Source organism: Ciconia boyciana, chromosome 14, assembly GCF_034638445.1.
Source record: "Ciconia boyciana chromosome 14, ASM3463844v1, whole genome shotgun sequence".
In the NCBI taxonomy this organism is placed as follows: domain Eukaryota; kingdom Metazoa; phylum Chordata; class Aves; order Ciconiiformes; family Ciconiidae; genus Ciconia; species Ciconia boyciana.
Genome location: NC_132947.1, coordinates 1,322,530 through 1,455,572, shown reverse-complemented (window position 1 = coordinate 1,455,572; position 133,043 = coordinate 1,322,530). Strand labels below are relative to the sequence as shown.

General features: G+C 61.9%; 10 protein-coding genes and 1 long non-coding RNA gene across 18 annotated transcripts; 9 read left to right on the top strand and 2 right to left on the bottom strand.

Annotated features, from left to right (window-relative positions):
- Positions 1–1,228: 1,228 nt before the first annotated feature.
- On the bottom strand, positions 1,229–9,398 carry PSMF1 (proteasome inhibitor subunit 1). The gene is made up of 7 exons (XM_072879270.1): positions 9,134–9,398; positions 7,942–8,094; positions 7,254–7,336; positions 6,369–6,554; positions 4,768–4,821; positions 2,608–2,766; positions 1,229–2,484 (listed from the first exon to the last, which is right to left on the bottom strand). Exons 1-7 carry the CDS (start codon positions 9,260–9,262, stop codon positions 2,433–2,435), a joined length of 816 nt encoding a protein of 271 aa, XP_072735371.1. The 5' UTR covers positions 9,263–9,398; the 3' UTR covers positions 1,229–2,432.
- Positions 9,399–26,819: 17,421 nt separating this feature from the next.
- Positions 26,820–36,827, top strand: RSPO4 (R-spondin 4). Of its 2 annotated transcripts, none has more exons than XM_072879206.1 (6): positions 26,820–27,058; positions 27,829–27,907; positions 31,392–31,580; positions 31,909–32,052; positions 32,150–32,335; positions 35,439–36,827. In XM_072879206.1, the coding sequence occupies exons 2-6, from the start codon at positions 27,829–27,831 to the stop codon at positions 35,510–35,512; spliced, it is 672 nt and encodes a 223-aa protein (XP_072735307.1). In that variant the 5' UTR covers positions 26,820–27,058; the 3' UTR covers positions 35,513–36,827. The 2 variants fall into 2 exon arrangements, with proteins under 2 accessions (XP_072735307.1, XP_072735308.1); XM_072879207.1 differs by having other exon boundaries at positions 27,764–27,907.
- A 1,700-nt stretch (positions 36,828–38,527) lies between these two features.
- Positions 38,528–48,146, top strand: ANGPT4 (angiopoietin 4). Its single transcript, XM_072879451.1, has 9 exons — positions 38,528–38,997; positions 43,854–44,009; positions 44,288–44,409; positions 44,757–44,989; positions 45,383–45,498; positions 45,955–46,056; positions 46,136–46,302; positions 47,237–47,367; positions 47,460–48,146. The coding sequence occupies exons 1-9, from the start codon at positions 38,677–38,679 to the stop codon at positions 47,618–47,620; spliced, it is 1,509 nt and encodes a 502-aa protein (XP_072735552.1). The 5' UTR covers positions 38,528–38,676; the 3' UTR covers positions 47,621–48,146.
- A 3,520-nt stretch (positions 48,147–51,666) lies between these two features.
- On the bottom strand, positions 51,667–56,503 carry FAM110A (family with sequence similarity 110 member A). 2 transcript variants are annotated; one of them, XM_072879453.1, is made up of 2 exons: positions 56,307–56,503; positions 51,667–53,523 (listed from the first exon to the last, which is right to left on the bottom strand). In XM_072879453.1, exon 2 carries the CDS (start codon positions 53,452–53,454, stop codon positions 52,438–52,440), a length of 1,017 nt encoding a protein of 338 aa, XP_072735554.1. In that variant the 5' UTR covers positions 53,455–53,523; positions 56,307–56,503; the 3' UTR covers positions 51,667–52,437. The 2 variants fall into 2 exon arrangements, with proteins under 2 accessions (XP_072735554.1, XP_072735553.1); XM_072879452.1 differs by lacking the exon at positions 56,307–56,503 and adding an exon at positions 54,271–54,470.
- Positions 56,504–61,525: 5,022 nt separating this feature from the next.
- On the top strand, positions 61,526–64,562 carry SLC52A3 (solute carrier family 52 member 3). 2 transcript variants are annotated; one of them, XM_072879085.1, is made up of 4 exons: positions 61,526–61,595; positions 62,558–63,628; positions 63,893–64,016; positions 64,126–64,562. In XM_072879085.1, the coding sequence occupies exons 2-4, from the start codon at positions 62,601–62,603 to the stop codon at positions 64,336–64,338; spliced, it is 1,365 nt and encodes a 454-aa protein (XP_072735186.1). In that variant the 5' UTR covers positions 61,526–61,595; positions 62,558–62,600; the 3' UTR covers positions 64,339–64,562. The 2 variants fall into 2 exon arrangements, with proteins under 2 accessions (XP_072735186.1, XP_072735187.1); XM_072879086.1 differs by lacking the exon at positions 61,526–61,595 and adding an exon at positions 61,875–62,127.
- A 3,683-nt stretch (positions 64,563–68,245) lies between these two features.
- SCRT2 (scratch family transcriptional repressor 2) lies at positions 68,246–73,612 on the top strand. The gene is made up of 2 exons (XM_072879087.1): positions 68,246–68,549; positions 70,858–73,612. The coding sequence occupies exons 1-2, from the start codon at positions 68,426–68,428 to the stop codon at positions 71,562–71,564; spliced, it is 831 nt and encodes a 276-aa protein (XP_072735188.1). The 5' UTR covers positions 68,246–68,425; the 3' UTR covers positions 71,565–73,612.
- Positions 73,613–74,857: 1,245 nt separating this feature from the next.
- Positions 74,858–76,322, top strand: SRXN1 (sulfiredoxin 1). Its single transcript, XM_072879508.1, has 3 exons — positions 74,858–74,936; positions 75,143–75,474; positions 75,614–76,322. The coding sequence occupies exons 1-3, from the start codon at positions 74,858–74,860 to the stop codon at positions 75,815–75,817; spliced, it is 615 nt and encodes a 204-aa protein (XP_072735609.1). The 3' UTR covers positions 75,818–76,322.
- A 7,802-nt stretch (positions 76,323–84,124) lies between these two features.
- TCF15 (transcription factor 15) lies at positions 84,125–86,951 on the top strand. The gene is made up of 2 exons (XM_072879323.1): positions 84,125–84,601; positions 86,877–86,951. The coding sequence occupies exons 1-2, from the start codon at positions 84,125–84,127 to the stop codon at positions 86,949–86,951; spliced, it is 552 nt and encodes a 183-aa protein (XP_072735424.1).
- Positions 86,952–89,475: 2,524 nt separating this feature from the next.
- On the top strand, positions 89,476–92,088 carry LOC140659324 (uncharacterized). Its single transcript, XR_012045090.1, has 3 exons — positions 89,476–89,836; positions 90,506–90,612; positions 91,288–92,088. It is a non-coding gene; the product is annotated as an uncharacterized lncRNA (long non-coding RNA).
- Positions 92,089–94,584: 2,496 nt separating this feature from the next.
- Positions 94,585–119,374, top strand: CSNK2A1 (casein kinase 2 alpha 1). Of its 3 annotated transcripts, XM_072878822.1 has the most exons (16): positions 94,652–94,738; positions 96,889–97,016; positions 97,769–97,922; positions 98,119–98,599; positions 108,325–108,524; positions 109,616–109,727; positions 110,634–110,735; positions 111,162–111,212; positions 112,019–112,078; positions 112,757–112,840; positions 113,254–113,364; positions 114,183–114,284; positions 115,185–115,285; positions 115,972–116,120; positions 117,456–117,542; positions 118,045–119,374. In XM_072878822.1, the coding sequence occupies exons 5-16, from the start codon at positions 108,424–108,426 to the stop codon at positions 118,158–118,160; spliced, it is 1,176 nt and encodes a 391-aa protein (XP_072734923.1). In that variant the 5' UTR covers positions 94,652–94,738; positions 96,889–97,016; positions 97,769–97,922; positions 98,119–98,599; positions 108,325–108,423; the 3' UTR covers positions 118,161–119,374. The 3 variants fall into 3 exon arrangements, with proteins under 3 accessions (XP_072734922.1, XP_072734923.1, XP_072734924.1); XM_072878823.1 differs by lacking the exons at positions 94,652–94,738; positions 98,119–98,599 and having other exon boundaries at positions 96,915–97,016; XM_072878821.1 differs by lacking the exons at positions 96,889–97,016; positions 97,769–97,922; positions 98,119–98,599 and having other exon boundaries at positions 94,585–94,738.
- Positions 119,375–120,787: 1,413 nt separating this feature from the next.
- Positions 120,788–131,960, top strand: TBC1D20 (TBC1 domain family member 20). Of its 3 annotated transcripts, none has more exons than XM_072879204.1 (8): positions 120,788–120,946; positions 123,410–123,595; positions 124,815–124,895; positions 126,336–126,522; positions 127,352–127,453; positions 128,340–128,481; positions 129,188–129,372; positions 129,518–131,960. In XM_072879204.1, exons 1-8 carry the CDS (start codon positions 120,904–120,906, stop codon positions 129,771–129,773), a joined length of 1,182 nt encoding a protein of 393 aa, XP_072735305.1. In that variant the 5' UTR covers positions 120,788–120,903; the 3' UTR covers positions 129,774–131,960. The 3 variants fall into 3 exon arrangements, with proteins under 3 accessions (XP_072735305.1, XP_072735304.1, XP_072735303.1); XM_072879202.1 differs by lacking the exon at positions 120,788–120,946 and adding an exon at positions 122,070–122,704; XM_072879203.1 differs by lacking the exon at positions 123,410–123,595 and having other exon boundaries at positions 120,794–120,946.
- The last annotated feature ends 1,083 nt before the right edge of the window (positions 131,961–133,043 follow it).

The following is a 133,043-nucleotide window of genomic DNA, read 5'->3' as shown; positions in this document are numbered from 1 at the left end:
GATCCTGACTTCCTTTTACCCATCCTCTCCGGACAGCGGACGGGACAGCCCCGGGAGCCCCCAGGCTCAGGCAAGGGCCTGCAGCGGGCACGGCTCAATGCCGGGCACTTGCCCTTTTTGAACCCCCTCTCCTTCCCCACCTGCTCCCCCAGCTGCACAGCACCACGAACCCGCTGGGGCTGAGCGCTGCAGACAAAAGATTGTTTATCAGGACCTGCCACAGCCTCTCCCGGCGCTGGCTCGCTTTAATTAGCCCCATCAAAGCCGGCTGCGTCTCTCCCTCCTGAAAGGTTGCAGAACATGATTAATTCAGGCGCAGAAAGCAGCCACCTCCTGCAGAGAGGGGCCCCTCTGATAAGGCCAAAGCTGTTTCCTCTCCCCGAGCACCCCGCGTCTCTCAACCCCACGCAGTGAAGTCGGGGGGCTCCTTTCTCCTGGGGCAAAGCTGTGGATGGGCGCAGGCTTCCCCAGGAGCCAGAGGGGACGGAGGGGACAAGCAGGAGCAGGAGTCTCACCGAGCCCTGCGTCTCGTCCTCCATCCCACCCATGCTGCGAGCACAGCCGCTGTCTGCTCCGGTCACGGGCATCGCCCACTGCCCTTCTGTGGATCTGCGGGTGGGACTGTCCACTGAAAGCCCCAGGGACATGCAGTGGGGCTGACGCATCCCTGCCGGGTCTGGGCTCCAAACCAGCTCTTGCAAACAACAGGGGTCCACGCACGAGCCTGGGGAGATGCAGGGGATGCTCCCGCTGCCCCCAGCGCTGAATTTCTACGGCCGGTCCTCCCCGCTCCCACCTGCGCACAGCCCAGGGTTGCACGCGCCGTAACTCAGCTTTTAGGCAAAGGGGTTTTAAAAGGAAAAAGCCTTTGGGGAAAAAAAGATAGACAGGGGGATCACTTCCCCCTTTTTATTTATGCCAGCACGGCTGCACGCAGCGTACCAACGGCATTCAATACCCCGGAGAGCCAATTACCGCAAGGAGCGCAGCCAGAGCCAAGGCTGGGCTGTTCTCCACTTAATTTTCTTAATACAGTCACATCGTCTCGGAAAAGCGCTGCTGCTCAGGGCAAGGTACAAAGCGGGTTCCCAGCGTGAATCCTCTGCCTCGGGGAGGGCAGGCGCAGCCTGGGCAGAGCTTTGGGGCTTCCCTTCTCAGGGCGGGGAGAAGGGGGCTGTGGCCGGGGCAGGGGAGCAGCGGGGGCCACCCCCAGCAAGCACCACACAACACTGTTGTCAGGTTTTTATTTCAGTCTCATGAACATCCTTCCAAGAAATCAAACCATGAGAAGAAAAACATAGTATGAACCCCTGACAGGACAGACGAGCTGCAGCCCCAAAATTAACTGCCCTGGGGGGAGCTGCGGGGAAGGGAGGAGGTTTCCAGAAAGAGCTCAAGAGCCCGAGCCACACAGATCTCGCCCATTCTCCCCAGGCTGTTTGGCAGAGTTCAGCCAGGCAGAGCCGCGCCAGCCTCACGCAACAGGACCGACGGTAGGGAAACGTGTTCTATAAACCTCTCCTGCACAGCAACTCCCACAGCCGAGCGAGCCCCCTGCGTGCATCCCCAGAAGGGCCCTGGCTGGGTGCTGGGCTCAGCAGGTCGTGTGGGCACCGAGCACCCTCCTGCTCACCCCCGCCCCGCACGGTGCCCGGCCGGCAACCCTCGCCACGCTGCCTGCGGGGCTTTGCATGCACCCCAGGAATGAAAAACAACACGGCTGCAGGGAGAGAGGGGGCAAGGCGGGGCCAGGAATTCAATATACGTCTCTTCTCGTGCGCATTAAAGGCTTTGCTGGTGGTGCTCTTTAAAGCCAGTGCGCATGGCCACGTGGAAGCTGATCTCAGCCACTGCTGGGGGTCTGCCCATGGAGACCCCGGGGGTCGGGCTTTCTAGCCCTTCACGCTGATCAGCCCCTCGCTCGGATAAAGAGCAAGACAGAATCCATCTCTGCATGGGGAGCCCGCTCCGGCTGTCACCTTCAGTGAGGCTACTGCAGCTCCCCAGCACAGGAGCGGCAGGAAGCCAGCTCCCTCCTCAGCACCGACCACTCGCGTAACCCCAGCAGCAAAAGCGGTGCCACCCCGAAGAAGCAGAGGAGGAAACCCCACAGCACTCGGGCCGTTCTCGGAGCGCCGCGCCGCACCCCACGCTGCCGCCTCGTGCGGGGCAGGACTTCAGCTGGGTGCAAACGGCCGGGCACCCTCAGAGGAGCACGGAAAGAAACAAACCTGCTGCCTCCTCTTCTGTTCTGCACATAAGGAAAACCTTTATGGTTGGTCTGACACACAGGAATGTGGCCCCGAACGGGGAGAAGAAAAACACTGCTGAAAAGATCGAAGTCCACCGAACGGGGAGCGAAGAGGGGAAAGCGCTCCTGCTTCCCAGGAGACTGCTCTGGCCGCAGCCTTGAGGAGCCATGCGGTGACTCCTCACATGAACATGTCGTCATAGCCTGGAGGGGGAAGGTGGTCGGGATCCGGCCTGGAAAGAAATTCAGAGCAGAGTCAAACCAGGAGCGAGAGCTCAGTCCTGCAGCAACAGCCAGGAGATCCAGGGGCAGCCCCGAGAGCAGGCTGAGGATACCAGGCACAGCCCAATACCTACCCAGGTCTACCAGCTCCTAATGGGCCAAAGGGGTCAAATCTGGCGCCTGGTGGAACTGCTCCGGGGGGAAGCCGGTCTGGAATGCCCGACGATGGGTCAATGCCGGGCTGCGGGCAGCCAGGCCGGAGAGGATCCATGATCATTCCCCCACTCCGACCTCTGGGGAGAGGAAAGGCAGAGAAGGAGATAAGACCGGCACTGGTGAGAGAGGAGCAAAGCGCGTCCCTGTGCTGCAGGAACACCGAGCACGGGAACGTGGGAAAGCACCCCTAACCCCCTGCAACACGGGCCAGGGCAAGCCAGCGAGGCGAGCCCACGGCAGCAAGACAGAGAGCACTTGACACGTGTATGTGTGCGTGTGTAAGAGTGCCGGGGCACAGCGGATCCTTGTCCCATGGAGGCTGCTCTCTGCCACAGGAGGGAACCCGAATGCATCACACCCTGCTCCTACCTGGGGTTATCACAGCCCTGCAAACCTGCCCGCGCTGCGCCACGAGGTCAGGGGCAGGATGCAAATCACAGCTCATCGTCACGGCGAGGTGGGAGTCTTACAGCTGCAGAGCACGTGCCCAAGCCAGGGCACCAGCAAACACCCAGGTCCGGGCCATCACCGTGCCACCAAGCCCCCAGGGCTAGCGGCCGACACGCACAGGGAAGCAACAGCCCTCGCCTGCCTGCCTTCCTCAGAGCCAATGCCAAACCAGACACTCGGAGCAGCGGAGAGGCAGCTTCCCTCTTCCCCCAGCTCCTGCAAGGAGCCATTTAGGGCATCAGCAATGGCTGGTGAGTCTCGGTGGGCCGCTGACCATCCCCTGGGCACGTGTCAGACCCGCTGGCCCACCCTGCCGGCTCGTACTGCCGCCCCTGCTCTCTGCTTTCCCGAGCGAGCAGCACATCCTGCCCCGCACAGCGTTGCAAGAGCTCGCAGACCCGGCCGGGGCTCCCGCCAGCCTTTCCAAAGAGCTGCCTGGAAGTCATTTGCTGACCACGGCAGCTCCTCAGAGCTGCCCCATGCTGCGAGTGCCATTCCTCATGGTTGGCTTTGTGCAAACTCGGCTGGAGCCTCTGGACACCGCTGCCATCATACAAGTCATTAACAACCGCGCTAATGAGTTCCATTACGCCAGGCCGGCTGCCCAAAGCGCCCCGGGACAGCCAGGCCCCACAAGCATATGCCTGCGAGTCTGGGTGTCCAGCCCCAGCGCTGGCAGGTGTCAGCGCACAAATCTGCTTCTATTTACAATCTTTTTTGTCATTTATAGAGAAACTTCTGATGAAAGGCTGGAGGCAGCGAGAGAAACAGGGTCTCCCCCACAACTGAACCCCCTCTCCTCGTGCTCTCAGGTTTCCTTCCAGCCACCCAGGCTCCAGGCCTCTGCTTCCAGCCGGGCAGGACGTTTTTAGCTGGGCTTTTTCTAGCCAAACCCATGGAGAACCAAGTCTTGCAAGAGGGGAAAAAATGCGATCCCCACAGGAGAGTGGTTCCAAAGAGGACCCTGGGCTGCAGGACGCTCTGCAACGACTGCAAGAGCTGGTTTTTGTCTGACTGTGTGCTTTTAACTGGAATGGAAGATGACAGTCTTCCATTCTCCTTGCCTGACCAAACCAAAGACCGAGAGATGTATCTGTGCAGATCAGTCCCCCAGACAGCCCTCCTTCTACCCAGGCTTTCTCTCGAGTGCCTCAGACAGCAGGAGGCTCACAACCAGGACTCGAGAATCTGTGGACTCGGCTTTAAGCCTCCCCTTCTCCAGACTGCTGGGCTGTAGACGCAGCAGCTGGTAACATTTTAAATTAGAGGCTTACATTCACTTAACGACGTATTCAGCTTTGATTTACTGAAGGAATTACTGCATGTTAAATGAATACAAGCTGATTATTAAACAGACGGAGACTGCAACCTATCATCTATGCAAGAGACGGGATCTTATTACGATATTAGAACCATATTGAGGTTTAGCAACTGTCAATTGGTCCCTTGCAATTTGCACTGAGCAACTGTCCCATTGCCATCCGCACTGAGACACTTCGCTGGACGCCTGAGCCAGGCGGACTCCAGCTGTTCCAGAGAACATCCCCAGCCACCCCCACACATCCCAAGGCCAGAGCAGGGGATGCTCCCCGGGCACGCAAAGCACGACCTCTCCCAGCCATACTCACCCAAAAGGGTCCAGGTCTTCCCCGCCGACAGCGAAGGGGCTCAGGGGGGAAGGCCTGAAACAGAACACGGCGAGACGTTCAGCGCAGGGCAGAGCGGCTGCGTGGAGCAAGCAGGAGCGAGCAAGCGGCCAGTGTGGTTGCCGGTGCTGTGCTCATGGGTGCTCTCCCATGGCAAGCACCGCAGCACCCAAAGGGCCCTGGGACCTGCAGGACCCTGCGTGAGCGGGCTGGCATTGGGAGCCACCTCATGCCCAGGACGCAGCGTTCCCTGCTCCAGGGTGCAGCTGGGTGTGGACACCGGTGTGCACGGCAGGCTTGCGGGAAGCTTGCTGAGATGAAGGGGGCCCTGCTGTTCCCACCGCTCCAGGCTGGAACTGTCTGTGGACGCCAGGAGTTTCCATGCCAGGGGCTCCCTGAGCAGTGCTGGGCTAGGCCAGGATCTCCAGCGTGTCCCAGCTGGAGACACAATGACAGTCCCGCTTCCAGGAGTGCAAGGACGGCGGGGCGGTGAGCCTGCAGCCAGCTGTCACATCTCCTTGCCAATAATATGTGCTAATAACATGGTTTCAGAGCCGTGCCCAGCTCCAGCCTGTCTGCCCAGGCCTCCCCGAGGAGCATCTCGCACCCTGAGCACCAGCAGACAGCAGTGGGGTTAAAGCAGCAAGAGGTGACACGCAAGGCAGAAGCCACAGCTGGTCCCCAAGAGACGGCAGAGCCACCACAGTGTCTCTGACTTCCAGCCAAAGGGGATTACGGCTTGTGGGGGGAGAGAAGGGGAAGCCTGCCTGCCACGTACGAGGGATGGCTGGGCACGGAGGGGCCAGGGAGGGATGGTGAAGCGGGTGCCATGCGTCCCCTCTCCCCAGCTTTGCCAGCAAAGGGTTTCAAAGGGAAAGCGGGGTCAGGAGAGCAAGGAGAAGAGGTCTCTGTTCCCCTCCACCAAGCCCACACCTCCCGGGCCTGGCCCCAAGCCCCGGCTGGGTGCACCATCCTGGGAAGGCAGCTCTACCGGCCACAGCAGGCAGGAGGCTTAGAGGCAGCCCCGGCTCTGTGCCGAGCGAAGGCAGAGCTCTGCACCCGCCACACGCCCTCTCCCCTCTGCCGTGAGCACAGACCCCACAGCTCTGCTGGAGCCCGTGGCTCGATCCGACACCCAGCGCCCCGGTGTCCCTCCCGCAGGCTGCCTGGCCCCACGACGACACCGTCCTTCCCACTGCCGGCCCTGCTCTGCCGGCCCCGGAGCCCTGATGGTCCCTCAGCCAGCATAGAGCAGGGTCTCCCTCCTTCCACTCCTCACCTTCCCCAAAGCCTGGCACGCTGCCCTCTGCCTCCTGGGTCTGTAGGTGTCCAGCTACACCCCTAGGCAATGCCAAAGGAGGGGCAAACCAACACACAGCTCCAGAACAGGCCATCCCTCAGCCGGCAGCTTAAATCAAACCCAAGCACGTGGCCAACAAGGCTGAGACTGGCTGGGGAGCGTTTGGATCCCCTTTGCTCCCCATGTGTGTGAGATGGGGACCCGAGGTGAAGTTTGGAGAGCTGTGCCAGGACCACGTCCCTTCTAACGGGGGACCGTCAGCAGCCACCCGCTCTTCACTCACCAGGACGGTGCCCTCGAGCCTGCTGGCTGCCGGGGAGGGACCCTGAGGGGGTCGTAATTCCGGGGCAAGTCAGGATCCTTCTTCTTAGCCTCAGGCTCCTTTTTGGCCTTTTCTGCGGGGACCCCAAGGGGAGCGATGATGCCCGAAGCAATCCTTGTCCTCAGCTCCTCGGTGTTCTTGTACACCCTGCAGGGAGGAGAGGCGAGGTGGTGGGCTGGGGAGGCCACAGCACCCGGGTGCAAGGTGCCAGACAGGCTGCGAGAGGGGCGGTGAGGGGACAGACATGCCCAAAGCGTCCCCGGCACAAAACGTGTGTCCCCAGCTGACAGCACGGAAGGGACGGGAAGGGGTAACAGCACACAGTGGCACCAAAGCCCTGACCCTATTTAAGAAGGCAGAGATGCCACCCAGCCCCGCGGACTCCTTTGTGCTGCGGCCATGACCCGACCAGTTCTGCACTGGAAGAAACCACGCCACATAGCACTGGCCTTTCGCAAGGCCACAGGGCGTCTGGGCCATGGCTGAAGGTGTCTGGGCCACAGGTGAAGCTGTAGCACCGCTGGGCAGTGTCCGCCCAGCACAGACGGGCAGGCAGTGCTCTGGAAATAAAAGTGCTGGGCTGGCCCAGCCCATTCCCAGGTGGGGTGACTCTCCCCTGGGCTCCGACCCAGGGTCCCACCATCCCCTAAATCCCTCTTGCCTGCCAGCAGTGCAGCGGGAGGCTGAGGAGGGAGCTCTGGCTGCATTTCGGAGCTGGCTGGACTGCCCCTGGGGTTTGGACTGGGGAGGAGAGTCCTCCAGGTTCCCCCTAACCTGGTCTCTGTCCCCCTCCCCATGCCAGCGGGACATTTTCTCCTGCAGAAAATGCCAGGGAACTGAGATTACTTGTGGAAATTGTCCAGGTGCTCCGGGTTGATGTAGTCGGCCACTGCCAAGGTCACATCTGCCACCTTCTGAGAACTGCGATCCTGGCAAGACAAGTGAAACATGGAGTCAGCAGCCTGGCAGAGCTGGGGATGAGGGAAGGAGCAGGTACAAACACAGCCAGGGGCTTGGGACACAAGGAATGGGCTTGCCTGCTTCCTGCCACGTCCCTGTGCTGCGCCCAGGGAGCAAACGAATCCCCAGGAGCAAACAAACTCCAGGGTACAGTGAGGCTCTCCCTGCTCGCTCTCCCAACCAGGGCTGCAAAAGGTGAAAGCAGAAACACCCCAGGCAGGTGCTTGTGGGGGACAGGAGAAAAGATCTGCAGAAAAATCCTGAGCTGGGAAGAGGACACAAAAGGGGCAACACCTGGGCCAGAGTGTGCAAGGCGAACCACATCGCTGCACCGATGCAGCTGGTGTTTGATCAGCTTCATGCTGGGCCACATCTGCTGCTGCACGGGCAGGTCTGCAGCCCCTAACACCCCCTGGGTCTGCCCCTTCCCAAGGGACAAACATCGCTGCAAGGTAAGAACAAGTAACAGCAAAAATTTAAGAAATGGGCCCTGCTGTTCTTTGCATATTTTGTGCGGCAGCAGCCGCTGCACCTGAAGGACCCCAAACCCACAGGGACCAGCCTGGGTGCTCACCATGACGTTGAAGATCATGCTGTCTTCCACCATGATGGCCTTCAGCAGCAGCTCATGGGCATCGTCCGTGGACTTGTAGCGCAGCGTATACACTTCCTTGTTGGCTTCCCAGCCGGCGGGCAGCAGCTCCGACTTCCTTTCATCAGGACCTGGCTGCAACAGGACAGACGTGCTGCTGAGACCCTGCCCACGAGCCCAGCACGCTGCAGGGCTAGGGGGACCTGTCTTGGCTGCACAGAGAGATCCAGGAAGGGATCTAGGTCTCTGGGAGTGGATCTAGGTCTCCGGGAGGTGATCTCTCAGTGCCTTCCAGGTTTTGACTGCAGGAGCAGGGCTTTATTTTCTACGGGCTGGCCCTGCCTGCTTGCCGGCCTCCCACAGGGTCCCTGTGCTGGAACAGGAGGGACACAACCACCCTTTGCTGAGCAGGAGGAGGCAACAAAGACCCAGACTGGGGGATGATGCTCCTTCTCCTTGCCTGGCACCTCTCGGCTCCCCAGAGCTGTCGGGGGGGGGGGGGGTTGTCCCAGCCCCACAGCAGTGCTGCTGGGGGGCACTGCCCCACACTGTCTCCTCCCCTGGTCCTGGGGGGTTTCTCTGCCAAGACAGTGCCTTGCACCCCCACCACTGCCCCCCAGGACTGCACCAGGCACCCTCCCAGCCCCCCCAAGCATCACACCAGGCTCCCAACCCACTAGACCCCCTGCCCTTAGCACTGGGTCCAGCACCACACTGTCCCCCTCCCTGGTATCACAGCAGGGCCCCCAGCACTGGGACTCCCCTGCCACCACATTTCCCCCCCAACACTACACTGGACACTCGCCTTTTGATAGAGGATTCCCCCCCCAGCACCAAGATCCCCCAGCACCACAGTAGCCCCTTCCTGGTATCGCACTGACTCCTCCAGCACTGGGATCCCCCGACGCCGCACTGACCCCCAGCACCGGGACCTCCGCAGCCCCCAGGACCGCAGCCCCCTCTCCGTCCCCCCAGCAGCACTGAGGCCCCTCAGCCCCCTGCACCGGCCCGGCTCCCCCCGACACCCCCGGCGCCGCGCGGCTCCCCCCGGGCGGCGGGCGCCGGGCTCGGCCGAGCGGCGACGGCGAGCGGCGCTAGGAAAGGCCGGGGCTTGGCCGCGGCCTACGCAGCCTCCGCGGCGGAGGAGCCCGGCGGGGCCCGGCCCGGCCCGTACCTGGTCGCCGGCGCCGAGGCAGCGGTAGCCGTGCCGGACCAGCTCCCAGTGGACGCCGCAGATCAGCGCGTCCTGCGGGCGGGAGACGGCGGCCCGCGCCCAGGCGTACAACGCCTCCAGCCCCGCCATGGCCGCGCCGCACCGAGGAGGCGCGGCCGAGCCGGGCCCGCGGGGGAGCGGCCCGGGCAGGGCCCCAAGCGCCGGGCGGCGGGGAGCGCAGCGCAGCAGCGGGCAGGCCGGGGCCGGGCCGGGCCGGGCCGCCCCTCACTAGAGGGCCCCCGTCTCCTGCGCAAGGCCCGGGCCCGCCTCCCCCGAGGGCCTGGCGGGGCCGGGGGCTCCGGCCGCCGCGGGGGGAGTTCTCCCCGGAGAAATGTAGTGTTTCTTCCCTCTGCGGGAAGAAATGTTTCTTCCTTCTTCTTCCCTCTCCGCCCGCCGACACCCCCCGTGCGGGGCCGGACACCCGGCACGGTCCAGCAGCCTGTGGGTTGGGGTCTGCCCGACCCTCCTTCCTTCCCCCTGCCCCTGGGTTTTCCTCGGTAGTTAAAAAAGCTTCAGAGCCTGTGGCAGGGTCTGCGTGCGCTGCCATAGCGAGCCTTTCCCCCGGGACCGAAGGGAACCGAAGCGCCGAACGGGCATCGATGGGTTTATTTCACTCCTTCCACAGCTCCTTTCTCTGGGCCGCAGTATTTGTAACACCTCAGTTCCATTAAAAGTTGCCACTGAAAAGTATTCAGGGGCTTTTTTTCCTGCCCCTGGCCCAGAGCCGGTGTCCTCGGCGCAGCTGGCAGGAGGCTGGGGCTCGGGATGAAGCAGCCCCATGCCGGGGAACGCCATCATCTGCTGCTTTCCCCATCCAAGCTCCAGCTCCTTGGGGATGCTCATCTTGACTTCATTATGCGTCAATTAATTAACTCGCACTGTTCGCTCTTTCCATTTCCCCTTCAAGAAGTCACTGAGGCTGAACAATTGACCACAAACCGGCAGGCCTGCCTGCCCGGCAGCCCCCACGGCTCGGCGCTGCCCGTTCGCACGAATCATCGCCACGCCGGCTGGGGAGCCCCCGCACCTCCCGCTATTCCCCCCACCAGTCCCGGCTCCGTGGAAAACAGCCGCGGCTTGAAAGCCGAGTGAGCTGCTCCGGCTGTGCCGGACTCGGCAGGAAAGCTACCGCTGATTTTCCACGGGGCTGGGATTTCAGCACGGGAGCTTCGCAAAGGAGGCATCAGACGGGGATGCGATGAGAACAGCAGGAAATGCCTCAGCCGGAGCTTTTCCAGCGCTGGGCTTGTGATTCACAGCAGCAGGCAGCGTTTCCGCCCCACGGCTCGCTCCTGGTGGGCAGCAGCCGCGGTTGTAGGCTTTGATGGCATCCACATTTCACTTTCCTGGCACAGCCGGTCCCTGGGTGGGCGATGGGGGTACCGGTAGCTTTGTTCGAATGCCCCCCTCCTGAGGCAAAATTTGAAATTATGGGTCTTCCTCCAGAAAACTGATCCTAAACCCTGTATCCCAGCGCCGCTAACAGGCTTCCCCTGCCTGCCTGCAGAGCCGGTGCAGGTGCTGGAGCGCGTGGGTGTTTGGGATCGGCGACGGCGGGAGCCGGCAGTGCCTCGGTGGGGCGAGAGGCGGCAGAATCGCACACAAGCTATGCCGAGTGCTTACCAAGCTTTCGTTTTTCCATCCAACTTGCTGCCAGCCCTGTTCACCCACTGTCTTGCTGCCCAGCCTCTCGCCCATCACCGCGCACTCCCGTCCAGCCATCGGCTTGTCCTCCTGTGGCCTCACCTCCGCGTCCATCCTTAATTTATTTTCCCTTCCCCATGTCGTGCTGGCTGCCCCCGACCACACATGAGGGGTGACTTTCGGTGCCGAGACACCCCTCACCCGAGCAGCCCCTCCGCGAGCACGGCATGGGGTCAAGCGGGATGCCTCCGTGCGTCCCCTCACCATGGAAGCCTCCTCGGCACCGGGACCACGCCGTACCTGAGCCTGCGGCCTCGGGGCCAGCTGCCGCTACATCAAAGCTGCCTTTCCAGTGCCCGCGGTGCCTCGCCATGCCGGCCTGCACCGCCCGGCTCCCCGTTGGCTCCTTCCTCTGCTCCAGCGTCTCACTCGCTCTGTGGCTTGTTGATGATGAAAACCACTGGCCACATGAAAGCGGCTCCCCTAATGTGAGTTAGGGGCCTGCAAGCTACGTGGGAGGTAGCAGACAGCACAGCCCCGGCTGGGACGCAGCGGCCAAGTTATTAACGAGGTGACAAGGATTGCAGGGCCGGCTCGTTAGTGCTGCAAGGCAAGCGCGTCACATTGGCTGCCGGGCACGCTGGTGCCATCGTCGGAGCGGCCGCGTCGGAGCAAAGCCGAGAGCGGGAGCGATGCTGCGAGAGCCAAGCGAAGCCCCTGGAGCAGCCAGCGCCCCGGACACCTTGCATGCGTTCGTGCGGATTCGTGTCCGGCTCTGGCACCAACCCTCCTGCCTGTGGAAATGCAGGGAACGCGTGGCCGTTTTCCTCCGTCTTTTACCCGGGAACGGGATCCAACGGGATCCAGCATCGCGTGGAGAGCTGCTCCCTGCAGGAGTGGGGCCGGGGGTGATGTCCCAGGGGAGGCGGTGGCTGGAGCTGCCCCGGCAGGGTGCTTGGAGCAGGTAGAGGGATGCATCAGCTGGGGTCACCTCCGTCACACAAACCACAGCCTCCCCTGACCTTCATACTTTCCCGCTGCCTCACCGCTCCCGGTGGATGCGCCCACTGCGGTGTTGTAACGAGCAGAAGAGGAAACAGATTTCCCAATCGCCCGCCCCGCTGGCAGCCCCTGAGCCCTCCGTGCTGGGAACGGCAAGCCGGCACGGCTGGGGCAACTGGCTCACCCTCGTGCCATGCCGTGCCGCGTGCACTGGGTACGACCCAGGGCCCGGCAGGAGAAGGCAGAGAGGAGCCGTGGATAATCCGTGGCTGATGTTCAGGCGTTGCAGGCTGCTGCTGTTTGAGAGCATCGTCCCTCCCTCGGAGTCAGCTCGCTGTTGCTCCTTTCCCGTGGACGGGAAAGCCCACGCACATCACCTCGCCCGGGGCGAGCATGGCCAGGTGCCAGAGGACGACACCGCCGTGTTTCCTACCGGGCTGCCTACGCTGCTCGGTGCAGGCAGTGCTGCTCCGTGTGGGCAGCACTTCCCAGCACACAGCTGGGGGAAGGAAGGGATCCTCCGCTGCAGAGCGGGGAGAGCCAGCGGTGCCGGGGCAGCCTCCGCCACGCTCTGCTCAACCGCCCGGGGCTTACTGGCACGTAAGAAGCCACCGGAAGGTGACCGAAATCGCCATGCCAAGGGACATCGGCTTGGACAGGGCATCGGTGGCTCCTGGAATGGGCTTCGGCCCTCGCTTTCGTGGGCGTCCCGTCATTGCCTTGAGAGGGGAGGTAGTCACTTCATGAAAATTTGGCCTCCACTTCATTTCCCCCAAATTCAATTCCAGGGAAAGATGACACCGAGGCAGGAGAAAGAGGGTTGTTCTCCGGGGAAGAAATTCAAACCACATGCGGGCGGGCTCGCTGCAGTAGCAGGAGGAGGGACCGGGGCTGCGAGAGAGCAGGCTCTCAGCAGCGAGGCCAAATGTAAAGTCAATTAGCACTTTCAGGACTCGGAACACACTTGAGTGCTGTGCTTCGAGCAGGCATAATCCCCATCGGAGGGAGGCTACCAATAGGGTTTGAAAATAATTAGGAAGCTCAGAGCCCCAGTCCTTCCCAGAAAAGCCTGTTAGCTCTGTGGTGGAAACCTCGCTTGCAGGGAGCGCAACGCACAAACACAGTCGTGACTCATCAACTGGATGGAGCTAAACTCTATTTTTTGGAGGTCAACATGCTCGAGTCCTAATGAGCTTTACCCTCAGCGGGGCTCCTGCAGTCCCTTTGCCTGCCTTAATTCAGGGGATGCCCAAGACGCCCGAGAGTAACGGGGACGGTTTCACGGGACGTGTGTCATCCAGAGGCAACGCCACCTTCCTAAGGGGCAGTGGTGATGGGGAAACTGAGGCACGGAGTGCTCGAACCACCTCAGCCAGCGGCCCCGGAGGGCGGCAGCAACCCTGGTCCCCCGACCCGCTGCCCCCGGCCAGAGCCTGCACCCCACCAGCCCCATCCCAGCAGCCCAGGTGGACGCTGCTGTTCCCCCCCCTGCTCTCGGGGGACCGCAGACGTGAATCCGACCGGCCTGGGACAGCCTTAGAGGAACAAAACAAGACAATCAATCACCCTTGCTTCACTCCCGCCCCAGTCTGCAGGCTGAGCCGGGTTGCATTGTGCGGAGCCGGAGGGACTCCACATCAAAGCGGGGACCAGCTGGCTGCTGGGCCGCCCCAGTGCCCAGACGGGCAGCGCCCTGCCCACGAGCTGCCTGTCTGCGCTGCCTGCGCGGGCTCTGCTCCGCTTGCTGCCCGGGGCCAGGCGGCAAAGCCGGGATGCAAAACCACTCCCTGCTTGGGGTACGGCAGGGGATGCCCAAGGCCACGTCGGCTGCAGAGAGCATCAAAGGCGGGGGCGTGCGGATGCTGCCCCGGGGCTGGGACCCCACCACAGCATCCTGGGGCTGGCAGCACCTTCCCTCCGCAGGGGCGAGGAGGAGGAGGAAGGCACTGCATGCGGAGGAAGAGCTGATCCCATCCCGAGCTCGTCCCGGAGCACTTCAGAGGCTGTGCAAAGCCCGCGGAGCCGCAGGGACGGCACAGCCTGCTCCCACGGTGCAGCTCCCGCTATCCTCACAAGACCCTTTCCTTTGCAGTTCCTTCCATGACACATGGCGGTCGCTTCCCCCGGGCTGCTGCCCCGGCGCTGCTGCAGACAGTACATTCATTTTTGGATGTCGTTTGCAGCTCCCCAGCGTTTCTCCCCATCCCAGGCACGCACGGATGGTATGAAGCAATGTTCTCGGGGAGTATCAGCTTCCCGGCGCAGCACTGTTGGGTAAGCACTCGCCTTTCTTCTGAGGAGCTGGTGGCAAATATTCCCCGATGAAACTGGCCCGGCGTGCTGCCCAGTGGGGCTGGGGATGGCGAGGGGCGAGCAGAGGGTCTGGTCGTGGTGGGCCGGGCTGGGCCATGGTAAGCCAGCGAGGTTAGCCGTACGGCACGGGGGGTCTGGGCAAGGGAGAGCACCCAGATCCCCCTGGAGCAGTGCCCGTGTGCGGGTGCAGCAGTGCAACAGCAATTTGGGTGCAAACCCCCAAACATCCCCTATTTCCCCACTAGCAAAGGGTCAGGGTGGCTCTGCCCGTGACCCACAGCACGGGACAGAGCGGGGAGGGCCACGTCTCTGCGTGCAGGGAGCCAGGCTGAGCCCCAGTGCCTGCGTCGACTGGCCCTGCCACGCACAGCCCCCTTCTGCACCCCAAAACCGGTCTGCGCCCTGCTCCGGCCTCGCTCCTGTGCTCGCTACAAGGCTGCCGATGCCGCGGCATCACGGATGCAGCCGGGAAAGAACCATCGGGGCACCCGGAGAGCAGCGAGCTGCGAGTGGCACTGGCAGCCCGGAGACCCCAAGCACGGTTGGGGAGAGGACGGAGGCAGCAAAATCCCATCGCAGGGTGGGTTTTATCGTCTGGGTTGAGGGTGGGGTGGTGCTGCAGCCTGTGCCACCCGCATTCACGCTCCCCAAGGGCACAAGGAGTGTGCGTGCAGTGCCGCGGGAGCACCTCCTGCCATTGCAGCCTGCGGTATACGTGTGCCCGTGGTAGGTAACGATTGACATTTTTTCCAGTTCGCTAATTAAGGCACAGAATAAAAGTCACTAAAATGCGAGGTTGGGTGTTTAAAGGGAAAATTCTCCTCCAGGTGCCAGATTTATTAAAAGAAGTGGAAAGAAACGAGGAGGAGAGGCAGGGCCACAAGCTGGGCAAAGAACGTATGGGGAAGGAGATGCCTTTGCAGGGTTGGACAATGTCGGGTGCGCGTGGGGGAGCGGCAAGGACGGGGGCTGCAGCGAGCCCCCGTGCCCCCACGCCGCCACCACCCTGGGGGGCCGGGTGGCCCCCGGGAAGCCGTGCCCTGGGCATTGCCGTGAGGCAGGAGGTCCCCGGCTCACCCCACGTGCCCGGAGCATCCTCCAGTGGGGCTGACACCCTGGCAGGGCTGATCCACATCCTTCGAAGGTTTCCCCGTTAAACGGGAGGAGACCGCCCCAAACCGGGCAGGATCCAGGCTGCTGAAGTGGGACGCGCTCCCAGCGGAGCTGGAGCTGCCGGGACACGAGGAGGACGCGCTCAGCCGGGGGCCGTGGCTTGATGTGATGCTTGGGGCAGCAAACCCCCCCCGGCTCCTGCAAGCAGCTCCCGGGGGAGCAGGGACCCCCGGCAGCACCGGCCGGCGGAGCCGTGGCCCCTGGCCCCCGCGCCACCCACCTCCGCCGGGTGCCTGCGCACAGGCGCGGCATTTGCACTTACACATGTAAAGCATTAGGATTTGTTTAGAAGCCCTTTATTGTCATATTTTGTTCTTTATTTCCTACAAATTAAATTTGCTGAGGGATATGTGCGGATTGTGAAATTATTTTGAGAATAGTTCCTCTGGGTTTTTTAATTTCCTTTGTATTAAATTTTTACAGTGCTTAAAAGACTATGAAAAATTTTAAAGAAAAAAAGTAGGACAAAATCCCAGGGAGGAAAGGAGAAAAGCCCGAGAAGGTGACCAGCCGCGGGCTGGCACTGGGACCAGCCGCTGCCGCCTCTGCGATCGCAGGTGCCGGGGACAGCATGGCACAGATGCCTCCCCTCCGTCCTGGCCCTGCCGTGCACCGGGAACCGGGGCCGGGGGACACTCTGTCCCGAATCTGGTGCTGGAGCGGGACCTGCCGCCCCGCGAGGCCGTCTGCCGAGGCTGTTGCCACCCGTCGCACGTCCCAGCCTTTCCCTTTCCTTTGCTCCCGGTGCCAGATCGGGGCAGGGATCCCTCGCGCGAGGCCGCGGGGCTCCCCCGACCCTCCGCCTGCGTTTCCAACCCAGAGCAATTGTTCGGTGCAGACATGAAAGCCCACGGCCAGGCTATACGAAGCCGCCCTCCCCTGTGAACAATTTCCAATGTGATAATCTTCCCAATTATTACCCTGAGCTGCGACTGCTGCAGAAAGCCGAGCTGCCTCCCGTGAAGGGCTCCACATCTTGGAAGCATTAGGGACCCCTTTCGCTGCCGGGGCGCGCGGCATCGCAGCGATGGCCAGCCGGGAGCCGCCCTCCCGCCCCTCTGTCCCTTGCGCTGGGTGTTTCCAGCTCATTAAAATCGCAGACACATTTTTCATCTCTTTATTTCTACTCCTGTCATCGTCATTGTTTCAGGCTGGTGCAAATTGGGAACTGGCCGTGCACTGACGCTGCTGCTCCGCTCCACCCGGCAGCCGCCCTCGCCCCCCGGACACGCAGGAGGGCCCCGCTCCGGGGATGGGGACAAGGACCAGGATGGCGCTGGCCTCCTGCCGCCGCTCCCCCAGGGTCTTTTGCACGCAGGTCCGTGGCACCGCCTGGCACAGGACCCCCGGCACGCCGCCTCCTGCCTCCCTCTGGCACGGCTTCCCCTCCGCAGCCTGCCTGCGGGGCGCGTGGCGGGGCCGGGGGCAGGAGGAGGGTGCAGCGCTGGCGGGGAGGGTGCTGGGGCTGTGCCAGTGTCCGGCAAAGGTCTGGGTGAGAGCCGCAGCGGGAGTGCTGCTGGCCAGGGGCAGGGGGTAGCAGAGGTCTCGGTGTAATTGCAGCACCCCTCGATGTTCCAGAGGGGCTTCGGGGGCTGGCGGCACTGGGGACGGGGACTGGAGGCAGTGGGAAACCCAAAAATGGGGCAGCATCATCCCCGGGCTCGAGGGACTGGGGACAAGGGCTCCCCTGCCGCATTCCCTGCTCCCCCGCAGTGCCAGGACGCCTGTCCCCGGGGCGAGGGGCCTCGGCCTCGACGCGGCCGTTCTGCCCCCCGCGCCAGGGTCGGCAGGAGCGGCTGGTTTGTGCCTCTCCGGTGCAGCGCGGCAGAGGGGAGGGAGCGGCTGGGCTCCTCCCAGCTCTATGGGAGCGAACGGGCGGCTGATGTGGAAAATAATTATGCGACAGGATTTCTCCATTAATAACAAGGAAAAGGAAGAATTCAGTGAATGCGTAACTTCGAGCGAGAGCGAGAAGGTGCCAGAGCTGCGCGCAGCAAAGTTGTGCAGTGCAGTAGGATGCTACCGGAGAACCGGCAGCACCATCCAACTGGGAAGAATGACTGAGGGTGTTTGAATAGGCTGGGAACGGCACGGCATTCCAGGGCTGCGGGGAGGCAGGGAAGCAGAGATGCAGGGATGCAGGGATGTGGGGATGCGCAGAGGCAGGGATGCAGGGATGCAGGGATGCAAATCCTGACCCGATGGTGCCTCTGCCCACCACATCCCTCTGCCCACGCAGACCTTCTCCCCAGCCTCAGGGTGCTGAGGCCTCAGCTCAGCTCAACTCCGCTCCGCTCCTCTGGCCCTGCTGGGAAACTTGGCAAAATGAAGGGAGAAGATTGCCGAGCAGAGCAGAGCCCAGCTCTTGATCTGTTCTAGGAAAAGAAAGGCCACACCAAGAACTTTCTGACATTCCTTCCCGAAGCATTGGCTGAAAGCCGCTGCCTCTTTGCTGAGGCATTTAGACCCTGGCGGCGCTGGGGCTCGAGCCGTGGCCCGGCCGTGCTGTCCTGCCCCTTCCTGCCATCCTGCTTTAGGGAGCAGGAGCTTTTGCCATGGCTTGGTCTCCCCGTCCCGTGCACCTCTGCAGGTGTCCAGGCGCAGAGCCGCCCCTGCCAGGCACCTCCCAGCCCCTCTTTGTCACCGGAGATGCAGGGTGGTGGCTTCTCCGGGCCGAGGGACCCCCAGCATCGCTCTCCCTGCTGTGCGCTGGCAAATTCCTTTGACATGAATGGGAAATATGAGTTCTCCTCTTCTTCTCTTTTTTTTCAGGAAAAAAAAATGTAAAAAAAAAAAAATCAAATCAAATCCTATTCGTTTGTGGTCTCAGTGGTCTCCAGTTGTTTGGTTGAGTCTGGAACTCAATGCAACGCTGTTGGGATGGCCAAGGACTGTGCGCACCCCAAACCCACTGCAAACCTGGGTGCGCCCAGCCCCGCAATCAGCTGCAGGAGCTGGGGCTCGTCCCCACGTGGGGACAGACGGACATCCACGTGTCCCCACTGAAACTGGGAGCAGCGGAGCCAGAGCAGATTCGGCTCACGGGGCGGCTGCTGGCCCTGCTCCGGCCGGGCTGGCTGGGGGAGGCTTGGGCAGAGGCAGGAGGTGCGGTGGGCGTCTGCTGGGAGCTCAGGGTTTGCTGTGTGGTCTTCCAGGGGGGGCTCAAATTAGCAAACCAGCATTGTTAAAGAGCCGAAAACATCAGTAAACTCTAATTATCCCCTTTCCCCACGGGAAGAGGCATTTTGCACCCGGGGGAGGCCGTGCCACACATCACTCTTTCATCGCAATATTATGGTATTTTCCCCCAACGCCGATGATTGGAACCAGCCGAGCTCCCGCAGCACAGTCCTGCTCCTGGCCCTTGGCGGGTGACCGCCGCCGTGCCGGGATCCCGGACATCCCCACCCACGGGGAGCACCGCCGCAACACCCGCAGGAGCCCTGTTCTTGGGGACGTCTGTGAAAGCCAAACCAAAGGCTCCTGGGCATGGTCTGGCATAGAGGCATCCCTCCTCCTGCAAAGAGGTGACATGGGTTTAGTCCCTGTCGCCGAGGAGCTGTGCCTGCCCTGAGCAGCATGGGGTCCCTTGGGACCGGGTTCACCCTCTGCATCCCGGAGCATCCCCGGGCCGGGGCTGGGGGCACGGCAGGAGGGCCCTGCTGCTGCAGGAGGGTGCTGGAGCTCCACCGCCACGATGGGCGGCCGGCTCTGTGCTGGCGGACAAACAGCCAGGGAAGAGCGAGGACGGATAGAGCAGTCGAGACAAGGGCGCCGGGTCATGGCGTCCCTCCCTGCCGTGGTCTTCTCTGAGCCGGAACAGAGCTGTTCCCCCAGGTGGGGACCCGTAAATACCTGAGCCGTGGGGAGGAGAGATGGCACGCTGAGAGTGCCCGGAGTGCGTGCGGGGCGGGGAGGAGGCTCGGGGTATTTGGAAATGTACTTTTCCTGCTTTCCCAGCGTGGCATACATTTTCCCTTCATTTAATCTTTTTTTGCTCAAATTCCCAAGTGAAGAATTCTTTCCATGAGCCAGAGTCTGCCACAGCGGCTCCGTGCCCGGCCGTGGGCACTGGGGACCAGCCGGGGACCGTGCCCCTGCATCCCTCCTCCAGCTGCAGCAGCACGGATGCTCGGGGGCCGGCGCGAGGGTCGGGGCAGCCTTGGCCCCGCTGGCACCCTCCTCCGTGCTTCAGCTCCCTCTCCCACCCCGACCCCCTTTTCCTCCCGCTCCTGCAGTTCGGCGCTTTTCGGGATGATGGCAAAGCTGAACCTTCTCTGTGTGCTTCGAGAGGGGAGCTGCCCGCAACCCAACAGCGTTTTAAACAGCTCAGACTTTGTCTTTATTCCAGCTCCTGAAAATTGAATTTGTTAGCGGCATAAACAGGATATAAAAGGCTGAAAAAAAAAGAAAAAGGAGAGGGGAACATTTTTCTCCATGGCTTTGCCTGCAATGGAGGAAGCGACCTGTGGGGACCACATCCCCTGGCACTCCTGTGCGTTAGTAAAGCTCCGCTCTAATGGCAAGCAGAACCCGGGGACTGGCTCCGTCCAGCGTCCTGGGACGGCTCCTGACCCTTGGGGGTTTGTTAACACAAAGCTCTGCCCTTCGCAGTTTCTGCTCTTTCCTTCTTTTCTTTTTCATGGTGTTCTCCAAAATTCACGTTGGTTTATGCTGCTCTTTGACGTCAGCCGCGAACGGGGCTGCCAGGTGGTAATAATTTTCCTGAATGTCGGCTAAATACAATTGTCACTCTATTTTCACTTCAGAAATATTAAAATTTGTGTCCCTCCTGTTATTAATTCTGAGAAAAACCTATATAAGTCACCATGACACATGGCCACCGGCCCCTCGGTGGTGACAGCCTCCCGTCCCCATGTCCCTGGGGCACTGGCAGCCACTGCGGGGCCGGTGACCATGGTCCGGGCTGGCCCTGGCTGTGCCACGTCCCCAGGCTGTGCCGGAGGGAGGGGATGGGAGGCAGTGCCCGGTGGATATGGGGACCAGGGCCAGGACCTGGGATGTCAGCGGGGTGAGGATGAAGCCCGAGGCTGGGAGGGCGAGGAGGAACCCGTGTCCCCATGGGAGACCCAAAGCCCCGGTTCCCATGGACGGGGCAGGATGCGCTGCGGACCAGGGACGTGCAAGGCGGCTCTGCCAACGCTGATGAGGCCAAGGGCTGGGGCTGCATTTACGGTGATGGCGGAGCAAGCGTGTGTCCGCTTCTTCACTCGGCTGCGTGGAATCGAGCCTTTCCCAGACCCCCAGCGTGGCCGAGGGCAGGGGCAGCTCTCAGCCCTACAGCCCGGCCGTTTGCCCCGGGGCTTTCTGTGCCCGGGGATGTTCGCCTGCGTGTTCCCCATCCCTGTGCCAATGCGGCGGGGCCCATCAAAGGATTAACTCATAGACAGCCCTTAGGACATGCTGTTTCCTTCTGGCTTGCTGTCCAAAGCATGAGCGCATCCGTGCAGTTTTGGCTAGGGCAGGCAGGAGCAGAGGAGCCATCGGCTTCAGGCACGGTACAGATCGCGTCCTGCTGCCAGCAGGTCCGCATGGGTCAGGTTTGCTGTTAAGGGTCCGATTTCAGCTGCAGCCAGCAGGACCCGCGGCAGTGACCAAAGCTGACACAGGGAGGTTGGATTTTAAGCAAAATGGCTTAAAACTAAGCCCTGACATGGAGACGCACCGTCACAGCCTTCGGCAGCCGCGTCCCAGCCGGGTGGCCGGCGATGCTAACACCAACACCGGGCTCTCGGCCCTGGCACATGCTGGGGAGCAGGTATAGCCACGCACCTGGCATTTGCCTTCCCTATGGGCACCTGGACGGGCACCCCGCTTGCCCCCAGCTGCCCAGGGGCACCGCCAGCCTCTGCACTGCGTCCCCGCACCGGTGGCACGTGCACCGGGAGCCGCGGCTGCCGCAGGGCATGTGTGGGGCTGGCCCGGTGAGGGCGAGCGACGGCTGTGGGCGCCGGAGCCACGAGCGTGGCGGTTGCCTCCGCAGCCGTCCCCGGGCTCTGCGGCTGCCAGGGGGAATTTCCCCATCCAGGACCAGGAGCCTGCCCAAAGCCTTTGTCTTCTGGTGAATTCCAGCTGGTGAGAGTCATCCACTGGAGTCAAAGGATTTACCGTCCTGGGAATTATGTGTAAGAGGGAACCATGTAGTCACATTAAAATTATTTGAAAAAGGACGGGACTTCTGAGTGCTGTCTCACGTGGAGCCAGGAACATCCATCTGACTGATGTTTCCATCTGCCTTTCTCAATAGTTTCCTTAAATAGCACAAATATTAAAAGAAATTCAATTGGAATTTGGCGTAAATGATTCTTAGGAGAACAGAAGAGGGCCAGCTACTAAATACCACTGGCTTGCTCCCTTCCAGTAACAAACACATGATTTTCACTGCTAGGAAAGCCAGAGGCAGCTGATAGCCATCCCCGGCGGAGAGGAGGATGCTCCGAGGTCGCCAATGCCTTGACTTTGCCAGGAGAACGGTGCTGGCTGTGGCCGGGGCGAGGGGCACGGTGGGCATGGCGGCAGCAGCCGTCTCCCCTGGGGAATCCTGGCTCCCTGGCAGCAAAATAAGCTGCAGAAATGCTGCAATTTCAGGTTTCCAGGCTCTCCGAAAGCCCGGTCCCACTGCCCCAAGCCCCAGGTTCCCGACCCTGCACCGTGCAGCCCATCTCCCTGCCTTTTCTCGGAGAAAGCTTCCCCGAGCCCCCGCCGCACACGGCCAGGGGGGAAATCCCTGCAATGGCAGGAAGAGATTTCCGAGCAATTTTTACTCCGTGTCTCAGTTCCCTGAAGACCTCCCCTGCCTTTGCTTTCAGTTTCACCTCCCGTCAGCTCTCCCCGGGACACCCGCGCTGCTGTGGAGCAGGAAAAGGGGTTTATGGCCTGGCTTAACAAGGGGGACTTCTCACTGTCGTGTTTGCTCTTATTTTGTCCGTCCAGCTCAGCTGCTCCTCAGCGGACAAGTCCACGCAGGATGGAGATTGATGTCGGCCGCGAGGACAGCGCTCGGTGCGAGCCCTTGCCCGCAGGGATGCTGGGGCTGGGGGGGCTTTCTGCAGAGACCCTGCCCCGCTGCCCACCCGCTGCCGGGGAAGAGTTGAATAAAACCTTCAACAACCCCCAACCTTCACGTCCATCTCCTTCTTTCGCCTTCTCTGGTGAATACCGAGGTCTAACCGCGATGGTTCACGCAGCCGGCGAGCGTGTCCTCCCTCCTCCCAGGGCTCGCCCCGTTCCACCATCCCCATCTCCCGGCTACCTGCAAGCGCTTCCCAAACGCCACGTCTCCCCACGAAATCCTGGCTCAGCCATAACCACCGGCCCCGTTACAGCAGAAGAGCTCCAACGCCAGGGCGATGCCCTTCCCGCAGCCCATTGGCAAACTCGTCGGTGCCGGCCGGCGCCAAGCTCATCCCGCGCGAGCTGCCGTGGTGTTTTTCCCACTCTGACAGCTGGACGGAAATTGGAAGGCGACGCTGACATGTGTCAACAATAACCAGCGAACAAGCGCCAACGGCGGCGGCTGTCCCCACCACCTAGAGGAGGCTGGCCACTTTTGGCTGAAATCACGACAAATTGCGGCTGGGAAGCAGGAGTATTGTTTCAATTATTTCCATTATATAAAGTCAAGCCATTTAATATATTCTGCCTCAAAGGGGCTCAACTAAAGAGATAAAATAAACACTGGAAATCTGCTCCGCTGGCATGGACGTGGAATTCGGTTTCGACACCAAACCTTCCCTCCCACCTCGTCGCTCGCCTTCCCTTTCCTCCTCCCAGCTCCCTCTCCTCCTCCCGCTGCCCCTCGGCCTTCGGCGCTGCTCGACACCAATTCCGTCTTTGGGATCTGCTTCTGTTTTGGCAGCTGGAGCGCCCGGAGGCTGCGTAGCTGCACCGGTGGCCGGGGCCGGAGCCGAGCCGGAGGAGCCGTGCTGGTGGGAGGGGAACGGGTGCTCCAGTGCTCCCTCCGGGACGAAGGATTTGATTTAAGGCAAACCTTAAACCTCTCAGGGTGCCGCATCGCCCCAAGAGCAGCGGGACCGGTGGGTGAGACAGACCTGGGACCAGCTGGAGCGTGGCAGGAGGAGGAGGAGGAGGAGGAGGAGGAGACCAAGCACGCCGCGAGCATGCCGCAGGCTGCTCGGCGCACTTGGCTGATGCGAGCGCTGAAGTCAGCCACCTTCACGCCATCCTCCCTGCCTGGGAGAGCCGACGGCATCCCGGCACTGAGGGGCCTCACTGGCTCTGTGTGCCGGCGTGGGGGGCGGCGAGAGGGACTGCCGGGCAGCCTGAAGCTGCCTCCCACCGCGCAGAGCCCAGCTGCTCCCACCGGCGCCGGCCAAGCGGGAGCTGCTTCCCATTACGGTTCCCCGCGGCACCGGCCTCACCGGAGCTCTCCTGCCTGGCGGGGCTGTGCTGGCCCAGGTGTTCCCAATATGCCGGCATGGGGAGGAGCGCCCGGCCGCGCCAGGCTCCTGCACGGGCAGTAAATGCCAAGTTTGGCCTTTCCCCGTGGGTTTCCCTGCGCATCTGCTGAGCTCCGAGCTCTGCCTCCTGCGGAGCAGGGTTCATGGGCAGTGCCACCGCTGGGCACCCGGGTGACGGAGGCAGCCGTGCCGCGGGATGTCCGGCGAGGGCCGCGGTGCGGCGTTAGGTGGAGCCGACATTTCGTAAGCGTGGGGAAAAGGGCCTCTGCCGAGCTGGCGTGGGGAGCGGCTGTGACTTTCCATTCCTGTGGGAAGTGGGCTGCCACCATCCAAGCATCTGGGCTTGTTATGATGGGAAAGGAATGCCAAATATTTTTCTTCCTTATCCACTACCATCCGCTCAAACCCTCCCCTGATCAAACCCACATTCATCGCCTGGGATGCATGAGGGCCCCTGCTCTGGAGACGATATCCCTCCCAGCGGCCGCTCCGGGAAGCTCGTTGCACCTGGGGAGAAAACCCTGCCTTCATCCGGGGGCTCCTTCCGTCCCGCCACCCCTTGCTGTCCCCTTCCCCTGCTGCCAGCCAGCTCCAGCCGTTTCATTTTCATTTTGCTGCCTTGGCCAGGAGCATCCCTGTGCCAGCGTCCCTGTGCCAGCGTTCCTGTGCCAGCGTCCCTGTGCCAGCATCCCTGTGCCAACATCCCTGGTGCCTGCATCCCTGTGCCAGCATCCTTTGTGCCAGCATCCCTGGCTGACCTGTAGCCCCGGCAGGACCACGCTATCCCCTCCGGAGCCCCGTGCACCCTGAAAACGGCCGCTGGGGTGGTGCCATGGGCGCGTGCCCCGGGGCGCCAGCCATGCTGGGAAGCAGGCGGTGCTGCCTTGGAGGGTCACCAAGATTTTTCCAAAGATGAAAGTGTGCTCAAGTGTCAAACAAACTTTCCAAATTATCTTCCTGGACACTTTCTCCCTTTGGAAGACGGAGGAGGAACATTTCATTCCCTCTGCGCTGGCGTGCAGCGGGGCTGCGTGAGGGAGCCGGGAGCTGCCAGCGGCGCCCACAGGCTCAGCCTCGCTTCTCCCCGGCATCGCCCGTGAGTCACCGCGGTTGCCGCCCCAGCACCGCCAGCCGGGCTCCCCGCCCCCTGCAGCCCCCCGAAACACTTTCAGGCACAACAGAGGGTTAACAGGCACCTAATTAATCAGCGGACAGCACATCACCCCTTCCCACCGTAATTTCCCACCCCTACTCCTCTGAAAATTGCGGTAAATAGCCAAATTAAGGCAAATGAGAGGATTTCTCTGCTCCCTCGGGGACACCCGGCACCCACTGGTAGGGACCTGGGTCCGGCAGCTCTGCCGGCCTTGGCAAAGCCTCCGTGCTATTTCACAGCCCAGCGATGAGCTGAGCAAATTGCTGTGTGCTGTCCCCAAGGACCCAGTGCTAATGAGAGCCACCTAATTGGCGTGCTCCTCCTGCGAGGGGGCTCACCCTGGCAGGGCTCGCTCCGACATCCGCCGGCTCGTGCCAGCAGCCAGAGAGCACGACTGGGGAAGAGGAGCTTCCCTGGCCCTTGCACAGCATTTTCCTTCCAGGTCTAGGCAATAAAAATTCCCAATCAGCTCCTGGGGAGCTGGGCTGGCCCTGCCGCGGGGCCGTGAGCCCTGCCAGGGTGCCAGCCCAGCTGGGCACCCGTGGCCGTGGCCGTCCATCACCAGCAGTGCCCGTGAGCACCGGTGCAGCCGCCCGCAGCCGTGCTTCGGAGATACTCAAGTATCTCCACCACCATTCCCATATCTATATTTTTCTCAGCTCCCGTGCCGAGACGGTGCCGCCATGCCCGTGCCCTCGCGTCCCCCCCAGCCCGCGCAGATCCGCAATGGGGAGGCCATGTTGCGGGCTTGGTTGTTTATGGAAAGTCAGGCTGAGCCGGGTGCTGAAAACCTGCATTTTATGGGTAATTTTTCAATTTATTTCATATTGGCATTAGAAAAAAAACTAAAGCGATCCCGACGGGTCCTACTCCTGGTTTCCTATGGCGAGGCCCAAGGGGTCTCAAACAACGAAGGCGCTGTCGGAATCATTAACTCTTCGGGAATGAAATGCCGTGGTGCCGGAGGGGAGCGGCGGGGAGAGACATTCAGGGAGGCTGGGGGGGAGAGGGGGAGCCAGAGGGAGAAATTTGTGGGGGTGGAGAGGAGAGTAACACCGATGTGCTTTCCCTGGGCACGGTCGGATGCCCCAGGACACTGATGGACGCATCCACGGCAGCCCCGTGGGTGGCCCTCCCCAGTGCAATGAGTTTGCTGGTGCTCAGCCGTCCCCCAACCCATTTGTCCCTCCCAGGTAAAGCAGACCCAGAGCACCCCAGGTGGGAATGAGCCTGCTCTGGCCGGCCTCAGCCTGGCCTGCAGGAGCGAATCCCAGTAAAATCAGTGCACCCCGCAAGAGCGAAGCAGACGGAAACTCTCCCTTAGTTGACTGGAAGCTGCCAGGACCGAGGTCCGTCGAGATCCAAACCCAAACCTCTCCGTGGAGCGAGCGGGGACGCGGCGTGCTGGCAGAGCCACCTGAGCACAGCTCCAGAAATGCTGAGTTTTCCCCCAAAACGTGGGAGCCAATTCTTGGCCCTTTTATTTCCCTGTGCCCCGCAGCCAGCTGGGGTGTGGGACAGGCAGGGAGGCCAGCATCTGCCCCAGGGGTGCTCAGGGGGGGTCCTGTGTGCCCAAGAAGCTCCCTTCCTGCCCTCTCCGGGGGGGGAGAGGGGCATAACGTGCTGGTTTGCACTTGCTTATGCCAGGGGTGGGTGCGCTGCTGTGGGCTGTTGTCGGGGCTGTCACTGGTGGCCGGTGGCCAGTGGCCCTGGTCGGGGAGGTCACCAGGCTGCTCCAGGGCACGGCTCCAGGCACGGGGCCGGCACGCGTCAGTAGGACGGGGCGAGCACCCGGAGCTCCCAGGACGGGGACCCGCAGCGCTGGCACCCGTGGCTCCCCTGCGGGTACCCGCGAGCGAGGTGTCGCGGCCGAGCCCCTTCCTCCCCCGGTCCTGCACCCCGCTCCGGGCACCCCGCGAGCCCCCGGGGTGCGTTTTGGGGAGCACTGCGTGGGGCAAGGGGTGTGGGCGGCCACGTGGGAGCCGGGAACGGCTCGGTGCAGCTCAGCTCAGCTCGGCTGAGCTTGGCTTAGCGTGGCGCGGCACAGCTCGGCTTGGCTCAGCGCGGCTCAGCGGGGCTCAGCTCAGCTCCGGGCGGCGCAGCTCGGCTCGGCTCGGCTCGGCTCAGCTCGGCGCGGCTCCCGCAGCTCGGAGGGAGGTGAGTTACGAGGCGCTCGGAAAATCGGAGTCAGCTGCAAATCCCGGGGACAGCGAGGGCAGATCCGCAGCCGCCGCTGGAGCTGCCGGGGACCCACCCCAGCCCCCAGGCGGCTGCCCTGCCGGGGGGCTCAGCCCTGCCCGGGGGCTGCCGCCGGCCCCCCCAGGCCTGCCGGGGCCAGGAGCGGGGGTCTGAGCCCGGGGTGGGGGGGGGGGGGGGGGGCTGGCGCAGGCAGCGTCACCCGCCTAGCTCCACCCCCCCCCCCCAAATCGCAGGGGGCTTCGCCATGACCCCGGCGCTGGGATGGCAGCGGGACAGTCGGACCGCGGCGGGACAGTGGGACGGTTCCCAGCCGAGGTGGCGGCTGGAGCGCTCCGGCCCAGGGGGACTCCAGCCAATTTGTTTGCTCGTCGCTTTGTTGCTGCTGGGGGATTTTTTTTATTTTTTTTTTTATTATTATTATTTTGAAGGGGGGGGTGAGGAGAGGGGGCTGGCACCGGCTATAAAGGCAGAGCTCCCCGGAGCAGCCGGCACTTCGCCACCACCATGAGCGCTCCCCTGGCCTGACAGCCCCTGCCTCCCCGGGGGTCGCCGGCTCATGCCACCTTAAAGCACGGCTGCGTGCCTGCGGCAGCGCCGGGGTGGGATGGTGTGAGCCCAGAGCCGCTCTGCTCCCTCCCACCGCCCCTCGGCTGGCTCTGGCAGGAGACGAGCCCACCAGCCGCTTGGATGATTTGATTTCTTCCTTGCCCAAAATTACTCCTGCCCAGATGCTGTGGATAATATTCATGTTGCTGTTATTCATCAGCTCCATGGAAATGCTCACGCAGAACCGATGGAAGAAGCAAGGTACGGTACGCGCGGCCGGCTTGTCCCGTTCAGGTACCGCAGGGCAGCTCGGGGACGTGGGGCTGCTGGCCCCTGCCTCCCCTGCCAGTGCCGGAGCCGCCGGCACTGCCTGTGCGGAACGGGCAGGAGGTGTGAAACGGGGCTGATCTGCGTCCAGGGCTGGAAGGAACAGGGAACCGGCATCCTCCCAGCCCGGTCCCTCGGGCCCTGTTGGACACCAGCTGCGTTCCCCTCTGGGTGCGTGGCACGGGGCTGGCTCAGCGTAGGTGCGTGGAGAAGGCAATGCCCAGCCCCGTGGCATTGCCTGCCCCATGCCGGCCCTGCCCTTGGGGCTGGCAGGGGACAGGGGGACGCTGGCTGGCATGGGGACCAGCTTTGCAAAGCCCAGGAGAGCCGGGCACAGGGGGGATAGTGCAGAACGGGCTGATTTTCCAATATTTCCCTGCTCTGCTTAACGCATTACGTGTGCAGGGAGTAAAACCTCCTGGAAGGGTGCTCAGAGCCACTTCGGGCACTGACTGTCCCCTGCCCTGTCCTTCCCCGAGCAGAGGCACCAGCCGAGCTCGGGCACAGGGCAGGGCGTGCGCCGGGGCTGTGCCGAGGTACGTGCACCCCTCCGTTGGGCACCGGCTCGTGTCCCCTTGCCAGGCAGTGCCGGGCAGTGCCACCCAGCCATGGGGAGCGGGGCCGGGGCTGACGCTCAGCTCTGCGCCAGGAGCAGGTCGGTTTTGGAACCAGCGTGTGCCGGGGTAGGGACAGGACCTGGCAGGACTGGGGCTCTCGGGGCCGGGGCTGGAGCCTGGACAGCTTTCCCTGCGGCCATTGCATGTTAAAGATGTGTGGAGTCAGCGGGCACGTATGATTTTGTGGGTGGCCGTGCTGGCAGCTGAAACTCCTCTGGTCGGAAACGGCCTGGCACCGAGAGGGGCTCGGGGTGCCGCAGGGCCAGCGCCCTGGCTGCCAGCGCTTGATGCCGAGCAGCCTGATGCTACGGGATGCACGGGGGCCTCGGGTCCTGGCAGCACCCAGGGCTCTGGTCTCGGCTCCCTGCCTTGAACACGTGTTGTCTCTCCCTGTATAACCAGTGCAGAAGGGCCGGTGAGGTCTCCAGGGGCCGGGAGCCAAGAGGGATGCTGCAGCACCCCACAGCCGCCCCGCTGCTGCCGGGAGCTGCCTACAGCTGTGCCAAGCCGCCGCAGAGGGACGGTCTGGGCAGCCCAGGAGCTTCCCGGTGCCCACAGAGCCCCCAGCAGCAGAGCTGGGCTTGCAGGGGGCAGCGATGGACGATGCCACGTTGATGTCTGGCACAGCCCAGGCGGGGAGAACCCCCCCAGGCACCCCGGGATCCCGTGCGCCCCCCATCTCAGCTCAGCCCTGCACGCCGGGTCTGCAATCGCTGCCGGGCAGGGGGACGGGAACCCACCAGGACTCCCTTATTTCCCCGGTTTCACAGTTTCGGCGTGAGGCACGTCCCGTTGTGCGGCACAGCCCTCCACTGGCTCTGTAGCAGCTCCCCAGCATTGCTCCCGGCAGCAGAGGCGCGTGCCGGCAGCCCTGCCATGCCGGCATCCCCGAGGCTCGTGGGGCGGAGGAGCAGGACCCGGCCGGCCGAGCCTTCCCCCAGCTCCACACCATGGGGCTATTTTTAAAGCCAGTGACGGGAATGAGGCCCCAGAGCCTGGGCAGGGCTCCCCACCTTCCCTGCCCCAGATGGGGGTTGGAGGGAGAGCGGCAAAAAAGAAAAAATAATCATCAAAAAGAATTAGGGAAGGGAAAGAGGCTTGTAAATCCCTGGGTCTCCAGGGAAGCCGCTCCAGCTGCAGCCAGGAACACAAATGTTGTCAGTGTTTGGTAAATATGTAACGGAGACCATAACAACTTAATGGATCCAAGGTGCTTCGTTAGCGTGCTCCCAGCAGACACAGCCCTAACAAAGCCTCCCGGCCGCGCCGCACCGCGCTGCCATCCAAACCCCTGCGCCCCGGCGAGGGGACCGGGACGAGCCAGCTTGGGGACGGCTACATGGCACCGCTGCACCAGGGACCGGCTCGCACCAGGGCAAGCTGTGCCGGGGACCAGCACACGCGGCTGCGGGGCATCGTCTGCCAGCATCTCTCCCGGCTTCTGCAGCACCGACCTCTGCTGCCCACCAGCCCCTCTGCCCCGGCCACTGCAGCTGCGGGGCCCTTCTGCTGTCGGCTCCTGGGAGTCAGAGAGCATCAGTGCCAGGGATCGCTCCCGGGGCTGAAACCTGCGTCCGTGCCGGGCAGCACCGTCGCTCGGCTCACCCTCACCCACTCGGCTCTGCGGGGACTGGAGCTGCCCCGGGGCAGGCGCCTGCCAGGGCTCGGAGCTGGGGGTCCGCATCAGCCCCCGCCTGTCCCAACCGCAGGCGCTGGGCCCTGCTCTGTCCAGGGCTGCTGCCCCCTTAGGCCTTTGCTACACGCAAAAAACCATCTTCATGCCCTAAGAACTGCTGGCAGACGGAGCGCGGGGGCCTGAGCGCGCAGCACCAGCGCTGCTGGCACTGTCGCCACTGCACGTCAGCCTTTGCTCAGGAGCACCCGGTGCCTGCAGTGCCAGGGCCAAGCAAACGCTTCCCAACACAGCCGGGCACAGCAGAGGCATCGGCCACCTCCACGCAGGAGCTTGGTGGTCCCTTACGGAGATGCCGAGCCAGCCTGGAGGTGCAAAAAGACACCAGGCATGGGTAGCCCGCAGTGCTCGGGGCTCAGCTACGCAGCTCCCGAAGTGCCCCCGTGCCAGGAGTGTCTCTCCGGGTGCATTTCTCTGGGCGCAGGGAGCCAGCTCGGGGAGGAGCAGCGGGCGGCAGGGTCTCCATGGGCCCCGCTGGCGGCTGCAGGCTGATGGGGGCTGGCACCCTGTCCTTGTCTCTGCGAGCAGAGCCCACCTCGGGGCTGGCCACCGTCACCCAGGTCAGGAGCACTGCAAAGGCAGCCAGGGAGGCAGCAGAGGCTCTTGAGCAACCGGACGGATCCTTATCTCGGCTCCTTTTGAGCGTTTCCAAAATGCTCTTTGTCCCCTGACACTTAACAGGCATCAACTAATTAATCCAGGTCAGAGCGTATTTCTACCCGCTGACCGAGCCGTTGCTTAGCTCGCATTAGGATGCTTCCCACGGGACGGGCACGGCTGGTGTAGGGACGGGGCTCAGGGCGTGAGCCGGGCGCGGGGCGAACCCTCAGCCCTGGACCTTGGGGTGATGGAGGCTGCGGTGCCCGAGCCGAGTGCAGCGGGGAGCAATGGCTCTGCACGTCCCCGAGCTGCCAGCCTGGGGAGAGGGGGGGATTTGGGGAGCGGAGGGAAGGTGGGGAGGCACCCGCAGGGAGATGGGACAGTGCTGTCACCTCCGCGGGTCGGAGAGGGGCTGCCACGGGGCCGGGACCCTCCCCGGAGCCTCGGCCGTGCCGTGCATGCGTGCCACAGCCGTGCCGCAGCCCCTCTCCATGGTTCGTCCCCGCAGCGAGCACTGGCCTACTGGAGAACTGCACGGGCTGCGTCCTGTGCTCGGAGGACAACGGCTGCATCACCTGCCACCAGCGGCTCTTCCTGCTCATCTGGAGGGACGGCATCCGCCAGTACGGGATGTGCGTCCACACCTGCCCCCCCGGCTACTTCGGTGTGCGGGGTCTGGAGGTCAACAGATGCACAAGTACGTCCCATGCCAGCCGGGGCCCCCCTGCTCCTCCCAGTGCCCCCGTCCCCCCTCACCGCCCTGCGGGTCCCAGCGCCGTGGGAAGGGTGACGGCTGTGTTTCCCGCAGCATCCCCGGCGGCACAGAGCCGGCGGCAGCGGCGAGAGCCGGGGGCAGCCGGGCCGTGGGGGCTTCCTCCCCTTTCCCCTTGCCCAGAGCTGCAGCCCAGACCCAGCAGGTTTGCAAAGGGCTTTGGGTCCCCAGTGGGTACCGGGGCTGCTGGCTCCGGGCTTGCCGAGTGCCAGCCCTCGGGTTCGCCCGGCTGATCAGCCCTCCTTCCCGGCAGAGTGCAGGTCGCCCAGCTGCGAGAGCTGCTTCAGCAGAGACTTCTGCATGAAGTGCAAAGACAAGTTTTACTTGCACAAGGGCCAGTGCTTTCGGCAGTGCCCCCCCAGCACCACGGTGCAGCCCGGCACCCGTGAGTGCCAAGGTAAGCGGCACCCGTGCCCCGCTCCCGTGGTCCCTGAGGACGTGCCCAGTGCTGCATGGTCACCGTCCCCCCTCCCCTGCACCCCTGTCCCCCGCAGAGACGTGCGAGCCGGGGCCCTGGAGCAAGTGGAGCGCCTGCACCCACGAGGGCCAGACCTGCGGCTGCAAGTGGGGTGTGGAGACGCGGGTCCGGGAGGTGCTGGGGGCCGCACGGGAGGAGGGGGCTGCCTGCCCCGCGCTGCAGGAGACGAGGAAGTGCCGCATGAGGAAGCACTGCCCGGGAGGTGAGCACCGCGCCCTCCTGCCGTCCCCCGACCCTCGGGGTGGCTTCGTGTCTCCCCAAAGAGAGCCCCACGGCGCACCACGGGAGGGGGGGCGGTGGCAGTGGCAGCAGTCCGGCAGCGGCCAGCAAGCCCGGCTGTCATCTCCCAAGCATTTTGAGGCCGGTGGCTGTAACTGCGCAGTTCTGGAGAAAGCCGCCGTCTCAGGCACATGTGCTGAGCAGCTCTGGTGCTGGCACTGGCACCGGCTGCGGGGCTGGCGGGGACCCCCGCGGGCAGCGCGCCAGGCTGGCTGCTCCCACCCGGCAGCCCCTGAGACCGCCTGGGACCGGCTGGCGTCCCCTTCCACCACCGGGCTGGGACGGGCGCTGACGTGAGCCACCGCAGCGGGACGAGGCTGCCGAGCTCCAGCCGCTGTCCTGCCGCGCTTGCGGAGGGAAAGGCACGGCCAGGGCTTTCTGCCTCCCAGTTGTGAATAACAAAGGTTGAGACCCGCGAGGGAGGTTCCTGCAAAAACCTCTGAGCCCCCAAAATACCATCAGCACTTGTGGAGCTGGAGGGCATCAGCCAGGGGATTTCTGATGGCCAAAGCTTTGGGAGAGACCCCCAGGGCAGGGTCTTCCTCCGTGGCTCGCCCGGCCAGATGTTTGTCCCTGATCCTGCGCCTTCTCCCACCGTGGCAGCACCGCGTCCCCCGCCGTGGGGCTCCCCGACGCCTCTCACAGCACCCAGACCTGGCACAGGGGCCGGCCGGGCGGCGCGGGCTCGTGGCTGGCGATGGGAACCAGGAGGTGGCTGATGTCATTTTTGGATGCAGCTGGCTGGACCGAAGCTGTTCTAATAAATCTCCGCTTCATAACTGGCAGAAAGGGGGATTGCATGAGATACCAATCTGTAGGGCCTGACCCCGCGGTGCAGAGGTCTGCAGTTCAGAGCTGTGGGATCGCTGTGTGCCGTGGGACGCATCGGCCGGCGCTGCCAGCACGGCGGGGGCCGGGGGCGGCAGAGGAAAGACCTGCGAGGAGGGGAAGAGGAAAAAGATGGAGAAAGGGGAGCAATAACAGAAGGCGTGCGTGCTGGGGCTGGGGCCGTGGAGCCAGGAGAGCGACTTCATCTCAGCACCATCAATCATAAATAATATTTTCCTGCTGACAGCACGGAGGAGCTGATTTCCATCCCAGCCTGGGCCCCGACTCACAGCTTTGGGGCTCCAGGTGGCATCGATTTCAGGGCCATTCCCCTCCCTGCCAGGCTGTGCCGGCTCTGGACCCGGAGAGCTGGTGACAGTTTGATGTGGCAAGTTCGGCGTGGGAGAACAGGCTGCTCCGGAGCACCGTGTCCCACGGCACCGTGCCCGCGCCCAGCCCTGCCTGGCACACAGCGGGTCCTGGCGGCGAGGACCACGGTGCCGACACTTTGGAGGCGCCCCATCTCGTAGGGTGACTGAGAAGGCAACGGCACCCCGGCGAAGCGCTCGGCCTCCCGGCTCTGCCCGGGCACCCGCTCCTCAGGGTGCCCTGAGGCCACGGGGATGGGCTCAGGGAATGGCAGGGCGCCTTGCTCGAGGCTGCCAGCTGGGATCAGCTCCAGAGCCGAGTCTGGCTCCAAGAAGGCAGAGGCAAATCCCTTCAGTGCCCCACGAGCAGCCCCGGCTGCTTGCTGCCCCAGCCGGGTGGGCAGGAGAGGGCAGCCCCTCTGTCCGGCAGCCCGGCTTGGCTGCCGGCTCCCAGGCCGGCTGCTCAGCGTCCCCGCCGCGGCAGAGCGTGCATCTGCCCTCGCTCCCAGGCTCCTGCCCACCCGGCCAAGTGCTGGGTTATGGGATCCAGATGCCGGAGGAGGACGGCGAGTTCACTTGATGCAGCCGAGACACCCCCAGCCCGGGCGAGCCGGGGAAGGCAGCGGGACCTGACCGTGTGGTGAGAGATTTGTGCCACCACTTCTGAGCCATCCTCAGGCAGCTGGAAGGGAGAAGCATCTGCGCTTGGCCAGGGCACAAAACCCCTCACGCTGCTGTAAATCTGCCTTGTGTGTCTGCCGTGCTCTCCAGACGCTTGGTGTTCGTGCTGTGCCCTCTCCTTTGTGGGTGGCAACTGTCTGGGAGATCAGAGCCGAAAAACAGAGCCGGGCAGGAAAAGAGCTGGAGCCCTCGGAAAAGATCGGCCACAACAGCACTGGCGCACGCCGCACCGGCCGGTTGCGGTCCTCGTGCCCCTCACGTGGGGGCTGCGCGGGGAGAGAGGCACCGGACCCCTCTGTGTCACGGTGTCAGGAGAGCGCGTGGTGAGCGCAGGAGAAGGAGCGGAGACGAAGCTGCCAGGTTTTGGGGCAGCCGTCCCCCTGCCCAGCATGGGCTCCCCTTCCCACGGCAGCCTGCAGCACGGCAGGGCTTATGCCGCATCCCTGTTCGGTGTCTCGGCACCGACCCCTCGGCCAGCTGAGCTGGGAGCTGGAGGGTGCTTAGGGCGGCCCCTCGGGGTGTGCAGAAATTTGGGTGCCTGACCACGCAGCACCGAGTCCCTGGCAGTGGGTCGGCCTTACCAGGACGCAGCCGGGCTCCGCCAGCACGGGGGTCGTGCAACCCGGACAGGGAGCATCGGCGTGGGGAGGGCATCCCCGGGGAGATCATTAGCACCTACACATCGTCTCCTCCGGAGGGGAGGCACAGCCCTGCACCGCGGCAGAGCCAGGCACGGCCACGGCATCAATTTGGGGTGTTGGTGCAGCTGCCGTCCTGCTCCGACATCCCCGGTCCCTGCTCAGAGAGAAGTTGGGGTCTCCCCGGGCAGCCCCCCCGGTTTGGTTGAGCTGGCCCCACCCCATTTCTGGAGATTTTGGGGGGATCAGGATTTAGGGTCTGGCCACGGGAGCCGGGGGGACGACGCATCGGTGTCCCTCTGCCCATGCCGCCGGCACAGCCGGACACCCCGCAGACCCATGCTGCTGTTTGGTGACCTGGAGGGGGGCTCTGGGGTCCCCCAAATCAGGAATCCTGTGCTAACACCCGGGGCAGGATGCAGGATCCGCATGCCATGGATGGGGCTCGGGCTGGATCCTGCTGCCTGGCTGGTGAGCGAGCCCTCCTTTTCTCCTCCTTTTTCTGTTCCAGAGAAAACCGAACCCAAAAATAAAGGCAAAAAGCGACAGAAGAAGCCGAAGACAGAACCGCAAGCGGGTACCTAGCGGCACAGGCGTGGGAGCTGGGGCAGCGCGGTGGGAGCCGGTCGGGAGAGCTCCCAACCGTCTCCCACCACGCTGCCCCGGACGCGTCGCCCCTGTTTTTCCATCCACAAAAAAATTGCACAATTTTCTTCCCCCCCCCTCCCATTTTCTTTTGAGACAATTTATGGCCTGTAAAACATTTCCTTTTCAGAAAATCTAATTTGCAGTGTCCAAAGCAATGCCCTGGGGCTCGGGGAGGGGGTGGCTCCTTTATTTTTCTGTTTCTCCCTCTCCCCCGGCCTGCTCGGTCCCTTCCCTTGCTCCAGCCGGGTGGGATGGGGTTGGTCCTCAGTGGGATTGGACCCCACTGATGAAGATGATGAACCTGTGTACCGTCCCCCGGCCCCGGGAGATGCCCCGTCCCCACGGGGTCCTGACTGCACAGGGGTGCTGGGGTGCACAGCGCACCACTGAGCTGCTCCGGGTGCCAGACAGGGTCCCCCATCCTCAGCCACGGGCACGGAGGGCGGCAGGGCCCCCAGGGTTGGGACCCCGCTGGGGACCATGCCATCGCTCACGGCAGCCCAACCTGGTGCTCAGCATCCCCAGTGGCACAACCGTGGGCCAAATCCTGCCATCCTCAGGCTCGGACGGCAGCGGGATCCCCAGGGTGGGAACCCTGCTGGGGACCACGCCAGCCCAGCGCTCAGCATCCCCACGGCACGACTGTGGGCCAGATCCTGCCGTCCTCAGGCTGTGAACCCAGCCCCAGCTGGATGTGGGCACAGGAATTTGGGGTGCCCATGGCCACGTTCGATCCGGAACAGGGCCGCACACCAGGCAACTGCAGCTGCCGGAGCGAGCCCGGGCAGGGGATGCTGCTGCCTCCTGCATCCCCCAGCTGGGACGCGCTGGGAGCACCCACCGCAGCCCCCTCCCAACCACCCCCTGGGGCACCACCCGAAGGTGCTGAGCCCGGCCGTGCCGGTCCATCCCGCCGAGCTGGCTGCCACGCTCGTGTCGCCTGCAGAAATAAACGGTGTACGTCCGTGGGGCACGGAAGGCTGTATCAACATATTTAACATGTGTTTTGCTCAAATTGCTGCCCCAGCTGCGGGCATCTCTGTATTTGGGGGTTTCCCGGGGTCAGAGCCCCCCCGTCCCTGCTCCGAGCGTGGGCAGGGGGAGGCTGGCTCTGGCAGCGGGGTGTCGGGGCTGCAGGGGCCGTGAGGGCTGCACAGACCCTTCAGGGTGAGAGCGTTGGGTGTCAGTGTCGACCCAGCCCCGGGAGCCAGCACGAAGCTGCCGGAGCAGCCGCTCCATTCGCTTAATGTCAAATAAATGTATTAAACCTCCGGCATCCCTCTCGCCTCCCCGTTTTCCTCATTTCTGTGAGGCGTTGCCAGACGGGGACGGGGACGCCGGCTGCGGCCACGGCATTACCCCTGTATCTGCGGCAGGAACGGCTGCCGTGGCTGAGCGTGGCAGCCCGGCTCTGTGCCAGCTCGCGGCACTGCCGGGGGTGCGGGAGCAGCCGTGCCCCTCCGAGCCCCTCCAGCACACGGCCGGACCCAGACCCTGAAGCAGAGGGGAAAGGCAGCCACCGGCGTCAGGCCCCTCCATCCCGTAACCTGCAGCCGCCTGTGCCCCCAGCATGGCTCCCGGTGCGGGGGGGACCCTGCCCCAGCCCCCAGGCACTGGGGGGGTCTGGGGAAAGATTTTATTTTGAAGATTTTATTTAAAGCATCACTCAGTGCCTGAGCCAGCGGCTGGAGCAAGCGGTAAGCAGCATCACCGGGACTGCTGCCCGCAGGTATCCCGGGCTCAGCTCGGCTGCCGGAGGGGCTCATCCGGCCGGTTGCTAATTGCAGTGAGAGCACTAATTGCTAATTGCAGAGTCTCGCGAGGCCCCCCTCGCAGCGACGACCGGGCCCAGACGCGTAATCCGGCTACTGCGAAGGCCAGCACGCTGGCCCCACGGCAACTCTGGCATTTCCCTGGGAACCGGGGCTGGAGCACCCCGCTCAGCAGGCAGCCCTGCTGCAGACAGCGCTCCCGCCAGCTGCTCCGGCACCGGCGCTCGCAGCATCCCCGGCCGTCCCGCCGTGACCAGGATGGCAGCAGGGTCCCTTCCCTGGCCCCACGGCTGTGCGAGCAGCCCGGCGTGCGGGGACACGAGCCCCCCGTGCTTCGAAAAAACATCACCTTCTCCTGAGACGCGTGAGCACGCCCATGCCCGGGGAAGCCTGCTCTCCCGTGCCAGCCTGTCCCCACCGCCGGGATTGTCCCCTCCCGGGGGAACCAGCCTAGGACTAACCCAGCACGTAGGCTGGCAGCTGCGGTGACCCCCGGCTCTGGTGGGTGCCCCTCACACACAGCAGTCCCAGCCCCTGCTGGACCCCCCACCCAGGATCTGGGCACCCCAAGCCCTGCGCGGGGTCTGGCCGGGTCCTGCCAAGCTCTGCCTGGGACACAGCCCCCGTCCTGGTCCCCACGGGCTCGTCCTGCGGCCGGAGCGGCCAAATCCAGGCCTGGCTCCCTCCAGCGTTATAAATAGCCGGGATGTGGGGAGGGAGCTCCGCTCCCCAGGATGGGGGTGTCCCGGGGACGGCGGGGGCTGACCGGGGGGGACTTGGCGGGTGCCGGGGATGGAGGGCGGGAGGGCTCGGTGCCGGTGCGAGCAGCTCGGACCCGCTGGCTGGCAGCGCTGCCCGCCCCGGGAGATGCAACGAGCTGTGCAGAGAACGGCCGGGGGGGCCGGGGGGTGCGTGCAGGCAGGGGAGGGACGGGGGCTGCGTGTGCGAGCGTGTGTGTGTGTGTGTGTGTGTGCGAGACATTTATAGATCACGTGTGAAACTTGATCTCCCCACAGTGGGCTCGGAGGAGAGAAAAAAGATAGAAGTATTGTTTTTAAACAGATTTTTTCCTTTGTTTTTCTTTTCCCCCCCCCCCCCCCCCTCCCCCTGCAAGGGCTGCGGCCGCCTGGCGATAAAAGGCCGGGGTGGCCGGAGCCGGCTCAGAGGGAGGAAATGCCGAAATCGCAGCGTTTCAACTTGGCGGTGAGCACCCACTGACCCGTCCCGGCAAAGAGCGGCGTCGCGGCCACCCGGGAAGTGCCAGCGCATCCCCGGCCGTGGCACCCCGCTCTTGCCCCCCGCCCCCAGCGCCGCGGGGACCCCCGCACCATGCGGGTGCTCAACCTCGGCCTGGTGGCCCTGACCTGCGCCACGACGGCACTGTGCGCGGCCGGAGCCCAGCGCCGGGCGCTGGAGGGGGGCGGCCGCCGGCGTTACCACCGGGTGCAGCACGGCCACTGCAGCTACACCTTCGTGCTGCCCGAGGCTGAGCTGCCGCCCTGCCCGCCTGCCCCCGCCGCCCCCGGCCCCGCCAACGCGCTGCTGCAGCAGGACTCGCCGGCCAGCACCACGCATGCCGGCCACGGGGCCGCCCAACGCCTGCGGCACCTCGAGAGGATCCTGGAGAACAGCACCCAGTGGCTGCTGAAGGTAGGGTGCAGGGCGGCGGGGGGACGGGCGGCAGGGTGGCGTGGGTGCCGGTCTGCCTCCAGCACCCAAGCGTGCGGCATCGTCGTGCCGGCTGCCTGCTCCAGCTCCCTGCCTGCTTCAGGCTGCCGGAGACAGAGCTGGGGGCGTGGGGGGAGGTTTGTGCCCACCCAAGCGACGGCACCGCGGCCGAGTCGGCGTCTGCCCTGCAGATTTGCAACCTGGGCCTGATCCTGGACTGTTTGCACCAGGCACCGGCTCCTCGGAAGGGATGGGTGCTGCGGGTGCTGCAGCTTGTGAGTGCTGCGGCTCGCGGGTGCTGCAGATCGCCGGCGCTTGCCGCTGCGGCTGCATCCACCTGCCATCCCTGCCATGGCTTCTTGTGGTCCCAGCTGGGCTGGCTGTGCCAGGAATCCCTTGGGGCTCAGCGCTCCCTCTTCTGGGTCAGGATGCGGCTCTGTTGGAAAGCTCTTGGGAAGGGTTTTGGCAGGCGGCGGAGCGAGGGATGCAAGGGCAGGGGCTACCGAAACCTCTCCAGCTTCATCGTTTTCCCACTTACGGGCTTTGCAAAAGCTCCTGGCGCTTGGTGAGACTTTGAGTGGGACCCACGGCTCCCAGGCAGCCCCCGCGGGTGGGTGGGTGCAGGGTGGGGGGTAGTGGGGTGCCACACCAGAGGGGCTGCGTGCCCACGGGGGTGCCCCCCACCCTGGCTCGCCCCGTCCCCACCACCCACGGCAGGAAGCGGCGTTTCCTTCCTGAGGGCTCGCGGGCACTGCTGGAGCCCCCGAGCGCAGCCGCCTGCGTCAGACCCAGGAATAGCTCCCGGCCGGCTCGTCCCGGCGGGGGGCTGTAAACCCCGCACCCCGGCAAGGCAGCGTCACCGGGACCCTGGGTGCCCGCGCTGATAAGAGGGCGAACAGCTTGTCCCCGGCCAACACCAGCCCTCGAGCCAAGCGGCACCGCCAGCACCACATCGTCGCCATGTCCCCCCGGGGTGCAAAAGGACCCGTGTGCCTCTGCACCCCAGTTTGCTGGAAGATTCCCTCCGGCTGAGCAGGGCTAGCGGTGCTGCGGGACGGTGCGTGCTGAGCCCCCGCAACCCGCAGGGCCGGGGTCAAACACACCAAGCCGGGGGTCCCGGGGGTGGCCTGCACCGGCCACGCTGCTTGGGGACCCTCTCCTGGCCACTGGCCACATGGGGACGGCAGGGGCAGGAGCAGGCAGGTGCAGGGATGTGCAGGGCTGTCCCTTGTCCCCTCAGCCATCCTAGATGACAGATTCCTCAAAAGCTGGGAAAACGCTGAGCCACGGGTCCACTGAAAGCCAGCCCGGGGTGTCGCAGAGGGATCGGCAGAGCCAGCCACCACGCAGCTGGCGGCAGCGAATCTCCGTCACTGCGGGACATGCTGGGTCTGCCGTGCATGCACAGCCCTGGGGTGCCTGCACCCTGGGGTCCCTGCCCCGGGGTCCCTGTGCTCTGGGTGCCCAGGCCAGCTCTGAGCTCCTCCCGGGGCGAGGGCAGCCTTTGGGCATGGTCGAGCAAGGCGAGGGCCGGGGGTCCCACCGCAGGTGCACATGGCCCTGCCTCGGAGCGGGCAGCCGCGGGCAAAGTGGGGCTGCACATCTGGGCAGCTGTGGGCAATGATGCCCCGCACCGCAGCCCCAAGGTGCAAGAGGCAGTGGGGCACTGGGCAGCCAGCACCCCACCCCATCCCATCCCATCCCATCCATCCCATCCCACCCCATCCCATCCATCCCATCCCACCCTATCCCACCCCATCCCACCCCATCCCATCCCATCCCATCCCATCCCACCCCATCCCATCCATCCCATCCCACCCTATCCCACCCCATCCCACCCCATCCCATCCCATCCCATCCCATCCCACCCCATCCCATCCATCCCATCCATCCCATCCATCCCACCCCATCCCACCCCATCCCATCTCATCCCATCCCATCCTAACTCATCCCATCCCATCCCATCCCATCCCATCCATTCCATTCATCCCATCCATCCCGTCCCATCCTGTCCCATTCATCCCATCCCATCCCATCCCACCCCATCCCATCCATCCCATCCCATCCCATCCCATCCCATCCCATCCCATCCATCCCATCCTATCCATCCCCATCCCATCCCATCCCATCCCATCCATCCCATCGCATCCCATCCATTCCATTCATCCCATCCATCCCGTCCCATCCTGTCCCATTCATCCCATCCCATCCTGTCCCATCCCATCCCATCCATCCCGTCCCATCCCGTCCCATCCCATCCCATCCCATCCCATCCATCCCGCAGCACAGCTCCTCCGGCAAAGGCAGTTTTTAGCTTTTTTTTTTCTGTTGTTCCTTGGCTTTCCTAATTTAACCGGAGCTGCCCAGGGAGGCTTGTTTTGGTCGGACTCCAGGCCTGAACAAACAAACCGGGGCTCGAAGGAGACATCGGGTTCGGGGACGGATTGTAAACAACGTTACGTCCCCGGCTGCTCTGCCCTGGTCCGGGGAGCCTTGCCGGGTGCTGGGGGCTGGGGGACCTGCCAGCAGGACGCCCAGCACCCAGCAGGGCTCCCCAGGCCCCCTTGGGTACCCCCAGCACCCAGCTTCCCCAAGGGACCCCATCTGCAGCACTGGGGTGCTGGTCCACCCTCCCCATGTGCAGCCCCCCCCATGGCCGGGAGGGACAGGGACATGACGAGGACCCGGCGCACGGGGACACGTGGCTCCTGCTCCGTCCCGTCGGCTGTTCCCATCTCAGGAGGAATTCATTTTAGTTCAAACACAAACATTTGATGGAGCCACTGGGGCTGGGGGGGGAGCTCGGGGCAGGACAGGGTCCCCAGCGGGGCAGTGACAGCTCTGGGACGCCCGCGGCACAGGGGCTGGGGCTGCTCACCCTGGCATGAGTGCAGGGGGCTTCCCCCCAACCTCTGGCCCTGGGCCCCCCCCAGCTTGTGCTTGTGGGATGCTTAGAAATGCCGGGGCTGGATGGGGACGGGGACAGGGGAGGGATGCGGCTGCAAGAAGGTGGCACAGGACCATCCAGCCGTGGGCGACAGGTCCCCAGCACCGGGACAGCAGGGTGGCAGGGGTTCCTCCTGCTCCAAAGCAGCGTTTTGGGGTGACGCACAGCACCATGGTCCCCCCCCGGCTGCTCTGCGCTTCTTGGTGAGGAACGCGGCTGGTGGGATCCCTCCAAGCCCAGGCGAGCCCAGCTCAGCTCAGCACCCGTGGGGCGAAGGGGGATGGTCCTGGTTTCCCTGCCCTCTGCACGGAGCCTGTCCCACTTGGGTCCCCTGTCACCCGTGGCCGGGGACCCCGTGCCCCGCTCCAGCCCCAGCTGCTCCCAGGGAGCTGCTGGGGCCGGGGGCCGAGGCTCCTTCTCCGGCTGCGCTCAGCCCTCCCCGTGCCAGCCTGACCTTTTCCACGGGTATGTACTGCCCTCGGGCTCACAGATATGTTTATTTTAAAAAAAAAAAAAAAAAAAAGGCAAGATTGAGAGGGAGAAAAGGCCTCCCCGAGCCCTGTGAAACAACAAGATTAACGACGTGGTTAAAGGGAAACTCTCCAGCAATCACTCAGCTCAGGGAAATGTTTTCCAGACGCAGATCTCCGACCTTTCCCCACTTCCTCCCTGCGAGCACACGTTCCCGCGAGGGAAAATCCCCGGGGAAGCGGGGCGCGAGCAATGCTGGCCGGGATGCCCAGCCCTGGCACCCTCCCGCCCCTCACGGGTGCTCGCGGTGGGGTGATGGTTTCGCCGCTGCCCGGGTCTGGAAAGGAGGGAAGGGGGCCCTGCCGCTGCCAGCGAGATTTCATCATGCGCAAACAAGTGCAGAGCAGAGCCCTGCGCCCTGGCCCGCTGCCGGCCCCGCTCCCGTGCTCAGCATCCCAGCACCGCTGCCTGCCCACCGCACCGCCTGCGAGAGCACCATCCCACCCCGGCCGGTGCCGCGTGGTCCAGACCCCCGTGAGATGCACGGGGACGCGGGGCTCTGCCCGCACTGGAGCAGGACCCGGTGCGGCGTGGGGACAGCGGGATCCGTAGGGTGGAGAGAGCTGGGGAGCCCCTGTCCCCTCTCGCTTTTGGGGGCTGCCCAGCATGGGGTTGCTTTCCCAGCGTGGGCGGCAGCACGGCCCTTTCCGCTCCCTGCGGCCCCCGCCGAGGGACCGTGCCCCCGCCGAGGCCGTCGCCCCGGGGAGGGGCCGAACGGGAACCTCATGGTGGGGCCGCCAGAAATAGAAAAGCCTTTGGGAAAGGCAGCTCCCCCGCGGGCTGGGAAAGCGGAAGCAACATCTCAGCTGTGTCCGCAGCCGGCTTCTTCCCAGCCCCGAGCGCTGTCCCGTGGCGGGGCAGCACCGGGTGCCGGACACCCACCTTCCCCGGCTGATGGTGGCCCCCGCTGTCCATGTCCCCAAGCCTGGGAAACCGATGGCTGGGGGCCGGCAGCTGATGCCGATGCTGATGCCGATGCTGATGCCGATGCTGGGCGCTCCTTGCCCGGCTGCTCGGCACAGGCCACCCCAGTTGCAGAGCAGCCCCAGCTTGCCAGCAGACCTGGGCGCACACACGCCCGTGCCAGGTCCCGGCAAGAGGAAACCGTCTGGCACCGCAGCCCAGGAATCTTGGCCGCCGGTGCCCAAGGGAGCTCCCCCGCGGCAGCGCAGCCTGCGGGCAGCTCGCTCTGTTCTCCCGATAAGCTTCAAAGGGCCCTGAGATGGGTTGTGCCGTGCCAAAACGCTCCCAGGGATGTGCCTGGGGGCTGTGCCGAGCACTGCCAGGCTCAGCCAGGGTGCCAAGGGAGGACCCGGCAAGCTCCCCGAATGACCCGCCACGTCCCCGCTCCCCTCCGCAGCTGGAGAGCTACATCCAGACGAGCATGAAGCCGGAGATGGCGCAGCTGCAGCAGACGGCGGTGCAGAACCAGACCGCCACCATGCTGGAGATCGGCAGCACCCTCCTCAACCAGAGTGCCGAGCAGAGCCGCAAGCTCACCGACGTGGAGGCCCAGGTAGGGGGTGGCCGGGGCGCACGGCACGCGTGTTTCCATGTCCCCGTGTCCCCACCACCCCTGGGACCGTGGTGGGTGAGGTGTTTCTCTGCTGCTAAAAGTGGGGCGATTCCCCGAGGTGATGCATGTTTAAATGCACCAACGTGCAGAGGTGCCGGGGTTGCGTGCCGGGGTTGCGTGCCAGGGTTGCGTGCCGGGGAGCCGCGAGCCCGGTGACACCGAGGACGTGGCGTGGTCCTGGCTGCTCGCACTGACGCTCCCCTCCGCTCCCGGGGCAGGTGCTGAACCAGACATCGCGCATCGAGATGCAGCTGCAGGAGAACTCCCTGTCCACCACCAAGCTGGAGAAGCAGCTGCTGCTGCAGACCAACGAGATCCACAAGCTGCAGAACAGGAACAAGTAGGGCCTGGGGTGACCCGGGACAGCCCCCGGACCCCGCGGGGAGGCTGGTCTCTCCCACCCCAGGAGCGCAGCTGCACTTTGGGGGGGCTTGAACCCCTCCAGGGGCCGGCTGGCTCGCTGGGGGATCGCACAGCCCTGGCACGGCCCTTTGGGCTTTGACCCCCCCTAGCTAAGCGTGTCCCAGAGGTGCCAGGCAGGGTGCAACTCAGCGGGTGCGGCAGGGAACGGGGACGGCTCTGGGTCCCTGCAGCGGTGCTGGGGATGGGTCCGCTCGGCCGCCTGCTCCCTGCCCGGCTGTTTGGCAGAGGTGCAGCCCCCCCGTCACCGCTGCCTCCCCCTTTCAGCATCCTGGAGGTGCGGGTGCAGGAGATGGAGATGAAGCACCAGGCAGAGCTGGCGGGGGCTCGCTCGGAGAAGGAGAAGCTGCAGCGCCTGGTGAACCGGCAGAGCGGCACCATCGAGGAGCTGGAGAAGTCGCTGCTGGCCGCCAGCGCCAACACCAGCCTGCTCCAACGCCAGCAGCTCCAGCTCCTCGAGTCGGTGCAGAGCCTGGTGCGCCTCGTCTCCCAAGGCAGAGGTGAGCCGGGGCGCGCGGGCAGGGTGCAGGCAGCGGGAGAGCTCCTCACCCCTGCCCGTGACGGTGCCGGGCCCCTGTGCTCAGCTCGGGCGTGGGTGACTTCGCCCCGAAAATGAGCCCTGGATTGCATCCGAGGAGCAGCTCCGAGCCCCCAGGGGAGGGTCTGTGTCCTGACTCTCCCCAGCCACAGCAAATCCCCAGGCTTAGGCTGGCGGCAGCCCCAGAGCATCGCAGCCGCCACCTCACCCAGCCCCAGGGAGACGATGCAGAAGAAAGAAAAAAAATAATCCGTGGGCACAAAAGCATCCAAAGGGAGCGGGGAAGAGCAACAAAACCAGGCAGGGCTGCGGCAGCAGCGGGGTTTCTGCCGTCTCACCGTCCCCTCTGCCGCAGCCCCGCTGCCTGGGCAGGAGCAGCTCTTCCAGGACTGTGCCGAGGTGCGCCGGGCAGGCGTCCGTGCCAGCGGGGTCTACACCCTCCACATTGCCAACCTCAGCGAGCCCAAAAAGGTGAGCACAGCCCAGAGAGGGCTCCCACCGCAGCACCCCGGGGTGCTGCCAACCCCAGGGCCACCCAGTGCCACCCAGTGCACACCAGCCCCGTACCGCAGCGGCTGTCCCTGTGGGATGGGCACATCCCAACCCCTCCTGCTGGGGCAATGCCCCCCACCCTGTCTGGCTGTGGGGGCTGCAGAGGGGGCGAAGGCGGGGGTGGGATAAAATTGATTTTAAAGGCACCCCCACAGCCCACCCATGAGCGCCGTGCCCCAGCCCCTGCCCACGGCCACAGAATGAGGAGAGATACCCCCCACGGCACATGCACGCCAGCCCCTCGGCAAGCTCTAGCACCCATGCAGCACCCATGCTGAGCTGCCCAGCCCGGGGGGGGACACGCACCCCACCGCCCACCCCGAGCCAGCCCTCGTCGCCCCACTCCGCAGCCCATCCCGGCTGTCCCCGCTGCAGGCGTACTGCGACATGGAGACGGACCGAGGGGGCTGGACCGTCATCCAGCTCCGCACCAACGGCAGCCTCAGCTTCCAGAGGAGCTGGAGGGAGTACAAGCAGGTCTGCACCCACCTGGGGAGGGGGGCACCCTGGGGGCACCCCAGCCACCCCGCGCTCACCCTCCCCGCCGCTCCTCCAGGGCTTCGGGGACGCGGCGGGCGAGTACTGGCTGGGTAACGAGGCCGTGCACCTCCTGACGAGCCAGGCACCCTACGCCCTGCGCATCGAGCTGCGGGACTGGGAGGGCGGCCAGGTCTATGCCCACTACGGAAAATTCCAGCTGGGGAGCGAGCGGCAGCTTTACAGGTAGGAGAGAGGCACCGCGGGGGTGGCCACCCAGCCCGTCCCTGTCCCCAGCTGTCCCCGAGCCCCGCGGGCAGCGGCGGCCACGGGCAAGGGCTGGCTGCAGTGCCCCGGGGAGGCACGTGGCCCCGGGGGGTGCAGGATCACACCGGGCTTCACTGGGTTTTCCCGGTGGGAATAGGGCTCGGCAGAGCTCCTCCCCACGTGCCGGGGGACAATTGCTGTGCCACCCACTCCTTCTTCTCCCCGCGGGCCCCCGAGAACCCAAAGTAGACTTTAATGCATGAAATTCCACCAAGGCAGGGGGATTTCCCATCCCAGCCAGCCGGGCGCGGCGCCAGCAGGCAGCCGGGGCATTCGCACCGCGGCTCGATGCTTGGGCAAATGGGGGTGACGCGGCTGCAGCCGCTGGGCGTTCCTGGGGGTGCCGGGCATCCCCAGGCTGCTACACCCATGTCTGGGGAGGGATGCTGTGCTCCTGCTGCCAGGCTTGCGAGGACAGCGTGTGCTCCCAGGAACATCAGCCTGGCCGTGGGCAGGAGGGCTGGCAGGCAGCTGGGTGCTTGGGTGCTGGGCTGGAGATGGGACCAGACCCTGGAGATCGCCTGCACCGTGCATCCCTTGCATGCACCGAGCTGACCTCCAGCAAAGAGGACCAGGGGAGCCTCGGGGGGGTCCTCTCTGCCCCAGCATAGCACGACCTCCATCCACCCTTGGGGACCCCCAGGACAGGCCCTCCAAGACCGCAGACTCAGGCCAAGACGGAGCTGCAGGATCTCTGCCTGCATCCTTCCGTGCCGGCCCTTGCTCAGCTCGTGGCATCCCATGGCCTAGGACCCGTCCCGAGCAGGGCTGGGGGACTTTGTGGACCCCCCCCGGCAGCAGCCAGCCGGCACTGATGGTGGCCGTGGCCACGCCGTGCTGGGCCGGGCGGCAGGCTCTCGCTGCAGGACTACAGCGGCACGGCCGGGCAGCAGAGCGGCATGGCGCTGCAGGGCACCCGCTTCAGCACTCGCGACGCCGACAACGACAACTGCCTCTGCAAGTGCGCCCAGATGCTGTCGGGAGGTGAGCGAGCGGGGGGGGGGAGGACACGGTCACGCAGCACCCATGGGTGCCCACCCGGGATGCCACCCTCCCTCCCTGCTCCCTCCTCGCAGGCTGGTGGTTCGACGCCTGTGGCCTCTCTAACCTGAACGGCATCTACTACCCGGCCCGGCACAACATCCGCAAGCTCAACGGCATCCGCTGGCACCACTTCCAGGGGCCCAGCTACTCCCTGAAGGGCACCCGCATGCTGATACGACCCGCCAGCTTCTAGCACGCCGGCGGCCAGCGTGGCACCTCAACCGGTGCCAGCCTGGCACGGAGGGAGGGGATCGGGAGAAGGGATGGCTGGGGGAGACTGAGCCCTCCCAGCGCTGCAGGGAAGCATTTCCCCCAGTTATTATTTTTTTTTACCCTTTTTTATCCCATCCTCTGAGATCCTGCGTGTTGCGGAGAGGGGCTGGGCCTCCAGCTCCCCATGCCACCTCCTTCACCCAGGGATGGGGGTCCAAGCCCCCCCCCCGGGACCCCCTGCACGCTCAGCCCAGCTCTGAGGCACAGCAGGGGCTTTGCCTTTTCTGTATGTTTTAGGGCGTTGCAAAGCCCCCGCGGTCCCGCTTTCCCCGCGGGATTAGGGTAGCTGGCGGGGATGGGGGTCCCTGCGAGCGCGAGGGGCCGGTGCCATCCTTCCATCCCGTCCTGCCCGGGCACGGCCGTGCAGGGGGACACGGGCTGTCCCCTCCGGCGTGCGCCAAGCCACCGTCCCCGCACACGGCAGCACAGGCACTGCTCCTTGCAGGACCAGGCTGGGTGTTTCCAGCCCCTGGGGGTGGGTGGGAGGAGTGGGGGGGAGTCTTTGAGGACCCCGGGGGGACCATCCCCACGCTGGGATGGCCGACGGCCCCGTGCTGGGGGAGGCAGCGCTGGCAGGGGGCTGGCAGAGCCCTGGGACGGGGCAGGACGGGGGTGAGGGGTCGCGGGTGGGGTGGGGGCTGCGGTTTGAGATGGGGCTGGGGGACGGGGGGTGGTGGGAAGGGTCCTGGGAACGGCTTTCGGGGGGGGCTGACCTGAGGCAGGGGAAGGAGGGAGGGAAATGGGGGTGCGTGGTGGAGTCGGACACATGGGGAGGAGTGGGGCAAGGGGCCCCCCTGCCCCCCCAGGCCCCCTGCCCGCGGTTGCATTGAGCCGGCAAACTGGCGCTGAGGGCACTTTTGGGAGCAGCCCGGGAAGAGCAGGGCGTGGAGCAGCTGGGTCTCCGGCCGGCAGCACCAGGGCCCCCCGTCCACCCCCCCCCGAGCTGCCGCAGCTGGGGCTGGAGGCACTTTTATTTTTGTACTAAAGAGATATTTATTTTCCGAGAGTCGGCAGGACGGGAGCGAGGCGGGGGGGAGGGTCCCTGTACCCCACCATCCTGGGACAGGCACCCGTCCCCCCGCTTCAGCAACTGGGACAGAAGGGTGGGCAGAAGGGCTGTGGGACAGGGCAGGACAGACTGACCCTGAGCATCCCCAGGGGACCCCTGAGCCCCGGGCAGCTCAGTGCATGAGTGGGAGGGCAGGGCTCGGTGACACCCGGTCACAGCCCGTCCCTGTCACCCTTCTGCAGGTGTCCTTGTCCCCCTGCAGTCCCTGTCCCCGTCACCCTCGGTCCCGTTGCCACTAGAGGTCCCCTGCAGCCCGGTGGCAGCTCCCCCCCCCCAGCACCCTCACCCTTGGGGACAGGGGTGCTGCACTGGGTTCCCAGGTCACGTCTCCCGCTGGGTGCCAGGAAGCCGTGGGGACTGGCAGCAGTGGTGGCAGCTGCCAGGGACCTGCTGCCTCCGTGACACCCCGGCACCCCAGTGCCCACCTCCCCAAAACGGGCCCGGGCAGGGGTTCGCTGCCACCTAACCCCGGCCCCCCGCCGCAGCTCCCGAGGGACAGGGCCAGCGTCCCGGCGTGGGACGAGGGACGCAGGGACGTGCTGTCCTCCCCGTCGGGACAGCAGGACCCGCGGGCAGGGTGACGGCACCGGCACCAGCTGCGCACGTGGCAGCGAGGAGGTTTCCGACGCCTTGCCCTCAGCACCATCCGGAGGCATTCGCTAATTAACCGTGATTAAAGCACGTGATGTAGTTGGCACTTCCAGAAGATGCTCATCAGTGGGGCTGTGCGGAATAATTAAAAATGGAAAATACGGGGGGGGGCCACGCGGGAGCCTCGCCCTGCTCCCAGCGAGCAGCACCGCAGGCAGCAACCGCCCCGGCACAGCCGCGGGCCCCGGCACCCCCGGCCCCCCCGCGCTCTGCCGGTGGCTGGTGTGGTGTGGTGGCACCTGGGCCGGGGGCTGCGTGCCAGATGGGGGGGCGGCCCCCAACCCAGGGTGCTGGGCCTGGCTCCCCGGACTGGAGCGTTGCTGGTTTTTTCCCTCTCCCGGCTGCCTGCCTGCAGCCCCTGCCTGCACATGGGGCACCCATGGGAGACCCCGGCACAGAGCGGCGATGGCGGTGGTCCCTCCTCCCTAGAAATAACGGACGGGCTCAGCTGTGGCTCCCCAGCGAAACCGGAGCCGCCGAGAGGCAGCTGCCAGGGAAAGTGATAGGGAGCGCTGGGGCCGTCCCGCTGTCCCCAGCAGGGACATGCAAAGGGGGGGCATTCCCGAGGGGGCACGCGTCGCCTCGCCACGGCTGTGCCAGGGTTTCGTGCGGGCAGTCCCACGGGTGCAGGCTCAGATGACGACTCCTGCCTCGGGAACACGGCTCCTCCTGTCCGTGCATCTGCGTGCACACAGGCGTGCACACGGACACGCGTGCACACTTGGACGCGCGTGCAGATGATCACGCATGCACACACGTGCACACAGGGCTTTGGACGGCCACGCAGCCACAGCGGTTCCCAGCCACGCAGGGCGTGGGATGCCAGAACCGAGCTGAGGGCCAGCAGAGCCTGGAGGGGCACGCCGGCTGCTCGGCCCCTGTCCGGCGGGGGCCGCGGGGGCTCCCCCCCTCTCCTTGGCAATAGCAGCAAATTTAGACCAAGCCCTGGACGTGCCGGGCTGAGGAATCCGGCAGCACAGCCGGTCCCAGCCGCTGGCAGGGATCTGGTTCCCGCAGAGCTTTCCCTGAGGGCGAAGCCTGTCCTCGAGCGGGTGCCTGGGGTCCCCGTCACCCCCTGGTTTCCGGCTCTTTGGGGAGGCACCCAGCACCCCATGTGCCGTCATTAAGGATCCCTTGGGTGTGCGCTTCCTCCCCAGCCCGCTTCGTCAGCCTGACTCACGGGCCAGACACCAGCCCCACGTCCTGCCCACCGTGTCCCGACTGCCACGTCCCGGGCAGCCGGACCTGCCTGGCCCTCGGTGGCAGCCGGATGGATCCCGCACCCCGGGCAGACACGCACAGTGCAGGAGCCGGGCTGGGGTGGGAAATCCTTCGTCCCTGTGAGGGCTTTTTTGGGGACCCCAAGTGCTGGATGGAAGCCCCCGTCAAGGGGTGCTGCCCTGACCAGCAGCTGCCGAGCCGGGGCTGAGCTGGGGGGAAGTGCTGGCTGGGGCGGGACGGGGTGGCAGCAGCTCTGGCCCCTTCAAAAATGAAACCTTGTCCCCAGCCCGTCACCGCCACCGTGCATGTGGCATTTGCCAAGCAGTGCCCGCGCCAGGCCGGCTGGCTCCCTGCGCGTGTGGAGCCATTTGCAGCCGCGGCCCCATCACCGCAAGCTGGAGCCGGAGGGAGACAGCGGCAGGGCCGGTGTCCCGGTAGGGTCCCCTGGGCGCAGGCGCTGATGGCGTTGGTGCCACCTTCCCAGAAGCCACCTGCCCACGTGGGATGCACCAGCAGCGGGACCTCACCGGTGCAGGCAGCGCCGGGGGGGCCGCGGTGCCGCCCGGGGATACCGCACGGGCGCTTTTCATCTTCAAAGCTCTCCCTGCGCCGACTTTCATCCTCGCGCCTCCCCAGCCCGCCTGGGAGGTCTCCACTATCGCTGCCCCCATCTTGCAGTCCCGGAGGAGCCAGGACTCAGCCAAGCTCAGTGGTGCTTTGCCGGAGCGGGGCGAGGAGGTGGGGGGGGGGGGGGGCTGCATGGTCGGCACGGTTGCTGGCTGCGGCACACCGTGCGGCACACCGAGGGGAGTCCCACGGGCCAGGGCTCTGCCGGGACCTGCCGGACCTGACCACCACCCCTGCTGTGCCCGCCGGGCCCCGCGCTGGCACGCCGCAGCACCCCAAGGGTGTCTGCCCCATCCCAACCTCCACCGCCTCGAGAGACAGCAACGCACACAGCCTCCAAAGCACAGAGATTTAATAAAACCAGCTGCGTTATTATTATTATTATAAATTTTGTACAGATCAAACATCAGGAAAAACACTAGAAATGAGGAAGAGACCACCATAACCGTCGTCTTCATAAATAAGAGGGCCCAGCGTGCCTGGAGCTGTGTCCCCGCTGGCACCCGGGAGGGGACACAAGTGCTCACAGACACTCACACTCATGCAGCCCCGGGCTGCTCGAAGTGGGGGGATGGGTTTGCCCCCCCTCCAAAGCACCCCGCTTCTCCCAGACCTCCAGCATTAAGATGGGGGCTGCCAGGACACGGCCCCCCCTTCCCGGGCAGCATGGCCCCCTCGGTGGAGGCTGCAGAGGGGCAGCTCCTTCCCCGGGGCTGTCCCCCCCCCGGGGAACTGGCCCCGTACCTCCCACCCATGGGTGCTGGCGAGGAGCAGGGCAGGCAGCAGGTTCTGGCAGTGCAGGCAGACCGACCACACACGGGCTGCCATGGCAGTGGGCAAGGGGACGGTGTTGGGGACCGGCACGCACCCGGGAACACGTGTGTCCTCTGCCCTCCCGCGGGCTCGTGGGGACCTGGCTCGCCAGTGCCGGCGCGGGGGTCTGACAGAGCCAGAGCCAGCGGGAAGGATGCCCGACCCCCACACCGGGGCTTCTACCAGTGCCGCCGTGGCACAGGGGGCAGGGAAGCAAGGGGGGGGCTGAGTTTGAGGGTCCTGTCACCGTCCAGAGGTCCCTGCTCCACCTGGGGCACAGCCTGCACTCCCTCCCCATCCGGCATCGCCTGCTCGCGAGCGGCCCGTCCCCGGCGCCTGCCGCCACCGCGGCACTGCTACACGTTGGAGACCTGCTGGGGCTCCCTGGCCTGGCGCAGCCCGTACAGCCACTTGATGACGCGGGCGTTGCGCTCGATGATGGAGATGCCGTAGGGGACGCGCTGGGCCGGCCGCCCCTCCGGTGTGGCAGCGCTGGGTGGCGAGCAGCCGCCCTCCGAGCTGGCCGTGCTCACGCTGTGAAACTTGAGGGACACGATGTCGGAGCTGGCACGGGCGAAGTGCTCGGTGCCCACATCCTGCACCTCCTCGGGGTCGAGGCCGCAGTAGTTGAAGAAGCGCTCCAGGTCGGCGGTGGCCCGCGAGAGCCGGTCGCTCAGGTCCGACTTGGAGCGGTGCAGCAGGGGCTGCCGGCGGGCGCTCTCGGGGCGGGCAGGCGAGCTCCGTGCCGGGGCCGCAGGCAGCCCGCCCAGGACAGGGGACGCGGGCACCGGCGTCACTTGGCCCCGCGGAGCCCCGCAGGGACGGACGTCCACCCTCCGCACGGCCATGCTGCCGGGCGGCTTGGCAGCAGCGGGGCTCTCCAGCGGCTTGCCAGCACCCTCCGCCCCACCGCCCAGCGCCGCCGGTGCCTCCGCCCTCCACTTGCGCTCCCGGCCCAGTGGGCTCTCCGCCTTGGGGAAGGGGCTGTCACAGAGGTTGATGAGGTTGTTGAGGATCTCCAGGTCAAGGGTGGTCTTCGGGCCACCGGCCTCGGCACGGCGCGGCCCCGGGGGTGCCCTGCGGCTGGGGGTGAGCGCAACCCGGCGCACCCCCGGGGTGAAGAGGGGCTGCTTGAGCAGCGGCGGCTTCACCGGCTCCTGCTTGGTGCTGGCGACCTGCTGGCTCTTCACGTACTTGGCCTTGTCGGCCTCCAGCCTCTCCACGGCGCTGGGCTTCCCGGCACCCGGCTCGGCGCGCCGGCGGAAATACGCGGGGCCCTTGCGGAGGATGCGGATGGGCATGGCCGAGGTGAAGGGCGCTGTCACCGTCACCCCCTTCATGGCATCGCCGGCTTGCAGTGCCTCGACGGGCATCCTCCGCGCCGGCACCGTGGTGTGAGGTGGGCGGCTGCCACGGGCAGCGAGCGGCTCACGTGCTGTCGGCTGCAAAGAGGGGCTGGAGTGAGGGGCAGCGGCAGTGGCTGGCTGGCGGACGCTGCCTGCCTGCCTGCCTGCCTGCCTACCCCCTGCCCGCGCCCCGGCCCCGCCAGCAGACAAAGGCTGCACAGGGCTGTGCGGTGCCGCACTGTCTGCGCCGGCTGCGCCGGGCTTCCTATTTGAAGGCAGGGACCACGCCTCCACCCGCTGCCGAGGCCTCCCCGAAACGTCCCCTGGCCAATCGGCAGAGCAAGCCTGCTTCAAACTGCACCCGGGCCAATGGGGCCGGCAGGGAGGGTGCCCTGTCCCCAGAAAGGGGCACCCTAGGGAGCGAGGCCGGGGTGGAGAGGGGTGGCTGTGGCCTGGCAGCCCCTCACCGATGTTCTGCCCACATCGCCCATGCCCCGGGGAGCATTGCCTGCACCCAGGGGTGCATCGCCCACTCCCAGGGGTGCATCGCCCACCCCCAGCAGTGCATTCCCACACCAAGGGGTGCATCCCCTGTGCCCAGGGGTGCATCGCCTGCACCCAGGGGTGCATCGCCCACTCCCCGGGGAGCATTGCCTGCACCCAGGGGTGCATCGCTCATGCCCAGGGGTGCATTGCCTGCACCCAGGGGTGCATCACCCACTCCCGGGGGGGGGGGCGGTGCATCCCCCATGCCCAGGGGTGCATCGCCCACACCCAGCAGTGCATTCCCACACGAAGGGGGGCATCCTCTGTGCCCAGGGGTGCATCCCCTGCCCCACTCACCCACCACACCCCCCAGGCTGGGGGATTCGGGGCTCCCTCTGCTGCTCCCCCAGCTCTCAGCACCCTTGCAGGCTCTGGGGCTGCTCCCGGGCTCCCCGCTCCCACCTAGAGCCCCTTGGAAAGCACCGGCGGGGATTTCCACCCGTGCTTCCCCGGTCAAGGTGTGCCAGGAGCCGCGCTGGGCTCCTGTGCACCCCATGTCCTTGGGCCCCCGCCAAGCCCAACAAGCACAGCCGCCCGCCCCAACGGTTGCACGGAGGCACCGGCCCGCCCACACCGGGGCGGGGGGACCCAAACCAGCCCTGCGCCCCTCTGCGCCCCGCTGCACCCCCCTGCCTGGCTGCCCCCAACACCCCCGCCTGGGGGTGGGCACAGCCAGAGGGGCCCCAACACACAGAGGGGCTCGGGCAGTGGCGGGGCACACAGGGGGACGCGTGGGGTCCGATCTGCCCCCGCCTCCCCCTCCCTCTCCATCCCCCTTCCCGAGCTGCTCTGGGAACCCCCTTGGGGGTCCCCGGCTCGGGGCACGGGCGAGCCCCGGGGGGGTAACAGCGAGCCCCGGCACTCACCGGGTGCGGCGGTGGGCACGGCAGGGGCCAGCGTGCGATGGCCCTGAGCAGGCTGCCGTCACCGTCGGCCGCTCACCTGCACGCGCAACTTCCTGGGTGCAACCCAGGGCCCGTCCCAGTGTCGGCGATGGCTGCGCCGTCTGCAAGCCCATGTGAGCCAGCGTGACGGCCCCAGCCCCCTGGAATCTGTACCCCAACGGGGTCCCCGTGCAGCAGCCGCCCCGGCACACAATGCATCCTCTGCGCCTGATGCGCTGTGACAGGCGAGCGGCCTCGGGGAGGCCGGCTGTCCCTGTCCCCAGCCCCTGCCCGGGGGGACACGCTGCCTTCTGACTCGGAAAGTGTCCACGGGGGGCTGGCCAGGCATGGGGACAGCTGGGCACGGTCCCAGTGCCAGTACAGACCCTCCTGCCCTGCTCCCTGGGGGTGGCTTTTCTGCACCCCACTGCAGGGAGCACAGCGCGGGGGAGACCTGGGGACAGAGCCAGCAGCGCAGGGTGCCAATGGCCTCGCTGGGCAAGGACAGGGACAGGCAGGGCCCCCCCAGCCACAGCCGTGCTTACGGCCCCCACGGGAAGCAGGGCCGGGCTGTGCTCGGTGCTGCACAAATGCACAGGCAGAGCTGGGACCCGCAGCCCAACTGGTGCCCGAGACTGGGGCCCTCACCCAGCACCAGGGCGCTTATGCCGGGGCGGTGGGGGGTGCCAGCTGCTAGTTCAGCACCCATGCAGCAGCACCCCTCGGTTCCAGCGCTGCCCAGACCCCGCACCCCGCAGCAGCACCCAGCCGATGGCTGGCCCCGCTGCCCTTGCACCCTGTGCCAGGCACAGGGAGGGCTCCCCAGCTCAGCACGGGGGTGCAAATGTGCCCCCCCCCAGGCAAGACAAAGCGGGGACACGTCCCCACATGGGGTGCTGGAGCTCAGCCCGGTGCCAGAGGCTCAGCCCCGGGGCCCAGCCACGGAGGGGATGGCTGTCGGGGCACAGGGCCCCCCCAGCACAGCCACCCGTGGCTGGCGTGGGCTCCCTCCCCTGCCCGGCTGGCAAGGACAGCCCGGCCAGGCACAACCTGCTGCTCCGCATTCCTGTGGTGCCGAGCTGCCTGCCCTGGCACGGCCACGCTGAGCCAGGCTGCACCGAGCCGAGCCGTCCTTCGAACAGCCCCAAAAACACAGAGACGTTATTGCACACCCCAAGCCCAGACGGAGTGCGGGGATCCGGGTGCCAGGGCTGACAGCCCCACTCGTGACGGGCAATGCCGTGGCCCTGGCTGCTCTCCCTCCTGGTGTGGACAGCCCAGCCGGGCTCTCTTCGGCACACCGGATAATCTCCTGCCTGGAGAGCTCCAGAGAGCTGTGCCGGGAGGTGTGCGGTTGTGCCTCCCCCTCACCGGGTGACCCAGCCCCACGCTGATGGCACGGGACCGGCACGGGACCGGTACGGGACTGGCACCACCTCCGCCACCTACCTGGATTGGCCCTGCGATGTGGGAGCCTCCTTGGCACAGCTCAGCCGCCGCGCTACTTCTCCCCGTGCTCGTCCTGGGGGTATCCCGGTGTCCCCACGTCTCCTCCTCCCCAGACGCGTCCTCCCCTTCTCCCCGCGGGACGGCGGCTGGCGAGGCGCTGGAGCGGCTCCGTGCCACGGCTGCTCCCGCTGAGTCAGTGCTGGGTTGAGGACGCCCTCCGAGGCAGCTCAGCGCTCACATGGGATTAAAACCACGGGGCATTCCTCCGCTCCAGGCTGCGTCACACAGCGTGACAGTAGCCGGTGATGTCCCAACATGGGTGCCGGTTCAGCCCGCAGTGCCAGCCGGGCAGCGCGGATGCACAGCCTGGGGTGCTCACACCGCCAAAGCCAAAACGCCTCTGGACGTCCCCTTGCCCGCTGCGGGCAGAGGGTCCTGATGCCCTGCCAGGGCTTCAGGGAGAGGGCAAAATTCCCAGCCCTCCCACGGGCAGGGAGCTGCCACCCGGCTCCCTGCGTGCCGCCGGCACGGCCAGCCGGCAGGGCCTGCTCAGGTTTGGAAAACTCGCCTTGTTTCCCCATGCACCGGGCAGCAACCCTCTGCAATAAACTCCAAAATGCAGCAAAATAACCCGGAGAGCACGAAGGGAGGTGACAGACCAGAGCAGGGTCACCAAGCCCACAGCCACGGGGGCCTGCTGGCCTGAACCCAGCCCCAGCGTCCTCCCAGCTACGGGCACCTCCCGTGGCAAGGCTCTGCATGGAGGGGCCGAGCGTTTGGCCCGTGCAGCATGGAGCTCGATTACAGCCGTGCATTTTTCAAACTGCTCTTGGAAGCAAGACAAGGAGCTGGCGGAGGGAGAAGAGCCGAGCGAAGCACACGGAAAACAGCCGTCTGGGTGCCGGAGGGCTGCCCTGCGCTTGAGCAACGGCAAAGGTGGATCCGCACAACAAGCTCGGCTGGAAAAACGCTGCCCGGCACGGCAAGTGAGGGCAGAGCCTGCAGGCACCCGCCCGGCCAGGCTGCTTCCCCCTGCGGCTGCCGAGCCCGCGCCGGGTGCAGGCAGCCGGCTGCAGGCAGCTGCCTGGGCACGTCTAGGTAGTAGGGTGCTTTTGGAGTGGGGCGCTTTTGGAGCGGGGCGTTGGAGCCAGGCAGCACCCCAGAGCCTCGCCCTCCCTGAGAGCATCCCGGGACGGGTTTTGGGAGGGCAGCCCACCACAGGAGCGCTCCCCCAGCACCCGGCTCAGCACCTCTGCCGCTGCCCCGGGGACACGGGGACAGGGCGGGGATGGAGGAATGGTGTTTGGAAACAGAGGGGCAAGCGGGTGCTGGCGCTGGCGCTGCTCTCACCTCCCACGGAGGCTCAAGGGCTGGGCCCCGCCTCATGCCGCTTTGAGGACCTCCCGGCAGCTAAATGCAGCCGCCAACGAGCAAAAAACGTGCTCAGAGGCCAAATCCTCCCTGGAAATGCTGGGTGGAGGCGGCTGTGGGTGCCCGGCAGCGCCCACGGAACAGCGAGGCCGGGGCTCGGCGCGGCTCGGGCAGCCCCAGGCAGAGGCACCCCCGGAGCCGGGATCCCCCCGAACCCCCTCATCTGGGCAGGTGCTAATTCCTGGCGTTTAATTGCAGCCCCTTGCCGCGCTGAGGCTGCACCCAGCTTTGCTGTGGGGCAATCGCCCCTGCGCCACGTGCCCTGCCCTGGGGTGAGCCACTGCCTGCTCCTGCCTCAGTTTCCCTAGCTGTGGGCTCTGCAGAGCAGCTCTGCCGGGCAGGGGCAGCTTTCCAAGGGTCTCGGGGACTTGATGGGGAAGCTCTCGCTGGGCCCAGCGTCGCCCGTGGGCAGAGGGAAGGATGCTGCCCACACCGGGCTCCCCTGCATGTCTCCGCAGGCGGCAGCTCGGGGCCAGGAGCCTGGGAGGTGACAGATGGGGACGTGCCGGGCGCGAGGCCTTTGTCTGCACGGTGGCGGTGGTGCGCGGCGGCACGGACCCGCAGATGGCGGCTGCCAGCAGGGCCGGGGCCGCAGCCCGTGGCCAGGCAAGCGCCGGGCCCTGGGGATCTGGCCCTTTTGTCGGGGTCTCACCTCCGGCAGCGGCCCCTTCCCAGCCGCCCCCCACCAGCCTTTCAACTTTCAACTTGACCTGCTCCTTTCACATGGAAATGGGATGCAAATGGGGCCGGGGGGCTGCCGGGGGCCAGCGGCTGCGACCTGCCAGCGGGTCCCCACACCCAAGTCTGGGGGGTCATACCCAGTTGCCCGGGGCGGCCGGTGGTCCCTGGGGTGAGGGTGTCCCCCAGCAATGGAGCAGCAGCCTTCCCCTGCCCAGGAAGACCGTCCCCACTGCTCTCAGCTGAGAGCAGATATTAGGGGATGGCTCTTGCCGGGGCTGAGCTCGAGGACAGACCCCCGCTCTCCTGGGCTGCCGATCCCCCCATGCCCTCCCACCATTTGGGCACCCCTGCGGCACGGGCAGCGTGCCCACCCTGGGGAGCCCCGCTGCACACCCTGCCCTGCACTGGCTGCGGTTGGGGATGGGTCCCCTGCCCTGGTCAGGAGGGGAGGGGGGCTTCCCAGAGAGCCGGTCACCGGAGCCCGGCAAAGTCCCGCGGCCGGGGACTGCTCGGCTACCAAATGTTGCCATCTGCCTCCGGGGCCTTCGCTCGCATCTGCCGGGGGTGCGGAGGGGCGAGGGGCCGGGGGGCCAGGGGCTCAGCTGCAGCGCGGGAAGGGGGTGGAGGAGGCACGGCCGTCTCACACCGCGCAGGCAGGGCAGGCAGCACGTGTCGGGCAGATTTGGGTGAGGAGCGTGAAGCGGCGGAGTGGGGGTCCCGCACCCAGCACCCCCTCAGCCTCCCCTGCCCCTGCACTGCAGCCATTCGCCCTTGGGAAGGGTCTCGCTGTCAGCTGCACCGCTCCTTTGTGCTGCCAAATTAAACATAGGACAATTGCTGTCCCCTCCCCGTCCCCATTCCCATGGACACGTGGGGACCTCAGCCGCCCTGGGTCCAGCCCGACCCCCCCGTGCCTGGTTTCTCCCAGCATCTTGGACCTGCTGCCCCCCTCCCAGGTCCCCCTGTACTGGTTTTGGCTGGGATAGAGTTAATTTTTTCTGCGGGAGCTGGTATGGGACTGGTTTGGATTTGTGCTGAAAACAGTGCTGATAACCCAGGGATGTTTTAGTTATCGCTGAGCAGCGCTTGCACAGTGTCAAGGCCTTTTCTGCTTCTCACACCGCCCCACCAGCAAGCGGGCCGGGGCTGCACGAGGAGCCGGGAGGGGGCACGGATGGGACCCCACTGACCAAAGGAGATCCCAATCCATATGATGTTGTGCTCAGCAATAAACACCGGGGAAGAAGAAGGAAGGGGCGACATTCGGAGCGATGGCGTTTGCCTTCCCGAGTCGGCGTTAGGCGTGCTGGACGGCAGAACGCCTGCCTGCCACGGGCAGCAGTGAAGGAATGCCTGATTTTGCTTTGCTTGCGCACGCAGCTTTTGCTTTCCCTATGAAACTGTCTTTATCTCAACTCACCGGTTTTCTCCCTTTTACCCTTCCCATTCTCTCCCCCATTCCACCCGGGCAGGGGTGACCGAGCGGCTGGGGTGGTGCTGAGCTGGGGTTAAACCACGGCAGCACCTCAAACCGTGCCCCCCCACCCCCCCTGGGCACCCAGCTGGGCCAGCACCATCCCTGCGGCCCCAGGGGCACAGGGACACCCTTGTCCCCACTGCAACCCCGTGGTTGGGACAGGGATGGAGCCAGGAGCAGGGCAGGGTGCAGGGGCCGGCTGCAGCCCCCCCCCCCCCGGAGGAACAGGCACGGGCAGGGCAGGCAGGGCAGGCAGGCAGGCCACTGGAGAAGGCAGCCCCAGGTTTTGCAGGGCTGCAGCCCGCTCTCCCAGCGACACCCGGTGGGTGCTGGGGGAAGAGCCGCCTTGAGGCATCCTGGGGCAGTGGGTGCTGGGGTGGGATGGGGGCGATTGTGCTGCTGGGGGTGATCTTGCCTCTGTTTCCTCACCTGTGGCACCTCCCGGCTAGCGCGAGTGGCTCATCCGCCGGCTCACGGCTTGGCTGATCGCCTGGTCCCATCTCACCGGACGTGGGGTCAGAGGTGCCCAGCCCCGGAGTGCACCCGAAGTGGGGTAGCCGCCATGCTGGGGGGGTCCCCGAGGGCCCCAGCCCAGCCCGTGACCCTGCAGAGATCCTCGGTGGGGACGGGCACTGGCACTGGGTGACATTCACACCTGCAAAAAGCAGCCTGAAATAGGTGGGACGCCGTTCAGCCGGGGACAAGTGCAAAGTCCAGGACACCGCCAAGAATAATCGCCGGCACCCAGCCAAGCCGGGGCGCACTGGGCCAGCAGTGACGCTGCGGCGAGCACCCCACGCCATGGCCGAGCGGGCAGCAGGCACGGGGCTGTCCCTGGCGCTGGCGGTACATGGGGACGGAGGGCAGCGGTGGCCCCCAGGGCAGGGCAGGGGCCAGGCTGTCCCCAGGCTGGCAAGGAGAGGGCAGGAGGTGGCTGGAAGCTGGAGGTGGCACAGTTGGACTTTGGCCACCGGGACAGAGTTTGGAGCTGGAAGGCCCCACCTGGTGCCCAGGGTCGGGCTGCACGGGAGGAGCTGGGCTCGGCGGCGGGGAGAGGGGAGCGGGACCCCACGGCCGGCCCTGCACCCACCCAGGGACGGGGACTGCGCTGGAGAAAACTGGGGACCCACCGGGAGGGGAAGGCATGAGTGGGGGGGGGGGGGGGTCCTGAGGCCCTGCCCCCTCCAGCCGTACCCCCCTGCCTGGGCTGACCCCAGCCCCTGCCCTGCCCCACGGGGGGGGACGGCTGGGACCGGAGCTGTTCCCTCTGCCCCCCGGGCACTCGTCCCTCTGGCCACGGGGGTCCCCTCGGGAGTGGGACCCCCCGCTCATCCCTCCACGGACTTCAGAGCTTTTCCTTACACTTTCTTACTCCTTTGATCTCACCACACCCTGTGCTGGCAGCTGACCATCCCCGCAGCCCATGTGTCCCCCCGGGACCTCCTGGGATCCCCCCCCCCCCCCCAGGACAAGGCACCCTGAAACGCGGCCTTGGACCCCGCCGCTGAACACGCGGCGGGAGGGTGCGGGGTCCCCCCGGCCGCCCCCCGACCCCCGGGGACCGGGACGAGGAGCAGAGCGGGGCCTGGCCGTCGTCACCCGTCTGCATCCGGAGGTGGTGACGTCGCTGCCTGACGTCACTGCCCCGGCAGCCAGGACTCGCTCCCGCCCGCGTGCTGCTGCCGGTTCCCCAAAGCGCAGTGAGTTCCCCCTCGGGAGATGCCCCGGGGGCTGCCGAGGGACCGGTCGGACCGGGAGCCCGCGTTCCTTCCTGGCTCCCGCTCCGTACCGGGAGTCCCCGACACCTCCCCGCGGGGCCGCAGCCGTGGGTGGGTTGTCGCACCAGCCAGCCTCAGCCCCGGGAGGCGTGGGTTTCCTCCGCCGGGCCGAGCGCTGCGGCGGCGGGGACAAGGGGGACGCGGGGACACGGGCTGGGGGGGGGAAGGGGCGCGGGTGTCCTCCTTCCCGGGATGGGAGCCGGTGCCCGGGGCTGGCCGCGGATGCGGCCGGGTCCCGGCTGACTCAGCTCGCTGGCGTGAGCCGAGGCTGCCGTGCAGGTGGGGCTGCCGGGGCCCTTCTCGCCGCGGCCGCCGCTGCCCGCCCTCGCCGGGATCGCGCGGGACCCGGCTGGGAGGAGACGGGCGCTGCTTTGCCCTGCCCTGCGGATGCGGTGGGAGGAACGAGGCCTCCGTTCCCAGCAGAGCGGCTGCCCAGGCCTCCCTCGGCCCCCAGGTGAGAGCCATCTTCACCCCGTGCCAGGCTGTGCCGTGCTGCACCCTGAGCCGGGGCAGGTTCCGTGCCCTGCTGGGTCCCGTCCCGGCTCCGCGCCCGGTGCTGCCGAGCCCCGGCTCTCCGGGACGGGGCCCGGGAGAAGCCGAGCAGGTCCCGCACCCGGTTGCTGGAAGGCGCAGCGTCATCGCCCGCGGGGAACAGGGGGGTCCCCAGGGCTTGCGGGGGGCGAAGGGGGGCCGGGATGGGCCGTGGGGAGGCCGCGCGGCTCGGCGAGTCCCGCGCCCCCGTGGCGCGTGGGAGAGGAGCCGCTCTGCCCGCCTGCCTGCCCGCCCGCGGGAGGGGGAACGCAGGCAGCGGTCGTGGGAGGCCAGGGTCGGGGTCCGAGGGGGTCGGGTCTCACCTCGCCACTGATCAAAGCCTCTTCCTGCAGTGCGGCAGCGTCGTCCCCGGGCCCGGGCACCCAACCCTGAGCCATGGCATTACTCACCCACCTCCTCGCCTGCGCCTTCGGCACGGGCTCCTGGGTGGCCATCAACGGGCTGTGGGTCGAGCTGCCACTGCTGGTGACGGTTCTGCCGGAGCAGTGGGACCTGCCCTCCTACATCACCATCATCATCCAGATGGCCAATGTGGGGCCGCTCTTCGTCACCCTCATGCACCGCTTTCGGCCCGGCTTGCTGAAGGAGGTGGCCGTTATCTACGTGGTCGTGTCCGTGGGTGTCGTGGCCTGCTTGCTCCTGGCCTTCCTCTGGAGCTACACATCCCCCATCGCCGGGAGGCCCCACAGCACCGCCTTCCTGCTCCTCACCTTCTTCCTGGCCCTGGTGGACTGCACCTCCTCCGTCACCTTCCTGCCCTTCATGATGCAGCTGCAGCCCCAGTACCTGACCACCTTCTTCATAGGTGAAGGGCTCAGCGGGCTGATCCCCGCTCTCATCGCCCTGGGCCAGGGCTCCGGCATCTCCAAGTGCGCCAATGTTACCCGTGTGGTCAACGTCACCACCGGCAACGAGACCGTGGAGACCACCGTGTTCCAGCTGGAGACCCGCTACCTCCCAGCCAACTTCTCCACCCTCCTCTTCTTCCTCCTCATGACTATAATGATGCTGGCCTGCTTGCTGGCCTTCTTCTTCCTCGCCAGGCAGCCGAAGGTGTGGGAGCTCTCCCAGCAGCAGCTGTTTCCCAGCAGCATCATGCTGAGCTCATTTGACCAGATCCCCAACGAGGGAGCTGGCTTGCGGCTGAGCGGAGGCTGCCCGTGCCCAAAGGATGTCAAGGGGCCCAGGGACATCCTGCCGGAGAAGGTCTCCTACCCCCTGGCCAAGCTCTCCTTCATCTACCTCCTCATCGCTTGGGTGAGCGCTCTGACGAATGGGATCCTGCCGTCCGTGCAGTCCTACTCCTGCCTGCCTTACGGCAACACCGCCTACCACCTCGCGGCCACGCTCAGCTCCATGGCCAACCCCCTCGCCTGCGTCGTGGCCATGGTCCTGCCCGGCAGGTGGGTAGTGGGGTGCCAGGGGCCGTGGCGGGGTGCACCCAGGGGGCTTCTGCCCCAGGAACAGCCCCCGCTTGGCCGTGGGGTGGGGGGAGAAGGCACTGGGTGGGAGAGGGTCCGCAGGGTGCCGGTGCCCTGGCAGCAGGGACACCCCAGGAAAGGAGGATGGAGTTGGCACGGAGCCGGTCAGCCCGTGCCGCGGGTCTGTGCTGCTCACCGGGGCCGGGCTGGCAGCACTCCCTGGTGTCACCTGCGTGTCTCTTGCAGGTCCCTGGCCCTGCTGGGCACCCTCACCATGGCGGGGATGGGCTTCGGCGCCTACAACATGGCCATCGCGGTGATGAGCCCCTGCCCGCTCCTCCAGCAGTCCCAGTGGGGCGATGCCATCATCGTAAGTCATGGGGTCCCTCTCGCCCGGGGAGGTCACTGCGCTGTCTCCCGTCCCCACAGTGGGGGACATCCCCAGCCCCGCTGACCGCTCTCCCCCCCTGCGCCACCAGGTCCTCTCCTGGGTACTCTTCACCGGGACACTCTCCTACGTGAAGGTGATGGCTGGGGTGATCCTGCGGAGCCGCAGCCGCAGCGCGCTGGTGTGGTACGGAGCGGTGGAGCAGCTGGGCTCCCTCCTTGGGGCCCTGCTCATGTTCCCCCTCGTCAACATCTACGGCTTCTTCAAATCCGCTGACTACTGCAGCCTGCAGTGCCCGGCGTGAGCGGGACAGGCACCCCTGGACAGCCCCTCTTGCCAGCACGCACCCCCAAAACCAGTAAGGGCCAGGGGGCCGGGAAGCAGCGCTGGAACCGGGGCGGCTGCTGGCACATCTACCTGCCGGGCTCTGCTGGGTGCCCGGGCGGGAGCAGCTCTGTGGCTTCGTCCCCAGCCCAGGCACGGGGCGTCCCCTTCGCGTTCAAAGTAATAGAAGGTGTTTGCTCAGCCCTCAGCCTCCCTGCTGCCCGCGCCCGCCGTGCCAGCAGGCAGGGAGGGGCTGCCTGTGCCGGTGCCCCCCGCCTGGGTTCTGCTCGGCTGGGGCCACGTCCCGTCCCTTCCCCTGGGGGGGTCTGGCGCCGTTTGGCATCGTGCCCCAAAGCCCTCCCCCCCCGCCCAGGACCCCACGGGTGGGCACAGCCCCAGCTGCACCCGGTGGCACCGGTGGCGTTCCCGGCCCCGTGCCGTGGCGGAGGCGGCAGCTGCCCCTGGGACGGTGGGTTTGCAGCCAGCTGCGGGGACAAAGGCGGCTTGGACAGGGCTGTGCCGGAGCCTGCCCTGCCCTGGCCGTGGGGACAGGGACCGTGTTGGGGACACAGGGCAGGGGGCTTTTACAAGGGCCCCAATAGCAGCTGGGGAAACTGAGGCACGGTGGGACTGAGGGGACCTGCCCGGTGTTTGCCATCCTCTTGCTGTGGCCACATCCACACCTTCTGCTCCCTCCCCGTGGCCCTGTGCCCCGCCGCACCCCATCCCAGCCCGGCTGCACCCCGAGACGGGCAGCGCCGGGGGTGCAGAGCCGGAGAGAGGCCGCAGCACAGCCCCGCACCCAGAGCGGTGCCAGGCACAGCACCAGTTGGGGGGGTGGCACGGCACCGGTGCCAGCGCTGTGCCACCTGGTACCCAACTGCGCCCCGGCCGTGCCAGCCAGGGTGGGGGCCGGGTGGGCACCGGGGCGTGGTGGGTGCGAGGGGTCGGGGGGGGCAGCGGCAGCCGCCAGGTCAGGCCGGCGCCCGCGCCCCGCACGCGCCTGCACCCCTTCCCCAGGGCACGAGGCAGCCGGGCCTTTGTCCCCGGCCCTTTGTCTGGCAATCTGCTCCCAGAGCCGGCGGCAGCGCCAGACCCACGCCTGCCGTGCCTCACAGTCACGGATTGGAGCCACTTTGGGGCTCCGGCTGCGGCCCGGCCGCCTCCGGGAAGGACGCGGCTAGAATAGCTAATGGCCAGCAGCCCCCTGAGCCGGTGGCCAAAGCAGCAGAGAGGGCAGGAGTGAGGGCAGCGGGCTCTGCCCCCCGGCACCACCGGGCATCCTCCTGGCTGACCCCACAGCACCACGCGTCCAGGGTCCGGCCCCGTGGGGGATGAGGGGCAGGAGGGGGGGGCCGAGGATCAGTGGGAGGTGCGGGGGCTCCGCGGGGCGGCTTGCCTCATCCCCGGAGCAGGATGCGTCCCATGGCCTTTGCGGGGAGACCGGGAGCCGAAGCGGGGACCCGGCCCCTCTCCCCCTGCACCCCGAGAGGATGCTCCTGCCCTTGGGAGCCCCCAGAGACCCTCACCCACCGGACACCCGCTGCCCCCTCCCTCTTGCCGGGGAAACAATCGCCTCCAATGGGAATTATTTCCATACAGCTGCTCAGGAAGGCACGAATTCAGCCCTCGCCCAGCAGAGGAGAAAGGCTGAGCCTTTCTTCTGGCCCTCCCCTCCCTCCCCACCGCGGCGGGGGCAGGTTTGGGGGGGCCCAGCCGCTGCAGTCAGCAATATTAGCACAGCTCGGCAGGACTGATTGCAGGTTATTAACATACATTATCTCAGTCCCCTGCCTCTGAAAGGAGCCGGGTTCCTATTCCCCCTCTCCCAGCCCTCCCTCCCCCTGTCTTTTACACTTAATTACCTCCCTTATTACACCACAGCCTGGAGAGAGACAAAATCCCAGGGCAGCGGGCGGGCAGGCAGGCAGGCAGGCAGGCAGGCAGGCCTGGCCCAACTAGGGCGTAAGTAATGGCCCGTTCTGCAAACGTGCCTTCAAGGAGAGAAACGGCACACGCGCGGATAAATAAATCAGGGAGCGGAGGCCGGGAGCCCAGTGCGCGGGGGGGGGATGCCGGGAGCAGCCCGGCAGGCGACGTCCCCCCAGGACCGTGGCCCTCCGGGAGAGGTGACCTTGAACTTGGCAGAGCCCTGACGTCAGGGCCGCGCTGCAGGGCCAGATGGGACTCGTGTCGCTGCCTGCAAGCCCCAGCCAAGCGCTGCGGGAGGGGGGGAGGCGAGACCCCAACCCACGTGGGGAGCGGCCCCAGGACCCCCAGCCCCGGGAGCAGGGCTGGTGGGGTGGGCTGTGGGGTGCCCTGGGCTGTGGGGTCCCGTGGGATGTGGGGTCCTGTGGGATGTGGGATGCTGTGGGGTGTGGGATGCTGTGGGGTGTGGGATGCTGTAGGCTCTGGGGTGCTGTGGGGTGTGGGATGCTGTGGGGTGTGGGATGCTGTAGGCTCTGGGATGCTGTGGGGTGTGGGATGCTGTAGGCTCTGGGATGCTGTGGGGTGTGGGATGCTGTGGGATGCTGTAGGCTCTGGGATGCTGTGGGACGTGGGATGTCCTGGGCTGTGGGATGCCCTGCGCTATGGGGTGCCACACAAAGCGGTGAGCAGGGGCACGCTGGCCCGATGTGATGCAGGGGTGGCCCCAGCCCTGGCTCTGAGCATGGCTGAAGGAGCAGACACGGCTGGGAGCAGGCAGGCCCCGGGTGCTGGCCGCAGGGGGGGCTGCTTTGGCCCCCAGGCCCAATGCCACGTGGTGGCCAAAGGGGCTGGTGCCTGCCGAGGCCGGGGGTGCCCAGGGCTGCCCTGTGCTGGCCGTGCCAGCGCTCTGCCTGCAGTGACAGATGAGGGCCCGTCCTTAGTTAAGTGCTGCAATGCTCTCGGTGTAGCACAGGGCTCGGGGAGAGCAGGGCCTGCTGCCAGCCAGGTCCCGGTGTCACTTGCCAGCCCGTGGCCGGCACAGCCCCAGGGAGAGCCAGCCCCAGGGCCACCGCCTGCCTGCAGGACCAGGGCCTCATCCTGCTCCGGGGAGGGCGGCAGCGGAGCGCCGGCGAGGGGAGGCGGGGGAGCGGGGGCTCCGGGAGGGAACAATGCACGGCCACGAGCCCAGCTATTGTTGTGGGCTGCGAAGGTCACGACGCTTCCCCAGGGACAGGGATGGGGACGGGGACATGGGAAAAGGGGAGAAGGTGGGAAAAGGGACAGGGAAGAGGAATGGTGAGGGGAGGAAGGGACAGTGGGCAGGGAGGGGGACAGGACAGAGGTGGGACAGGGATGCGGGCAGGGAAGAGGGGACAGGGATGGGGACAGAGAACAAGGGGCAGGAGAAGGGACAAGGGAAAGGGAAAGGGGTCAGTGGGGAGGGATGGGGGACAGATGAGGACAGGGAAGAGGGACAGGAATGGGGACAGGGAACAGGGGTAGGAAGAGGGAGCAAGGATAGGGACAGGAGAAAGGGGCAAGAAAGAGGGACAGGGGACAGGGACGGAGACAAGGGACAGGGGACGGGGACGGGGATCCCCACCCCGCAGCCCCGTCCTTCGCAGGCCCTGGGGGCTGGCGGCAGGGAGACAAAGGCAGTGGGAGGCAGCGGTGTGTCCCACCCCCCCCCGCGCCCCCCCCCCGTCCCCGCGTGTCCCCATTGTCCGTGGCCGGGCGGGGGGCGGGAAGCGGGGAGGGCCCGGGGGCCCCACACTGCCGTGATGCCCGGGGCCCCCGGCGCTGCCGGCGGCTCGGGGGGCTCCGGGGGGGCTCCGGGCGCGGCCGGGTGGAGCGGCCCCTCCCCCGGCCGCCTGCCTTCCTCCCCCTCCTCCTCCTCCTCCCCTCCTCCTCCCCTCCTCCTCCACCTCCTCCTCCTCCTCCTCCTCGCCGCCCTGCTGCCTGCCCGCCTCCCCGCCCCTCGCACTCGGCTCCCCGCTCCTCGCCGCCCGCACAGCCGGGGCCGGAGCGCCGGGCGCAGCGCGGGGCCGGGGCGGGGCGGGGCGGGGGCCGGTGCCGGGGCCGGTGGCGGTGCCGGTACCGGAGCTGTCCAGTGCTGAGGGCGCCGGCCCGGCCCCGCCATGCCCCGCTCCTTCCTGGTGAAGAAGCTGAAGGCGGAGGCGTTCCCGGGCGCCGGGGCCCCCGCGCCCCCCTACGCCCCCCTGGAGCCCCCCTACGCGCTGCCCGGCCCCGCCGCCGGCGATGGTGAGTGCGGGGCCGGGGGCTCCGGGGGAGGCCCCCCCGCCGCTATTGTGTGCGCGCCCGGCGGGGCACCGGGGGAGCCCGGGGGGGGACGGGGGACGCGGGGCAGGACGGGGCGGGGGTCTCCGGCGTTGCGTCCCGCAGCCGGGCGTCGTGCGGGGCGTTCAGGGGCGGCGGGGGGGGGTTCGTCCCTCCTCGCCTTGCCCCCCGCTCCGGGGCCACCGGCCCCTGCTGAAGTTGGGTCCTTGGGGAAACATCCCCTGCGTGACAGCGGCAGCCCCCGTGGGCAGCCCACGCTGCCCCGGCCCGACCCGCTCCCCCACGCCCGGGGTGCAGCGGGGTCGGCTCCTTCCCACGACGAATTTTGGGGGTGGGGGGCACGAAGCAGCCGGGCTGCGGGGGGGGGGCAGGCGGGAGGGGGAGCGGGAGCCTCGGCGTGCCTGCGGGTTTCATTGTTCGCAGCGGTGCCCCGAGCCCCCCCGAGAGCGCGGGGGGGGCCGTCGCCTGCCCGGGGCACGGGGAGCAGGCTGGGGAGAGGCGGGGGGCAGCCCCCTCCCCCCAACGCTGGGAGAGGTGCGAAGAGCTGGGCTGGGGGTGGCCGGGGTCCCCGTCCTGCCAGGGGACACCGAGACGGACTCCGGGAGTCACCCGGGCTTGGCAGAGACCCCCGACGGGGCGGCCCGGGGACCTGTCCTGGAAGAGGGGGCCGGGGCCGGGGGTGGGGGGGTCTGTCCCGAGCCGTGGGCTGGGGGGGTCCTGGCTGCTCGGGGACCGGGAGGCTGCGCTGGGTGCAGGAATGGGCCTGATCCAGCCAGGCACAAGCCAAGACTGCCTGACCGCTGCGTTGCTTGGCCCCCCCGTTTCTACTGCTCGCTGCTCCCCGGCCTTTGGTGGGCTTTCCCTGCCAGGGGCAGGGGTGCGAGGCCCGGGGGGGGGTCCTCTGCTCCCCCCCCCGCATCGGGAGCCAAGAGCCGGTGGGGGAGGGATGTGCTGCAGCTGGGCAGAAGCTGCCGACGCTGCTCTCCTGGAAATAACCTTGCTGCATGCTCGGAGGCAGCGTGAGAAATTGCTGAGCAGAGCGCTTTCTGCACAGCCCGCGCGACCGCGCTGTCAGCACGGTGCGGGGGGACGGGGGGGCCCAGCTCTGTCCCCGCCGCGCAGCCCCCTCCCCACCGCAGGCACCCCCAACCTCCCATGGGACGAACGGCAGCAGCCGCTCGCCCCGGGCAGGGTCAGCAGGGCAGGGGGACGGGGGGTCCCAGGGGCAGGGGGACGGCCTGGATTTAGGGGATGCTCGGCTGCAGCTGGGGTGGGGTGTCCACGCCACCCCACTGGCGTGCACGGGTGAGCCTGGCCGTGCCCCGACCCCAGGCCCCCAGCAGCCCCCGCTGTCACCAACAGCAGGGACGTGTCCTCTGAAGCGGCTGGCAAGGGCCAGCGTGCACGAGGCAGGAGACCACCGGGAGTGGTTTGGGGGACCTGGGGTGGCAGCGTGCCCCACAGGGTCACTGGCCGCTGGGAGAGGGCTGCGCTGCTCCTCTCGCGGTGACTTTCGTGGGCCAGCACGGAGGGATGGGGGTGCCCACGCGGCGCCCACTCTGCCACAGGTCGGGAGTCCCTTACCCAGAGCCGGGCCATGAGCAGACCTGCACCAATGTCACACGGGGGTGACGCTACTGGGGTAGCACCCGAGCCCTGCTCTGCGCCTGGGAGCTGTGGGTCCCTCTCCTCGGTGGGCGCCCAGGGCCCCGGTGGTGTTGGCCTCCAGGTGCTGCCCCATCCCCGGGGAATAACCCCTGCAGGGGACGGGGGGAGGCGGGGGGCCTTTCCTAACCCCTTCGCGCTGCCTCTTCCCCCTCGCCCCAGCTGCCCCGGGTTCCCGGAGGCGAGGAGGTGGACGGAGCAGAGCTCATTACCCGCGGCTGCCCCGGTGAACAATGAGGCTCTCGACACCGACAGCTGTCTGGCGGCTAATGGCCCCCGGCGGCTGCCTGCAGCCGGGGCAGCGGGGCGATACCCCGGCAGGCGCAGCTGGACATCCCGCAGCCCCATCCCCGGCTCCCACCCAGGGCGGCCCCGCGGGGTGGGACCCATCCTGCCGGCAGATGCGGACGGGAGCTTGGGCAGACTCGGCAGCTCTGGAGCTCAGGGGCAGCCCCCGGGGCTGAGCAGGGACAGGGACCGGTGCGGGGGGTGGGGGGACACAGCCCCGGTTCTGCACCCTCAATGGGCATTTTTGGCTCGTGGCTTTCCCCCGTCCCCAGTGGGGCTGGCCCGGAGGGATGGTGACCCGGCTGTGTCGTCCCTGCAGGGTACCTCCAGCACTGCCTGGCACCCGCCGGCTACGACACCGACAAGAAGCAAGGTCTGCCGCCGCCGCCGCCGGACCCAGCCTACGCACCCGGCCATGAGGAGTACAGCGACCCTGAGAGCCCCCAGTCCAGCTTTTCCGCCCGCTACTTCAACGGGGAGGCAGCGGTGACGGACAGCTACTCCATGGATGCCTTCTTCATCACAGATGGGCGGTCACGCCGGCGCAGCGAGAGCCAGCGCCGCGGCAGCCACCGTCACTCCTGCCCCGAGTGTGGCAAGACCTACGCCACCTCCTCCAACCTCAGCCGGCACAAGCAGACCCACCGCAGCCTGGACAGCAAGATGGCGAGGAAATGCCCCACCTGCGGCAAGGCTTACGTCTCCATGCCCGCCCTGGCCATGCACGTCCTCACCCACAACCTCAAGCACAAGTGCGATGTGTGCGGCAAAGCCTTCAGCCGGCCCTGGCTGCTGCAGGGCCACATGCGGTCGCACACCGGGGAGAAGCCCTTCGGCTGCTCCCACTGCGGGAAAGCCTTCGCCGACCGCTCCAACCTGCGCGCCCACATGCAGACCCACTCCGCCTTCAAGCACTACAAGTGCACGCAGTGCGAGAAGACCTTCGCTCTCAAGTCGTACCTCAACAAGCACTACGAGTCCGCCTGCTTCAAGGGCTCCGAACACAGCTGTGCAATAGGGAATTAGCCCCCCAGCCCACTGCGGCACATCCCCATCCCCATCCTCATCCTCATCCCCATCCCCATCCCGGTCCCGGTCCCAGTGCCAGCACTCCCGCAGCTGCAGCCGACCGGTTTGTGGCTGCGTGGTGGCTGGAGGACACGTCCCCGCAGACTCGCTCCCCACCTGGGAGGAGGGTGCCCCAGCGCTCCCTACGAAGGGCCAGATCCGACCCCTTCCTCACCCGCGGGTCCCCGAGCCCCCCCGCAGCCAGGCAGGTCTCTCTGCGGGGGACTCGCCTGGGGACCTCTTCCAGACCCAGGAGAGACTTTTCCTCCCCCAGCTCCTGACTTTCACCTCTATTTATTTAATTTATTACTATTATTTATTTAGAGCTGCTGCTTCTCCTCCCGGGGGATCCCGGGGAAGAAAAGACACTTTTCTGCTCCCCCCACCCCCGGAGCAAAACCTCACCTTGATCCTAACTCAGACGGGACCATGGGCCAGTACGACTGACGGCTCGGCGGGACTGACGGATGGTGCAGCCGAGGGGAGGGCAGGGCTGTCAGCCGCCCTCGGAGCCTGGGGTCCCACCGCCCAGGCCCTGGGGCACCCCAGTGCCCCCCTGCCCAGCACGGTCCCGTGGGATGTGGCCCCATGGCACGCTGCTCACCCTGGCACTGTGGCCCCGCAGCCCTGGAGTCAGGGGAAGAGTGAGGGGCTCCCGGCAGAGCCCTGTGGGACACGTCCCCCGCCAGCTCCCAGCTCCCAGCTCAGCCAAGCAAGTCTGGCCCCCGCCACAGTGATGGGCTGGGGAACAGCCCCCCCAGGCAGGTGCAGCCCCCCTCACCGTGCCAACGGCCAGGCTGGCAGCTGGGCTGGCGACCCGGCCCCGGGGCAGCACCGAAACCCCAACTGCCCCCCATGCACCCCCAGCCCCTGCCCGGATCCCTCCCTGGCCGGCTCCCGGCCCCCTCGCCATCGCCCCCGTCCTGTGCTCAGCAGGAGGGGGTCAGAGTAGCCGTAAAGTTTGGGTGAGTCTATTTAAATGTTCTTATTTATATTATTTATAACTTATGCTTTTCACTATTTATTTGCCAAGACTGGCAGGGCCGTGCAAGCGCCAGCTTGCAGGAGGTAGCAGAGCTGCAGCAGAGCTGCCATGCCCAGGACACAGCCGCGGTGACACGGACGGGGACAGGACCCCGAGAGAGGACCATGCAGCAGGCACGGAGGCAGGAGGGCACGAGCTGGCCCAGCAGCCCGGGCTCCGCGCCTTGCAAGCCTCCCCCAAAGGCAAAGCCCTTCTCCTTCGTCTTCCTCACTGTCGCAGGCTCCTGCTCTGCTCCCTGCCCTGCGCCAGCCCGGTGGGGACAAACCAACCATTCTATGCAACCTCCCGGTGGAGCATCCCTGCACCGGCCCCGGAGCGAGCACCGCGTGCACGGCATCCCGGAGCGGGACTCAACCCGCACCTCCGCTTCCTACCTCGGGCCGCGAGCTGCCATGGCCCCATCACCCTGTGCCGGTCCCCGACACCTTCGGGGTTCAGCCCGGCACCCCGCGGGGCCGTACTCGCGTACCCTCACACCGTCTTCCTGCGCCGTCTTCCTCCCTGTACTGTCTTCCTCTCGCCGCCTCGGTGCCCGTGCGCTCCCCGTGCGCTGGCACGGCCGCGGCTCGCAGGCTCGATGCCTCCCGGGGACGTCCCTGTCACGGTCCTTGCTGCTGTGGCATGGTGGCCACGCACCCGCACCCCCACACAGGGGCAGAGCATCACCCCGGCCACGCAGGCACCCCACCAGCGAGGACGCAGCGGTTCAGGCTTTCCCCGTGATGCCGGCACCTTTCTGCGGCAGCACCGCGTCCCTCGGCCGGGCAGGCACGGAGCACCGCGCCTCTGCCCCTGTCTATACTGTAAATAGCAGATACTACAGCAATAATTTTCCGTGCATGATAGATTTTTTTCTGCCAGGTTTTGTACTCGACAGCCCCCAGTAAGACAAGTCTACTGAGAACCGGCCGCCCGCAGTATTACTTGTAACGCAATTCAGGGATATAAAAGGGATTTCTGCCACTAACCGTGCGTCTCAGGAGATTTGTACAGGCGGTGGCGGGTGGTGGCATGGGAACGCTGGACGGGGGAAGCCAGCTGCCGGCCTGCCCGTCCCGTGGTGCCTTGAGCGGCCCCGGGGCAGGAGCATCACGGAGAAGACATCTGCCCCAAAATTAGGGGTGGAGATGCCCCGGCAGCTGGCCAGGACGGGGGCGGCTGACGCACCCGGAGCATCCAGCGCTGCCCACTTCACCTCGCCAGCCCCGGCAGCCGGTGGGCAGTAGCCAGACAACCCCCTGCCGCGGCGAGCGGTGGGTTTGTAATGCCACCCTGCTCATGAAAGCACCGGGGGGGCTGCGAGCAGCGGCAGAGCATTGACCTGGAAGTAAAGCTCCATACCGGCAGCGGGGCGGAGAGCCCGGCGGGCAGCCCAGGGGATGCCCAGCGATGCTCACGCACCCCCAGCCTCACCTCCGGGGCTCGGCCATGCCGGATGGGAAGGGTTCGGTGAGCCAATTTTATTTTGGCTGCCATCGCGGTCGCATCTACGCCCGCCCGCGCAGGCACAGGTTGGGGGCAGTGGGAAGAACCCGGCAGAGCCCCCACTCCCGGGGGCAGCCAGACGCCTCTGCCCCCCGCCCCTCACTGCCTTCCTTCCCCACAGACGGGTGCCAAAGGGGGAGGGCAAATTATTTTTGGCCTCCAGCTCATCAGCAAAGCCCTCGCTGAGCCTTGTGCTCCTGGTGACATCAGTGCTGCCCCGCAGGCGAGAGCACAATAATTCACCTGCAAAGTCATCACCGGATTTCATCATACAAAAAAATCATCCCGGAACCTCGCAAGCCCGTCCCCAACCGTCACCATCACCAGCCCTCGCACGGGGCAGTGAGTCACCCAGCGTGTTTCTGAGTCAGCACCGGGGCTGGGGACCCTCCGTGCCCCCCAGAAGCCAGGGCAAGGGGGCCGGGAGCAGCCGTCTGCCAGTGCCACAGCCCCGCTATGGATCCGGGCTGCCCCGGTTCCGGCAGCCTGTGGGGCGGGAGACCCAGTTCTTGCTGGGATCCTCTGCCATTTGGGACACTGGTCTGGAGAAGTGACCTAGAAAGATTTAGGGCTGCAGCACCGCCGGGTCTGCCCGGCCGCAGAGCATCCGTGCTTCGCTGCTCAGCTCTGGGGCTGTTTCATGCCGCCTCTTCCTCACCAAGGACCCCGCGGGCGTCAGCACGGCAGGGAGGGGACTCTGGGGTGGGGATGCGGTCCCGGCATGGCCGGGCAGGTGGGGGGCACATCCAGCTCCCGGCTGAGATGCCGCACACAGATCCTTAGAGCCCCGGCACGGCCAGGTGGGAGCAGAGACCCCTGGACAGCCCCATGGTGGGGGCAGGACAGGGACCCCCAACACACCGAGCAGCCTCGGCGGGGGCTCAGCCGCTGCGTGCCAAGGGGTGCCCCGCTCGGACTGGGAGCCGAGGGCAGCCCCCACCGCAGCCTCGCTGGGGCGGAGAGGAGCGGGCAGCAGGCCAGCCAGCGCTGGCACCGGTCCCGGCAGCCCGGCCCTGCCTGTCCTGCCCCTTCACTGTGACTCTGCAAAACGGCAGGGTGGTGGTGGTGGTGGTGACAATGGCGATGGCCGGCCTGGGAGGAAGCGGAGAGGCCCGCCTGGGTGCTGTGCTGCTCGGGACGGAGCGGCAGGCTCCGCTGGGCAAGCAGGGGGAAGGACAAGGCCAGCTCCCGGCGGCGACCACGGCCGAGGCCGGGGACCATAGCATCCACACGCGGCACATCTCGGCCGTGCACGACGTGCCCATGCGCATCCTCATCCGGCCCATCCCCGGGGAGCTGGAGCCGGACAAGGTGCGGAGCCTGGTGGAGACCTTGCAGGTGAGGGGTGTTGGGGGCAGCCCCCCCGCACCGACCCGTGCTGCCCTGGGGAGCGCTGCCGGGGAAGCCCGCGGCACCGAGGCCCCGGCACAGGCCGGTTGTGGGGTGCCAGGGCGTGTGGGGGTGTCTCTCTTCCCAGGAGGATCCCGAGCGGGTGCCCCCCATCGACGTGCTCTGGATCAGGGGCAGCCAGGGCGGGGATTACTTCTACTCCTTCGGGGGCTGCCACCGCTTCGCCGCCCACAGGGCGCTCAACCGGGAGACCATCCCCGCCAAGATCATCCCGTCCACCCTCAGCGACCTCCGCACCTACCTGGGCTCCTCCACGCCTCACCTGCGCTAGCCCAGCGCCCCGGAGGATGCACGGGCCCCCGCCAGCCCCCCCCCCCCTCCCCGCGGCCCCCTGGGTCCCCGCAGGGTCCCCGGGGGCTGAGCTGGGCCTGATCCGGGCTCCCCGTGAGCCTCCGGTGGGGATGGGGTCAGGGTCCCCCGGCCCTGGGGGGGGGTCCTGTGGCTCTGGGGGTCTCCCCGCGCTCCTCCAGCCGGGATGGGCTCGGGGTCTCGGTGGCACCGGGAGGCGCCCGGGGCGGCGCGGCGCGGCGGGGCCGGCAGGTGGCGCTGTTGTGCCGCGCTGCGCCGCCCCGAGCGGCCGCGGGGACCGGGACGGGACCGGACGGGACGGGACGGGACGGGCTGAACTGGGACGGGACGAACCGGGATGGGACGGGCTGAACTGGGACGGGACGGGACCGGACGGGACGGGCTGAGCCGGGCTGAGCCGGGATGAGCCGGGATGAGCCGGGATGGGACGAACCGGGACGGGACGGGCTGAACTGGGACGGGATGGGCTGAACTGGGGCGGGACGGGCTGAGCCGGGACGGGACGGGACCGGACGGGACGGGCTGAGCTGGGATGGGACGAACCGGGATGGGACGGGCTGAACTGGGACGGGATGGGCTGAACTGGGACGGGACGGGCTGAGCCGGGACGGGACGGGACCGGACGGGACGGGCTGAGCTGGGATGGGACGAACCAGGATGGGACGGGCTGAACTGGGACGGGATGGGCTGAACTGGGACGGGACGGGCTGAGCCGGGACGGGCTGAACTGGGGCGGGACGAACCGGGACGGGCTGAACTGGGACAGGACAGGCTGAACCGGGACAGGACGAACTGGGACAGGACGGGACGGGACGGGCTGAACTGGGACAGGATGGGACCAGACAGGATGGGACGGGACGGGCTGAAGCGGGACGGGCTGAAGTGGGACGGGACGAACCAGGACAAGACAGGACCAGATGGGCTGAACCGGGATGGGACAGGACCAGACGGGACGGGATGGGACAGGCTGAACCGGGACGGGACAGACTGAACTGGGACAGGCTGAACTGGGATGGGACGGGACAGGAGGGGACAGGATTAACCGAGATGGGATAAACCAGGATGGGATGAACCAGGACGGGATGAACCAGGACAGGACGAACCAGGACGGGACGGGATGGGCTAAACCAGGCACAGCTCAACCAGGCCGAGCTGAACCAGGACAGGATGTGACAGGACAGTATGAACCGCGATGGGACGGGACACTATGAACCAGGATGAGCTGAACCTGGACGGGACAAACCAAGACAAGATGGACCAGGATGGGATGAACCGAGACGGGACAAACCAGGAGGGGATGAACCGGGACGGGACAGGACGGGCTAAACCGGGGCACCACTCAACCAGGCCGGGCTGAACCGGGACGGGATGGGCTGAACCGGGGCACACTGGAACTGGGCCAGGTCAGAGCCCATCCAGGGCACAGCCGTACCAGGAAGGGATACAGGCAAAACAGGACACAGCCGAATCGGGACACAGCCGTACCGGGAGGAGGCACAACCGAACCGGGCATGGCCAGTCCCCAGGCCTCCCTCAGCGACTCTGGGCTCACCCTGTGCCCAGATCGGGAGGACCCTGGGCTGTGCCTGCCCCAAACCCGCCTGCCCCCATCCATGGACACATCCTGTGGTTCCCCTCTCCATGGGGGACACCTCCGAAATGGTGTGGTGAGGACACCCGCTGCCGCACCTGGAATAAAGGGGATCAAACCCCCGCAGCTCTGCGGCCTGGTGCTGGGGGATGCTGGGGTCGGGAGCAGGTATGCCGCGGTACGGCACGTCACGGCGTGGAGGCCTGGCGCCTGCAAGAGCAGTGGCTGCGGGCACACGGGACAGATGCTGTGTCAGGGGATGGATGCTCTGCAAAGCGGCAGATGCTTTGCTGGGGGATGGATGCTCTGCGAGGGGATGGATGCAGTGGTGGGGATGAACGCTGTGCTGGGGGTTGGATGCTCTGCCAGACCATGCTAGCACACAGCCAAAGTCAGGGTCGGCTCTGGCCCGGCTGTGGGATCACATACCAGGATGCTGTCATTTCTGCAAACACCACGTTTTCACCCCACATGCAGGCTGGAAAAACCACTCCGAGCGTCCTCCGGCTGTCTCGGCATCCGTCTGAGCCGGGAACCTCGGTCCAGGGAGGGGAAAGGCCATTGACTCACCCCACCACGCTGTGAGTCAGCAGCAGGACTGGGACAGGAACCGTGGCTGGACACTTCTGCCCTTGCTCTGCCCCCTCGGCCACGCTCCTACCCGGACGGATCCTGTCCTCCCAGGGCAGAAACGGGCTGGGGAGAGGGCTTGGGAGGAGGGCACGGCCCCCCTGGGCACCAGCTCTGCAGGGCAGCGTGCACGCCGGGAGCTGGCAGCGCTGCCCGCCAGACAGGGCACGCTTTGCCATTGCCTGCCAGCGCGGCGTTTCCGCAGGAACCACTGGGGAGGAAGAGCAGGGTGGGCTGGGGGCTGCTGTGCCGGAGCCTCCCTCCGGCCCCTTCCCTCACGGAGGCGAGGGAAGGGGCCGGAGGGAGGCTCCGGCGCAGCAGAGCTGCATGTGCCGCATCAAAGCCGCTCTCCGCCGGGAGGAAGCCCTGCAAGCGTTCACGGAGAGAGCAGCCCTGGTCTGCGGCTCCCTGATGGGCCATAAATTTCTTGGAAGAATTGTGGCGTGCTAAAAAGTTTCCTCTTGTTAGAGAGCAGGGTGGGAAAGGGAGGAGGTGGCAGCTCCTGCGGCAGCACGGGACATCACCAGGGTGCCCTCAAATGGCAGGGACTGGTTTTTGGCCAGACCCCAGGCTGTGCCCCCAGGGCCAGGCATCTCCCGTGGGCTCTGCTCAGCCCCTCTCCTCGCGTTTGTGCCCCTTATAAAGGGAGCCGGGTGTGAGGCAGCTCAGCAGAGCTGGGACCCCACGAGTGGGGATGAACCGAGGCTGCCTGGATCCTGCAGCCCCCTCTCCCGTCACCCCGTGGGGGCTTCTTCCAGCTGGAGGACTCTCTGCAGGATCCGCTCTTCCAGCTTCCCATCCCCTGCAAACAGTGCCGGGACATCTGTGCCAGCACCGCGAGTGCCCCGTGATGCCACTCCCAGGGCTCGGTGGCACCGGCCGGGGAACCAGGACCGGCCGCTGCGGCCAAGGGGCTGTGTGAGCATCTCCGGGGCTGACTGGCACATCCCCGGGTCTGGCACGGTGCGGGCAGCGTGAGCTGGTCCCCAGCCTCCAGCCGGTGCTGCCGGTGCCGCAACTGCCCGAATGGCACAGGAGTGGGTCTCGCCAGAGCCGGCGATCTCTGCATCGGCTCTGTCCATCCGTCTTTCTGTCCCTCCACCTGTCCCCCTTCCCTCTGCCTGACCCACAGGGTCTCTGGTGTCGCCAGCTGACAGCCGATCCTGGCTGCTTCCAATCCATTCGTTCCAGGGCAGGAACAAAGGGGCTTTGTGGGCTCCCCCCAGCCCAGGCTGGGTGGGGGGGGTCCCAGCTCCGGAACTGGGACAGACTTCCCCGCGCGACAGGCGTGTAATGCCTTCCAGACCGGCGGCCCTGGCCTGCAGGTACAGCCCGGCTGGCGGAGGGGGCCTGGGGCTCCCCACATTGCCCCGGGGACCTGCCGGGACACCCTGCCACAGCCGCGATGCCGGGAGGGGGGGCCAGGCAGAGACCTCTCCCAAGGCAGGGACTGCTCTCGTGGGAAAACAGGCCTGCTCCCCGAAAGGTTTCACAACGCCCTCTCCCCTTGAGCCCATTTCGCTGTTCCTCCCCACCCAGGGGGGCTCCAGGGGCTCCCAGGTCTGCCAGCCCTGGTCTCCCTGTGCTGGCAAGCAGGGACAGCCACCCCTCGGACGAGACCCCGGCCTCGGACGAGACCCCGGGCGCGAAGCAGCTGGACTCGGATGCTCCACGCACCCGGCCAGCCGGGGCAGAGCTCCCTGAGGTCGCCTGCGACAGGGCAGCTCCGTGGGGCTGCGGCCTCACTGGCCTGAACCGCCCTGAAATCGGGGAGCCGCGGGCAGAGGGGACGGTCCTGGAGACCCCCTGCGCCGGGGGCTGGTCGGGGGCTGTGGGCGAGCGGGGCCAGGCAGCACCCTCAGAGCTCTCGGTGGGATGGGATGGGATGGGATGGGATGGGATGGGATGGGATGGGATGGGATGGGATGGGGTGGATGGGATGGGATGCGATGGGATGGGATGGGATGGATGGGATGGGATGGCGTGGGATGGGGTGGATGGGATGGATGGGATGGCATGGATGGGATGGAATGGAATGGGATGGATGGGATGGGACAGGATGGGATGGCGTGGGATGGAATAGAATGGATGGGATGGGATGGGACGGGATGGAATAGGATGGATGGGATGGGATATGATGGGATGGGGTGGGATGGGACGGGTCAGGTCAGCGTGCTGCTGCTTCACTGGGGCTCAGCAGGGTCAGGCCCGGCATCCTGGCAGCCACATGTGCCGGCTTTGCCGCAGGTCTGGAATCCATTTGCCTCGCCGGCAGCGGTGTTTTCCCAGGAGGGCTGGAGCGGCCCCGCGGGGCTGGGGGCAGCCCCGGCCCCCCGGCCCATCTGCTCCCTGTTTGTTTTCTTACACTTAAGTATCACCTCGCAGATAAACACTCCCCGGGGCGGGGGGGCAGGGGGCATTTCCCCTCCAGCCGAGGCAGGATCCAGCCCTCAGGGTGCCCAGCACCCCCACCCCAGGGATGCCCCCCCACTGGCCAGCCTGCACCCTGGGGGTGCCTGGGGGTTGGTCTGGGGCCACGGCTGCAACCCCATGCTCAGGCCACATCCCCTCCATTCCACACGTCCCATGCAGGGTCCCATGCAGGGTCCCATCCACCCCCTGCCCACCATGCACACCCCACCCACCACCCAGTGCTGCCCGCTCCGTGCCCAGGACTGTGCGGTGCGGCACCGCCCTGCCGGGACGGCAGTCCTCGGCCCGGTGACCGGTTTGTTTGGCCGGATCAGCTGGGAGAGCTGTGATGCCAAACACAACCGTGTCCTGGCACCCGCTCAAGTCGGCTGCGCGGTGCGGCGACCGGCGGAAGGTTTGCGATGCCACGGCCTGCGGCTGCACCTCGTGCCGCCCGGCTGAGTCAGACCCAAGGCACTGTGTCGAGGGGGCCGGGGGGGGTCCAGGCACAAGGACGCACGTCCTGTCCTGCACGCCCGCTGGGCAGCACAGGAAAACCCGGCTGCTGCCGCGCGTCCTCCCGCCCCGGCAGCAGCAGCATCCGCAGGCAGCTGGTGGCTGGACGGGCAGGGAGCCGGCAGCGTTCGCTGCTTCCTGTGGCTCCCATCGCTCTCCCGGCCGGGACTGCCGGCTCCTTCTGTCCATCTGTCCTACCGTGTGCAGGGCCTGGCGGGGCGGTGGTCACACACACACACACGTGTGCCAACCCGGGGAGCTCTCTGCGGCAGGAGGTGGTGGCAGTCGGGGTGTATACGGCACCGTGCACACACGCACACCTGCTGCAGGCACCAGCACACACACGCGTGCACACGCGTGCACGTGCGCATGCTCACACACGTGTGCAACTGCGTGCGCACACACCCATCCTCACGTATATCCACACCCACACATGCATGGATGTACACATGCACGCCCACACATGCATGGATGCACGTGCACATACATGTGTACAGCTGCACAGCCATGCCAATGCACACATGCAGATCCGTGCACACACCTTCATGCACACGTGTGCACACGTATGCACACCGAGCCATCTCCAAAGCCTGCTGCTCCTTCCCTGCCCATTTCCCCAAGTGCCCCGTCCTCCACCGCAGCAGCACAGGCCACTGGCACCCCACACGTGGCCGTGCCCCCCCCCAGAAACACCCCACGGCAGCTCGGCTCTCCCGGGCTCTCCCCCCCCCCCCCCCGCCCCCAGCCCATCCCCGTCAGCTGGTGGCCATGTGTGGGGTGGCCGCAGCTGAGTACACAGCCCCTGCCATCCGTCTTGCCGCCTGTCAGGGCCGGGGGCTGCTGCAGCCCCCCGGCCACAGCCCAGCAGGACGCCGGGGCGAGAGCGGGGCGAGAGCGGGGGCTCCCCATTCCGTGCAGGCACCTGCCTGCTCCCTGCCTGCTGCGCCAAGGGCTTGCCCAGCCCCAGCTCTGCCCCGGACACCTCTGCAGGGGTAGAAACAGCCCCCGCTCTGCCCCCGGGCAGGGGCTGCTGCCAGGGCCAGGAGAGGGTCGGGGTCCCTCATGGGGACCAACACACAGCGAGAGGTGGCAGGGGACAGAACCGGCAAGGGACACGTCCCCGTGGCAGTGCGGACACCCCGCACAGCCCTGCACGTCCCCAGCCCTAGCGGGACCTCCGGACCCCAGCGTGGCCCTCTCCCCCCCGCCGCGTGATTTACGGGCTCTGCGCAGGCAGACAAATGGCGAAGGAAAACAGGGCAGGGGGGTCCCGCCGGCAAGGGGCTGCCTGTGCCCACGGGGGGTAAGGGGCCGTTTGCTCACAGCCTGTCGGGCCACGCAGGCAGCAAACCGGTGCCGGTGCCAGTGCCAGGGAGCGTGGCCACCCCTGCCACGGTCCCAGCAGTGACAAGCCTTGGCACGCACGGGACGAGCCCTGGGGGGACCCACCGGCCTGGGAGCCGCCTCGCAGGCTCCGGTCCCACAGCCACGGGGCTTCAGCCGTGGGGTGTAGTGGGACATGATGCCATCCCATCCCGTGGCCCCCAGGCCTCCCTGCCGACCACCTCGCTCTGGGGTTTGCCACATGCCCGCTGCGTCCCACGGCTGCCGGCCCAGCCCCCAGCAAGCCCCCGAGCTGGGCTTTTTTGCCTTATTAGCTGGAGATTCCCCCCGGCATCCTCCTCTGGCTGTGGGGCCAGTGGCCAGATGGGGACCGCAGCTGGCATGGGCTGGCACAGCAGCCACCGCCAGGCCCCAGGGCCACATCCCCAGCAGCCCCGGGACCATCTGCCGGGAGCCGGGTCCTGCCTTCTGTTTGCCTTTGCTGCTTGACCTGCTGTGCCCGGAGCATCGCTGAGCCACCGACCTCCGCTCGGCCGCGGGCCGGGGAGGAAGGCAGGCAGGAAGCCTCCTGCCTGCTCGGCTCAGCTGGCCACCCCCCTGCCTGCTCTCGGGGGTGCCGGGCTTGGGGCTGGGGCAGGGTGAAGGCAGAGCGGGACCTGCACAGACCTCCCTGGTGAGGAGGAGCAGGGGGTGGCCATCGCCGGTGGTATCGGGTGCCCAGAAAGGAGCAGGAGCCGACTGTGGGCTGGGGGGACACCCCCAGCCCTGCCTGGGACACCAGCGGCTCCCGCTGCTGCCAGCTCAGCTCTCCCCTCGCAGGAAAAGACTCCGTGTTTCCACTGCCGGTGCACACCTTCCTCCCGGGCGGGAGGAAACGCTCCCGGCTGCCTGGCAGTGCTGCCTGCAACGCTGCCCGTGCCCCCGACCACGTCCCCCCGTCCCCTCCCGCGGCGGGCAGGTGGGGTGCCAGCCCCTGGGGATAGAGGGGCGAGGGGTGCAGAGCATCCCCGCGGGGCCGCCTGCCCTCGCTGCTCCCTGCCCGCCCCGGGCATCCTCCTGGGCACAGACCCCGTCCCAGTGGGGCACGGTGGGGTGTGGGAGCCCCGTGTCCCCTGGCCGGGCACCAGCATCCCATCCCATAAACGCCCCGGGGACCGCGGCGGTGCCACCCGCTCCCTGGTACCTGCCCCATCCTGTTTCCCACACCCCGTCCTCGCCCCATGCCGCCCTGCATGGGACCCGGGGCTGGCTGGGGACAGCCGGGCAGAGGCTGGGGACACGCTGCCCACGGGCTGGCACTCCGTGCGGCATTGCTCTGCAGGCACCGGAGGGCCGAGGGCCGTGGCACAGGGAGGTGGCCCTGCGGTGGCCCTGGCACCGTCTGCGGCACTGCCGGAGCCCGCTACCGTGACGGGCACAACCTGGAGCCCGGCCCCGGGTGCAAGGTGCCTGCGGCCAGGCCAGCGTGCCGGAGCAGGGCCAGGCTCGTGGCCGGAGCCAGCGCTGGCTCCCGCGGGCTGGGGCGAGGACTCTGGCCGCTGGCCGGCGGCTCGGGGGGCCGGCTGGGGGTGGGCTCCAGCGCCAGCCCCTCCCCGGCTGTATAAATCCCAATTCCCCCCCGCAGACAGTCATCCCAGCCCCGCTCGGCCGCCGGAGCGGAGCAGCAGCGGGAAGGCGTCTGGAGCCGGCCATCGCAGCCGTGCCGGTGGGGGAAGGCTCCCCGCAGCCCGGGGGGTCCCCCCAGCAGGGGCCGGGGGGGCGGGCGGGCACCGCGCCATGGCCTTCACCATGCTGCGCCCCGTGGCCGCCCGCGTGCTCTACCCCGACCTCAGCATCCTCTCGGAGGACGAGGAGAACCGGAGCGAGAGCGACACGTCGGACCAGTCGTTCGGCTGCTGCGAGGGCGCTGAGGCTCGCCGCAAGCTGCCGCGGAAACCGGGGCCGATGGTGATGGTGAAGCAGAGGCAGGCGGCAAACGCACGCGAGCGGGACCGGACCCAGAGCGTCAACACGGCCTTCACCGCCCTGCGGACCCTCATCCCCACCGAGCCGGTGGATCGGAAGCTGTCCAAGATCGAGACCCTCCGCCTGGCCTCCAGCTACATCTCCCACCTGGCCAACGTGCTGCTGCTGGGCGAGGGCTGTGAGGACGGGCAGCCCTGCTTCAGTGCCATCTACGGGGCCAAGGGCGACCTGGATGGCAAGCAGCCCCGCAGCATCTGCACCTTCTGCCTCAGCAACCAGCGGAAAGGGGTGAGCGGGGCGGTGGGGTGGGGGCAGCAGCCCCTGTCCAGGCCGAGCGGGGCAGGAGGGTCAGCACGTCCCCACGGGATGGGAGGCAGCAACCCCTGCCCGGGGGCTGAGTGGGGCAGGAGGCTCGGCACGTCCCCACGAGAACCGCAGGCTCTGGCTCCAGCCCCTGCCAAAGGTTTTGGCTGCTCCCGGCCAAATCCTGCTCGTAGCCGCACGCCCACAGCTCCCGCTCGCGTCAGAGGGCCGGGCTGCTCCCCCACGTCCGTCCGGGCTGGGAGGTCTCGGGGGGTTAAACAGTCACCCCCGTGCCGGGGGCACTCGGCCGCCCCGGGGGCAAAATTCAGAGCTCACGGGCTGACCCCATCCCAGACCCCAAGCCCGTCCCCGTCCCCGCCGGCCCCCCCAGGCGCTGTGGCAGGGCTGCCCCAGGCAGCACCCTGATGTGATGGAGACAGGCAGGGCACAGCGGACACCCCACGTGTGGGGGCCGGGCCGGGGTCCCCATCCCGTGGCCCCACTCAGGGTCTGCCGGTGGTCCCGGCACGGCTCCCACCCCGGGCGGGGGGCTGAGCTGGGCACCCCTGCCCTGCCCTGCCCTGCCTGGCTGACACCCCCCCTCCCCAGCACCCTGCGGCTCGGGGGGCACCTTTCCCATGGTGAGCCCATCCTGCTGCCCGTGCCGGGGTCCTGGGTGCCCCTGCCCTGGGATGGGCCATGCAGGATGCAGGGTGAGGGGCTGGCAGCTTCCCAGCCCCATGGGCACCCCCGGGCAGGGCCGTGGGCAGGGGCCGCTAGACCCACCACCATCCCCACGAGACCCCCAAGCCATCCCATGTGTAACCCCGAGCAGCGTGGCCACGGGGCACACTCCAGCTCGCGGGGCTCTTTCGGTTTCTGCTGCTCCATTTTTAATTGCTCCTCCTGCTCCCGTCCCCCCCAGCCGCTGGCCGGACTCTGCAGCCTCCCCGGCCCTCCCCAGGGGACCCCCAGCCCCGGTCCTTGGCAGAGCTGCCCTCGGCTGGGACCCCCCGGCAGGGGCTGAGCTGTGTCCCTGGGCTGCTCCCCGGGGCCGGAGCCAGGGGGCTGGCACGGTGCTGGACCCCCCAGGGGACCCCCCCAGAGGCACCAGGGCTGGGAGCTCCTGCAGGACCCAGGACCCTGGGGGCAACAGGAGGAGCTGGGCTGGGACCCAGCTCTGCACCTCCTGGCTCTGAGGCTGGGCTGTACTGGGCTGTACTGGGCTGGAAATGGGCTGGGCTGGGCTGGGCTGGAAAGGGGCTGTACTGGGCTGTACTGGGCTGGAAATGGGCTGGGCTGGGCTAGAAATGGGCTGTACTGGGCTGGAAATGGGCTGTACTGGGCCATGCTGGGCTACACTAGGCTGGAAATAGGATGGAAATGGGCTGGGCTGGAACTGGGCTGTCCTGGGCTCTGCTGAGCCGCGCTGGGTTGCACTGGGCTGTACTGGGCCATGCTGGTCTGTGCTGGGCGGTACTGGGCTGAAGTTGTGCTGGGAGGTGGGGCTGAGCCTCCTCATCCCCAGCGAGGCCATGCGTCTGTCTGGGGGCTGTGGGTCTGTCCTGAGGTCACGGGTCTGTCCAGGGGCCGTGGGTCTGTCCGGGGCTCTGGGTCTGCCCTGGGGCCATGGGTCTACCCAGGGCTGTGGGTCTGTCCAGGGGCCGTGGGTCTGTCCGGGGCTGTGGGTCTGCCCTGGTGCCACGGGTCTACCCAGGGCTGTGGGTCTGTCCAGGGGCCGTGGGTCTGTCTGGGGCTGTGGGTCTGCCCTGGTGCCACGGGTCTACCCAGGGCTGTGGGTCTGTCCAGGGGCCGTGGGTCTGTCCGGGGCTGTGGGTCTGCCCTGGGGCCGTGGGTCTACCCAGGGCTGTGGGTCTGTCCAGGGGCCGTGGGTCTGTCCAGGGCTGTGGGTCTGCCCTGGGGCCGTGGGTCTGTCCAGGGGCAGCACCAGCCCTGCCTGCGGGTCTGAGCATGGTGACACTGAGCAGCCATGGGGGCTGTGTCCCTGTAGGGTGATGGGGCCACAGGTGCCCCCCCCCCAGCAGCCACCCCCCAGCCGCCTACCCAGCCGCTCACCGGGCACAGCCCTGTCTGTCTGTCCATCCTGGGCAGCGCTGAGCCATCCCAGGACCAGGGCACCGGCCATTTCGGGGCGGCTCCTCCATGCGGTGCCAGCGTGGGGTGGCAGCGGGCAGGAGCAGGGCACCCCCAGGCGTGGCACCCCCCCAGAGCCTGCAGCTCTCCCCTCCTCTCTCTGCAGGGCGGCCGGAGGGACCTCGGGGGCAACTGCCTGAAGGTGCGGGGGGTGACCCCCCTGAGAGTGTCACGGAGATGAGCCGGGGTCCGGCAGCACCCGCCTGAGACAGCAGCAGAGCTGGCCGGAGCCCGCGCATGCCAGCCCCAGAGACCGGAGCGGGGAGGGAGGGAGATGCCCGCCTGAGGCGGCCGCAGCTGAGCCCAGGGCCGTGGGCTGGGACCGCACCGACACCGGCCCCGGAGCCGGCAGCGGGGCGGGAGGACGCTCCCGTGGCCGAGGCTGCCCGCGCAGGGCAGGGCCGGGGAGGGGGGTCCCCGCACCCCGGGGCTGGACTGGAAGGGGCCCGCGTGCGGCCGGCGTCGAGGCGCTCCGGGGGGGACGGTGTCGCGGCCCCGTGGGCGCTGGTTGTGCACGTGCAGCCGCTTGGAAAATAAACCTTATTTTTCTGATGGGCCGGTGCCTGCCTGCCGCCCCGGCATAGGGCAAGGTGGGGGGCACAGGGCGTCCCCAAGATGGCCCTGGCCCCCCGGCCCTGCGCCCGCTGCTGCTCTGTGCCGCTGGAGCCGGTGCGACCGTCCCGGCTCTCCCCATGGGTGCGCTCGTGGGCCCCAGCGGGATCCACGTGGGGCAAGAGCCCCGGGCACACGCTGTCCCTGCGTCCCCAGGCCCTGCCAACAGCTTTGGCCCTGCAAGGGCTACGGGAGCCCCACCACGGTCTGCGTTGTGCCGTGCCACGCCACGGGATGGGGACGGCGCTGCCGGTCCCGCGCCGCTGCCACGAGCACCTGGGCGGTGGGTCGGGGTTAGCGTCGCTGCTTTTGTGCCTTCCCCTCCGCCTGGTACGTCATGACTGCTGTGACTGCCACCGCCACCGCGACTGCCACCATCACCGCGACTGCCACCGATACCACGACTGCCACCAGCACCATGACTGTCCCCACCGCCGTGACTGCCACCACTGCGGCGACTGCCACCACCGCCGCGACTGCCACCGCCGCCGTGACTGCCGCTGCCACGACGGCTGCCCAGGGCCGTGCATGGTGGGGCCGCAGGCAGCAGCACCTGCGTGGGGTCAGGTGGGGACGCGAGGGGCTCTCAAGGCCAGGGCCCCCCCCCGGGACCCCGCTCGGGGGTCCGGGCTGGGCCGGGCGGCGGGGAGTGCCGAGCCTGGGAAAGGTGCCGTGCCGGAGCCCGCGGCTCCCAGGGGCCGGCGCGTCCCGCGGAGCAGAGGCAGCTGCGGATGGGGCGGCCGGGGGCTCCCGGGGCGTCCCCCCGAGGGCCGCGGGGCCAGACCTGCCCCGTCTCCCCGGAGCATCGGGGAGCGGGAGGAAGAACCCGGGGCTCCCGCGGGGGCCTCCCCCAGCCTGGCCCGGGGAGGGGGTGACGGCAGGAGCCCCCCGGCACCTTTCGGCCCCCCCGCTCAGGCGAGGCGAGCCTGCCCCGGGCTCCCTCCCCCCGGGTTTGATTTATGGAGCTGACAGCGCGGCGCAGCTGTGAGAGCTGGTCCCAGGCAGGGACCGGGGTGGGTGGGAGAGGTTTGTTCTCAGCGTGGCTAATGTGTCCCAGACCCCAATAAACAGCCGTGAGATTCTCCAAACAGCCCAGGACACAGAATCCCTGCCCCCGGGTTTATCGAGGGGCAGGGGCGGCGGGGAGGGGGCTGCGCTCTGCAAACAGCCCGACCCGCGGATGAAAGGGAACCGGCCCCTTGGAGCGGCCGCTCTGGAGCCCCCGGGGGGGCCGGCGAGGGCTGGTGGTCCCCGTGCTGGGGGCACAGCGGGTCCCAGCACTGAGTGCATCGGTCCCGGTGTGTCCCAGCCGCCGGGTCGTGGGTCCCAGCGTGTCCCAGGGCTGAGCACGAGCGTCCCAGCGTGTCCCAGTGCTGAGCACGAGTGTCCCAGCATGTCCCAGTGCCAGCGACTAGGGCCCCAGCGAGGTTCAATATAAAGGCCATGGATCCCAGTATGTCCCAGTGCAGGAGCTGTGGACTCCAGCATGTCCCAGTGCTGGGGCCATGGGTCCCAGCACGTCCCAGTGCCAGGGACTAGGGTCCCAGCAAGCTCTAACGTAACAGCCATGGGTCCCAGTAGGTCCCAGTGCTGGGGCTGTGCAGCCAGTATGTCCCAGTGCAGGACTCCAGCACATCCCCGTGCTGGGGCTGTGGAATCCAGCACGTCCCAGTGCCAGGCATTAGGGTCCCAGCAAGCCCTAACGTAACAGCCATGGGTCCCAGTATGTCCCAGTGCTGGGGCTGTGGAATCCAGCATGTCCCAGTGCCAAGCCCACAGGTCCCAGCACGTCCCAGTGCCAGGGCCTAGGGCCCCAGTAAGCCCCAGCGTAACAGTCCTGGGCCCCAGTTAAGTCCCAGTGCTGGGGCTGTGCACCCGGTATGTCCCAGTTGCTGGGGCTGTGGAATCCAGCACGTCCCAGAGCTGGGACTGCGGATCCCAGCATGTCCCAGCACCGGGGCCGTGGCTCCCAGCATGTCCCAGTGCCAAGCCCACGGGTCCCAGCGTGCGCCGGTGCCAATCCCGTGGGTCCCAGTACATTCCAGCCCCTCCCAGCACCGCGAGAGGGAAACGGTGACTCAGAGGCGCCGGAGGCCGCCGGGCCGGTGGGAGCCGGGTGCCCCTTTGCCCCGTGCGGGGCAAGCACCGCAGCCGCCGCAGCCGATCGCCCGCGGACGCTCCCGGCTCCCCGGCTGCCGCAGCCCCGCGCCAAGCCCAGCCACGCCGCCTCTCTTGCGCTCCCCTCCCATCCTCTCCCCTTCCTGCATGCGGACACCCTTGGAAAGGCTCTTGGCCGCTTTCTCTGAGACAGGAAGGTGTCCCCGAGTCTCAGGAAGGAAAAACACTCAGTGCTGAACCCACAAAGACCGTCTCCGAGGGGCCGGGGCTGGAGAGGCTCCAGGCCTGACATCACCTGGGAACTGGAACCAGAACCGCAGCTGCACTCCGCGCCTGGTATTTTTTTCTTTAACTTGTGTTTTTAAACTTTCTTTTTATAGAATTTTTTTTTTTTTTTCTCCTCCTTTCCCTTCTCTATTCCCCTCCCAAATATTTCAGCCTCTCCGCAGTTTAACCTTGCTGGGCCAGCGAGGCTGGAATGCAGCAGGGCTGCACCCGTGGCCGGAGCCCGGCGGTGCCGAAAGCCACCGCGCTGGTGGGACGGCCGAGGCCGGGTCCGGCTGGGCAGGAGCTGCCAGAGCCGCAGGCAGGCAGGGGGCTCAGCCCGGGGCTCACTCCCCGGTGACAGCGGGGCCGGGACCCTACAGCCCCCAGCACCACTGTGCACCAGGGCCGGTGGAAAGGGACCCGTGGCCGCTCAGGGACCCGGCAGGGCGCAGCTGGCCGTGGGGGCATGGAGCCGCCATGGTGGTCGGGTCTGGCAGAGCCTGCGGTCGGCGGGCAGCACTGGTTTCCTGACCCATGGCTCCCGGGATGGGTCAAGCCATCTCTGACGCCTGTGTCTGAGCCTGAACCTAAGCCTGTGCCGGCCGTGCAAGCAGCGCGGGCCAGGGATGTGGGACACGAAGGCAGGTTTCAGCCCCGGGATCCAGCCCTCCTCATGCCTTGTCCTCTGGCAACACCTTTGGGTGCTGCCTGGCCCTGCCTGGGCTCCTCCTGGAGCAGAGGCTCGGGACAAAGACCCCGACGTGTCCTGCGCCGGCACCGGAGCTGCTCGCTGCCCAGGAAACCTCCCTGTTGCAGTGGCCACGGTGATCGACTGAGTGCCGCAGGTCAGCCCCGGCCCTGTCGGACCTGGGGGCGAATGGTTGTGAAGTGACCCCCAAGGTCTAGGTGGCAACGGGTGGGGACACAGGGATGGGGGGACAGGGGGACAGGGGGACAGGGGGACAGGGGGACAGGGCTCTGCTGCCCAGGGCAGGGTGGGGGGAAGGACCGGGGAAGGATGGGCACACCAAGGGCTGGATGGGATGGGATGGGATGGGATGGGATGGGATGGGATGGGATGGATGGGATGGGGTGGGATGGATGGGATGGGATGAGATGGGATGGGATGGGATGGGATGGAGTGGGATGGGATGGGGTGGATGGGATGGGATGGGATGGGATGGATGGGATGGGATGGGATGGGATGGGATGGGGTGGGATGGGATGGGATGGGGTGGATGGGATGGGATGGGATGGGATGGATGGGATGGGATGGGGTGGGATGGGACGGGATGGATGGGATGAATGGAATGGAATGGAATGGATGGGATGGGATGGGATGGGATGGGATGGGATGGGATGGATGGGATGGGATGGGGTGGATGGGATGGGATGGGATGGGATGAATGGAATGGAATGGAATGGAATGGAATGGATGGGATGGGATGGGATGGGATGGGATGGGATGGGATGGGATGGGATGGGCTGGGCAGACCAGGGGTCAGTGTGATGTTCCCCAGGCCGGGGTGCCAGGCAGCCCCCGCCTCCCCATGCTGGCAGACAGACCGTACTGACCCCACCAGCACCCTGCCAGGGTCCCTGGGGCAAAGGGTCTGCTTGAGACCCCCAGGACACCCTCCAGCTCCTCGCCACCCTGCCGGGGCCAGCGGTGGCCCTGCAGCCGCTGAGCCCTGCGCCAGCCCCTCCACGGGCACCCGCACTGCCGGGCACCCCTAGTGCCACCGCCCCGCTGCATCACCCCGTGCACCGGACCCCTCGGAGCTGCTCGCCCTGCGGGGACCCCGTGCCGGCCGCAGTCCCCGGGGACGCGGGCCTCGCCGGCACGGACAGGGTGTGAAGCCTCGGCACGGGGTGAACGCCAGGTTAATCTCCCGCTGGAGCTTCCCTCTGCAAACAATAAGACAATGCCCGGCCGGGGGCCGCCTGCGTAACCAGCGGTGCGGAGGGGAAGTTGTAATATTTGGATTTAGCACTCAGTAAATTAAGGAAGAAAAAGGAAAAAGCGCTGGGGGTAATCAGAGCAGGGCTGGCCCCGTGCCCTGCCCCACAGCCAGTGGTCCCAGGGGGCTCAGCCTGGCCTGGGGACGGCCACTGAGCGGGGCCAGCGTCCCCGAGAGCCAGGGCAGCCGGGCACGGCTGGGAGGGGGAGATGTCCCCAAGGGCCAGGCAGGGGATAGGCACGTCCCCACCACGGGGACACGCAGCCCGGAGGGTCGAGGCTCGGGTGCTCAGCGGGGCTGCGGGCAGCGCTCGCGGCAAACACAGCATCTCCTGCGACACCAGAAAAGGGATCTGGGCCAGGAGTTTATTTTAATCCAGACCTGGTCATGCTCATGGGAAATAAAATCCTGTTTCTGCAGCTGGGGTGGCCAGGCAGGAGAGGGCCCTGGGGGGGACAGTCACCTCCAGCTGACAGCGGTCGGGGTGGCAGGGGGTGACAAGCGAGGGGGCTCTCCCTGGGGTGCCTCTCCTGCGTGGGGCCGCGCTGGGGCTGCACGGTGCGAGGGGCCCGTCTGAGCGGGGCCGGGGGGCCGTGGGCACCGCAGCTCCCAGGGTGGGCACTGGGGAAGGGGTGTCTGGGCTGGGGGCTGAGCCCCGTCCTGCCCCGGCACAGCCCCTTCCCCAGCACGAGCCCTGCGGGGGCTCCTCCACCAGACAGGCACCGTCGGCGGAGACGGGGCCGTGTTAGCAGGGCTCTCGCTGCGGGCTGGGGAAGGGCCACGCTGCGGGTCACCCCTGCGGGTGCCCGGGGCAGGGAGAGCTCTGCAGGGCTGGGCTTAACCCCGCCGAAACGTGGCGGGGGTCTGGGCTGCCTTCCCACCCGCTGGCAACCCCGCTCCCGCGCCGGGGCAGACCCCTGGCCCCACTGGGGTGAGCAGGGCAGGGACGCGTGGGGAGCCCCGCGGTGCTGGTTGGGGGGTGCGGGGCTGGACCCCACCCTACGGGGTCTGAACCGGGGACTCGGGAGGGCTCCGTCTACCCCGTGTGCCCCGGGCAGAGGCCTCCCCCCATCTGGGGACCCCAGGGTGGGGGTCTGGCGCGGAGCCGGCAGAAGGGCTGGGACAGGTGGGGGAGAGGTGACCGGCAGGCAGCGGCAGGCGGCAGCGGGCAGTGGCACGGGAAGGCCTTCGGCACGCAGCCGCGCGCCGGGAGCCCATTTCCCCACAACAGGGGCTGTTATCAGCAGCGAATACTCGGAGCAGTCCCAGGGGGGACCTCCAGCCCTTCCCCTCCACCTACCCCACCGCTCTCCCGCTCCGGCCCACGTCAATGCCGCCGTGAAGGTGTCGGAACAATCGCCTGACAAAGAGCTATTTTTAGGGGCCGGGACTCGGAGCGAGGATACGGCCCGGCCGCTGACAATGGGGGGAAGGGGGCCGGGCTTCCCCCGTGACCACTCGGCAGCAGAAGGACCTGTAAGATTTCCTCGATGACCCAGGCCTGTACAATACAAGGAAAGCACAAGAGGGAGATACCCCCGCCAAGACGAGCTGCTCCTTTACCTAATGGGAGTGACCCGGGGTGAGGGGCTGTGAGATTCGGGCCAGCGGCCTCCCCCATGGGAGACTCCCACACCGGGAGGGAAGCGGGGTGAAGCGTGGCCGTGCTCAGCTCTCCATGAGGCTGCGGCTGAGGGGAGCCCTGCAGGGGCCGGGCTGGCTCCTGTCTGCTTGTGCCACGCACCCATGCGCTGAAGGGCACGGGGCTGCGGGCACGGGGGGCTCCGGGGAGCAAGGGGGCGCGGACGTGGCTCAGCACAAACCCCTCTCCCCTGCGGGCTGGCTCACAGCTCCGGGCGGGCTGCAGCGCTTGGCCAGAGTCTGGCTACGGCGGCAGGGCAGCGAGCAGCCCAGGGGCTGCGTGTCCCCAGCCAGCCCCGCTCTGAGGGTGCCACGAGCCGGGGCACACCCCTGCCCTGCCCGGGGGAGCTCGGCGCGGTTTCGGAGGGAGCAGCAGAGGGGTGGGCTGTGCCTCGATGCGTTTCCTCCTCCCCAGGGTCTACCCCCGGCTCAGCCTGCGATGGAGGGGTCAGTGCGTGATCTGCTTTGGCCAGCCCTTGGGGGTAAAGCTAATCCCCCGGGCTGCACGACAGGAAATCGGGGCTGAAAACATGAAAGGCAGCGAGCGAGGGTCACCGGGCCCTGGAAGAGGTCAGGGCTCAGCCCAGCGCTGCGCAGGCCCTGCTAACACCGCGGGGGGAAGAGCCCCTGCAGCCGCACGGTGCGGGCCCTCCCCCCCGCCCTGCTCTGCAGCGTTCCCGGGGCTCCGGCCGCGGGGCCTGGAGGGCGGGCAGGCCGCCCGGCGGGCCGGGGGAAGGGCCGCCCCCCGCCGCGGGGCCCGGCCGGGCCGCGGGCGCTGCGGGCCCGGCTCGCCTCGGCAGGCCGCAGTTGCCACCTGGCGGCGGGCCCCGCGCACAGCCCCGCTGAGGGGCGGCCGCCGGCGGCCCCTCGGGAGCCCCGCAGAGGGGCCCGGGCCCGGGCGGCCGCCGCGCACGGCCGGGCCTCCCGCCGGGGCACCGCTGGGCGAGGGAGGCCGGACGCGGGCGGGCCGCGCTGGGCTGCGGGCCCCCGCCGCCTCGCCTCACGGGGCGGCCCGAGCTGCCCGTGCCGGGACACGGCCCGGGGGCACGGCCCGGGGACCAGGCCTGAGCCCCCCCCCTCCCCGGGCCTCCCCGGGCCTCCCCGCGCCGCCGGGCCGTGCCGCTGAGGCCGCCACCGCCGCCCGCCCCGCCGCGGACTACAGCCCCCACAACCTCCTGCGGCGCGCTTTCCCCTCTCCTGCGCATGCGCGCCCCGCCCCCCCGCGGCACGTCGCGCGCCAGCGGGCTGCGGGGTTTCCGCTTCCGGCGCGCCTCGCTCTGGTCCCTGCGGCTGGCGGCCGAGCCTTGTGCCTCCGCCATATTGTCTGTGTGCGGCCGGCGGGCGGGCGGCGAGCGGGCGGCCGCGGCAGGTACCGGCGGGCCGCGGCGGCTCCGGCGCCCCTCCTGGGGCCACGCGGCGGGGGCGGGCGGAGAGGGCGACGGGGAGGAGGCGCCACCGTGTCTCCCGCGCTCCCCACCCCCACCCCCCCGCCCCGCTGCGGGCACGGTGTGGGCTGAGGGGCCGCGGCCGCTCCTCGGGAGAGCTGGGCTGCGGCGGGGGGCCCGGCCCGGCGACGCTGAGGGGGAACGGGCGGCGGCGGCGGCGGCGGGGGGAACGGGCGGGCCCGGCGGGGAGGGGAGGGCAGGGCCCGCCGCCTCCTGCCCGCGGAGGGGGCCTCCGTGCCCCCCGGGGGGGAAGCAGGGCAGGGCGCTGCGGGGGGGGCCGCCTCGGCTGCCCTCAGCCTGGCCTGCCACCAGCTCTGGGGCCGCCCGCTGCCCCCGGCCACGCAGGAAGGGCAGGGCCCCACGGAAGGGTAGCCTTCCCCTCCCCCCAGCTCTCCGAGCTCGCACGTTCAGGCGGTGTAGGTGTTATTGACTTAAAAGGCTCGGTCTTGCCTTTTCCCCGCCCTGCCCAAAAAAGCAGGGGGCTGCAAGGTGTGCGGAGGGGTAAGGAGAGGCCTGTTTCTTCTTGATCCTACCCCCAGCCACGCAGGGACTCTGTTGTGGGCCTTTCTGGGTTGATGGGGAGGTGGTTTTCACAGATTTCCACACCAGTCGCTCTCCTCTTCTGAAAGCAGCAGTGGTCAGTCTTGCCCCTGCTGTAATTTAGTTAATTGTGCCTTGGGGCAACAGGCTGTGTGGCTGTTGGTAAAATATGCTTTGTAAACGAAAGGGCAGATAAGATTATGAAACCCCATGCATGTTGTTTGTTAGATTACTTTATTCTTTCTTACTAAGGGCTTTGGGTACAACCAATAAAGTTTGGATTATGAACACTCAGTCATCGGTATATTTTCTGCTGACAGCAGTGGTTGATCTATGCAGAGACTCACAAAGGCATGTGCCTCAGTTCTGCAAGCTAAATTTATGGATCCTGAGCCTCTGTTGTTCAGTGGCACGGTCCTTCGTGCCCGTGCCGAGCCCCGGTACCTGTGAGGGAGGTCCGCAATGGCACGGGGTTTGCGCTGTTCAAACCTGCCACCGGCTTGGGGTTTTGGAGAGCTGCTCCTGCGCTGACCGTTGATGCCGGGCTGCGAAACCAGGTGCTGTGCGCACGTCGCTTTGGAGGTGGCTGTGCTGTGTGCTCCACGTGTGCTCACCTGGCTCGTGCAAGTGTTGTCCTCGGCATGCTTCAGAAACGGCTTGGGAAGAGCAGCTCGTTCTGTGTCTCAGGGTCAGCACCCCTCGGGAGTGGCTGGGGGCAACATCATCTTTTTGGAGAGAAGCACATGGAGACAGCAGCATTTCTGCTGGGGGGCAGGTAGCAGTTTAGTTTGCTCTGTGAACACTCTCTCTGTTCAAAAACATAATAGTTGCTCAAAATATTCAGGCTCAAACAGAGTCGGTGTTCGCACCGTATTGCCAGTCGACCTGGGTGTTGGATGTGACCCTGCCAGCACGGATTCTGGGTGTAGCATAGGTAGGTGCAGAGAAGTCGCTCGTCCTGTGCGTTGTTCATGTTGGCGTGATGTAGAAAAGGGCGAAGCTTGTGCTAGGAGAGGGGAGACTGTGCTTGGGAAGGCTAGACAGGATTTGGAGAAAGTGTGAAGCTTGATCAACTCCTCAGTTAGTCCTAGAATTAGGATGAGGGTAACGTTCCCGTTCTTACAGCACAATGCCACGCCTGGGTAAAACATACCAACAGTGGTACGTCCTCTGTGGAGACGCACTGTGTCTATAACTGGAAAAGAAAACTGCAATAGGATGCGGCTCCCACCGGCAGAAGAGTGTCTGCTCCTCTATACAGGGCAGTCTGCTTTCTGCCCTCAGGAGAAGATCCACCCGTGTCTTGGGGGTGGAAATCTGGCTCTTCAGATGCCTCCTGGCACTAGAAGGGTTTATTGTAAAGGTCCAGATCTTTGCCTGAGTGTGAAGTATGTAGATCTTTGGTGGTAGGCAGTGATCCTTCCCTTTCATCTTGGCAATGGAGAGAGATTTCCTTTTTTTCACCTTTCTCTGTTACCTGGTAATATAATTTCTATTATTTATGCATCGTTAGTGAAACCTGGTTGTCTTCTAGTTCCCAGTAGCAGAGAGTTCAGTGTGCATGTCCTGCAGCTCGGACCGGTGAGCTTACCGAGTCGGATTCTGCCCACGAGGAGTTGAAACGGGGTTGAGGAAGGTAACATCAACCCTGGAGTGAGGAAGGTAACATCATCTCGGCCTTGGCTGTAGCAGAGGAGGGGAAGCTAGCTGAGTAGCCGGGTAATGTGCTGTGGTGGGGGTAAGCCACAGAACATGGAAAAATGTGGTGAGAGAATTGGGTGCTGGAGGAGAAAGCGGGTACTTCCAAGTGGGAGATTCACAACAGGTTCTCTGGGTTTGGCAGGGCACATGGGTTTGTGGATCGAGGAGAAATGGGTTCTGTTGGTAATACGGCTCTTTGGAAGAGGGATAGTAAAATTGGCAGTAGGTTCTAGCACATGTGGAGGAAACTGGATCATGGAATGTTTCATGGTATTAAGTGGAGTTTAGTTTTGTGCAGGGGCAGTTAATGGTACTTGTTTACTTGAAAAAAGCTGATGAAACATGAGAATGAAGATGCAAACCTGTGAGTGGGGATTACTGGGGAAAGACTTGGTAAAACTCCATTTCCTGAAGGTGAGACATGGAAAGACTTTAGTATTTGAGATTTGGGGCATTTTCAAGTAGTGCAGGTTAGGTGCATCGACATGAAATGGGTTCGTGGTAGGAGTGTTGGGTGTTAAAAGGTGGTTATAGATTTGTGGAGTTGTAGAGAAAGAAACAGTGTTTCTCATGTGATAAAAGGGACAGAGACGTAACTTTCCCCAATTTTATTAAATGGCGGGTGTCCTTATACCTTCTACTTGAATTCTTTTTCTGCATTTTCTCCTTACAGAACTAATTTTCTCTTTTTGTCTTTCCTCATGTCCTCTGAGGAATAAGGGAAAGGAAGACAGGAGAAGCAAATGGGTGACATTGTGGTGGTGTGATTAATTTCATGTCACATTTCTGAAGATGCGGGGATTTATTTCTGGGTTACCAGACCTGTCACCTCCACTGTTCCTCCGTTACTGAATTGCTTACATTAAGGTATCTGTTTTATAAACTATCTGGGCGAGATTGATGCCATCTTAGGTTTCATTGTCCTGTAAGGGTCTTGAGAGAATAAACCCCACAGATTTTAAGATCAGGAAGGACTGCTGTGACTCTGGCTACAAACGTTATCTGGTTTTGATTGCAAGACAACTCTTGGATAATTTTTCTGAGCTTGGATATCTCCTTCCAGGGGCTTCCAAGAGCTGGCTTTCCTGGAATTTACAGAACCTAATTGGAGAAAAGGAGTTCTCCTCTGGACCTAGAAAAACTGCTTTGAAGAGGAGACGGCAGCTTTCTGAACTGGCGTTAGTGCTCTTGCTGAAAGCAGAGTGTTTTTACAAGCTGTTTTTTGGACCCCGTTTGCCATCAAGGTGCCAAACCTATCTGTCTGTAGGAAAGGTTGATAAGAAATGGGATTGTTGATGTGGTCATAGGATCAGTGGTTCACGGATATCTTCTGTTGCTCAGGCATCAGCAATAGAGGAGCAGCAACGTGAGCATGACATGAGTCTTACCTGCTCTTCGTTCAGACTGTTCTGGACAGTTTTATTCAAACAAATGATTTTATTATCCATTTCATGCTGCTGCTTTGGGAAGCTGAAGAGCAGAAGGGAGACCTTGGAGTTCTTTGCGGACTCAAGACAATACCACCACAGACTTGTATTTGGAAGGTTACTATTTCAATAATTTTAATTTTCCACAGAGTTTATTTCTGTCCTTCTTATGACCGATTTCTAATTTTTAAGGAATATTACCGTTTGCAGGGAGGCGCTTTCTAAAGCAGGCTGTCCAGCTGCTTCATCTAATGGCTGGATTATATTATGGCATGTTACTTGAAGTGAATGACTAATAAAATGTGTACTAGATGGAAGTGGAAAATAATTTTGGCCATGGTGGAATTTGGCTGCTGGTTGCCAATTGGATAGTCATGTCTTCGAGTGTTAACAGCAGCCCTAGAAAAATGAAGTTGTTCTGTCTGTTTTTGCAGAGAAGTAGGCCTCTGCCCTTGCACCTTCTGGAACAACCAAAGGGTAAAGTAGTCTTTTTTTAATTAAGCTAAGTGTAGGGAGAGTCCAGTGTTCTGCGGTGTTAACAAAGAATTATGTGCCAGAACTTGCTTTTGCTGGGTGGGAGAGGTCTCGCCATGTTGTGAAGAAGTGCCCCCAAAGTCCTCCTGCGTGTCCAGGGAGGTGAAATGGTGCCTCTCCTGTGTTCTGGCCAAAGCCCTTGGAGGAGGCGGTTTATCAGCACATCTTTGCACACGTGTGCGTGAGTTGTCAGTAAATCTTTATTTTTAGTGCTCTGAAAATGGATGAGGGTGGACGCGCACAACAAATTAATTTCCAGTACAGAAAAGCAAGAGCTCCTGCAGTGTTCCTTCTCTTACAAGTTTTGTTGCAGATTTCTCTATCTGTTACCAGCGTGCTGTTAAATTCCAGGCTTGCCTTGTGCAGATTAGGCAGCACTTTGATTCAACTCCAGAAGGAAAAGGAGGACTTTTTGCTCACTGAGGAAGTTGTGCAGCATCCAGATTCATGTCAACTTGGCTTACAAATTAAAAGTTACAAGTTTCGGTATTTTAGAACGTATGGCATCCAGGCATATGTCCAACGTATGCATCTTACCAGGCATATGTAAGACGTGTACTCATCCTAAGCCGTGACTTAATGCTGCGCAGTGGCTTTACGGGGTGATTGCAAGGTGTGAAGAAAGATGCTGCGGAGATGGACAAACTTCTCCTTGTACATGGCCAACAGTGGTGTGGGTTTGTTTGGCATGGCGAGGGTGGGTTCAGCATTCGTGTCCCTGCTGGGTTACACTGAGTGAGGAATGCTGTGGTCACCAGGCTTCAATTAATCTCCAAAACACTGGTGTGAAATATTAAAATCTTGGTCAATACATTTACATCGCCTGCAATGTCTGGGAGAGCTGTCTGTCTAGCTGTATAAACCCAGCACTGGTGTGTTGTGTTAGGGTTCCTGGTGCATCGTAGATACTGATTTCTGGAGTTTAATAGCTGTTTTTTTCCATTTGATTTTCAGAAAGGTTGTAGCTAGGTTCGTCTTGTGTTAATAATGATGAATTTTGAGACAATTATGTTAGAACTTCTACTTTCTGGCAGGGGTTTGCAGCGGGTGTCTCTTGCTGAGCCTTCTGGATGCCAGCTGAACCGTGAAGATGGTTTGCAGTGCGTTGCCTGCTCGATGGGAACAGCTGATCACGGGCATTCCCTGAAGAAATAGTTACGTGCAGTGTACGCTGGTTTAGCCTTTGGCTCTGGTAACTGTTCCTGCCTCTAGGAATTGCATTATCAGATCAATTAAAAACGTATAACTTTTACAGATGGTAGGTACAGTTCAGTTGTCTGAGTTCTAGCTAAATCACTCTCTGTACGTGAACCATAGGAGTCAAATCAGCTGAACGATTGGCCTGTCAGTATTCTGTGTGTACTAATTAATGAGGAAAACAACTGTATCACTTAGCAGTAATTAGGAAGGTAGAACTTTCCAGAGGACACTGCCAGTTGACCTGATGTCGGCTGTGAAGAGCCTGTAGTGGTGCTGAAACATTGCCCTTCGTGAGCCTTCAGGAAGAGTTAGCTGGTATTGCCGGGATCTCAGAAACGGTGGTTTTGGTAATTGACTTCCTGGAAAATACTGTCCAAAGCTCCAGTAGTAGGAGCTTTGGTTTTAGTAACACTCTTAGAAGAAAAAGAATCATTTCACATTGAAGTCCTTGCAAGTGCTCTTGCTTTGGCTTTAGGTCAGACCTAAAGAGATGTGCCTCCAAAAAAACCCCACTGCCTTTCCTGCGCTCCCTGCTCGGCCTGAACTATCCAGGCAGGGAGGAGATGCCAGCAGAAGAGTATTGTCATCGGTTTCTGTTTTGGGGTGTGTACTGACAGGTTAGTTTGGAAATTCCTGGTTACGTTTGTAGCCGTTTTTATTTGACTGTGTCAGGAGTCTTCGGCACTGGCAGTAATGATACCTGCTGTGATTTGTGGGAGTCTGGGAACTGTGGCAGGAGAAGCCGCAGGCGCGGGAAAGCAGCAGAGCCTGCACTCAGCTGCTGGGGCTTGGGTGTCTTGCTGGTGTTGCTGCCCAGTGCAGCTCCACGGCCTCATCCAAGATCAGTCGTGGCGTTTTTGTGTTAGGCAAAGTTTTCCCTTTGCTCTGTGTGCTGTGGAGTAGCTTAGCTATGAGGGAGAGTTCATGATTTTTGGGGAGAAGTGGGAAGCGAAGAGCTTTCAAAGTTGACTGTTCTGTATAAAATCCCTTAGGAGACGGGGTGAGGAGCGTTCCCATCACTGGCAGCTTCCTGCTGCTGGAGAAAATCCCGGCTGTTCTGCCCCAGGTACACATGCTGTTGCCAACACTGAAGTTTTGCAGAGGACAGTTGTCCAACTAGGCTGGGATGCTGGAGACCTGTAGAAGGTCTGTGTAAGCTCCCCTAAAATTTAGCTGTTACAGGTCTGAATAAAAAAAAAAGACTAACTGTGACAGAACTTCTGCTAGGAGAGCATGTGGGCACCGGTGATACTGCCAGGGCAACCTGGAGAGCGTCAGACGCTGCTTTCCACATTTGTGAAGTGGGAGAGTTAAGTTTTCCCCAAGGCTGCGGAGGTTATCGTAAAATAAGGAGTTACAGTAAAACTATTTCATGGTCGGTCCTGTGACTTCCATATAGATTGTGATCCTCATTACAAGGGATGACCTCTTCGTTGGCAGGAACTGCGAGGAATTCAGGGGAGGAATCAGTGAAGCTGATGAAGGAAGAATCAGTCTCAATTTTACGACGTTGCTATTACAGGATTACTCCAAGATGTTTCTTCCAGTTTAACTAAACCTGTCAAGTGTTTTCCCTAGTGACTGGTCATGTCTTATTTTGAATTAAGTCACAACTGTTCCTGTTTCTTTTTTAAGAGAATGTTTGAGGTCGTTATATATGGTTGTTATATATTACGATTTGTTATTTTTCCATGGCCGGACACAAACAGCTGTTTAAAAGAAATCTGGAAAATAATTTTGGTGGAAAAATGTAGTTAGAGCAGACTGCTGTTCCAAAAAAATACCAAGAGAAAAGTTTGATTTCAAACCTAGGCTTTTTTTTTTAACTCAATTAGATTTTAAAATCTGCTTTTCTATTGACGTTGTCCCTTTAGTAGGTAAATGGTCTTCAGGAAAGGATGTAAAACGTCAGTTTATTTAATCAAGGCTTATTTCTGTTGCAGCTATAAAATCATAGAAAAATATAGGTTGCAAGGGACTTCTGGAGGTCATCTGTTCCATACTCATAATGCTGCAGTTCCAGCATCATGAAAATACGCAAATTAGATTTATTTTGTGAGATAGAGCATATTTTTTATAAAGTTGGTTACTATTATGTCTTCTTTTAAAGGTAAGCTGGGTTTTGATTAATGTTGGCTGCCAGTAGGCTGTACTCTAGTATTTAAACATGTCTTGATATTTTAATTTCAGTGGTGTTTATCCAGTACTAGATGTTCTCCAAACACTGAAGAAGTGAGCACTCCTTCCCTGGGAGGCTCACAGGCAAGGGATAAATGGCCTATGTGAAGGAAATAATCATTAATTTTATCTGATAATTGTAACGCTTCCTCTTGCTAATAAAGCACATTATACACTCATGATTTCAGAGGTTGGGTTTGAGCCATTTACTATGAAAGGTAATGTCTCACTTGCAGTTGTGGATAAAAGAGAGGAACAACCTTTTGGTTCCAGGCTACTTACTGTAATTCTGCTCTTCTCGGCCAACGGAGGGCTTTTCTTTTTTCAAAATGAACCGGCTGCTGTCTTTCTTAGCCTGTTTACAGTCTTAGTCTGTCACAATCGCAGCTGGTAAGGAGCTTACATGGGGAAAGTAGAAGTGAGAGGAAAGTGTCTAGACCTGTTTGACCAATCTGTGCATCTTGCTTTCCCCTTGAGGGGACGATGAGGTTGCCTGGGATGGTCTATCTGGAATTGATAAAGTGACGGAAATATTTTCTTGGCTCTTTGAGTTTGGCTTGCTGCAATTCGGGGCCTTTCTTACTCCTTTGGGACTGCTCTCTGCTAACTGAATTGAGTTCAGGTGGGTCATCGATAATGATCATGTTTATGTGGGATTGAACATAGTTCACCGAGTTCACTCTGCTCTGTCTGGATGAACTTGGAACTACCCAGTGATACTCTGCTCATGCTGAGGGAAAGTTGTGCTGTCAGCAGCAATCCACAGGGAGACCAGTGTGAAGCGTTGCTTGTGTTCTTGGGTGCATTATTTATACTCCAAACCTTATCCACAAAGGTCATCGCTTGGATAGCACTTGCAGTTCCTCAGGACACCAGTCTTCTGGAAAGCTCTTGGCTTCCAGCTCACTGGGAGTCTGTATGTGCCCTGCATCCTACTGGTGCAACTTCTTAGGTTTAAGTTTCTGAGTAACTGTGTGCTTGAGAGAAGCTCCATGCCAAAAACATTTCCATTTAAAAGGAGGAAAAAAAAGATTCCAATATCTCAGTTATTCTTGTCTAAAAAAAAAAAAAAAGAGGTGAATTTTACTAGAGGCTAAGTAGGTGTGTTCCTCAAACTAATTTGCATCAATTTCTTAGCTATGTTTTGTTGCTACTTGCTGTGAGTGGATACATCTGGAAGGAGAGAGGGTGCAGGAAATTCCTATACTAATTGGGTATAGGTGCTGTAAGTACAGATACTTCACAAGAAATCAAGTCCTCCATGGGGGCGGGGGTTGCCATTGGGATTAGAGTGCATTGTAAGGATGATAAAATCCCTTTTTAAGGGGGGGGGTAACAGCGCTTTAAATTAAAATGTTTTAAAAATCAAATTCGAAGTAAACACTGAGAGGCTTTTTACCATTTATTGAACTTTAGGCATAAAAAGTCTAGCTTACCAAGCTGTTCAGACAATAGGCTACTGTTAGAATAATTCTAACTTTTAAGAACTGATCTCTTATTAATTAATAGACCTTCCAATTAAAAAATTCCTATATGATGGCAGCACAATTGTTTCTGTCTCTTGACGGGGGCTCTCAGGCACTCCTGCGGAGTAATTATCAGTCGTATATGCAGTGCTGTATTTGGCTGTGTTCTTGTGATGTTTTTTTGTACACAGGATGAACAGGGTCCTGTGGGGTGCTCTCGGTAAGGATGCTGTGTAAGAGATTAGCCAATTGGCAGTTTGCTAATATTTAAATGGCGTTTTTAAGGGCAGGCCTAGGTGGGAAAACCAGGCACTGAAATTTTTGCATGTTCCTTGTTTGGTATAGCTACCATGTGAGCGCTGTTTGGTAATGTCTTCCCAAGGGGTGTCACCACAAGTGCTAAAACAGAAGAGCTGTTTTCTGTCCTTGGACAGGCAAGCCTTAGCGTTGAACAGTGTGTGTCAGACAGTAACTGGAAGCTTTGTCTTCCTCTGGTCTCTGGTATATTGCCTAAAAGCTCACAGTTATGTTTCCTAGTTAAGCACTTCTCTACCAGAGAAATTAAAATTTTCAGAGATGCATTGTGTTTTTTGGAGATGCTCAAGGCTACACTGGACACGGCAACCTGATCTAATTAGATCTGTTTTGACTAGATTACTTTTAGCAGGCTCTCCCAGTATAAATTATTCTATGATTCTGTCATTAATGCAGGAATTAATAAATGACATGTTCTGTTTGGATTCCGAGTGCAGAAATAGAACTCATCTTTTATAACAAGCTCAGGACACTCAATCTATCTGTAATTGCTGCTCATACTGTAGATTTTCTGCCTTAAAACTGCAAGCTAAACTGCCATTTGCATGGCCTCACCTGTCCCCATTATTTGTCCCTATTTGTGTGTGTCCCTTCTGTCAAAGAGCTTGGATCCACTGCAAAATTATTATTTTGCGAAAGCAAAATATATACAAATTCCTTAGCAGTTTTGAGCAGAGAGAGTGGGAAGCTTTCCGGCAGGGTAAGTTTGTATATGTGCGGAACTTTGCTTTAAAATCAAATTATCTGTGTAGACTCTCTCCTCTTCCTGTATAAAGAACAGTAGACAATAATACCTACCTTCATAAATAGGCATTGTGTGCCATTCTTAGATGCTACAGTCCGATGATTTCCTGAAAAAGCCTTTCTCTGAGCAGTCTATTACAGCATGCAGTTTGTGCTAGGCTAGAGCTACGTGACAAAAAATATCCACTGTGAAATTTGATCTGTCTTTCGATAATGTGATTGATTTTCCTTTTTTTATTATTTTTTTCCTTGCTGAAACTGATCTTGCTAAGCTGGATGAGGTGGAGCAGTCATGTGTTCTTCATTGATACCGAGTTCTACTTAAAAATTAAAATTGCTAAGTCATCTTAGACGTATATAGGTTCAGTTAATTCTCACACAAGGAGTACTGGGCAGAGCAAATTAGCTAGTGCATGTCCTGCCAGAAGCACATGGAATGAGGAGAAATAAAACCACAGTGATTAAACTTTGAAATCTAATAAATTTCACTGTACTAAGTGTTCTAGTAAACTTGCATGCTCTGTTAATGCCTGAATACGTTTTCGGAATGTACATCTAATTTCTGAGTGTCTGAGTCATGCCACAGAAATGGTTTGAGGTCTTAGATGATTGCTGCCTAATCTTCTGAAAGTGTATTTTGTTAGAGGACTAACATTTTGTCCAGGAATAGATTTTTTTTTTTTTTTTTTTAGTAATACTTCATATTCTTCCGTTAGCTGAATACCTGGCTGAAGTGCCCTGTCCTTCCTTTATTGGGCTGAGGCCTCAGTCACACCTCTGTTGTGGACTTTGGAACAGTGCCGTGTCCCTTTTTAACCTTGAGGCTGGATTACTGCAACCCTGTCTACCTGGAGCTGCCTTCAACACCGTTTGTGTGTCAGTAGGTCAAAAAATAACCCACGCTGCCGAGGTCCGTACCACCTGAGGAGGCTTAGTCCCCACCAGAGACTCGTGTACGTTTCTGCCTCCATTTCTGCAGAACCAGCTGCTGGTCAAGTTGTGTGACAGGGTGAAGGACGTCAGACCTGTGTCCTCTGGGTCCTCCACCATCTTCATAGCCAGTGGGTCTTGCTGCCGTCCTTGCAGCAGACTGAAGTACTGCAGACCTCGAATAACTGACGTGACACTGCCAATAGAGCAGGGTTTTGCTTCTAGAATTTTGTTCTGGTGTAACATATCCTGATAGCCTAAGCTAACTGCTCTGAGCAGGTTTCTAGGTCTTTCTGATTAATGGGGCTATTATTTCCTCCTGCAGTCTGGCAGTTGCCCATTTTCTGTGAAGGGATAAGATTGGCATAGCAAATAAGTACATTATATTCGTTTAGATTATAGCATTGCCCGCTGATTGAGTGCCTTTCTATAAACAGGGCTGTATAGTCTCTGCCATATGCTACACACCAAACAATACTCTTTCATGCTCCGACGCAGCTTCCTTCCTTGTAAGTTATTTTGAAAGCTGACAAAGAGATTCTTGTACTTAAATGTTTAAAAATGTGTTGGCTTTCACTTGTGAAAGATTTGAGAGGTGCAGAGGCACTACTTTTATTTTAGGTAGGACAATATTGATATAAAACTGTAGTAAGTTACTGTTGTCTTAAATATTCAAAAATGAGCATATTTGTCTCTGACATACAGTAACTTTCTTTTGAGTTATTTGGACTAGTCTCAATAGTGATGAAACTCAACAGAAGTTTTGCAAAAATGACATCATAAGGAGGAAGAAGTGGAGGTGCTTACCAAATCCTTTGGACAAGCAGAATGGAAAGAAACATCTTTAGACTGTTGCAGCAGAATTTTTCTTTCGTGTTTGGGTAAAGCATCATAATCCAACACAGATGCCGCTGTCTTTTGGACAGTTGGATTTAATGTCTTGACTACAGAAAGTTGTGACCAAAACCGGTGCCCCATCCCAGCAGAACTCTTCTGGCCGCCTCGGTTTGTCATGAAGTCTTCCGAGCATCCTCGAGCCATTTAATCCCTGGATGGTTCGTAATGACTGGCCTCTCTGAGATCTTCCTGACGTCCTTTCTTGTCTGACTGCTAGTTGGGCATGTACTTTTCCTCATGATAGTCTGAAGTGTGGATGTAACTTATCGCTATAAATGTCCTACATCTCCTGGAGAATGCTATTGTCTGTGCTAGGACTTAACTGCATTGTACAGCGTGGTGCTGCTTTTTTCCTTAAGTAAGCCCAGAGACGAGGCCCAGTGGCTGCCTGCTCTGTAGGTCTTGCTCACTTTCAAGTGGGCACTGGGTTATATGTAGAAGGTATCTGTTGTGGGATGATGGGATGAGATGTCCCTGCCAGGAGGGCATGAACAGAGTAGCAAAAGCCTTCTTCAGAATACGTGGAAATGGGAAAAATGTTGTACTATGAAAATCCCCAGAGTGATGTTCAGACTTCAGCAATCTTGTCTTTGGATAACGTTTTGGCCCTGATGCTGCTTTCAGGTGAATAATTTTACATTTTTATTTTGTGGGGAAAGCAGCATGAGTGATTGTGTTGAAATGCCATTAAGCTGTTTTATACAAGCCTGCACAGTGATATCCAGGTGGGAGGGTGCTTAAAACTGAGAAGATCCATGCTCTGCCACAGTGTCTGGATTTCTCTGCTCTCCTCTAGAAACCTGTTCCTGAGCTGACCAGCCTTGCTTTGTACATAAATGCTGTGGTTAGTACCTGCATTTTCCAGTGGATGGAAAGGGCAGAGTAGTGGTGGATCAGTTCAGGGTTTGTTTTTTTTTCTTTCCACAGAATGAATCGACGTAGCCACACAAACCTTTGTGTGTGAGCACATGAAAGGCTTCAGTCCTTTTAAGAATTGCAAGTAAATCCCAAAGTTCTGATTTAAATGAAAATTGGTTTTTCTAGAAGTTGAAACTTCAGAAAGTGCTTAATTTAGGTTGCACAGGTGACCTTGTTGATCTGTCAGCTCTGTTGGCAGCATTGTTTATTAGTGCATTGCAAGAGGTGGTAGCTGTGCAACCTCAAGTGAAGGAAGCATTTTGGTTACATGGGATGGCACAAGACTTCTTCCTGGATGGGGGAGAGATTGCAGCCGATGGCTGTTGCTTTCACTCTGGAGCTGAAAGGAAGGAGTCTGTCTGCAGATACAGAGCACGTTGCATTTCTTCCCTTTTGGAACGTTATCTTTGCAACCATAAGTTGGAAACTACATGCTGAAAGTTGCAAGGGGCGCGGAGGGGGGGGGTTACTTTTGCTAGCGGGGCCAAGTGGTCCGGTCCTGTGTGAGGGAGAGCAGAGAAATTGTTTTCAAGCTCTCGCAAATGATCCCAAGCGTCTGGCTGGGCTCCAGCCTCTCCTTCTCAGCAGCTTTTAAAGATTAACTTAAATATTTTTATGGTATCTTGAGATTTTAACCTCTGGTTTATTTTCTCTCTGCAGGTGGAAGAATCTGAGGCCTTTATCCTCTGTCCAGCTTTGCAGTTCGGGTAGCCTCTGATTTCAGACATCTCATCATTTCCGCCTGCCAACCTGTCTGATATGTCGGGACCCGTGCCGAGCAGGGCCAGAGTTTACACGGATGTGAACACACACAGACCCCGGGAGTACTGGGACTATGAGTCGCATGTTGTTGAGTGGGGGTAAGTCTCTGGGCTGCCTATAGATGTCCCTGGACTGGGATCGATCCCGGTAGGATCTGGCATAGCGGTGCGTGGGGAGTTCAGGCACCTGTGCTGCATTAGGCTTTTTCGTGCTCCTTGGCAGATGTCTAGCATGCATGGCAGCGTTAGGATCACAGCTTTTCTTTGGAATTGCAGCAACGGCAGAATAACCTGTTGTCTGTCTAAAAGTGTTTCTTGTCAAATTTTTAAATCCCCAGCAGTGCAAGAACATTTTCAGCAGCTCCCTTAAGAGTTTGTTTTGAAGAATCTTTGCTGGGTAGTCAGGAAACTTGTCCTTCCAGAGGGCAGAAAATCTTTATCTGAAACAGTCTAACCAGCCCTGGGTGTGGGGCTGAAAAGAAGTGAAAAGACATCTGATGTTGCTTCTGACTTGCATGAGTGACGAGACTCAGCAGACTTAAATAAGTACATGCTATTTTGTGACTTGTTGCTCAGCTCTCTGCGAGTGACAGGAAAAGATGTCTGCTGCTTTTTGAAGGAAGGAGGTGTCTAAATTGAGTTCATGACTAAACCGTCCAAGAATCAGACAGCAGTAATGCCAGCTTCGTAGCTCTGCGTTCCTGCTTTTGTATAGCAGGGCCCAGACTAAGTTCTTCCCTCAGCTTTGTGGCAGTTCCTGGTTTCTGAAATGTACACAGTCTTCTGAGCATAAGTGGTGTCTTGTGCCTAGTCTGTTTTTAAACAGGCTAGCACTTAAATTTTTGGTCTTACTGGCTTTGTTGATTTCTAACAACATTATACAAGGAAAAATGTAGCTTCCAAATATAGAGACTGGTGGAAGGGATAGCTCGAGTTTGCTGATGCTGAAATGCGTAGTTGGGCTTGTTACCTACTACAGAAGAAATAAGTTCTGGATTGAATCTGGCTTGGGCGAGTAGAAGCTCCCTGTTTCTCTCCTAATTCTTAATTATCATGTTCAGGAGATGTAAGACACTAGTTAATCCACCTTGTCTGGAAGGTGAGGCAGTGATTTAGTGTTAAGGAGCGGTTTGGAAATTGCGATGGAAATGACTGAGCTCTTTGGAACTCTTAACTTTTTATCTCCACAGAAATCAAGATGACTACCAGCTAGTTCGAAAATTAGGCCGAGGCAAATACAGTGAAGTATTTGAAGCCATCAACATTACAAATAATGAAAAAGTAGTTGTTAAAATTCTCAAGGTGAGCTGGGGATTGGGCAAAAGCTAAAATCTGTCTTGAGGTGATCAGGAGGCCAGAAAGTGCAGCATTTGGTCTAAAATGTTTGGTGCTCTAAGACTGAAATCCTTAAAGCCTGGCTTTGGAGTGTCACCCAGTGAAATGGGCCATCATTTTGAGCCTCCTAATAGAAGGCCTACACTTGGTGATTAAGTCAGATCTCTGCCTGTAAGGAATTAGTCTCTATCTTAGAGGAGTCCTGGTGCGCAACACGTTTTTACTTGGAGCTAAGCAACCCCTCAACAGCTGACTGGAAAATTCTCACCTTCTCTAACTACCCGTGCCCTGGCATGCTGTCATGTGCATAGAGGCCTATGAGCTATGGGATCATTGTCCTTTAAAGCCACTGCTTAGATTTAGGGACTGCTAACCTTAAAATTTTCATTTCTGCTCTGCATGTTCCATTGCACAGGTAATATCCTTCCAGACTGAGTAAGGGTCTCCTGGATGCTGGTTATTCCACAGCCTTGATTGGTGAAACACCTTCATTTAGTGGCCCTCAGATAGCTCATGGACTTCTCATAGTTACACATTTATCACATGCCAGTTAAGAAGTTTTGGACTATCAGATCATGTTCAGACAGCTTTAAAAAAAAATATGCCATCTTCCGAAGCCTCATTCACATGAAACTAATGTTCATAGCTGTCAGGGTTGTATGGTTAGAAAGGAGACTGCAGATATTTGAGCCTTTACTGGAATGATGCATAATCAAGTAACAACAAAATCTAGCTGTTTGAACTTAACTTGCAAAGGCTCCAACGTATTTTCCTGACTTGCAGTCCCTACCTTGGTCATCTGGATGTTGAGCTGGCTATTAACCTCGCTTTACTGGAGTGCTTTGTCTTACACTTTGCTTTTTTATTCTTCAGCCTGTTAAAAAGAAGAAAATCAAGCGTGAAATCAAGATCTTAGAGAACTTGCGAGGCGGTCCCAATATAATCACCCTTGCAGATATAGTAAAAGATCCTGTGGTGAGTATGGAAGGAACTTAAAGGGTACACTGGGGTTGTGGGTGAAGTTGCTGTGTTTGACTTCAGCTCTGATCTGGCTTTTTGTTTTCCCCTGCTCTTAAATCCTGCTTTTGAATTCCTTAATCAGATCAGCTCTTAATCTGATTAGCTTCTTTTAGAGAGCCCTTCCCCCACAGGTCCCTTCAGCCCCTCACTCTGTAAGGGTGAGATACCAGTGAACTGAGACAAGTTAATTCATTCTACAAACAGTGCTGCCAGGGGCTGCAGGCTTTGGCTCTGCTTTCTCTGGCTGAGGGGAATCATAAGTATGTCTGAGGCAGAGGGGCTTCTAGCAGTTTTAGGAGTAAAAACGGTTTAATTCATTATCCTGAATGAAAACATATTATCTCAACTTAACGAGGCTGAACACTTTTCTCTCTGTTTTAGTCTCGGACACCCGCTTTGGTTTTTGAACATGTAAACAACACAGACTTTAAGGTACAGTGTGGGATGTGAACTTCTAACGTTTTCCATTTGAAAGCCACTTACCTTTTTCTGGGGAAAGGCAAGTACGTAGGGGGCAGGCAGGTTATTAAATAATTTCCTTCCAACATAGTAACTGTCTTTAAAGGTAAATACACTTGGGACAGGAGTTTGTCATTAGTCCTTTAGTACTATTTTGCCACAGATGTTACAAGATGAGAATCCAGATTCTAAGTTATATTGTAACCTTCAGAGCAAATTAATCTGTTATCTTGTGGACCATCAGTGCCTTTTTGAAACATTTTGCTTTTATGTTCAGTGTATAACTACTTATTGGAACCACTTTTAAATGTGGACAGCTGTTTCTGTGGCTTTCCGTACTTCTGGGAAATGGGATTTAAATGTTTCTTTGTCCCCTTCCCTACTGACCTGTCCCAGGAGAAGAATGGCTGTGCAGTGCTGTCTGGAATAGCTGCTTAATGTTGCAGAGCACCCTTGGTCTTTTTGAGACCCAGCGTGCAGGCATAATGCATCGTGCTGGTCGTGGGCGAGTGCAACCTGAGGGAGTTAGTGACAGGAACCAGAATGTACTGTCTGAGCAGAGCTGCAAGTAAACTATGTATGTGATTTGTAAGGGGAGAGGAACAGGCTGATCAGAGTTGGGTGTGGGATCCGAGTAACTTGGGAAACTTTTACTGTTCCTTCAAATGGGTTTGGAGAACCACAGCAGCAGAGAACAGGGCTGGGTTGTTCTGGATTGGCAGGGATGTGGTATTTTTCTTGGGTGTTGAACACTGATACGATGTGTTTGTGTCCCACAGCAATTATACCAGACATTAACAGATTATGATATTCGATTCTACATGTATGAGATTTTGAAGGTAAGTTGGTGTTTTGCTGTGTTGTCAGTTTATTTCTAGGATTTGCACTCAGCTAATCGCATAGAGATGGTTATCATGTCACTAATGGGGGCAAAGAGAAGAGAAAGCCTATGGAAGAATTGGGCAGAAAAATATATATCAAGCCAGTGTCAATTGTTCAGCCTTGTTTCTGCAACAAATTCTAGCTCTTTTTTTTTTTTTTGAGGCTAGCAGAGCCTTTGGGTACACTGAGATAACTTAAGATCCTCAATCAAAAGTACATGTAGCCTCTGAAAACAGAAAATTGTAAGCTGTTACTGGCTGGTTTTGTGCTTTAATGTAATGTGAGTCAAATGTATTTGTCCATTCTTCTGAGACAGATATTTTCTTCTCAGGACCCTGGAGAAGGGGAGGCTTTTTTGATCAATAGTGCCTAGTAACTATGCTCTTAGGGACTCTGAAATGCCATTTTTATGAGGAAGCACATGAGGTGAAGTCAAAACACTTCTGTTGCTGGGACCTCCCTTTGAGAGGGGGCTCTAGAAGCGTTTTCTGTGGTCCGCAAGTCTAGTCCAGGATATAACACTAGACAGTCTTGTCGTCTAGTTAGACTTGGTATATGTGAAATACTTCTGAATATGATTGAACTTGAAAGGTTCTTGTGAATCCAGCGTCTGTTTCTTTGTATGTCACCTACAGGCTCTAGATTACTGCCATAGCATGGGAATCATGCACAGAGATGTCAAACCTCACAACGTCATGATTGACCACGAGCACAGAAAGGTAATGACAGGGGGCAGGCTGGAGGGCAGGGAGAGGTCCTACTTTTCTCTTGGCAAACTAGGATCCCTTCTGGGTACTCCTCTGTAGTGGTACTAGCAGACACCTTCAAGGGGGGCCACACAGCCGTCATGTGGAAAAATGTAAAATGAAATTCCGTACACTGCTTTTTTTAAGTTTTTATGGGTCACCTGTCACCCATAAGTAGGGTTGGTAAGGAGAGGTATTTTATTTAGACGGTTGGTGATTATGGGTGTGGGGAGAATATCTAAACAGATACTCTGATCAACTTCAAATTAATTTAAAATAAAAGACTTGTAAATGAAGCTTCAGGCTAAACTCACCTGTAGTGCGGTTCAGCCAGTGGAGACTGGAGCATCCCTTGAGCCTTTTTTCTTTTTTTCTACCATTTCTAGCTTAGACTAATAGACTGGGGTTTGGCTGAATTCTATCACCCCGGCCAAGAGTACAATGTCAGAGTGGCTTCCAGATATTTCAAAGGACCTGAACTCCTTGTAGATTATCAGGTAAGAATTACCAGGATTTATCACTGACTTTTGTATGGAAAGTCTGTGCCATTTCAAGGTAGCAAGTGAGAAATTCAGATATCTAGAGACCTGAAGCTAAAGACAGTCCATTCTAAAATGTATCGCAGAAAGCAGTGGCTGTAAAGCCACTGAATTAAAGAAACTAATGAGTAGTCTCAGGACCTGAGGAAGAGCCGCAGAACTATCATCATGCATCTCGGAATACAAATGTTGAATATTTTTTTAGCAAGGCTGCTTTTGCAGTAAGGTACAAGAATGAAAGTAAGTCCTTGTGGGAATAGCTAGTACTGCATGAACTTCTAAATCAAGCTATAAAAACATCCCCGTATCTGATGGCAGTTTGCGTTATGGAAATGCTGTGGGCTGGCAATAGTGGTGTTACTGGTGACTTGCAGATTGTGCCGGTTCTGAATGAAGGCGCTTCCTCATCTGCCCGTGTACCTTGTGGAGTCCACTCCTTTTGTAGCTTGTGATGCTTCCCTTCTCAACGTGCGTGTCTCAATGATTCATAAACATTGACGTCTGCAGTGAAAATAGAAAAAGGCACTGGTCTTTAATATCTTTACGGACAAGGATGGAAATAGGATACCTGCCGTTCTGCTAATTGCTGTATCCCAGTTTGAGTAACTGGAACACTGAGCTGAACGGTGATCTAGTGATGAAGATGCATGAAGATATTTCAGTCTGTTCCCAGTGTAATGTGGCCGTGTTTGTATCACTGGAGGGAGGGGGGACCCTGTTAGTATCTGTTCTGCTTAATTCATTAGAAATTGAATTGTCCTTCTGGTTTTGTACAGATGTATGATTACAGTCTGGATATGTGGAGCTTGGGTTGCATGTTGGCTAGTATGATATTCCGAAAGGAGCCATTTTTCCATGGCCATGACAACTATGATCAGGTGAGAGCTGGTCATGTACAATCTCTGTTCTCTTAGCACAATGAAGGTTTCCTGCTTACACTTCTATCGAGGGATCCGAAGAAGAATTTAAGCATTTCTCTAATGGCTTCTTTGCTCAGTTTGAAGCCACATTCCTTTTCTCAAGTGTGCAAGATTATCTAACCAATTAAATAGAAGTAGATTTATAGTGCTTTGTATTTATGAGCTCCTCAGTAGATATCTGGAAAAAGTTACAACAGTAGTTATATTAAGGCTGGTGTGTTCTGGTATGTAGATCAACTATTCCTGAGGTTATGTTATGTGCAAAGCCCCTGCCCCTATCCACCCTCCCTCCCCTCTGTATAGAAACTGTGAATTTGGTACAGTTCTATCCAGATTCTGAAATCGTTGATGTGTTGCCTTTGAGGCCAAAATTTTTATGCTTTAACATGTGCTCTGCATCTGAACTAATGTGCAGGCATTCAAGAACAGTGACCTTCTGTTCTCAAACCTTCATTCTGGAGCCCTCCGGGGTGGCACTTCACCCTTCACGTTCAAGTTAAAGAGTTCCTGCTTTTTTGACCAGTTATTCTTGCCTTCCCACCCTGTTGGTTTTGAATATTTTCTTGCTACAAAGGGAGTTAGTGTTGCAAGATCTCAAGTTTTAGTGGTGTTAGGGTACGGAGCTCCCTCCTGGCTGCCTTGCGTTACTAAGTTCCGACTGTGAGCGGAGGCATGTTCATGATGCCTGTGATTGTATGTGGCCGGGGAAGTCAGAGCCACGGGACGACCCTGTGGCTGCTGGTTCAGACTACTGAGATCAAATTCAAGCTCCCAAGGGATTCGGCTGCTATATCTTCACACTGGCTCTGGCGTTATCATACCCTCACAGCAGTGACTTATTTTTCTGTTTGTTCCCAGCTGGTGAGGATAGCCAAGGTGCTGGGAACAGAAGATCTGTATGACTACATTGACAAATACAACATTGAACTGGATCCACGTTTCAATGACATCTTGGGCAGGTGAGCCAAGGTCCAGAGCAGCTCATAAGCTCTTGGTAGACCCGGACAGCTGCTGCTTTGTCAACAGACCTTGAAGTAAACAAACTTACGGGAGAAATCGGAGCCAAGATTCTTGAGAACTGTCACTTTGGACCTTTGATCCCTTTTGCCAGTTCTTCCCATGGTCCTTTATCTGCAAATGGACTTGAGGAGAGGTTTTTAAATGTCATCTAGGCAATAAATGAACTGGTGGAGCATAAAGCATGAAGGGCAAATGCTCTCTCCAGTATTCTGGGGGGAAAAAAAAAAGTGTTTCTCAGAATTACAGTGCAGAAAATCAGGTGCTGCTTCAGATGGCATTTACATATTTTTTTTCCCTCAGAGTTATTTTGTGTGGCACGTACCAAAACTACAAGGAACTAATGTTGGGGGCGTAAGAGACGAGCAGAAGCTGGGATTTTAGGCCTGTAAATCCATTCTGATCTTGAGTCCTCATGGTGTCCAGGGCTGTGGTGGCTGTGCCGCCGCGTGGAGACACGGTGTACTGCTGCTTCGTGCTCTGGTACGGCTCAGCCCCCGTTGCTGCCGCACCAAGCAGCGGCCGCTCTCGGAGACAGAGATCTGTCACAGTTCTTGCTCTTTAAAAAAAAGTGAATTTTGGCATTGATGTCCTCTGCCTAGCTTGATTTGGGTATCTTTTTCTGCAGACACTCCCGTAAGCGATGGGAGCGCTTTGTTCACAGTGAGAACCAACACCTGGTGAGTCCAGAAGCTCTGGATTTCTTAGACAAGCTGTTGCGATATGATCACCAGTCACGACTCACAGCGAGAGAAGCCATGGAACATCCCTACTTCTGTAAGTACCGGCTGCTGTCATCAACTGCTCTCCAAAGAGTTCTTCCTCTGCCTCTGGGAAATCTCTGTTCCAGTAGGTTGTGCAGATAGGAGCTAAGAACAGCAACATAATAAGCCTGGTCTCTGCAAATAATTGTGCTGGAGCTGAGGCTGCTTGTCTCCGTGGTGGATAAAGTAGGCCACTGCCACCTACACCAGCTGAGGAAACAAAACGTTATATGCCCGTGTCAGGCCAGTGAATCAGCAGCTCTGTGTTAAAGCAGCTTTGGTGCTAAACCCGTGCTAATTTCAGCAGGTGTCTGGGTACAGGGATTCCTGTGTTTTGATAAAACCGGGTAACTGCTTTGCTGGGAACCAGGCCCTTTTAACTCCTTTTGTTACTAAATGTGTACCTTAGTGAATGGTATATTGAGGTCTTGGTTTTGCAAGCAAAAATGTAACTTTCACTAGTAAATGTTTTTAAACGCTTGCTGTTTTTCACAAATCTTGATATTTAGGTTTATGAAACAGCTGTAACAATGCAAAATATGAGTGTTTGCTCGGCTATATTCTTTTTTTTTCTTGCTGCTGAATGAACTTATGTAATTAACAAACAGTATAGATCTGCGTTACGCCTGTGGCAAATGTTCAAGTGAAACGTTCTGCAAGTATGAGCATTAGTAAAGCTGAAAGCTTTGAATGTGAGAGTTGAACAAACAGCTAAATTAACTTGTGTCCAAATAGAGAGAGAGGTTTTACTGAACTCAGTATGAGGAAGGGCAAAATTTGAAATTCCCTTGTCTGATGCAGTAGGCTTGGGAGGCAGGAAGGGGTTGTCTCTGTTAGATGGTAACGTTATTTACCCGCAGCTGAAAATAAAGGGCTGGCAGGTAAACGGGGGACATCTTACAGAAGACAACAAGCTCCAGTGACACTCATTACAACTCACAGGCTGCTGTGGGATGTGTATAGAGACATGACATGATTGTAATTTGTGATAAATCTTTCTGCTTGCTACACCCATTTGCTGGGTTTGGCTTTATGCAATTATGCAGTTGCTTAGCATAGGAAGGAGAGCAACTTCACCTTCATTGCCTTCAGCTTTGAAGTCTAGCAGTCCTGCTGAACTCCAAAGCACATTACTTAGGCGACTCTTCACTGATCACGTTACCTTGGTACCTTCTTGGGTGCTTCCTGCTGGAGTTGGTGGAAACTCCTGTGTTCCGGTAGATGATGGTTGGTGGTATTTGACGTAGGCAGCACGGCAGGACTGGCTGAGCACAGAGGTCGCGGGCAATCAGTGTGCTTCAGCTGCTGTCTGGCAACATGGCATCTAAGGGTAGTGTGCTCTTCCTAGATCCCATCGTGAAAGACCAAGCTCGGATGGGCTCATCCAACATGCCGGGTGGCAGCACTCCTGTCAGCAGTGCAAGTATGATGTCAGGTCAGTTCTGCTCTTGACTCTTCTCGGTGCATGGCATTTTACAGCACTTCCACGCGCTGTGTGGATGTGAGGATGCAGGAGGGTGAGTTCTGCAGGTGGGGCATTAGATCATCTGGGACCAATGACAAGGGCAAGGAGGGCTACAAAGAAGTGGGTGGGAGAGCGTGATAAATAAGGCCTCGCTGCAGCCTGACCTGCTTTTCTGGTCTCATTTTAAAAAGTGCTTTGCAGTTGGATTTTTTGGCAGCAGTTTGAAGGAGAGTGATCCTGCCATACATCTGCCTGCAGTGACACTTGTATGTATACAAACCTGCGCTCTTTTCGGAGGCTGCAGGGAACAGCGACAGATCTTTAATCTCAGCTTATTTTGGCAGCTCTGAAAACGTCGCAAAGCGGCAGCAAACTGACCTGCAAAGATACCGCTTCATTTAAGAAGCTGAGCTGTCCTGGATAGCAATGCACTGGTTTCACTCTAATTCCTGCTTACCTGTCTCTCTTCCAGGGATTTCTTCAGTGCCAACACCTTCACCCCTTGGACCTCTAGCAGGCTCACCCGTCATTTCTGCCACCACCACTCTGGGGATGCCCGTTCCAGCTGCTGCAGGCGCTCAGCAGTAGTGATGGGCTCTGTCTCCTGCTGCCTGAGCTGAGTCAGGTGGGGAAGAGGTTTCCCCCTCCACCTCTCCTCAGGACGCAGCTCGTGCCTGGCAGGGGAAGGGAGGGGATGAACGCTTTGGAGGCACCGTGTCTGAACTGTTGCTTGTGGATTTATAGTAGTTCAGTCATTATATACAAAATTATTATAGGCTGATTTTTCTTTTTTTACTTGAACTTTTCGTAACTCAGGGGATTCCCTGAAAATACCTACAAATGGAATATTTCTCGGACAGTTCCCCCCTCCCCCTTCCCCTCCCCCCCCCCAAAAAAAGTACTCTTCATTTAAGAACAAAGATGAATCAACAGCATTTCCAAGCTCTTGCATCCTGCTGGAAATTTCTTCTCTTCATGTTCCCACCATTACTCCTCCACGAGCCTACACCTTGGGGGATTGTGCTGTTCTCCAGAGACTACCAAACCAAGTCTTCGTGAGGCAGGGGAGGGGGATTCTTAAAGTACCACTCACTTTAACCCCATGTCCTGCATATGACTCAGCCGGGGTACACTGAGGAGACAATTCCAGTATGGAGAGGTGGTATAAGCTTAAAAGGAGTAAGTGCAGATAATGTCTGAAACCCTAATTGGATTGAATCATGTCTCCTTAGGAGCCAACCAGAATGCCAACTCACCCCCTTGCATGTAATTTTAGTCTTAAAAGATGAAGTTACTGATCCAATTGGAGTCCTTGCCACCTCCTGAGAAAGGTGCTCCTGTAGAGCGAGCCGTACTCTGATCAGCCCCTTTCTCACAGAGGGTTCTTCCTGCCATTGCTTGGCTTGGATCTCTGGAATTAGTTTGTTATTGGGTATATTGTTTTTATAAATTGTTTATATAGGTTTCAAGCTGGTGGCTACTTAAAGCTGGAAAAATCAGACTGCGCCAAGTCCGATATCACATCTTCACCCACCATCCCCTCCCTCACGTGCCATGTGGTGAGAATACCAGTTACCTCACAGTCTTGTAAATATGCACTGAGAGGAAGGAGCGAGCAGACGTTAACTTAAACTGAAATGGTAGATCAGTAATTGTGGACAAATATTATCATTGACAACGGAAAAGCACCCTTGTTACAGCCCTGCTACCCCTTGCTGTGTATATATACTTTGTCCTTCATATGTGAAAGATCCAGTGTTGGAATTCTTTGGTGTAAATAAACATTTGGTTTTATTTATCGAGGTTAGATTTAAGTTCCCTGTGTAGAGGCCTCCCTGGGGCGGCGGTACACTTTGACGCAGGAGTGCCCGGCAGCCTCCCTGCGCATACTGGGGAGGCCGTGTCCCCGTTCACACGCACCTTGCATGGTGAGCAGCGCAGAGAAGCCTTACACAAACGTCACAAGCCAAAGTATCTCCTGGGAGAAGGAACTTTTTGCCATAAAACCAAAAAACCCTCTTCTTCTGTCTCAGCCCTGATGGATGGGGAGGGGAGATGCTGAACCAAGTCTTAGTTTTGTGTGTGTGTTGCCGTTTGCTGGATTTCGATTACTTGGTTTTGGTCACGTCGCGCTCGCAGGGCTCCGCTGGAGCAGCTGTAACCACGGTGGCACCCGTCCCTCTCGGTGACCTCCCATCCTAAAGCCATCGCAGCAGTTGCTTGCCCTGGGCATTGAGTGCGCTCCCCGTTCCTCAGCGACTGCTGAAGCCTTCGGCTCCTGCTTGTCCTCTGAGCACCCAGCCCTCCTTGGCTCTTCTTTGGGGGGGTGATGGCCACGTACTTCCACGTTCCTTCCGTTAATTTTGCAAGATAGGGTGGAGCGTGTGGGCCGGGTTAAACCGACTGAAGAGAAACGGGGCAGGAGAACATGAAACATCCTCCTTTCTGTGAGGATCGCTGGCGGGGGAGATGAAGTTTTTCACGAGCACCAGGGTAGCTTTCTCCTCCGTGACTTCATCCACCGGAAATACTTCGTATTTTATGTCCTAGAATGATGTGAAAGTTGGACCGTGTTGACAGTTTCCTTGATGTGCTGTAATGTAAAAGCACCCAGTATGCCAAAAATACAGCTTGCGGTGGTTTGCGCTAGGTTGTGAGCTACGCAGGACGTTCAACCCGCTGTTTTCCTGTTATTTTCACGTTGAGGGAGGTCTGCAAACCGGAGCGCCGGCGGCTCCCTCCGAGCTTAAAGACGTGGGTAAGCCGCACGCAAGAGGGGACTGCCGACGGTCCCCATGCCCTTGCACGAGGAAGCACGGAAGCCGGTGCATGGAGGGACGTTTCTGGACGCGACGAGCCCTCAGGCCGGGCGCTTGCTGTCGGCATGGCCGCTGCCTCGCTGCTCCTCTCGGCAGCGGGATCCAGAGGGGTTTCTTTAAGGGTATTTTTTAATGGGGGTGCCAGCGGCACTGGTGGATGTATTAACCACCCCTGACGGCGCTGGGAGGAAGCCGTGCGCGGAGGCCTCGGGGTTTTGGGTTTTTTTAATACAAAATTTGAAAGAAACGGCCCAGCGCGGGGAGGGAGCACGTGCCGCCCGCTCCCCTCTGCGCACGCGCAGCCGCGCCGCGCCCTCTTCTGCCCACGTGATCCGCCTCAAGGAGCTGCGCCTGCGTATTGAGGCGCCCTGACGTCCCGCCCGCGCGCCGGCGGCGGAGGGGCGGGGGGAGGTGGGCGGGGGCGGGACGGGACCGGACGGTGCGGGGAGCGCGGAGCCCCAGCCCGGCCCGGTCCGGTCTCCGGCCCGGCATGCGCCGCAGCGCCAGGGAACATGGCCCGGTGGAGCCCGCCGCGCAACGGTGGTGGCGGCCACGGTACGGGCTGGGCTGGGCTGGGCTGGGCCGGGCCTGGCGGGCGGGGGGCGCCCGTTCCTCTGAGGCAGGTGGGGGCTGGAGCGCCCCCTGCAGGCGCGGCGGCGCCCCCTAGCGGCGGGGCGGGGCTCGGCGCTCCGTTCGGAGCCGCCCCAGCGGGAGGCGGCGGGGACCGGCCCGGGGGGGCCCGGGGGCCCGGACCCTCCGCTCGGGCCTCCCCCCACCCCGCGGCTGCGGAGCCGTCCCTCGGCGCGGGAGCGGGCTGCCTCGCCAGGCCCCGGGCTCGGGCAGGCGGGGAGCAGCCGGGGCTGCGGTTTGGCCGCTGCCCGACTCGAGGCCGGGCCCTTGAGCTCCCCGGGCTTTGCTCTTCCAGGCCGGCCGTCGCGGCAGTAGCCGGGGGGGGCCCTGCAGCAGCGCCGGGGGGGGCCTGGCCCTGCGAAGCGTTGTGTAAGTGTTGGTGCCTGCGCGTCGTTTCAGCCGTTGGGAACGCGGGGCTGCTTCCCGCTCCGGCACCGCGCTCGGGTTCTCCGCAGGCAGGCGGGTGCTGTGCTCGGGTGCTGTCAGTGGGAACTCTTTCAGGCCCTGTTTTTAGCCGCGGAAGTAAGTAAAAATCCACTCGCGGCCAGTCCGGTGGACCTTTCGTGACGGTAGGGTTTGAGTTACGGTACCATAAGCCCCCGCGCTCTGAGCTTGTGTTTCTGTTCCTCCTTCAAAGTGTGACTGACGCTGTGAGTTTAGGTTTTGTGGGTTCACAAAAAAAGTTTTGAAATACAATTTTTTCGGTAATACTTGTGGCTATTGTCCGCTGTGCGTTTGAACAGTGTAAATATTGGGATGTTTGCCAGTAAATCTCAGAAGAGCCCGCAATACGTGCTCCTTCCTTCATACTACTCCTTAAGTTCTTTGTGTGTGAACAGGAGTTTCTTCTTCCATAGGCTTTGTCTCCTCCTTCCCGAGGCTTCGGTATGTGATGGCCCAGTGTCTGCGTGTCGCAGGGGAACGGCCGGCTGAGTGGAGCTGGTTTCTGTTCGTGTGCAAATAACTTTGCTTGCACAAGGGGCGGGAAAGGAAATTGTGGTCACTGGCTGAGCGTTATAAGCTTTAACATTACCAGGAACTGGGTGTTTGGAGGGGAGATGAGACCTGTTACAGCTTGTTTTCATCCGAAAAGTGTTTAAAAAGGGTACTTTGAGAAGGGACAGCATGCACCACTTGACCTACGTAGCATCCGTGTGTCTGAGCAGCCTGCTGTCCCACCGTCTCCCATTCAGACAGTGCAGAAAGCAGCGCTTCCAGCCAGCTGCTCGCACGCAGATCCCCGGGAGCGGGGAGAGGGCCGGGGCAGCGCCGAGATGCCGGAGGTGCCACGTGGGCAGAGGAACGCGCTCCCCAAGTCGCTGCCGGGAGGGTGGGGCATTGAGAAACAGCTGTTTCTCCATCGGGATCCTTTTAATTCCTCCCACCCCAAATCCTATTCAGAGACGTCCCGTATCAAACGAATCCCATTTGGATCCCAAGAGCAGTGTTAGTTGGGTCCGTCGGAAAAGCCTTTAAGTAAAGGCAGTGTTTGCGGCCTCATCCTGCACTCCGGCCCCGCAGCTTCTCAGCAAAGCCTCCTTAGTGGAAACTCCTCCGGTGTGGGATATCAGATGGCTCTTGGCCACCTCTCTCCTTCCTCACGTGAGGCAGCGGTGACAAATACCACGATGCAGTGTGGAATAGTGTCCTTTCTCAGCTCCTCGGGAAACGCTCCCATGTCCTGTAAGTGCGTTTAACCCATCTGAAACCAGAGCACCATGTGCTTTGTGTGTTATTCCCTTCCCTACCTGCCCCTGAGTTCATGTGTGTACCACAAAACAGTGGTATTTGTTTAATACTGGCTAACCCGCGTGTATACTAATAGCTGGCAAGTTTGTGCTTGTTGGGAGAGAAGTCAATATGCTTGTGATTCGTTCACTCTGGTATAATTATGTCCTTTCTTGTGACTATTGCTGTCGGTGGAAATGCTCAGACTTCAGCCTAGGACAGCTGCATCCAGGAGCCGCTGTCTAGCTGCGAGTCGGTAGGAACATGAAGTCCTGGTCTGAGGAAACAGTTGACACCTGAGCTGGCGGCTGCGTCAGAGAGCAAACAGTTGGAGGATGGCTTTGCACGGCTGTCACGGTCCTGAACGGAGCCGTGATCCATTGGGGAGTATGGGATCCGCTCGGGAAGCGGTGCGGGCGCCCTGCGAGCTGTGAGGTGCCCTCGTGAGGTGCCTGTGGAGACGGGGACAGTCAGCTGGTGGGTCACCCGCCGGGGTCATCCCTGGTCTGTCCTGGCAGGGCGTGTGCCGACTGTCCCGTGTCATCTCTCTTGCTGTGTGTGTGACATCGCTGTGAGTGGATTTTGCCCCCCTGATCTGAGCTGCTGCCCTCCGTGTGCTGGCGTTGCCTCTCAGCTTGCCTCTTTGTGGTCTTCTTACAGACTTTGATCTTAAGAAGAAAAGAAAAGTGGAGGAAATTTATCAGGCTCTGAACAGCGACCCCATCGACGTGGCCGCGCTCAGGCGGATGGCAATCAGCGAGGGGGGGCTCTTGATGGATGAGATTCGTTGCAAAGTGTGGCCGAAGCTGCTAAGTGTTAATACGGACGACCTGCCCCCTCTTCCAGGTACGGAACAGCCTGGACTCGGGTGCTTTGGAAGAACGGCTCCGTGATCTCTGTGCACGCTAGAGGAAGGATCGCAGAGGTTGAAGCACGTGTGTACGCTGCTCCCTGTGTATGCTGGTGCATTTCCCACTGAGCTTGTGTGCGATGGGGACTCACGCTGCAGCGTGAACGCCGTAGTTTTGCGCACTATGTTGTATGTAAATGGCAGATTTGGAAATACACGACTTCCTAAAAACAACATTTCCATTGTGCTGTGAGGTTGTTACTATCTTTAGTGGTAGCAATGGAAATTGGTTCACTTTGGATGCGGTTGGTGTGGCCCTGAGCCGTTAGCTGGCGTGTGTAAGTTCATCTGCAGCAGAAAGTATCAAAGTTAATTTGTGTTGCTCCTGTGGAGAGGTGGCTGTGCTGAGCCCTGGCTTGGCTGAAATACTTCCGAGGTGTCTCTTCCAGGCACAGGTGAAGCAGTTTGTTGCATGATGCACATGTGGTGTTTGGATAGAGCAGAAGCAGGGAAAATGACCTTCCTGATGAGGTACCTGCGTGGTTTTTAAACCTTCGCAATGCAGAAGCTCCAAGTCCTGTAGCTTTTACAGTCACTGTCCCCAGGACAGATGTCATTGTTCCAGAATCTGTGGCCATTCAGAAGTGTGCATCCCCCCGCGTCAGTCAAGAGCCGGATTATGTTAGGTGATCAGAGCTGCTGGAAGACAACATTTAATTTCACGTGATAGCACAGATAGTTCAGTGTGCCGGGAAATTCCTTTCTCTTCTGTGTTAACTGTCTTGGCTACCCATGGGTGGGCTTTTCTTCTGAATTATTTCTGTTTAATAAACTATCCTTTGTAGTCTCCACAGCGTATAATGCCTTGCTGCTGCTGAGTACGCTTTGAATTGCACAGCAAAACTGTGGAGCAAAGAAGTTTCCGGGAACACTGGGAGCGGTGTCAGTTTAAGCATTTTAACGTATGTCGTTTAAAGAAATAATAGTCTCGTTTTCTCGCGCTGAAGTTAGTGTCAGAATGTGCAGCAGTGCAAGCGAGGGGACAGGGCTGGTGTGTGACGTACGAAAAAGGGGACGTGCAATGGGGTGGTGTGTCTGTGTGTGCAGCCTCATCCTCCTGCCTTCAGCAAGGTTTCTCCCGGCTCCCTCGCCCAGCTCTCTTCCCGCTACCTTTGCCCTACTCAGTGTTAATCGTATTCCTTTTTTTCTAAGCAGGAAAGGAGCTGCGAGAGGACAATAAAGATTACCAGCAAGTGTTACTGGACGTGCGGCGATCCCTGCGCCGTTTTCCACCAGGTGAGAGGGGATTCTCCTCTTCCCGCTCTGCGGGGGGAAGGTCTGTGCCGTGGGGCCCCTCGTGGCTCAGACCTTGCTCGGGGGGTTGCAGTAGGTGATGCTGTGTTGCTCCGAGAGCCTTACTTCTAGAAAGCCTTTTCCTTGTGAGCTTACAGCAGCTTCTTCATGCAGCACAGCCGTTCTGTGGCTATCGGTTTCCTTCAGCTGCCTGTGCTACAGCTGGTTTTTGATGTGGCTCTTCCAACGTTACGCTTCCCCCTGAGCCCCTCTGCCAGCAGGCCGGGACCGTCAAACAGTTGCAGCGCAGGGCGGCCCTGTTGTGAACAGGGTGAGATTAGATGGAGCGCTTGAGAAATGTACCATTTGCTTCGGTTTATTTTAGACCATGGTCTAGCTCAGGGGCATGGAAAGCAGGTTTGTCAGTGGTTAGAACAATTTCTGGTGTAAAACAGTCTCAAAATGGGGTTCGTGCACCAAATTTAAGAGAACTTTGAACCTTTAGAAGCAAAATGTTTTTGCAGTTGTTTAGGTCTGATGGGTGGCTGATGCCTTGTTGTACTATTTATAAAACATTTAATCCAGCAGCTATCTAACTCTGCGGAGCAGTTGTTATTTCTAGCCAGAATCTGCTTCCCCCTTCTGCGGCTTTTATTTTGTGTAAACAGTTGATTCACTCTGATTCTTATTCGAGTGCGGATACCGTGTGCGAGCCTGATTCCTGAAGGGTCTGCTGGTACGGATTTTTTTGCCCTTGAATGGCAGCCTCCTGCCTATTTTTAGACGCATTAATGAAGCAGGGGAAAAGGAGAACTTTGTCATTGCAGCATCTCCGCTGGGACTTTCTGCTTGGCCTTTGGGCATTTTATCTGTTGACAAGGACTGCCAGAAACTGGCTGCAGCTGTGCATGGCAGGAACAATGTTTTTCCTGTGACATCCTGTCCCTAAACTCATGTTGTTAGCAGGGGACCGATACAAAGTTGTGGCGATGGAGGCTTCGCAATCTGATGCAGTTGGCACAGTTTCTGTGAAAATGGGTCCTGTTTAATTTTTTCTAGAACCCCTGGGAAATTAAAAATTATTAAACTGTCCTCAGTAGTGCTGGATGTGCAGCGCAATTCGCTCTTCGCAGCGCTGTACAAACGTCAGTAAGCCCTGCTTCCGTCCTCCGCAGTGACTTCCTCGCAGGTAGAGACACTGCGGCTCGGAAGATTAAACAACCTAAACGGCTTCCCCTGGGCCATCAGGGGTTTGGGGGGCAGGATTAGGGCTCGGGATATTTTTTTCTGCTACCCCTCCCCATTGCACCACATCCCTTGGGATCAGGCGGGTCGGTAAATGCATGGGTCCTCTCCTTGCACACTGCAGCCGCGCTCGCTCCCACAGCACGTGCTGGTAGGTGACGCAGTCCGTCCCACCACCGCCTGTTTCTGTCCCCACAGGGATGCCAGATGACCAGAGGGAAGGTTTGCAGGAGGAGCTCATCGATATTATCCTCCACGTCCTCAAGCGCAACCCTCAGCTGCACTACTACCAGGGCTACCATGACATCGTGGTCACCTTCCTCCTGGTGGTGGGGGACAGACTGGCCACGGCTCTAGTGGAAAAGCTCTCGACGCATCATCTCAGGTACTCACCGGCCTCGGCTGGACGAGAGGAGCCGCCTGTGTGTCCTCAAGCTGTGGGGATGCCTGTGCCTGTGCAGAAGCCTGTGCAGATGGGGCTGGCCTGTCCCGGAGCAGGGGAGCCTGGAAGGCAGAGCCTTGGGTTAAGGCCAGCTGCCTGTCATGTCTGTACCCAGAGGGGTGCTGTGAGAGAGCAGCGTGACCACACGATAGGACATGGCTTTGCAGGGAATTGTGCTCTGGGGAAGGGATAATTGAAGGCTGTCAGATTAATTTGTAACATCTCTTGAAGCTGGAAAAGCCAACACGCATGCATTATTCATAGTTCTCTGGCCATCTCTGCTGCCAGGGCCTCTCCAGCTCCTGGGGGCTGGCTCAGCACAGTGCCTCCCACTTAGCCTTGTACAGCCCTGGGCAGTGTGGTCTGTACCATCCTGAGCCCCAAGTCAAGTGACTCTCCTGTTTGTGCACTGAAATGAGAACAAGCCTTCAGCTGGGGAGTGGTTTGGAGAGATTCTCCCTCCCCTCCCAGATGGGGAGTTAGGTTTTGGGTGCTGGAAAGGCTTTACAGTTCACGCATGCACTGCAGCAAAATAAGAAGTGTCAGCTGACACCAGCGTGATTGTCTGGGTTTTCTGTGCAGATCAGCCCTGTGTGTCCCAGACAAGTAGGAAGGAAGCTGTCCCAAATAGACAGAATTTCTTGGGGCTGGGGGCCACCCTGCCAGCAAAGCTGTTTATTGCAAGTATGTTTATTTACCTTCTGGCTGCCTCCCTGAAGGAGAGCTCACTGATGTGGTTGCTTGATGGACCTTCTCTTAAATCTTTCCTCAGGGATTTTATGGACCCAACGATGGATAATACCAAGCACATTTTAAATTACCTGATGCCCATCATAGACCAGGTGAACCCTGAGGTGCATGACTTCATGCAGAGGTACGCAGACGTTCCCTCGGAGCCTCCTAGCTCTGCCCTGCCAGTCTCGCGTTACTGTTCATGGGGCCGTTTGCACCAACATGTCCCCAGCTCCACAGTGGCTTCCTCAGAGTGAGTCAACAGCTGACCCACAGCTAACAGTGACAGTCCAAAGCCATGTGGCACTCTGCTTCTGAGCAGACCCAAACCTATGCTGCCTGTTTTGAGGGGTTTTACATGGTGCCATCTTCACCCCAGTGGTCTGCAGTCCATATTGGAAAGGCTGGGGGGTTGCAGATGGTGTCATACAAAGCTTCATGTGCCCAGTTCTGTGGTTGGTGTCACCCTGCTGTAGTTTGTTGCTAGTTCTGGGGATAACTCCCAGGTTGTGCAACAGGGACACACAAGCGTAGTCCGGGCAGAATAAAGCAGAAGTGGGAAGGTTCAGTCCAAAGTCCTTTTCTGGGCAAGTGTCTCTGTTACGTTTCACGGCCAGGATGTCTTTGGGTACCAAGCTTGATTAGAAACTCCCAGAAGTTAGTAAGCCTTTAGGGTGGAAAAGAATCTGTAAAGTTGACTGTGCTGCAGGACTTCAGGTGTCCTCAGATCAGTGTGCCAGACAGTGACGTGGCACGTCACATGTTCAGATTCTCCTGAAAGCAGACCATTTGGACCTCTACTGTGGACCCCACTGGATGTGACATGAGTAGTGGCAGTACTGTGCCTTGGGGTTGTATCAGAGGTACAGTTCATGGATCTGGACGGAGCTCTGAATGCTCTGCTGATAGCCAGGTCTGTCTCCCCTTCCAGGCATGCAGGTGTGGTGCAGGCATCGCCCAGGAATATTTCAGCGCTGTTTCCAAGCTGCTGGCAGCGGCTGACCTAACAGCGCTTTCTCTCTGTGCAGTGCGGAGGTGGGAACCATCTTTGCTCTCAGCTGGCTGATCACCTGGTTTGGGCACGTTTTGTCTGACTTCAGGCACGTCGTGCGATTATATGACTTCTTCCTGGCTTGCCATCCACTGATGCCCATTTATTTTGCTGCTGTGGTAGGTATTGGCTGGAATGGTAGGGGGATCAACTCGACCATTGCGAGGTGCTGGTAATTTGGGGCTACAGAGGGGGGCTGGCAAACCCAGTGCTGCTGCTGTCCCCGGCTGCACCCCGCTCTGCAGGGGCCCCCCAAGGCCAGCGATGTCCTTGGTGGTGGTTGGAGGGCAGGTGGGATCCAGGAGAGCTTGGGGCAGCCCGGGGGTGTCCAGATGTGCAGGCTGTTCCAGTTCAGTGCCGTGGAGGCAGCATGACCTGGTGTTTTTCTTTGCTTTCATCTGCTGGCCCTGCTGCTGGACACTTGCTTGGGTGCTGGGGAGCCTGGCTGGCCCTGCGCTGTGCATCCATCTGCCCTTTCTCCTGTGGGGGATCCAAACAAATCTCTGTTTGAGGGCAAGTCGTGGAATCAAGCCCTGCTGAGGTTCTGCCCGTGTCTCTGACTTGCCAGTAGCAGGCTCTGCTCAGAAGACAAACGTAACTACCCAGAAAGGAGCTTTCCGTGGCCTCAGAGTCTTGGGAAAGGTTTGGCATTTCTCTTCCCAGGCAGGGAATGCTTCACTGTAGTGTGTCCCCTTGAGGAAGGGCAGGTCTTTCAGCTGGAAGCAAACTGTTTTTCTCTTCTGGCTCTGAAGTGAGTGCCAGTGAGTGACAAGGAGTCATTCCTGCTTCCCTGGCTGTCCTCAGTGCTCTCAATCCTCTCTGCAGATCGTCCTGCACCGGCAGCAGGAAGTTCTGGACTGCGAGTGCGACATGGCTTCTGTCCACCACCTCCTGTCCCAGATCCCACAGGACCTTCCTTACGAGACTCTGATCAGCAAAGCTGGGGACCTTTTTGTCCAGTTCCCGCCATCCAAACTCGCCAGGGAGGCAGCTCAGCAGCAGGCTGAACGGTGAGTGCAGGGCAGCCCATGTGCCCGCGTGTTCTGTACATCGCCTTGCTAGGTCTTGCTTCTTCGTGAAGATCTTCCTCCCTGGCAGGAGGCTGGTCCCGGAGGCAAGCTGGGGACACTCCTTGACCCGTTTCTTCTCTTGCAGAACTGCAGCTTCCACTTTTAAGGACTTTGAGTTGGCGTCAGTGCAGCAGAGACCAGACACTGTGTTGAGGCAGCGCTTCGGGGAGCAGCCCCGAGGGGAGGAGCGGACAAAATCCATCTTGACAAAGCCAAGGACCAACCGCTTTGTCAAGCTGGCGGTGATGGGGCTGACGGTCGCGCTGGGAGCAGCTGCCCTGGCCGTGGTGAAGAGCGCGCTGGAGTGGGCACCCAAGTTTGAACTGCAGATTTTCCCCTGAAGCCGGAGGAAGGGCTTTCCCTGTTACCACGTCCTTCCCTGGTGGGAAGGGGTGATGTTTGGTGAAAGGACGTGTCCAGAAACAACCTGTCTGAAGATTTATTTTTTATTCTTGCTGCGTCCAGTGACGCTTTTGGCCTTTGTGACAGAGACCGATGGGAACCAGCCCAGCAGGATTGTTCCCCACACCGACACTCGCCTTGTTCTCTCCTCCCCGTGCAGGGGTGAGCAGATGAGCACTGCTGCCGTCTTGTGAGGAGCTGGACGTATGGACAAGTCAGGCTCTTCAGGCTGCGCACAGGTGACTGTATGAGTGGAGAGCCGTGCGTGGGCTATGCCGAAATGATCCCGTGTTCTCTGTTGGGGTTAATTAGTGGGAGTGAGGGCAGATCCGTGCCTGGGGGAGAGTGTCACAGCAGGTTTTGGCCTGGGTGCGTGCATGCATGTGTGGGAGCGAGGTGCTGTTACACTCCTGAGGAACAAGGCAGCCCTCTGGCTCTGCATCACTCCCGTCTGCAGGCTGCCCGCGTGCCCCGCCGTCTGCGTTCAGCTTCGCCGGTGGTCCGACCCTTCCCTTTCCTGTAGGCAACCTCTGAGTAGAGCCAAACTTTTCACAAACCCCTGTCAGCACCCTGCCGTGAGGTTCTCTCCAGTCTGTAACGATCCTTGGCTCTTTTTTCCTTCCTCATCTTTGCAGCCTGATCTGTTTACAGGAGAGAAGGGCAGGGGACAGGAGCAGGACCGCAGGAGTGCCAGAGGGAGCTTAGCTCTCGGTCGCTGGGGCTCCTTTGCTGGCAGTAGCGCGGTGGTATCTTGGGTCAGCGAGGTGAGAGACGAGTGTCGCTCGCCCTGCTCGAGGTATGTGCTGTCATGTGCCAGATCACGTCACCACAAGTCTTAGCGGCACCATAAACACCCGTTGCAGACTTTTTTTTACAGCTCTGGAAGCAGGCTCTAACACGGAGAAAGGCTTTTTCCACCTTGTGAAACACTTTGCACAGGACAGAAGTCATTGTGGTAGGAAATCTGTCGTAAATCTCCCCCACCAGCTGGTCAGACTTCAGCATCACCCCTCGGAATAACGCAAGTGAGGGAGTTTCCTGGAAAGGCCACCCCTGATCCCTGCATAGCTCCTGTCTCCCCACCCAGTCCCATTAACAGTCCTAGCGCTCCCTGCCCTCCAAGCTAAGCAGCAAATCCTTTTAGACAACTCGGTGTCCCACTGAGACGAAGCCAATAGACACTGTATGCCTCTACCTCTCCCCTGAGCTGCTAAACCTCCCGCAAGTGCCCTTACCTGTCCCTTACGGCTCCCACCCAGCTCCCCCGCCGTTGCTGTGTTGTGCCCAAAGCCATCTGGGCCGTGCCCAGGGGCTGCACACCTGAAAATTAGGTGTTGGTTGAGGAGTTATGGGTTTCAGGATAGAGAAGACAATTCGTGCCCTGCAAGACTCAGCACCCTCCTGTCCCAGCCTCCTGCTTGTCTGTTCATAACCGCCCCTGGGTAGGTTCTGGTTTGCCCTGTTGGGCCCTCGCTCTCGGAGGGGCCGTGCCTTGCTGGCCGGAGGGCGTGTGGGCAGTCGTCACGCCTGACCCGTGTTTCCATAAAGCTCTGCTCAGAGGAGTTCCCTTCGCCTCTGCGGGCTGAAATCCGGAGTGTGTGAATCTGCTCTCGCGCAGGCAGGGCAGTGAGACCTGTTCCCTTGCTGGTGCCAGTGGTTAGCTCGTGCCAGGGCTGTCCGCGCCGCTGGTGAGAGCCGGGGGCTGCTCACGGGTCTCCTCTCCCAGCGTGGTTGAAGGCAGAGCCGGTTTCTGGCCCTCAGCACCTCCCCAGGGCAGCAGCGGCGCAGGGCGGAGGGCTGCATGATTTAGCACTTTAGAAACTTTGGTGCAGGAGAGTCTGTGGTGACCTGGGAGTGCTGCCAGAGGTTCCGGGACCCCTCTGTACACTCCCCCGCTGCCCTGAAGGAGGGGAGGGCTGGAGCCCCCCCGGGGGAAGCCCCTGCAGCCCCCTGCTCTCTGGCCATGATGCACTTTAGTTCTTGCGTTGTCCCTGGGGGTGGAAGGGCCTGGGAGGAGACGGTTGCTTCGGGTGCTTCAGTTACTCTGTACAAAGACTTATACATACCTGTGTAAATGCAGATTTGTACAAGCCCTATAACTGTAAAATAAACAGTTACTAAACACGCTTCCTTCCCTCCCCCTGTGCCGGCAGGGGCTGTGGTGTGGGGCTGGGGGTGCCAGATATGTTCTCATGGCACCCCGCGGCCCAGAGCTGGCACGTTCCCGTGGTGGCCAGGCCAGCTCCATGGTCACCGACCCCTGTGGCCTCACACCCAGCAGCCCCGTGGGAAGAGAAGCAGGAGCGGAGCCAAACGGCGCTTGCATGCCCTGGTTGCTGTTCTCCTTCCTTTGGTTAAATGCCAGGACTTGCACGTGCCGTCGGCTCTCCGGGGCGTCCCCCCCCCATCAGCAGCACCACGGGGAGAGCAGGGCTGTAAATAGCCTGACCTCCCGGCCCCTTTTGCACCCTGGGCCGGGTGCCTGGCTGTGGGAGGAGATCCCGGGCATGGTGCCTGTCGGCAGAGGCCTGGCCATCACCGTCTCCCCTGTGCAGCCTCCGGCAGCCGGGCATGCTCCGCTGAGCCGGGGTGACGCAGTCGCCTTCCCTGGGCTGGGAACGGGCTTTGCTGGGTGGTACGAGGCTGGCGGCCGTGTTTACCGAGTCATGCAGGGGCTATTTTTAGTTCCCTGTGGCTTCCTCTGCGGGAGCAATTTTCTCAATACCCCTCAAAGCCCTTTGGGAGGGACACGGAGGCAGAGGTGGGGGGCTGCTGGGGGCTCAGTGGGGTTTTGGGGGGCAGAGGGTGGGCAGGGCTGAGGTTTTACAGCCGAGGGAAGCCTGGAGAGCCAGCAAAGCACCGTTCCTTGCACCATGTGCCTTTGTTACTGCGTTAATGCGACGCCCAGCTCTGGCACACTGCCGGGGCGGGCACCATGCCTAGAGCCCGGACAGCGAGCCCAGCACCAGCCGAGGGGTTGACCTGCCCACCAGGATCCCTCGTCTGCCGGCACAGAGCTGCTGCTTGCTCTTCCCAGGCACAGCCAGGCTTATTTGGGCTTAGCCCCAAGCAGCTGTGGCTTATCTGGGACTCAGCAGAGAGAACAGCCCCCAGGGAAATGTCACACGTCTTTTATTTACCCAAAAAGAGCACAAACAGGGAAACGGGGGTCTGTGCAAATACCTGGGTGCTGTTGTGTGGATGCAGCC

Bases quoted from the DNA above. Each gene is read 5' to 3' on its own strand.
- PSMF1 (XM_072879270.1), bottom strand. From the start codon at position 9,262: ATGGCGGGGCTGGAGGCGTTGTACGCCTGGGCGCGGGCCGCCGTCTCC. The intron at 6,555-7,253 runs GTAATCTCAGTT...TCCTCCCTGCAG, and splicing joins CACCTGGACAATTTCCACAA to GGTGTACAAGAACACCGAGG. The intron at 4,822-6,368 runs GTGAGTGAAGAG...GTTCTGTTTCAG, and splicing joins GGCTCGAGGGCACCGTCCTG to GCCTTCCCCCCTGAGCCCCT.
- RSPO4 (XM_072879206.1), top strand. From the start codon at position 27,829: ATGCTGTGGATAATATTCATGTTGCTGTTATTCATCAGCTCCATGGAA. The intron at 27,908-31,391 runs GTACGGTACGCG...TCGTCCCCGCAG, and splicing joins GAACCGATGGAAGAAGCAAG to CGAGCACTGGCCTACTGGAG. The intron at 32,336-35,438 runs GTGAGCACCGCG...TTTCTGTTCCAG, and splicing joins GAGGAAGCACTGCCCGGGAG to AGAAAACCGAACCCAAAAAT.
- ANGPT4 (XM_072879451.1), top strand. From the start codon at position 38,677: ATGCGGGTGCTCAACCTCGGCCTGGTGGCCCTGACCTGCGCCACGACG. The intron at 44,410-44,756 runs GTAGGGCCTGGG...TCCCCCTTTCAG, and splicing joins AAGCTGCAGAACAGGAACAA to CATCCTGGAGGTGCGGGTGC. The intron at 45,499-45,954 runs GTGAGCACAGCC...TCCCCGCTGCAG, and splicing joins ACCTCAGCGAGCCCAAAAAG to GCGTACTGCGACATGGAGAC.
- FAM110A (XM_072879453.1), bottom strand. From the start codon at position 53,454: ATGCCCGTCGAGGCACTGCAAGCCGGCGATGCCATGAAGGGGGTGACG.
- SLC52A3 (XM_072879085.1), top strand. From the start codon at position 62,601: ATGGCATTACTCACCCACCTCCTCGCCTGCGCCTTCGGCACGGGCTCC. The intron at 63,629-63,892 runs GTGGGTAGTGGG...TGTCTCTTGCAG, and splicing joins GCCATGGTCCTGCCCGGCAG to GTCCCTGGCCCTGCTGGGCA. The intron at 64,017-64,125 runs GTAAGTCATGGG...CTGCGCCACCAG, and splicing joins AGTGGGGCGATGCCATCATC to GTCCTCTCCTGGGTACTCTT.
- SCRT2 (XM_072879087.1), top strand. From the start codon at position 68,426: ATGCCCCGCTCCTTCCTGGTGAAGAAGCTGAAGGCGGAGGCGTTCCCG. The intron at 68,550-70,857 runs GTGAGTGCGGGG...TCGTCCCTGCAG, and splicing joins CGGCCCCGCCGCCGGCGATG to GGTACCTCCAGCACTGCCTG.
- SRXN1 (XM_072879508.1), top strand. From the start codon at position 74,858: ATGGCCGGGCAGGTGGGGGGCACATCCAGCTCCCGGCTGAGATGCCGC. The intron at 74,937-75,142 runs GTGGGAGCAGAG...CGGTCCCGGCAG, and splicing joins TAGAGCCCCGGCACGGCCAG to CCCGGCCCTGCCTGTCCTGC. The intron at 75,475-75,613 runs GTGAGGGGTGTT...CTCTCTTCCCAG, and splicing joins GCCTGGTGGAGACCTTGCAG to GAGGATCCCGAGCGGGTGCC.
- TCF15 (XM_072879323.1), top strand. From the start codon at position 84,125: ATGGCCTTCACCATGCTGCGCCCCGTGGCCGCCCGCGTGCTCTACCCC. The intron at 84,602-86,876 runs GTGAGCGGGGCG...CTCTCTCTGCAG, and splicing joins TCAGCAACCAGCGGAAAGGG to GGCGGCCGGAGGGACCTCGG.
- CSNK2A1 (XM_072878821.1), top strand. From the start codon at position 108,424: ATGTCGGGACCCGTGCCGAGCAGGGCCAGAGTTTACACGGATGTGAAC. The intron at 113,365-114,182 runs GTAAGAATTACC...GGTTTTGTACAG, and splicing joins AACTCCTTGTAGATTATCAG to ATGTATGATTACAGTCTGGA. The intron at 114,285-115,184 runs GTGAGAGCTGGT...GTTTGTTCCCAG, and splicing joins GCCATGACAACTATGATCAG to CTGGTGAGGATAGCCAAGGT.
- TBC1D20 (XM_072879202.1), top strand. From the start codon at position 122,593: ATGGCTCTTGGCCACCTCTCTCCTTCCTCACGTGAGGCAGCGGTGACA. The intron at 126,523-127,351 runs GTACTCACCGGC...ATCTTTCCTCAG, and splicing joins CTCTCGACGCATCATCTCAG to GGATTTTATGGACCCAACGA. The intron at 128,482-129,187 runs GTAGGTATTGGC...TCCTCTCTGCAG, and splicing joins CCATTTATTTTGCTGCTGTG to ATCGTCCTGCACCGGCAGCA.